The sequence below is a fragment of the Lepidothrix coronata genome, unplaced genomic scaffold, assembly GCF_001604755.1.
Source record: "Lepidothrix coronata isolate B3197 unplaced genomic scaffold, Lepidothrix_coronata-1.0 Scaffold61, whole genome shotgun sequence".
NCBI classification, from domain to species: Eukaryota; Metazoa; Chordata; class Aves; order Passeriformes; family Pipridae; genus Lepidothrix; species Lepidothrix coronata.
Window position 1 is genome coordinate 4,861,926 of NW_016690241.1, and position 144,179 is coordinate 5,006,104.

Sequence of the window (144,179 nt, forward strand, 5' to 3'; positions counted from 1 at the left end):
AGTGCCCATATCCTGTGCCCATAATCTCAACCTCATACCTCAGTGATTTCAAACCTGCCATGTCTCATCTGTGCCTCTTGGATAATTATTGTCTGGAAACTCTGACTTAGTTGACGATATTTGTTTCTAGATAAATAAAGGCATGTTGTCTTTGCATTCCTTATCTCACCCCTCCCCCCACCCCCCCTTTTCTCATTGTGACCAAAACTGTTACTGAATACTGTGGTGTTTTTTTAGACAAAAAAGTCACAGGCTGGCCTACTAGGGGATTTTCTTAACTGGTTGCACTCATGAAGTATAAATTGTATAATCAGTTGCAGCTTTCACATTGCCCTACTCACACAGTTTCTTCCTTGCTTAGTATCTCTGTGGGATAAATCTAAGCCAGCATAAAATAGGAACACAGCCAGGATTCTGAGAACACGTGATTTGTGAAAGTTTCTTCAGAAGATTTGTAATAGGCCGTACTATACCCCTAGTCCTGCCCCTTGCATTCTCGTCACTGAACCATTTTTAAAATCCTGGATCTGTCTCTCCATTTTTTCCGACCTTATGCCAACACTATTTGTAGTTTCCCCACCTGTTACTGGATGTATTGCGTTGTAGCTCACTGCATATTGCTCTACAACTTCAGTGTGCCAACAGACTGACTAAAGTTCTGTATATAAATTACAATATACTTTTCCCAGTTTTTCATTTGCACATTTCTAATCTGTGCAAAGCATCTATCGAAACTTCTAATATTATTTAGTCCATGATCTGTTCTGTCTTTGTGAGTTGCACTTACCCAGACAAGAACCATTAAACCAAAAAGGCACCCTCAAGAGGCTAGCTCAAGGGATAAGGCAGTTCAAGTGTAGTGGTTCCGTCTAAAAAAATGAATAGAAATACGTCAGAATGTGAGGTTTGAGAGCTCTTCTGATCCATGGAAGGTATGACCTTGTGTAGCGCTGCCTGGTAGTCACCATAGCTTGAGGGTTTGCCCTGCTACATTACATCTTTCAGCACTCACATTGCAGTCTGATTGTTATTATGTATCACTACTGCCTGGTGATACTGTGGCAGAGACCAGATGTTGAATGTTTCCTGCTGCTCTCTGCCTTGAACCTTCTCTGAGAGCCGGGGCCATCCACAGTGCAGGATGCAAAGCTCCAAGCGCGGCCTACAAGGAGTAGGAACACCCCTTCGAGGGTATAAGGGACCCTGAATGCCTGAGCAAGCCTGACATACTAGAACAATGCTAGATATTTTTGGGTGCAGGCTACACACAGACTGGAGAGAGAAACATGGAGGTGAAGGGTAGGTAAAGCACACTGTAATCATAGTTGTTGTGTAGGCTCCTCAGGGCTTTTAGTCAGACAAAGCATCTGCTCCAGAGAATTTATGTTCTAGGTGGACATTAAGGACCAAAGGAAGCATCGCTCACACTGTTTCAGAGATGGGACAGTGCAGCACAATAAGCTTGTTTCTCTCAGTGAGAGTAGTCTAACAAGCTAACACTTAGCTTTTGGGGGAAATTTTATCTGAATTGACTTGCTCAAGGTCACACAAGGGCATCTTAAGCTGGCATGATCACCCCATATCTCAGCCCCGTGATTTTCCTTCCGCACAAAGGGTTGGCAAAAGCCAGTGATGTCAGTGCAGTCAGCGTTTTCTCCATACCCCTGAAGCCCAAGCTACGCTTTGATAGTATTTGTCTCTCCCTTAAATGTTTCTTGCTACACTTCATCCATGGCTGAATTTCAGGGACAGAGTAAGTCGTGTCTATATATAGCTGATGAAACGCTTCGGGATCTCCTGACAATGACAGTTGCTACTATGAAGCTAGCACTGCATTTTTCCAGCTCTTTCTTAATTTTTGTTTCCAAACCTGTACTTTGAAATACTATACTTTTAAAAAAGTAATTAGCTACTGTATAGTTAATATCACCATGTATGAGTAGCGTGACGAATTTTCAGAGCCAAAGTTTGTGCCTCTTGGTGCATAAATGTGGGAGGGCTAATATGCCTAGTGCCCATAGTGCTTTTCCTTAGCTCAGACAAAGAAATTTGGTTCCTAGATCTATGCTTCTCTTCTCTGCTCTCCTTCTGTTTTCTCTGTATGTGTTCATTTCAGGAATATGAAGCAAGTTTAAAGTTTATTCATACTGCCCTTACCTAATGAATTTAATTGCCTTTTTTATTTTTATGAACTTACAATGTAGTGTGTTTCTTAAATTGAAGAAGGCGGGTTCTATTTATTGTATTAAAAAAAAAAGGCGATGTCTCTTGAAATCCAATAAATGATAAATGATAAATACATTTTTTAAGACATCTCACCTTTCTCCTTAGCTTTGTTCAGGAAATATATGCATAATTTTTAACAGAATCCAACATTTTGAACCAATTTAAATTATCATTATCTTATTTAAATAATTCATATTCTTGTTGGTTAAGCTTTAAACTAGTGTATATTTGCTACAAGCAGAAATACATTTTATGTACAAGTGACAGTTATGACATGCTGTGAAAGTTAAAGGGCTTTTTGATCCCTTTTTTAAGATCCTGTTAACAGTTTACACAAGAGAATAATTAGTTTGAATTTCTTTTCTATTACCTTTCATTGACTTCTTTATTGAGAAACCATTCTATTGTTCTTTTTCACAAAGAAACAGACAAACAAAAAGACTATGATTACTTAAAGACTCAATGACTGACTGACCTCTCATGAGGTTCTTTATCTTTCTGTGGCCTTTCTGAGATAGTTTTGGCAGATATGAACTATTGCGTTCCTATACAGAAGTGTTAAAACTGAAAACTAATGGTGATTATTTCTACATCAGTTGATTGTTTCATGGGCAATTATTTAAGTAGAGAAATCTGGCTTATTTCTTTGTCTATATCTCACTAAGTTCAAATAGAGGAATGATCTGATGAAATGTGATGGTCAGCATTTTTGTTTTATTAACAAGTTGTGGGTTTATTCTCATTCTAAGGTTTTGTGAGAGGGAAGAACAAGAAGCGTGTTGAAGGATTGAAAGTCTGAGGAACAGTAAAAAATGCAGACTGAGTTCTTGAGAGAATGGTATGATGGCTTTTGACAAGTAAATGAATGTTAAATAAAAAATGTGTGAAACACTTTCCATTTCATTAAAACGAATGATAAAGATTGACTTTCTTTAGTTAGAAAAGCCCTTTGATTCTCAAGTAGCTTAATGCAAAGCACACCGGGAGGTATTTGTGTGACCTCACAGACCTGCTGCTCCTGTTAGGAAAGCCTGTTTGGTACTCCTCATACATGGGAAGTGATATCTGGTTGCCACAGGCATCATTCTTCTGGTTAGGCCCTTGCTAACATTTATATTAGCATGAACTACAACTGCACACCTTTTGCCAAATAAAAGATAAAAATAGTTGACAATTCAGCTCTGCTATCTCCATTTCTTGTCTCCCTGTGCAACCTTATTTCTTCTAATTCATTTGGCAATCATGAGTATTCTTTTTGTCTTGCCACATTGTAAACAAACTCTGTCATTTCTACCTCAACGGTACTTGCTGACTCTCCGGTATCTTGCCATGTTAACTTAAAACTACCTATCCATGTAGTTCATTGTGTTCCTTTCTTTTTCTCTGTTTCTGACTTATGTTCTTTCTTTCCTGCTCAGGTTGCTAATCTCTGTTTTGATTTTATTTCCTTTCTTCTTAGGCACACATAGTTTGTAGCAGTGCAACTCTGCCAGCTTTAGTGGAGATAGTTCTAACTTACCTCTGATGTGGAAATAAGCTGGTTGAAGCAAACTGCTTTATTCATACTACTGTGCTAGGCACAGCTTTGCTTTTCTCTTGTTGAGCTGAAAGAGGCATCTCCCTTTCCACTTCAAGTTTGGCGTCAGAGTTCCATTTTGGCTCTTCTTCCACTACGGACCTCCATTCATATGCTTCTCATTACCATCTGCACAGTTAGTTTATAAAATTAAATTAAAGTAGTAAACAAAATACCAGATACTCCTCCTAAAGCTCCATCTATAAATATCTCTTCTGCCTACTCATGCTCTCTGATTAAGAGGCAGTAAGCAGTTATTCAGAGAACCTAAAACATGTCAGATTCCATCAAGATAGGCAGGTGGTTTTGGTTTGGTTTTTTTTTTTAATGAGGCTATTCCATTTAGTTTTCTGTTTTATAGACAAAAAGCCCAACTTTCTGAAAATGCACACTGAAAAAGTTGAAGTCCCCTATATTTTTTGATTCAAAATGGACTAATATTACCTAGCCAAAGTGGATCTTGAAATACTTACTTTTTTAAATCTCTCAGACTAGCTGAGTGGGACTATGGTTCTAGCTTGGAATAATTTGGTTCTAGTTTGCTTGGAACAATTAAACATTTTTGTTTCATTTTCTTTGTTATCAAAGTACTGTTTACATACGTACCAAGTAAACATGAAAAAATGAACAGTACCTTTGCAGCAGTGGCTAGGTATGCTTTGAGTAAATCCAGTTATTTTATGAAAAAACTTGGCAAACTTCTTTTATAGTTCTGGAAAATTTGACTAGACTTACTTTTGATTCCTAGAAATCTAGACATGGGTCTGACTCTAGTCCTAATCCACAGTGTGATTGGATATTCTTTGTCACCATCCCACCTCAGTTTTTATTTCATGACAAAGGCCCCCTGGCCTGTGTTAGAGGGTAAAGTCCAACATATAAAACATGGGTTTTAGCTAATACCTTCCTGCATGAAGCCGTCAGTACTTGTAAGGCTCACCTGCACTGCACGATGGGGAAGGGTGCGGTACCGTGTGACTTCATCCACATAGATCCCCAGACAAGGCAGTGCTGAGGAAAGGCACAAAGCTGGTTGCAGTGCCTCACCTCTAATGAGGGAGTGCATGAAAGGTCACAGGTTTCATTAGTGCAGGAGAGCTCTTTGCATGGGGGACAGCTCTGAGTCAGAGCATTACAGATTTATGTCTATACTTCTAGGGCTTCTCTGACTTCTGCATTTCCTTTAGAAATTCTTCTGTGCTTTGTATGCTGAAAAAGAAGAAATGGTTTTACTGACTTCAAAGGCTTAAATTATCATTTAGGTGATTGCAATTGGACTATTTCAAACCACAGGTGACTACCGAGCTATAAAAATAAACCACACAAATTACACCAGCATACACTTAATGTGTATCTATGTGAACTAATTTGTTTTGTAATTGCAATTTGATATTGTCTGAGAGTATCCTAAGAGAATGCTCATCTGCACTTGAACAAAAAAGTCTAGGCAGCATTCAGCAACATTAGTTCATTATATAGATGGAGGTGTAGCAACTTTGAGAGTGTTTGCACTGAGCAGGCAAAAAGCATGTGGTTCTGACTTTGCTGCTTAGATTTGGAATTTCGTTTTTGGACTGTTTGTCTTTCAGTATGTGCATCAGTCTTCAGAAGTTCAGCTTGCTTTTATTGCATGAAGTGTTTCAATCCTTTTCTGAATTCCGATTTGCAACCTTAGTACTGCAATTCCAATTTGCAACCTTAGTGCTGTATTTATGAAGTTTTTTTGAGCTAGTGAGTAGATATTTTCTGTGCATGTATGCATGTTCTTCTGTATTGCATTGTTCTTCTATATTCTTATGGGCTAGAAGATGACTTGGCAGAAAGCAGAGCTTCAGTTAGCAATATGAAATGGAGGACATAAGCTGTAAATTATTGTGGTTATTCATCTACATTGGCTTAGACACCTACTGTTGTCTTTACTAAACATTTTCCCCTTGTATATGAGTTTGTCATTTACAGCTTTTAAAAGCTCAGCTTTGGTGAGCATTTTCTTTTCCTAAGTGAGGATGGAATTGTATCCTGTGTGGCCACTGCTAGCAAGGATGACCTTGGCTGATGATAGGTGCAGGTATTAATGACAAGCTACATGAAGAACATAGTAAACTTGCCAATTCCCAGAAGAAACCCTGTTACTGGGACAACTGAAATGATATGGCACAGGAGATACGGGACAAGCTTGCCAGGGTGCTTGATCTCAGTGCTATCCTTTTGGATTTTGCTCTGTGGGAAGCACGGGTAAATGGTTCCTGTCACACATATGTGAAGTTACTGGTTCTACGGGCCTTTGTATGTGCTTCTTGGTGCCTGCTTTTGGATTTACTGAGACTGTTTCCTAGACAAAAATATATGCATTGCTTTTTAAAGTTGTGCTTCCATGCTTTCTGGTTAACTCCAGACCTGATCTCCAATGGAAATTGTTTCATCTCTTGAGTGTCCTTGTCTGTGCTGGCTCGTGTGATCCTTAATCCGAAAGTGTGAAGTGGCTCAAGGACAGATACCGACTTCAGACTAATGATAAACTATGCCAAACTACATTAGCAAATCATAGACGGGTCTTGAGAAGTAGAAATGCATGTCAGTAGGAGGGAAAAAAAAAGGCAAGTCTGTGTCAAATCGTAAGGCACGACAGACAGGCAGACGAGCTCCCGCAGCGCTGGCGCGAGACGAGCCCCCTGCCCATCCTTGCTCTCCCGCAGCCCATCCCAGGCTGCCCCGTGCGGGATCAGCGCCCACCGCCTCCCGCCGCCCGCAGCGGGGCTGGGACCGGGGCCGCCGCCCGGAGCGCCACGTGACAGCCCGGCGGGGATAATAAGCCGCAGCAATGAGCCGCCCTGGGCTTCTCCGAGGGGTCAGCCGCAGGGACCGACAGCAGCAGCCACAGAGGGAGAGAGAGGGAGAGAGAGTGAACGAGGGCAAGGGAGAGAGGGAAGCAAGGTCACCACACGTCAGCACCTACCTGACAGTTTCAGCCTCTGCTCTCAGCAAGATTCGTCCATATTCACTCCCTGTCACCTTGGAAAAAGGAAAAAAAAAAAAAAGGAAAGAAAAGAAAACAGACACTGCTACCTACAACCCATCAGCAAGTAAACTCAAATTGTAGTAGAAGCCTCAGCAGCTGAAGCTGATCCCCCGGTAGCATGAACAGCATGAACCAGATAGAAACAAACATGCAGTACACCTATAACTATGAAGAAGATGAGTACATGACCCAAGAAGAAGAATGGGACAGGGACCTGCTCCTGGACCCAGCATGGGAGAAACAGCAAAGGAAGGTCTGAAAATAGTGTGTTTGTCTGTGTGGTTCTGTACGGAATGATGTCCTCTCTTATTTCCATGCTGTATCTGGAATTGTCAGGGCCGTACAGCAAGGGATTCTAATAAAACATATTTTACATTGTATAAAACATGTATATAATCTATAGTTGCTATGCCATATTTTGAGGATAAAGCATTTGCTGTTTTTATTCTTAAGTGAAACCTATGTCAGATGAAAATGATTTATGAGAGTCAGGAGATTTTTTTTATATTGCACTGGAAATATCCTGTCAGTATCGCTAGATTTATGTATTAATGTTTCAGTAATTTTTAACTTCACTTCCTAGGTCCTCCTGTCAGAAAGCAGACTCTGAATTGATGTGTGCGCCTGGTGGATTTTGAAAAAGAGTAAATTGCAATTATAAACAGGGAGATGAATGAGATGGTTCAAAATTGGTGTGCAACAGGACTTTGCAATATTTCTGAGAGCAGACTGAGAAATCACTTTTGAAGTTGCGATCTTGCAAGTCAGCTCTTAGTAGAATATACTCTTCATTCCAACTGAATGATCTGACAAGGAAAGTATTGCCTAGAAATACATCCAGGCTATATTTGGAAAACTGTATTTCACGATTAGGTTCCCACATGCCAGTTCACTGTCTGGGAAAAAAACAGGTCTGTAAATATATTGGAATATACTGCTGTGTAGGAAATGCTTCTTGCCTTTTAGGTGTAAGAAAACTATTGAGCCACCAAGTACTGCCCATGCTCTTTTTCTGAACATAGGCAGAAATTATGATCCCACATCAGTCTTGTCAGTAGTTGGATACTTTAGTAATATTTGCACTTCTAATTTCAGAACACTAAGTTTTAAACAGCACATGGAAAAGAGAGATGAAATATTGTAGAGGATTTGTTACATTCTAATTTGAAAGGTGATGCTGAAGTCACATCTGACAGATCTGGGATTAAAAGGTTATCTGCTGGTTACAAGAATGGAAAAAAAAGGGAGGGAGAGAAAGACAGTGCTCTGGACAATAAGGTTGAATATGTATTCTGCATAGCTGAGCAGCTCACTTCAAAACCTAAGTAGAAGGTGCCAGTTAAGATCTTATGAGAGACTCTTGCCCACTGTTGCAGTCACAGCTTCTGTAAAAGCTATACTATAAATGTATAGTTTTAATTTGACACTCATGGTCAACTATGTTTTTCTGTTTTATAAGGAGAATGGAAATTATCTTAGTGCTTAAGTGCTTTAGTGATTTGAAACTGTGCAGCTGTAAGAGGTTGTGGCTACATCTGATTAGGATTCAATTGTCCAGTATTTCAAAGAATGCTGTTTTCAAAAAAAATTGGACAGATTACTAGATAGTCAGCACTCTAATGCAGTTTTCCTTCAATGCAGACAAATGATCAAAAGTAAAGAGGACTTGGATTAGGAAGACGTTTTTATGTTTACAGTAAGTCTCTTGACTTTTAAAGAAAATCAGGGAGTAGCTATACTACAGTGAAAATTTTATGTTTCCATTCCCTGAACAGACAGCACTTCAGCAGAAAGTCAGATTTCAACATTGATAAATTAAAGCAGACTCTGCTTTACTTCCAACTTTATGTTGCCAGTTCCCTGGGTTTAGTTTTAATATTAACATGATAACATATTTAAATAAAATTTAGGAGTGGAGATCCTTACTCCTTGTCTTGGAAAGGAGTCTGAATTATTATTACATGAAAAGTACTTGCATGATTAAGGGTTGGTTAAACCTTGTAAAATTTTAAGGCTTCTATCTTTCCTAATTCATGCTAAGACAGTGGCAGAAAGCGCTTTCTTAATTCCTTATTTATTAGGAGAAGGTTGCAGGTACATGGGCACAGATCTTTGTTCTAACTGGTAATATAATATTGAAAAATGATCTCAGTGGAGCCCTGGCAGTTGGCAGCATATATTTTCTATTAGACAGTCTTGGATCAAACCAAAAATAAATGCCATTGTTTCTATTGTGGGCTGCCCTCTCCAGACTTGCCATTTCAGTGATATGCCTGGTATGAAATCTGTCAACAGATGCTGGTAACACATGATGACGTCCATAGGATTACAATGGATGTGACGCCTAATTATAACCATGGAGTGGAGTATTATGGTCTGCTGTAATCCAGGCTCCTTGGTGGTCACAGATGCCCAAAAAATATGAAGTACACTATAGGAAAGAAAGATGAGTTGTGGTTTAGCTCTGTCTGAATGTGAGCAACAATTCAAATGCTTTAATTTGAGGTAACATTTAGCCTGTGTCAACTCAGGAAATCAAGAAAATACAACAATTCAACCATTTGCTGCAATAGACACTATTGGCAAAAACTTAAACGGGATCATATGATTGGGCATTTCCAGAAACAACTTTAAAGAAAGACTAAATAACAAAAAAAAAAAGAAAAATTGTATTTTGAATGGACATCCTGTAGATGTCTATTAGTAGAAATGGACAGTAGATGTCCAATAGTAGAACAGACACAGTAGATGTCCAATAGTAGAAACTAATTAAAGAATTATGGCCTTGGTGTCTTTTGAACCTGTAGATGGGTACCATGAGATTGAAAACTTCTACAGTCTGCTCCTTGACCCAGTACACTTCCCCTGCCCACATGCGCCTAAGCAGTGGCTGAAAGATCTATGGGAGTGGCCCCTTGTTTCTTCAGTACTACACAGAAATAAAAAAAATATTGGAAGTACTTTTGGAAAAGTCTGTCCAGAGAGGGTGGGATTCTCTTCTTCATTCTGCCCCGTAACCCTAGACAAGGTCAAGTCACCTCGTTTTTCCCACTGGTAGAAAGAGGCTGGCCAGTGATTGTTGTAAGAACTGGTAGAAGTGGTTTGTTCTATGGTCTGTCAGACTAGAGATCACTTGTCTTTCAGCCCCTACCCTGCTGGACTGGAGTGCGAACAAAAATCATACTAGCTTATAGTGGAAGATTTAAAACATGGTTTCTCTTTTCTCCATAATAAATATATTTCTCCATAATAAATATATTTCTCCATAATAAATGTATTTTTTATATTTCTTAAGCTTCCAAAAAAAGGCTCAACAAATTCCACAAAGCTTTTGGTTTTCACTACCTATATCTCAGTATAACTAAAGGGGACATAGGGAAATGCAGTGTCCCTTAGCTTAGGAAACCAAGCACAGCAGTGCTACTCAAAATGTGCACATACTGTATTTTTGCAGTGTTTGATCTGCCAACACTGCTTAGTCAGCCAGGTGTTTAATAGCACTTTCTTGTTTGTAACTTTTGCTATAAATAATTATAGGAGTGAGTATGCTTTTTTAAACTTTGACATGAAATGTGTTTTGTTAGCTTTCTAAGGAAGACTGAAACAAGTGTGATCCCTTCTTCAGGATAGTTGTATTGTAACACACTAAATTGGCTTCACATATTTAATATGTGCCTTCTGCAGTCATTCAAATGTGTCTGACACTATTGAATCAACACACGTAAAGAAAGAACTGGGAACATGTTCCTTGTCTTACTGATATTATTATTATATGTGGATGATCTTATTCTAGCTTGCTGTGTGGCCCTGGTACCACCGTTTTGTTAATGCAGAAGGGTTTTAATGTAGGTGTCAATGTAATTTCTGACAATTTTGATGGTTTTTTACACTGGTATAGAATAAAGAAGAAGATTTAGAATATTTATTTACCTTGATATTGCCCTCTTTGTGAAAGCAAATCTTGATAACGCTGAACCTTGTGCATGAGTGAGGACTTCAGAAAAGATTCTCAAGGAAAGAAGCTGTATCTTTCCAGCCTTCAGAAGTACATATCAGATTACATTTTCAGTGTGACCTATAAGGATTTATCTGCATTACCTCCTCTGGCTGGTAATACAACTCCTGTTGTCCTTGCAAGTTAAAAAAAAAATGCATTTGGAAGACACATGTATAGCAAATTATTTGGAAGAAGCTATCAGGACTGTGAATGATGGGCAACATCCTTATTGTTGTAGTGTTGCTGCAACTTCATTAAGTTCAGCACATTTGAGAGGTTCCTTGCAGCCTGAAAGAGAAATTGACCTTGTGTTCAGTCTGACTTCAGTGTCTATAAATAGAGTTAGACTCAGTGTCCCGGATTTACTCTGAAGTTTGCCTCGTCTTCTGTGGATGGAATCTAAATTGATTTCTTATCAGAAACCTCTTCCTGTAAGAATTCTACTGGTGTGTGAGAAGGCAGATATAGTGGAAGGAAACAGCTTTGTTCTTCAATGGAGGAGAGAAATAACAGAGCCTCAATGAATGAAAAAGAAATGTAAGGCAGAAAGAGGTTGGCAGGAGAGGCTGGAATCCAGCAGCAGAATTCAGTCCTGTAAACCACTTCTCACTTCTCCAGATTGAAATAATTGTTGTACATACTATAACAATATCTGCAATGTGTAGAGGGAATTCCAACCTAGGTCTTCCTCTTTTACTGAGATTATCTGGAAATAAAATTAGCTTGATTTTTTTTTTTTTTAAACCATGCGAAATTCTATCCTTTAATAATGAGCCTTGACATTAGGCTCCATTGCACACACAGAAACCATCCACTGCTAGAGGGTTTTTAATGAGGTGACACTTTTTACCCACTTGGAATACCAGTGGGATTGTTGAGAAGGCACACAGATTCTCCTGTGCGAGTGAGCAGCGTGAACAGGGTCTGGATGTGAATGTAGGAGGTGTGGGGGAAGCAAAAGGTACACTCCTTTCTAAGAGAGTATGAACCTTCAGATTACTTATTCCTAGTACTTACCTGTTAACTATTGGATATTTCTTATAAAGATGAGGATACTAAGTTGAGTAGCTTTAGGACTAGTTTCAGGAGGGGATTTATTATGCCAGGAGGAAAATCATCCAGTCTCAAAAATGGAATGTTAATGGGAAAACCATGTGCTATGATAACATATGCCATATCATATGATGAGTCCTACACTGCAATTCTCTCCCTCCCTTACCTTTCATGCAGATAATCAGGATGGTGTAGGTGTCTTGGAAGTTCTGTTGGTTGAAATGCAGGAGTTTCTATTAGTACTAACAATTAAAAGAGCAAACAATTTCACCTTTCTTAGACTTTTTTTCCTAGTATTCAGCAAGTACTTGGCTGTCTTCTATAGAATAACAATGTCTTGCCAAATGATAAAGGCCACTATAGATGCAGAGTGCACCTTTATGAAACATGAAGTTTCAGCACTCCAAGGCCAAATGCTCCTCCAGGGGCATCAAGAATTTTCTTTTCAGACAGTGGATGCCAAAAACTCTGGTATTAAGAACAGATATAGAACATATCTTGTTTTCTTTTAAATCCTAAGTGCTCTTCAAGTGATGATCTCAGTGGTAAATGGCCCCGTATGAGATCCAGCTCAGAACCTAGTAGTCAATGGATGAACTTAATTTTGTTTTTCTGCAACAGCATGTCTTGATTTTTCAGGATCTACCGTAACTGTCCCAAGTATTAGACACTGATGCAACAGAAGGCCATAGACTTGCAGTTTCTCTTATCCTATGAAGAGTTGCCATGAGGGCAGAAGGGGTCTCTGTAGAAATATGGGATGTGTTTATGGCTTGTTCTGTACAATTGGCCTCTTTGAGATTAGTGCTTGTTAAAATAGTAACATGTTAAATTCCTCTTGCTGATGTTACTTGCATGGAAGTGTTTGAGAGGAGCATGCTGAAAGGATAGTGAAACGATCATATTTTGTCAGTGTGCTTCATATTTTGTCTTGGAAGCTGTCGATTTTGTGTGCAGGCCTGAATACTGTGGTGCTGGGATATGAAAAAAAATCAAAGAAAAGTATTACAAAATTCACTTTACTTGAAATTATTAAGTACGTAGTTTGTTTGAATGGGAAGGTTTTCTTTACCAATACTAAGTGCGAGAAATAAATGTATTACTCAATATTATGTTTTCTATTTAAACTGAAATGAACCTCTCAATGTTGACCTGTTCCAGGCTCTGTATGCGTTTATTAAGTGTTGTCAAATTGATAACTCCTACAGTCTCAATTCAGCTGTTAATTAACCCCCAGATATCTGCCCAGAACAGAACTGTATGATCATGGAAATAAATTATAAGGACCATTTTGTAATGGGAAGCAAAGGCTACCTCCTACCTTCATGCATAGATACACACCACAGCCTCCCCATAAATTTGTATAGTAAAATGTTTGTATGCAGATATGCTGATCCAATTAGTAAGACAATAAGGATTGGAAGAAAGTATGGATCTGAGTGGGTTTCCATAAGCTGCGACCAAGGTGATTAAGAGCTAAAGAAAATCTGTGTGTTAAGCAGTGGACTTTACTATAATCTCTTGTGGGTGGGATGTCTGCTTCTTGCTTGAATCTCTGGGTCACTGGAGTGCTGAAGAGAGAGGCTTGGAAGACCTCTGAGGGTTTCTAGTGCTGAGGCTGCAGTAAATAGGGAATCCATGCTCATACAATTGGTTGTCCTGTGCAAGCAAAAGCAGGACCGAGGTATATTCTATAAACTAATGAATCTCAATAAGAAAATATCATGATCACACCATCAATATCCAAATCAAAAGAAAACATCTCTGCAAGATGAATTTCGACTGCTTTTTGCCAATGGGGTAACACAATTCAAAATGTTTCATCGAAGCTCTTCTGTCCTCTTACAAGTAAGACAAAAGGAGTTTCATCACTATGATGTAAGAATTGGATATCAAAAGCCTAACATAAATTTATCACTGTTGCATAACTTCTGATCTATTTAATGATTTTTAGTTTAGGTAGTAATTTCTGCATTGCACTATACAGTTCTACTGAATTAACTTCAGTGAGACTGAACATCAGGGTTTTCTTTAGTTGTGAATATCTATCCATATAGATATTGGTAGTAATTTAGCAGTTGTACTGCAGGCCCTGCTTACAGAAAAATGCATTGCATTTGTAGCTGGAATACAGGTGGACATGATGCAGGAAGAAACATGTCAGTGAAATAGAATTAGATGGGAATTTGTACTGCTTAGCTTTGTCCCAAGTAGAAAAAAAGTCCCTCCTGTATGTTATTTTATATCCTTGCAAGCAAACAAATATAAAAATGCTTACACAGTTGGCAAAGTTGAGTTAGTTTGGATGGCTTTACTGCCAAGCATAATTTCTTCTGAGCTGTAATTGTTGGAATAAACAATTTGTAACTGATGTGGTATTCCTTTACTGTGAGCAATGAAAAGTTGCTGACTCTTGAGTCAATATGACTTTTATGGCTATGCGTTCTTTACTGTCAGCTGATACCACAAGGAGAATGTATTCACATCAAGTACTCCATTTTTTCCTAAATTAAATTTCATTCCTAGTTTGGGGTGATTTTCACATCTTCAGTGTTTGAAGAACATCATTTCATGAAATTCTCTGATAAGGATGTGTGGCATTTGTTCTTATATCACTGGATTTGTTGATTTTAAATATGCCTCAGGTTGAGAGACTTGATGCATAAACGTTATCATAACTAAACAGGTCCTATACAATGCTCTATTTCTACATGAAACTGGGCATGTATTTAAAGATAGAAGTTACCTCTTTCCACGTCATTTAACCAGCAAACACAATGTTATGATCACCCTCTGTGTCTGTTTCTGTATCAAGTCTGTAGTAGCTCTTCCTGCTGGCAGTACAAGGAACACTTCAGTACAGATCAAGACAGCATGGTCCTAGTAATCCTTGAACTACTGGTGTGAAAGGCTTACAGAGCGGGTGTTGCTGCTTTGCAAAGCAGAGCATCTGCAGAGACAGAGGCAAAAGACTTCGAAGTGCAATGATGTCTGTTTATGAAAGTGTCCTGCTTGAAATGGTAGCTTGTAGAAATATACTTCATGCTTTTGAAGGCTTGTCCAGAGGGAAGCAGGTGACAGTTGTTTGGCTGATTTTTAGTTAGTTTATATATTTGGACCTAAAATTTCTGTGTGCACACAGGTGAGAAAATCAATCCTAAATTTGTCCCAAGTGAAAGAAGGGACACTACTGCTCCTATGTCTGGTCCTGGTTTTCCCTGCTTTGAATTATAATGGCACATCGCTTTATATCTGTCTATCTATATCACTGTCTATCTCCAAAGCAGCGATTGTAATACCTTTGTTGCTGACTTTACAGATGGAAGTGCAAAATGTTTATTGCACTTGATATGAATAAGATGTTCCGTTTATTTCAAATGCTTCCTCCCAGCTGCTCTTAACTGCCAGAATTCCTTCAACTTGAAATCTGATGTTTGTTCTTATTTCTCTTCAAAAACTTGTAAGTTAAAGAAGTCCAGCCATCCATTACTTTGATAACTTGCAGAACCTAATTTAGAGCAGATGGCTTCTAATCTTAACTGCCTCCCCAGAAGAACTTTGCTCACCCCCACTACCATACCAGGAGTCCGTGGAAAGTGACTACCTTCGTCTAAAATTAGCGTCTGTGGTTATTCCTTAAGCATCTAAGGAAACACTCATATTTTTTATAGGTGTTGAACACCCAGGCATTTCCACTGACGTCAGGAGGAACTTCTGTCTATTTTGCACCTTTGAAAATCAGCCTGCTCTTTTGGCACTCACAGAAAGGCTTAACCATCTAGCATTAAATGATTTTTTTTAACTCCGTTTCATATTTAATCTTGACACTGGTGTAGCTTTTCACTGCTGCAAGACTTAAGACATTGCGCTTTTGAATGTGAAGAGAACTAGTACCCAGCTGCATTAAATACAAATTTTTAAAAAAAGCAAAAAACCCCAAACACCCAGCCATAAATAATTGTGTAGCTCTGGGGTATTATTTAACCTAGAGGAGTTTCTTTGGGCTATAAAAACCCTCTATAGTCCAAGCTCATCTCCAGCTGTACTCTGGAGAGTAGTTCCACCACACGTTTTCTTTGGCAGACTGACCACCTTTGATTCTGCTACTATCCGTAGACTTCCAGTCCCCTTCATTTGCTGGTACAATGATCTTCTGCTATATACCAGATCACTGAAGAAATTTGAAGCAACTCTCCCTCTTCTTACTGCTTCTAAATCCTAAATCATTTCAATGATGTAGTTTGCAGTGCAGCCCCACAGGCAGCTATATTTGCGCATGGACATATTATGTATAATGCACTTATCATCCATCTGGCATTAATATTGAAAGACAAGCAAAACACCATACGTGAGGCTGAAGTTGGCTTACTTTCCATGACCAAGCACAGGTCCCAGCATGGCTCCTGTTGAGAAATACGCTATAAATAAAGAACTGTGTGTTTAATTGATGAAGCAGCTTATTTATCACAGACACTGTACTGTCTAAAACACTGATCTTTATGCCTTCAGCGGTTCCAGTCATCATTGTTTATTTACCCATCTAAGTTAGGTGCTTTAGAACAGGCTACTTTGTTAAATTTCTAATTCTTATATAATCAAGCCATTCTGAGTAGTGCTTTGCTCTTTAGTCTGTTTTTGTGAAAAGCTCAGTAATTTAGGAACCTAAGCCTCACTAAAAATTATTTAGAAATGCTAACATTTTTCTGAATTTTCTGAAAGTTTACTGGCTTACAGGATATTCTATAGCTAATGCCTCATTAAAAAATCAACCCCAACCCAATATGTTTCAGTAGTATCTTTTATTGCAGAAATTAGCAAATTCTTTAAAAAACAGATTCTTAAAGCAAGCATGAAATAAAAATTGAAATTTTTTTTAGTCGTCAGTTACAATAGTAAAGAAATTCACATGGGCAGATTATATGCTTTGTGTATTGAGAAATATTGCATTGAGTAAGCCGGCATATATGCCACAGAGGAGCTTTTGTTGCATAATAAGGAATTAATGTATGAGGTTTTCCTTTCCCAATAAGAGTCTAATCTGAAACTGCAGTTTAGATAACAAGTGAAACTAGATTTGGTTGTCTTCAAAGGTACTACATAACAGAGTGCAAAGATAATATTGACTGTGTAAATATCTTGGAGTCTGAATATTGACATATTTTTCCCATCATTTATTGGTGTCAGAGACTTAAAGATGTGTGTGTTGGTGAGTGTAGAATTGAAAAAAACTTTCAGTATCTGTCAGAAGACCTGATTTTCTGATTATAGAAGTGCTTCAGAGAATGTTGCTAAGTTGGATAGGAACATAGTTTTATCCCACTCTGATTCACTATATTGACCAATTTATAATGGATTTACTTACTCACCTGACAGTGTAGTATATCATTATTGGATAAGATAGCATGGTGAAGAAAATCAACAGAGAAAGCAAGGGAAAGACATTTGGAAATCCAGTCAACTAAATCCTGGATTAGCCTACTTTAATTAATCCTTCTATTTCCAGAGGGCATACCTTTAGTTCCTTCCATACTGTAATGTGTAAATGTTTCTTCTGTTTCACCCCAATAGTATTTGGTTATTAAAATATGTATCTCTGAAACAAAATTGTTAGCCAACACTATCTGTGATAGTTCATAAGCTTTTGGGAAACCAGGAGGAGCACTGTAGGGTACAGTTGGTAGAAGAGGGACCTGAGACTGGAAATAATAGAAGATCCTGTCTCTTTATTAAGAAAGTTTATTTGACACTGATAGGGTAGTGGCAATGCATGTTTTTTGTTTAAGATACTGGAGAAAAAGCCCCAGGCAGTATAAGGGGCATTGACTTCACCTTTAAAGCACACCTGCAGATTTGTCCCTTGCAGATTACCACCTTTTTGGATTACTTAGACTTCATTTTTAACTTTCCACATGGAGAGGCAAATGTAGAAGAGATTATTCTTTTCTTCTCTAATGGTGAAGGAGTGGCCAGTTGGAAAATAAGGGTTAAGAGAGAAAATGGTAGAATGGCTGGTCTCAAATATTTTATCATTGCTGAAACGATTCCCTCCAAACCTGTTGGCGTACTTACTGCAAATCTTTTTCTGAAGAGGCTTTCTAGTTTGCTGATACTCTTGTGAAGTAGAAATGCTGAGCATGAAAGGTGGTACTCCATAATTAACTCATTTTGAGCCATGTAGAAATGGGTGAATTTCTTTTGACCCTATCGCATTTCAACTTTTGGTTGGATATTTTAGTCCCATGACATATGAAATACCTTTTTCTATCCTTGTGTTTCATGGTTTTTCAGAACTTAGATCCAAAAAGAGCTCCCTAAATATTGCTCTTTGTCTAAATAGCACTTACAGTGAGACCTCCCAAATATGACTTTGCTCAAAAGTGATCCAGAAAGCGCCAGAATGCAAATAGGTCTCAGTTCTGTTACTTCAAAAGTATTGGGAGGTGTCTAATTTTGTCCACCGAAGATCTGTATCTAAAAATCTTCTGGAGAGCAAGACAGAGGGTGCATGAAAAAGAGATATTTGGGAGCATGCTTCAGTACATTGGACTTTCTAGCAGAACCTACACACTTTATGCTCTTCAAGCTCTCTGCTCAGGTTCCTAGTGTCATACTTGATTGGTTGAGGAGAGGTATTTGGACAGCACTTTAAGATATGAATATATACCTCTGTATAAATGCAAAGATGCAGTCTTTATTACATGGGTGACAGAGTCCATTAAAACTTTTATAAGAATGTGTACAACATTTCTTTGCTGCACTCAACTTCATGCAAATCTATTTTAGTGCAGATCTATTTAGTGGCAAATCTATTTTAATGCCCTGACAACTGGGTGTGAACTAATTTATTTGCAGATATGCACTGTAAGGTTCTGTGGTGTAAAGTGACCGGGAATGCTGTGTAAGATATTAGTTGCTGTAGCCATACTACCTCAGGTTGTAATGTCAGGCTTACTTGTTTTTATAGGGTACATGCAAGCTCTGCAAAGTGCAGTGTATTGGAGCAGAGAATATTTGGTTAGTATGCTCTAAAGTTAGCTTACCCTATTAGAGGAAAATACTGTTGTGCCATGCAAATAGCTGGCAGTCCTCAGAGGTCCAGGCTGGATGCTGTAACGCTCCCAGTCATGCTGCGTAGGAGTACTGTGGTTCTGTCAGAAAGGCACGGGTCCTTGTGGGTGATGCTTCTCTATTTCTGCAGATTTCAGTAGGAGGCATTTTGAAGAGCAAAATTGGCAGTGTTGCACGTAGAAAAAAAAATTACCATGATCTGTTAATTGTTGAATTATTAAATGCTAGAAACCATATGGCCTATTGAAAGAGATCAACATGTTCATAAACTTTTCCTCTGAGGGAAATACAAAATGAACATCTGAGAAGAAAAGAAAGCAAAAGCCATTGACCAAAACCAGATTATTCAAAACTTTACATTTGTGTTGTTCCTTTAATTCCTTTTTTGCTTGTATTTAGTTTTGTTTTCAAAGCTTTACTCCCATTTAAGAACTGTGTTCTGAATATGCTTGATTCATAATTTTTTCACCAATATTTGTTTTTTGAGGATTATGAAATAAAAGTTCTTTTGCTTGCTACAGCATTTTAACTTTGCAAAATGTATATGAGACTGTAAAATACACTCCATTGTGAAGATTAACAGAGCCCTTCTAATATTGCATTTAGAGCTCTCAGTCCATGGAACATATTTATATTTCACCTCTACTGTGGGATAATGATTTGGAATATACAAAGCGGTTTTATAACTTGAAAGAAGGAGTACGAAAAGCTGTGGAAGAGCAAAAACTCAAATATTGAGCCATTACTCACTGTCTGTCTTTTCACTTTCATTAGAGAATGCAATTTAATATGGGGGCTATTGTAACTCAGAAATTTGTTAGTAATTTGAGAACTTTGTTTACTTCACAGATTATACCATTATTTACCATTCTCTAGTGCTAATTTTGTACATTGAGAATGTGTGTTGAGTAATGGTGTGTAAGCCGGAAAATCCAGAGGTATTAATTCGGTTATGACAAGGTATTAACATACCTGTTGTTTTACATAAAAGGCAAAGAGAGTAGAGTCATCAAAAGGTAGGGTATAACTGTAAATGATGCCATGCATACTGTTACTGAAGTAGGAGGGAAAACGAAGAGGTAAGATCATTGCAAACTGAAAGACCCTACTCCTCATTACTTCATCTAGCTAGAATGAATTATCCAATGCTACCGTAATACAGCTGGACATGCACATTTAGGCAAAGGATTCTCATAGTGTATTGCCTGAATGCTGTTTGTGACCATCTTTTTTCAAGGATTCATGCATATAATGTGAATGAACAAACTGCAAAAATGGTCATTCACACCCAAGAGAAAGTTGACTTGCAAACCCCTGACCTTTGTCACTGCTTAGCAAGGTGGTGAGATTATTAATTAAAAGTCTCAGTGTTGCAAAGCCTTCTGAGTGGAATATTCTAATAGTCCCTACACCCCAGCTCATGATGAAAGATAGCCTTGTACTGAAGATGGACTTTTAATTTATTGATTGGGAATGTGTGGCTGATGGGAACCTTTCACTTTTAGGTCAGTATTTTGAACCCAGGCCAGGTGAATAAGTGACAAGGTTGCTAACACATGCAGACTGTTTGGTAATATCTATGAGGTGAGTTGTACACTCAGTTTAGCTCTCGGGAGGACAGGTGTCCCCATCACTTAAACCACCAGAAATGGAAGCTTCATTGGTGGTGCCCAAAACTGACCTTATTAGTGAGAGGTAGGGACAGTGACTTTTCATCGTAGGGGTGAAAGCTAAAAAAATTCCTGTATGTGAAAATGCTTTCTCAGATTGCATCTGTGGGGTTACTCACAGTCATTGCTATTCTTAACAGTTCCCTGAGCCACTTCTTTCTCCATGCTAGAGAGGTTGGCACATTTCAAAATTTACTAAGTATTTAAGGAGGGAAGGGTAACTATCATGTAACTATATTTACAGTAGTAGGTAACTGGTTTATACTAAATAGCTAGATTTGGTTTTCAAGACTTTGAGTGATAGAGAACAGATGCTGAAGATGTTGGTAGTTTTTGTTGTTTTCCATCTGTTCACAGTAGGTTCAGGTTTTGGTTCATTTTTTTACAGCTCTTTATTTACAAGGTATTTATAGTTTTGTTAACTTTCTAATCTTTCTTGCTACTATTTCTTTATTGGGCTTTTTTTCAGGGTAGCATTTGAGCATTTCATAAGCAACAGTTAATTTTCTACTGCAATAGTGTGGTGGAATATGGAGACTTTATTGTTCTCATTATCCTTGAATACAGAAGTGGAACACTTAAAAGTACTCAGATATGCCTAACATCTGCTCCCATCGTTGTTAAAAGGATTATAGTCCCATATGAGGAATCATGGGTCATAATTTGCCCAGCATTTAGGACAGTAAAAACATTTTTTAAATTCCTGTTTTAAGTGCCTAAAAGGCTGTTGCAAAGCTGGGGAGAAAACACACGTGTCAGGGTCTCTTCTCAAGGATCATAATACACACCTCAAGAAGCGTACATACCAGTAGAACAGATCGTGGAATCCGCTTTCATTTTAATTTGGTTTATGTTTAATTTTCTGTGAACACTCTTCTGCCTGTTGACTTTGAATCTCCTTTCCCTCTATCCTGTTACATTTTTTCAGCTTTGTTTCATTATTATTCTGTGTCATCACCTACTACTCTCTTTTTTTCCAATATCCCTGACAAATCTCCAGTATTAGATTTCTTTTTGCTAAGGGAAATTAAAGGGTCATACGAAAGTAGAAGAGGGAAATGGGGATCACCACAGAAAGAACACCCTGACAGAAACAAAATTTACAGCTATCTGTTGCATGCCAAGCATTTGGATTTCTATAAGGGAGTTGTTTTCTGCTGAGTGACTTCTTATTTTGTAGTCTTTGGATAACTTATGTACCTAAGTTTTAGGGCTTCTCAGACACAGAATCTGGAAGGAAAAACAGTCTTCTTGCTATTCTCCCTTTTCAAGGCTGCGGTGTAGATGTTAGTTAGGATGAGAATCTTCCATGAACACCATGGAAAGTATTACTGGGAGAATCAAGGAAAGCATTTAGTCCATTTCCATACTTTTAGGCAGAAGCAAATATGCTAATGCTCTTTTTGACATTATTTATCCAACTTGTTCTTAATCATGTCCAAGAAGAGGGTTCCACATTTACCCAGCCAGTCTCTTCCAGTGCTTCACTGCTTCTAGAATTAAAGATTAATTTAAAGCTTCCTCTTGACCGTCTGTCTAAAATTCTGCCTTCAGTGAACACAGAGATCTGATTTATTATCTTCTCTTTTCTGACTTCTTTAATGTTTAAGTATTGCTCTCTTTTCAAACTTCCCATTTATTTTTGTGTTTAATTTTCCTCTTTGATGAAGAGATAGTTGCAATAGGTAGATAACATAAGAAATCTGCTTCTGTAAAGTCCCGGTGTGGGGACCTTTAAAATACTCTACCTTAACCAGAACTAGGACAAATGGCTAGAGTTTAGGTAGACAAAATCATGATCAGAGGACATGCATGTACCTAACTGCAGGCTTAGAAATGTAGTACAATGTAAGTTTTTGCTTGCTTGTCCTTAGAAGTTTAATTTTGAAATATAAGATTGGATTTAGCAAAAATTGATGCTCACTTGCCTAGCAAAGTTTCCTACTTTTGTGTAAACAAAGTATGCCAGACCTTTTGTCACCTACAAGACTCTGTTTCTCCATTTTTTATTAAAATTGACATTTGTGAATTTGCCAGGGACCACTCTGGTCTGCTTAGTGATAAGAATCTGTAAAAAAATACTTAGAATACTCAGAATTCAGAGAACACATCAGAAGTAGACAGCAGTCTTTTTTTTTTTCCTGACAGCTCCTTTGTCTTTCTAATTCCTGCCTACAAATTGGGTACCTTGCAGTTATGTTGTAAAGATAAGAATGGGTGAAGGTATCCTACAGTTTTTATCATCATCATCATCATCATCATCATCATCATCATCATCATGGGTAGGTTTCGCGAACAAAGATTTGGGAAGGGCTCTACCCACACTTGTTACAAGCATGCTGGAGGCTAAAAAGGCCAATACGAGACAGACAAGTCTGGTTGCAAAAGGCACAGCAGAAAGACTTCTTAGGTGGTGTATTCTGCAAGACACGATTCTTTCTGCCATGTCTTTTCTCCTCAAGAGTGATCCTGCGTGCGTTCTCAAAGGAAGCAGCAGTGTCATAGATGGTGTGTCTCCAGACCTCCTGACTGGAGGCCAGAGCAGACCAGTTATATTGATCAATATGGCCAAGGCTGAGATGTTGTTTCAGGGAGTCCTTGAATCTTCTCTTCGGAGCTCCTCTCATGCGGCAGCCGGAGGCAAGTTCACCATAAAGCAGGATCTTAGGGAGGCGGTGGTCCTTCATCCTGGAGATGTGCCCTGCCCATCGCAGCTGTGTTCTCAGCAACATGGCCTCAATACTTGTGACTGCTGCTTGTTCTAGAACAGACATGTTAGTCACATAATCTCACCAGTGGATGTTTAGGACTGTGCAGAGACAGCGTTCATGGAAGCGTTCTAAGAGCCGCAGGTAGTGACAGTAGATGACCCATGATTCGGATCCATATAAAAGAGTAGACAGCACTATGGCTCTGTAAACACTGATCTTTGTGCTTTTCAAACTCTTTTATGTAGTTTTCCGAAAGCACTATATGCCTTTGCTAACCTGTTATCTATCTCTCCGTCAATCTTACCATCCAAGGAGATGAGGCTACCTAGGTAATTAAACTGCTGGACTGATTTGAGCTCTGATTCGCCAGTGGTGAGCTCTGATTCGCCAACAGTTTTTATAATGCAAGATAAAACCACGCCCATGCTTTTGCTGAAGATTTTTGTTGGATCCCTCCTTTTTTTATTTCTGTGTTATTTTTTTGAGCAAGGTTCTCTTATTTGCATGATTCCTGAAATTCCAAAAATGAAAAGTAGATCTAGACCAGAACTGTCCTACAGATCCTGAATACCTTTTAGTTTCAAATGGGGTTTTAAACATTGTGTGTTCTCCTACTTCTAAAATATCAATGGTTTTGTTCAAAAATACATCTAAGTAGGCAGAATTATTTTAAACTAAAAAAATACTCAAGCAGACTACCCTATGGTACTGCATGTATTCTGAGAAGTCACATATTTGGATTTTACAGATGTTTGCAGCTGTAAAGCTTTCATAAATGAGTGTCATCAATAGTACTGAAAAAGGAAGGAGCTTCCAACAGGGAATAGAGCTGTTGGAGCATTATATTGATGATTCCTCAGAACCCTGCATTACCTAAAGTTTTACCTAAATTTTCCTGCTCAAGACTGATGCTTCTCCCTCACTTGTAAGGATGGGCTTATGTGCCTGAAAACTTCTCTCTTTTTTCCAGCTATCTCAGGTGATCCAATAAAGATATCCACCTGCTCCTAATCAACCTAGCAATATTTTAACTGGTTTAGTCCCTTCAAAGACCTTGTAAAGCCTCTTAGCTTCCTTTCTTTCCTTCTTATTCTTTTCTTAAGAAAAAAAGTGAGGATAGTGCAGGTAGTGACCCATACTGAATTTCCCATGCATCTTGCTACCTCCTGAGTTTTCTTCCAGTTTAGATCAATGGAACAACATTGATCTCCTCTGAAAGAAAGAGCTAAAGTCACACACTTTGTAACAAAAGGTCACTAATCTTCTTGACATTTCTTGGGTTTCATTTTTGCCAAATGATTCTTGAAGGGATATTTACATGATCTGGGTTTTTTTGGTAATAGTGAGCGCTGTAAAACAGACGTTCAGTCATTCAGTACTGGACAGAGTTGCATGTTTTACAAGAAACCCTAGACTCACACAGGATTAGGCCACCTGCTTCGCGAGGACTGAGGTTTCCCCAGGCTCTTCCAGGCAAGCAAAATGCAGAATGCCAGTAAGACATGTGCAATGTCCTGTGTGATGAATGCATCCCTTTGGTGACTTCTCCTATGAATGATAAAACTAAGGGACAGAGGGGAAGTTCCCTTAGTTAGTAGAGCAGATCTGCTGACAGTGTGGAGTATGCTGGTGTATCATCTGACACCATCTGTTCAGCTATATGGATGGATGTGCTGGAGCAGGAAGGGCTTTCCCCAACATTAGATTTGGGGCCCTTGTGATGGAGCTTCTACTAACTTACATTGTGAGATGGTTCTATGCTTATCATTTCTGTTGTTCCCAGGAATTTGGTTTTGACATAGTGCCTGTGATTTGAGGGTTTCCATTTAGTGACCTTTTGCAACACGCTAAACATTTGCCCTCCCTTAGCCTTCGTGGCATCCCTCACTGTGCTTTCACTCAGCTTCACTTGCATTGTTGCTGTGCTCAGGTGTGTTTTGTGTTAAAATCCCACTTTGCCCACTGGTGTTTTGACATGATTGAGTTGTACTGGTGAACCACCTCCCCTGTTAGAGTTATTCTAGTATGTGCCAATGCATTTAGGCTTCCACTGCAAGGGGAAAGAAGAGCAAGAGGACAGGTAATAATAGTTCAAACTGACAACTAAGATGTAAGATGTTATTTATTTTCAATTCGTAAAAATATCCTCATGCACCTAATTATACTGCAAGTATAGCTTATCTAGATATTCTAGGAACAGCTGAAAGGTGCCATGTGTAGTCATGCTTGTGCCATCAAGCTAGCTTATAAAGGCCAGGCAATTTTCTGCTGTGTTTCACCTTCTTGCCTCTTGTTTTGGGAGCAGAATTAAACAGTTAAGAGAATGAGGGCCAACATGGACTGTATCCTAATCCCAGAGAAAACCCCTGATTCTGCAGTCCACTGTGTGGACACAGGAGCTAGGAGATCATGTTGCAGGTTCACAACTTATATTTTAAAACATGGNGATAACAGACAGATGGGAAATTCTTCAAGGGGAAACCTCAGTCTGGCCTAGTGGGAATGTTCTGGCAGAGCTCCTTCTGTAACACCCTTGCCGTGCACTCAGAGCCCAGTAATGTTCTGTATAATTACAGAGTGAATCACTGCATCCCATTTAGCTTAGAGGTAATGAAGACCCTCAGCTAACACAAAGAGAGGGGAAAAACTCCTTAGAAGAAGGGCTGTAAAGCAGTTTTAAGAAACAACTTTATCAGACTGAGATAATTCAGGATAATATCTATGTATATAAACAAATATGGTTTTTTGAATATTTGTATTTGAAGTTAATTTTAGTCAGGTGTGTTCTTCTGCTCTGGTTATTAGAATTTAGGGTCCACTTAAAATCAGTTGTGCTTCTGTTTTGTTTAACAGGCACATTTTTCATAACGCATAGGTTAAAATTGGATTTTGTCTATATTTTCATTTCTAAATGCTATAGAAAGGCTAGAAACTCAAAAACCAAACGACTCCTGTGAGCAAGTAGCCTTTCTTGGGCTATTGGTAGAGGTACACTGAAGCAGACACATGCTTTTTAAAATAAATATTAGTTTTGAACACTTACAAAAACTATAGCAGACAGGAATTGATTTGAGATGGAGAGAGTGAAGGTAGAGTTAACCTCTGATATGAAATATATGTACTAATAGCATATGGGTCCCCAGTCCAGGCTGGATCCACTTCTAAATTTCAATTCTGAGTGCAAGGAAATAAATCTTTCTGATCTTGTGGAGTGTATCCCCTCTGCATCCAAGTTATGCTGCTGTTTTAGTGATGTTCGTTATGGACTCACTGTCAGTGCCAAACTAGAAATTTACTCTGCATCTTCAGGAGGTGGAACAAGTTGTCTTGTGACTCACAGAGGGTAACAATATTGGAGAGTGTGGTAGCTGATACTTTCTCATTTCTCTTTATTCATATTATCACGTGCACATGTGAAACTTTTTATTAAAGCATCTTGTTTTCTGGCTTTGAACCACTATCGAAAGTAAGTTATCATTAAGCTCACATAAAAAGGACATGTGGGCTTTCCCAGAAGTGTAGGACAATTCAGACCTCAGAGGTACCACTTTTTCCAGCAGAGCACATCCTTCAGTGTGCATGTGTAAAAGTATTTGCACAAAGTGGGCATAGCCTATTCCTTTTTGGCATTAGCTGCAGTTGACTGATAATTAATTAGAGATATTTCCCTTTTCTGTTGCTCGATTGCAATTCTACTTGTCAGAGGCTTGTAAAATTAAGTGGTGTCCCGCCTAAATTACCAGGTAAGGGTTTTTTTCCTTAGGTGTACACTTTGCCATCACAGATTATGAATCTGAATTATGGAGAATATGCTATTGGCAGTCTTCACAAGGAGGCTAAGTGGGCATAGAACATAAACCACATTCCCTGTTCTGGATTTAGTGTTTCCAAAATAGACCTGTGACAGAAGTAGACAATTAATAGAGCATTAAGAGAACAAGAGAACATTTACCTGTGGGACTGCAAATTGTTTGGGTTCCTGCCCTGTATCCCCTCTTCTAGAGTCTCTCATCTAAGAATGTCAGCAAAATTTCTTTTGTAGTAACTTTGAAAAGGAGGAATTTTTATTCATTTATATTTTAACTTTGTAGAGCTATGTATGGTAAATAAATTCTGAAAGAAATATCTAGCTTTTTAGACATTTATTTGTATCCTTACTGGTATTCAGCTCAGTGCCTTCAGTCCTGCCTTCTATCTCTGGGCAATCTGATACTCTGAAATGTTCTGTACAGCTCAGTAGAAAAAGGAATTTGCTTTGTCTAAGTCATTTAATAGCTTTTAAATCCCAATGGATTACAAATTTGCAGCGTACTGTATGCTGGCTGTATCTTGATCTCCAGGACTTAAATGTGCTTTGAATTGTTCCTCAATAACTATGAATAGAATTGTTAGTTAAAGCCAAAGCCATATGAACAAGTTGTCTTGCAATAGGAATAGAGGGATGAGGTTAAATAAAATGTGGATTGTGGAAACTCTTAAAATTTGCAAGTTAAGTTTTGCAGTAGCCTTGATGCAGTCGCTAATGGATTGCATCACTGAAACACAGTAAACACTTCCCTAAATATCATTCCTATAACCATGTTTAGTCCTAGGAAAAATAAGCTAGTTTGGAAGGCACCACACGATGAAGCCACACGCTGAGAGTCTGCTGTGATGTGCTGCTGTGGCACTTCCATGAGGCACAGGACAATTCTTATAAGGGGATAGATGGTACCATTCCATGAGCTGGTGCACTGATAAACCAGAAAACTCTGAGAAACTGTAGTTTAAATAAAAGATCTAATCCTCTTATTCTAGATATGGGAGACAATCTAAACTATGTATATACAGATAGTCTAAAAAAAGAATCTGTGCACAGTAGAGTGCTTCAGTAGAACTTATTATCCCATGAATGGAGGCCTTGTAGGTAATTCCAGGTTTATCCTTCAGAATGCTACAAATGCCCTTACTGGTGGAAAGAATCTTAAACAACCTACAGATATAAAAAAGCAGATCATAAAACCAGTGTCTGTCATCAAACTGTTTATTGAAAACAGCTTGACTCAGCAGTAGCAGCACCTTTTCCTTGTTTATATCATAGTGACATTGGCTGCTTAGTGTTTCCATAAAATGAACAATATTGAGAAAACTATGTATCTCAGTAAATTCAGCGCCATAAAAATGTCCATTTTCAAGAGATACTATTTAAATTACTTGAAAACTTCATGATCTTTGTCTAAAACTTATGTTTTGTGTCTATCATTGCAGCATTCATTAAGTTGAATCAGCTGTTGTAGAGGCAAAGTAGATGACCACAGTAAGATTAGAGGTGGATAAAATTCTAATTTTTTTTTATATATATAGAATCATAGAATCAACCGGGTTTGAAAAGACCTCTGGGATCATCAAGTCCAACCCTTGATCATCCAACACTGTCATGATTACTAGACCATGGCACTAAGTGCCACATCCAGTCTCATCTTAAAAACCTCCAGGGACAGTGAATCCACCTCCCTGGGCAGCCCATTCCAGTATCTGATTACTCTGTCTGTAAAAAATTCCTTCCTAATATCCAACCTAAACCTCCCCTGGCAGAGCTTAAGACCGTGCCCTCTTGTCCTACTGGTGGGAGAAGAGACCGACGCCCACCTGGCTACAACCTCCTCTCAGGGAGTTGTAGAGAGTGAGGAGGTCTTTCCTGAGCCTCTTCTCCACGCTAAACAACCCCAGCCAGACCAGTTGTCTTCCCCGCCGGCTCACCTTTTGGCACACTGGGACAGCCTGCTCCTGTGTGTTCAAGACTTCCTTCTTGAAGCATGTCCATTCCTCCTGGGCCCCTTTGTTTTCAAGAGCTGTTCCCCAATGTACCCCTATATATGTATATATACACATGAGTACTAAGAAGTACCAGGTTCCATTTCTTCTTAACAAACTGAGAAGTAGCTTTTTTTCATAGTAGGAATCAGATTTGTATTTTAAGGCTACTCAGCCGGTGGGGTTGTTGCCATTAAACCCTTAATTAAATGAAAAACGAGAAAAACTCATTTACTTGAGTGGTACAAGGTCAGAACACTTACAATAAATGTCTAAAAGAAGAGATGGAATTGGCTAAAGTTATTCTTCACGTTCCTCTTTGGCTTTAGTATGGTCTGCTTGGAACAGTTCTACAAACTGCAATAGCATCTGCAGATAAGCATATGTCCATCACTTAATTCATGAAAGGCTCATTTATTTACTGGTTCAGCTGTCTAATATCTATTGCCAAATTGCCATGCAAGGTTCTTGTGCATTTACCCTTTAGTGCTTTCAGCTGTTTTTTCTGTATTACCATAATATTATTCCTTCCAAGATGCTTGTAATAATTTTTAGTGTTTGCAAATGACTTAATGTGGTGCTAAGCCTTTTCAGATACATATCACTAGAGTAAGATACTGCTTGAGGCAGACAAATTAGTCTTATAATCTAGATCCTTACTCTATAATTATCCAAACCAAATGCCATCCTAACATTCCATCATATCGTGCCCTGAGGGTAGGGGTGCCTAGTATCTCTGTTGTGATGATTGGTACACTCTGGTTTCAGGTCTCTGATGAACTCAGTAAAGCTAGTTACCTTAACATGAGGAGCGTTTTACCTTCCTAAATGACTGCTTTTCAAGCTAACAGCCCTTTCTTAAAATAGATGAATTTGCAGAGATGCTTCAGCTGTACCCATACTTATCCCCATCTGCAAACAGAGCAACTTATGCCTTTACCTGCAATCCATCCTCTGCAGGTCAACAGGATCCCTGCCCAGAACCACTTCCAATACTTTCTTCTCTCTCCTCCTTTTCCTGGTGCCTAGAATTAAGGATTTCACTCCACAGCTTTGCCATATCCGTAGCTCTTCTTACTTGCTTTCAATTCAATAGGAGAATTTGATAAAACTAAAGTTTAGCAAGCTGTTCCTTGTCACTGTACAAGCACTGAGAAAAGAGCCCAGCAAGCTGCAGATCAATTGTTCACATAAATTGGGTCAAACCCAACAATAGTAAAAATGTTATTTTTAACAAAAGGTTGCATTTTTAAGAAAAAAAACATTTGGGAAAATTCAGTCCGTGTCTTCTTAAAGTATGTCTAGAATTTACAAAATTCAGTTCCAGGGAAAATTTTTGTCATCATCCACTGTCCTTCATTATTCTGTTTCTGAAAGATCAGAAATTAAATAGTCTAAAAAAGTACGTAAGAGTAAAGAAGGCCAAAGGGAATTTCATATTGACAATTGGGATATATTTTATTGTTTTAAACTATTTGAATTAAATATTTTTAAAACTATGGCAATCTGAAATAGCAAAAGAAGAGGAATTCCAAATATCTGACAATTTCAAGTAGCTGAAGTCTAACCTAAATACCCGGGTGAAACACCTAGTAAATACAAACTTGCTTTATATATCTTAACAGACACTGAAAAGCAAAGAGAATTTGTCAGAAATTTCATAGTAGCCTGTGTTTTGATTTCATTCATACAAAAAGTAACGTGTATATGACCTCTGCAGATCAATGGAATTAGTTCTGCTTTTCATCTCTGCAACTAAAAGCAGACTTAGTTATTCTCCATGGAATGGAGAAAAATGCTCATGGTTGCTTTTGTGATTGTTTTTTCCCTGCAAACCTAAGTATCTGCATTTGTGTGCAAGTTTTGTCTTTATGAGTAGATCTTTTGTCAGGAGATGCATTGACAAGCAGAATCTAGCACAAAATTGCTTCTATTCAAGAAATCCTTTGCACCTTCATCAGCATCTGGGATAAGAATTTTGAACTCGTCAACATGTATAGAATGAATGGGAGGTGGACATCCACATCTCAGATGCAGAGTTTACTCAGATGGCTTAGCAGTTGTTTTGGAAAATGCCATGTTGATTAGTATTTTTTTTAATTACTGATATTTAATTACTATTACAGACATTTACAGCCTGGTGCAATTCCCATCTCAGGAAAGCAGGCACACAGATTGAGAACATTGAAGAGGACTTCAGGAATGGCCTCAAACTGATGCTCCTCTTGGAAGTTATCTCAGGTTAGCTAAAATAAAGTTTTCTATGTATTTACAGCACACTAACTGAAACACTCTTAAAAGAACAAAAATTGTTAACAATATAAAACAGTAAACACAAAGTAAACTGAAAAGTGAGAGATGAAACACACTGTAAAACAAAAGGGGGGAAAAAAAGCTCTGCTTTCTCCTTGTCTCCAAAATTTTCTGCTTGGTGCTTGTGTATCAAGGTATCATTGATGTTGTTGGACAAACCAAAAACAATGAGGACCTTGCCTTAGCCCCTAACGATTAAAAAGCCGTTACACTTAGGTTACAAATTCATTTTATTCTGCTTGTATTATAAAAATTTTGCTTTGCTTTTAATGAATTCATTGGATGGACCAATGCTTTCAAAAGTGAGTATCTAAAGCAAAACTAGATCAATATTTAGTCATAAGTAAAAGGTCTCATTTTTCAAAAGAGTGGAATATCCAAGAACTTTTGACTGACTGATGTAAACTGACTATGTCACCTTTTTTATGTGTTATTCAGAGAGGCAGTCCCCAAGGTGCACTCAGAATTCCCCTGAATGGGAAGGGAATAGCTCAAGTCACAGACAGACAATAAAGGTGAAAAGGGGCAAAAAGATTTCTAACACATCTTTATGGAAAATACAGCTTACATTTTTGCTGGAAATTTCGGTGGGGAATGAAGATCTTCAAAGGATCATTGGTCTTTTTAGAAATTATTCTGCTTTGGGATCATTTGAAAAGAAAAGTTTGTTCAAACACATCAGCCAATGCTCTGAAATGAGCTGCTCTGCTGTGCTGGATGAAGTTGTTAACAGCCTTTGTTTTTGGTCAGATGTGGAAGAATGCTACAGCTGATCTGCTGGATAGAATTCAGCCTCTCTTTGCAGCTGGGCAGGTACGAATGATGAGCTCTGAGAACATCCTGCCTTCTCAATATTCAGCTACTCTAACAGACAATAGCAATGAACCATACGTTGAGTAGCAGGAAGCATGCATGTATCTTCCAGATGTTTAGGACAAACAAAAATTTTACTCTGGTTTTACTGCTATATCAGAAAGATCTAAGTGAGATGCTTCAACATTTGAATTTTCTCTTTAGGGTTTTGTTCAAACCCCTTTGGCATTCTTTCAAAAAAATATCTGTTAAAATTACTGATAAATTTAGGCAGTGTTCAGGCCACATCCACTCTTGATTTCTAATCACTTGTGTGTCTGTAGCAAGGTGTATGTAGCAATAAACACATTAAATTTGTTCTTCTGCAGGGGAAAGACTACCGAAACCAGACAGAGGGAAGATGCGCTTCCATAAAATTGCTAATGTCAACAAAGCTCTGGATTATATCGCCAGCAAAGGAGTGAAACTTGTGTCAATTGGTGCAGAAGGTATGTGACAGAGCTTGACAGTGCAGTTTACTTAGGTCCTGAGCATTCCCATGGCAAAAAAGTCTGATGAGACCCTTGGTCACATTATGTGGACTGTTTTCTATATATGGGTGACTCAAAAATCCCTCAATACTGATTGCTGACCTATAACTGTGAAAGGACAAGACATGGAAATTTGTGGACACCTGGAGAGGGATAGGGGTACAAATGAGCTCTAAGATTACTTTATCTCCAAGATTAAGTTGAATTGTCTGTGTTTGAGTGGGTATTGAGATAATGATTTTTTTCTTTCAGAATATTGTTTGTCCTACATTATTGAAAATAAGGAACTCCTTTAGAAACCAGGTTGGATTTAAGGGTGTGCTTTATCCAATATGGGATCTTTTTTATCTTTAGGAGATATTATTAAGACAAGACAGAGGCTGACATCACTACCAAGTGGCTGGGACCTACTCCCATTTTTTTTATGAGACTGACTGCAGCTGTGTTTCTAAAATTCAAATGCAGGGTTAAGGGAGTGATCGAAAGAAACTATGGTGTCTAGGGAGAGACTGAACTTATGAAGAAAGTGGAGTGGGATGCTATTTACTAAAGTAATTACTTTTTTATTGTTCTGTTGTAGCTAAATACAGACATGTGGTTGGTAGCCAGATGCAGATAGATGTAAACTGAGCTAAAGAGGGCAGACTATCACTGCCAGTGAACCTATGCCTCCCTAGAAGATTCAATTAATTGTTTAAAAAGGACAAAGATCTGTCTAGAACTAGTTGCTCCATGAAGATATTTGCATAATGCTTTGCATAGCCATTACCATACAAACAGTGACGTAGCTAGCATGATATCCAACTATTTTTGATTCCGTAGCCTCAGTGATGTGCTTTCTGTACCTTTTCTTTTCCAGACTCTAATATGTCCTTAAAGCAAACTTTTGGCTCTAACCTCAGTATGATGATGAGAAGTACTCCTATATTCTCTTCACATTGTTAGGCCTTTTTACATTGATTTATGAGCCTCTTCTTCCTGTTTCCTGATTCCTCCAGGCTTATATATATATATAAGCCTTATATGGGATTCCAAACCTTGATCTCAGGGAGCTTACTGTAATTGTGTCTGGATCAGGAGGTTCATTATGTGGGATAAGGGCATCTGTAGAAGTAATGGAGAGATATGTGAGCATTTATTGATTCCACAGGAGTTTGACCTAGCCCACTTCATTCCATGAGTATTGTTCACCGAATGTGTTCGCTTTCTAGATCTAGAACTCAAAATCTCAAGAATTGGATTTTCTGGACAAAGTGTTTTTTTGAACTCACTCTTTATTTATTTGAGACTGAACTGGGTGGGCCATCTGAGTCCACATCCATGCCATCTATCTATAGGCATGTAGCAGAGACCTTTTTTGGGGAGTATGTCACCAGTGGGGAGAAATGGGCAATTTCCAAAGGCACTTCAGATCTCAGAAGAGCTCTACTGCATTTCAGAGGAGCCTGGCTCCCTCCATCAGATGTACCGGCAGTCAGGGGCACTTGGGCCCTTTGTTCAATTAAAGTGGGATGAAAAAATATGCTGCTACCTTAAACCTCTGCAGCTAAGGTTCTGAGAGTGACAAGGCATTGAATGGACAGCAGAGGGTACTGAAGAGACAATTTGTGGGTGGAAATGAAAATTAAGAATACAGAAGCCTGTTTGATATCTGATGAAGAAATGCTGAGATTACAGAGCATGGAGCAAATGAACAGTAGTTTCTGTCTTGACATGCAGGTGGCTCTGAGGCTTCCTGACCAAAGAGTGTAGCAAAGGGAGTATCCTGTGGGACACAGTGGTCATGTTCTCTGATCACAGTTTGCACAAGGCTGGAATATTTAAACCAAGATACACCAGTTCATATCTGCTTCTGAAAGGAGCAATCCAGCCCTCTGCACTCCCATCTCCCTTATTTTACTCTGCTTATTGCTGCCCAAGGTGCTCATTGCTGCTCAAGGTGCTCAAGGTTAGGGAACAGTGCTTGAGCACTTCCTGTATCACCTGAAGGCACAGCATCTGGGATAGCTCACAGCAGACACTGAAAACATTTAAAATAACCCTGCAGTTCTCCTTGACAGCAACTGGCATGAATTCAGATGCTCTGTGATTTAGATGTTCTGTGATGATTCCCTTTGGAAAGGTGGAAGGGGCAGTAACCTCTGCAGCTTTTCAGCCAGTTGCTGCAAGGTTACCGTCCATGCGCTCAGTATTTATTGCTGCATGTAACAGCAGGCTATAGCTAGTAACCCAAGGGATTACAGTGATGTTTTTAGGGTTTATTCTCTATTTATGGAATTCTCAATCTGTAAAATGGAGGGATTAGATGCAAAATTAATTCATTAGCATTAAGAAAAATTAAAATAGTTAAATTCTTGGATGGAAGCATGGGAGAAAAATCCACTGCTACTTTCATAGCTTAGATGAAGAGGGGAACCTGTCATTGTAAGACATTACACTATGTCAAGTATGGCTTGATGCCCACATTAGATTATATCCATGTGGGCAGGAGCAGATAGATTCGTGTGCCTTCTACTCCTACTCTAAAGAGGCTGAATACAAAGCCAGATATGGCACAGACGTGCTTAGTGTCCTGTTAAGTTTACTACATCTCCTCTAATAAATTTGTTATCTAAGGCACAGTGTGGTGCTGATGCAGCAATACAGTGTCATGTCTGACTGGGTATGGTTTCACAGTGTGGGACCTCTGGCACCAGTATGTGTTTAAAGAGCCCCTGTGCTCCCTGGTCCTACATACTTGCTCCCACACTTCACAGCCCTACCCTATCACTTGGGCTGGCAACTGTTGCTGTAGCTCTGCTGGAGACTGGATCAGCAATCTGATCAGGTTTTAAAACACACTTCACATCCTTTTTTTCTTTTGTTGCATTTTTCAGCATTGTTGACTGGGTTGTCATTGCAGTAGGTTGGAGTGAATGCCAGCAAGGAGGCAGAACACAGTGTCCTTAAGATTGTATTTTTATCAAAGTCCATAACCACTTAACTCACTGCCTCTGTCTGTGAGCACAGGGCATGTGGGCTGGCCCACACCCATCTGTTTTGGCATTCTCTGAGTTACGTGGATGCTTGGAATACTTTTTAATTTCCAAAGCATAAAAGTTTTGTATCTAAATCTGCTAAGGATCATTTTCTACTATCTGATATACTGAATGGTGAGGAGCTTGTAGGCCCAACGGGAATGACTGTCATTTAAAATGTGGCCTCAAAACAATGATTAAACTGTGATTCCTGTGCTACATCAATACAAAGACCAATTTAGTATTTTTAAGGGGCCAGGGACATTCTTTAAAGTCATCATTATTGTTCTGAGCCTGACTTCTTTGGGCTATCTGTGGAGTGGAGAGAGCTGATCACCTTTAACTATGATGCTGAGATGAAGCCAAATTTAGCTACTCTGATCTGTCTTGTGTATGGGTCTTTCTTTCCACTGGTCACGATATGAGACTAGAGAATCAAGAAGCTAAAGTAAAACTGTGGAAAGTAGTCCTTATGAGCCATTCACAGTCTGGAAATTAGAAGTTTTCCCTTAAGGTTTAATAAAAGTGCAGAAACGCTATTTGTAAGGTGATTGCATCCTGAATGAAATCAAGTAAATATGGAGAACGACAAAAGATCTGTATCCTGTTAATTGGAAACATTTCTGTATTGCTTTTCTGGGGAGCAGGAAAAATGTTAAAGACTGAATGAATCTGCTGCAAGAAGGTTGGAATAAAAAAAAAAAAGGATAAGTAGAATAAAAAAATGGAACTAAAACCTTTGAGAACTTACCACTCTGTTTTGCTTAGCTTTTTCCCTAGACAGCTTTTATTGTTTTCCCTTCACTTTCCCTTCTCTCCTTTCCTGCCCTCACACTCAGAAAGCTGTATCTTTGCATATGTGAGGTGTAGAAACTATATTCCTTCCAGAGGAAACAGGCAGTATTAAGAAATTAATGAAGTCTTCTACTGACCTGTAGAGGAAAATGATAGGAATGAATCAGTATTTTTTTTGTCATTGATACTTTTCAACATTTTAGCAATTTGTTTTTCTTCACTCTCTTTTATATGAGCCTTTTTTGTGTTTTATGCCTGCAGCAGATAATGAGAAGCCAAAGCTGACAAATCACTTGAAAATTCTCCCGAGGCACAGCATAGAAAATTCCCTCTCTTGCTCTTTCATTCAGTCTGTGTGTACATATGGATATGTAAATCAAAAAAACGATGTAGTGATTATGTAAATCCACGAGTTGATTGCCTGACAATCAGCAATGCCTCCTGAGTATTTAAATTATTTTAAATTTGAAGAAATTTGTCTTTTCTGTAAATACTTATCGGATATTAAAATACAATGAAGTACTTGACCGAAGAGGAGGGAAGAAAGAGCTACATGCTCTAATTGCCATTTAGTCTTTTTTGTCTGAAAGGGTTTAGTTTTGAGATGTGAAATGATTGAGATCTTTTAGGGCCAATAAGGTAGGATACATGGAAGCCTGGCAGAGTGAGGTGAGAATTCTGGAAAATTAGTGCATGATCCAAAGGGGAAAGCAGAAAAATAGCCATTCATATATAAACTTGAATTATCACACTTACTAAGTATAGACTAGCGATGGGTGACATATTTCCTATCACATTTGTTAATTCCATAGGTTCAAATGACAGCTTGTGTCACGTCCTACTGCAATTCAGCATGAATCTCAAGTCTCAGAAACAGCAGCTGCTTTGTTCTGTAAAAGTTGCCCCTGGATTCAGGCAACTTCTAAGTAGCAGAGTGACTGCATTTTCTGCTGGCATCTCTATTGGCATTTGATGTTAAATTGAGGAAATTCCTCCTGATGCAAGCTCCTTCCCCAGAACACCAGTGGGCCCCCAGGCAGCCACAGCTGCTCCACTTTTTGAGAAAGGCTGGAGGTGACTTTCAAGTAGGGGAGCAGCTGGTGCCTTCCCCCCTCCACTGCTCCTTTGGTATGAGGTGACTGGAAAGTCAGTCTGCAGTTCCCATCTCTCATTGTCCCACCTCCTCCCTTTCCAGTGGTGGACCTTCATTATAGTCTCACTATGTTTTTCTGAGTCTCTTGACTTGCTTTTCAGATTGATTTAACATTACCAACATATTTAAGTGGTCTGGCAGTACATTTTTTGGTGTTGAAAAATTTAAGTGGTATCACTTAATTACAGTGTAGGAGCACTGGATTTTGACCTGGCTTTACAGGTAGTCCCAAGCAGTCTTGAAACAAATTGAAACCGCAGAGGTAAAAAAATCTCATTTATATTAAAGACATGTAAATATGCATATGCATTAGAGCTGTAAGACATTACAACCTCATGGCCATGTTAATGAACAGGCAGGAAGCTATGTAGCTTTGTCTCAGGAGGTGCTGTGTCTCAAGAGCTGTTCTTCATATCTAGTCTGTGCTGGCATTATAGGTAAATTCTCAAACATATCTAAATAGTATAGGGGAATTTCTGAGTACTGTTAGTGTCCTGTAGTTTCTTAAAATTTGGGGTAAGATCATATTTTTTCAGTTCCTTTGTATTTGAAAGCAATAAGGCTGATATTGTTCAAACTTACAGTATTTCCCCTCATGCTCTCTCTAAAAAGTCTCCCTAAAAGGTAAAGATTTGAAACAGTTACAACTACCTGGGGAGCAGGCTTTTAGCATGGAAGGGCTGAAGTGGTCTTAACCTCAGTAGTCTTCAGTCCAGAGTAGCACAAACAGTAGTTTGTTGAAAAATGAATCCAGGTGAACTCTATGCGAATAAAAAATTATCATAGAAATATAAATAATTTATTAGATGCAATGGATTACTAGTAGAAATCTATGATTAAAATAAGATAAAATTGGAAAAAAACACTCTAAATACTACTGCAATATGTTTTTTTTTTACCTTAGAAATTGTGGATGGCAATGTGAAAATGACGCTGGGTATGATCTGGACTATCATCCTTCGCTTTGCTATTCAAGATATTTCAGTGGAAGGTAATAGTAATGCAATTATGTTAAATAATTAGGAAATCTGTTTTAAAACTTTTTTATATGAATTGTGCATAAGGGAGAGGAGTGTTTTAAAAATAAATTTTTTCACAGAAGATGATACCGCATCTGGTATCATCATTTGCTACCTGGTGACAAAATTAACTTCGGGAGGGAAAAAGTAATTACTCTCCTTATCCTGACAGAGACTTTGAGCCAGCTTTCTAAATGCAGAGGTTCTGGTCATGTCTCTCAGTTGAAGGGACAGAAACATGACTATGTTTCTGAGCTTCAGTGTCCTGAAACTAATTGCTGTATCCTTTGTGTTTGGTCCTATTTCCAACGTACTTTTTTCAGTCCTGAACTTAAACTACAAGCATGTTTCATGTAAGCACCAAGAATCTTTTATGTCTAGTTGTATTATATTTGTATTGGGTATTTTTCTCCAAATATACAGTCTGCTGTCCAACCAATATAATTCCTTAAATTTCTAACATCCTGAAACTTTTGTGCAGGCTGACTCTAGTCTTAACTGAACTCTGTGTTCTAATGGATCCCCAGTTGTCCATTTATATGAGTATCTTTTAGGATTAAATGTTAGTTTATGGCAGTTTATGGTGGCTGACTATTAGAAATTAATTACTTGGGTACTTTTCACATCTTTCCTCATTTTTACTCCCTTGTGTCTTTTACAGAGACCTCTGCCAAAGAAGGGCTGCTGCTGTGGTGTCAAAGGAAAACTGCTCCTTACAGAAATGTGAACATTCAAAACTTCCATCTTAGGTAAACTTTTATTATTTCAAGACGTTGACACGATCTAAAAAATTTTACATCAAATTTTCCCCACAGTTGTGTAGGTATATAGTTGATAGGGGGATTTGGGTCTTCACTGTCAGCTAGACTTTTTTTCAGATTCTGGTGCTCTATCTTCAGTCTTATTTTGGTTAGCCTTTGGCATTATCTGCTATGACTTCCATAGTTACTGTTTAAAAGAAAAAAATCCTACTACATACCCAATTACCATACTATGTTATTAGAAGTCCTTGGTATATGGGAATTCTTGAGTACTACATCATAGTGGCAAATGACTGCTTTCAAATGAGAGCCACTGCAGAGAGCCACAGAGAGACTGTTCTGGCAAAAATACCAGTGTGTTGAGCATGCAAATATCTCATGGAGAATCAGTCTTTCTCATTTGTAATGTAACTGTAAGCAAAGAGCAAAAAATGCACTTAGATCATACACAACAGCAGCAATACTTTAAACACGTTTGTTTTCAGAATCAGGATCATGACCTAAGCTGGAAAACTTAGTAAAGCTCCAGACTTGTGGTTCTCATTAAGAGTTAGAATGGGAGTTCCAGGCCATATACAGGCTGCCTGGTTTGGGGATTTCCTTGGGCTAGTTCCTGAAGCTCTACCAGTGACCTACTTCATTAAACTACATGGCTTGCCATTTGCACTGTTTAACCATGTGATCTTCCCTTTCCTGAAACCCTTCTAGTACTTAAAAAAACTCTTTAATAGTGTTCTGCTGTTTTTAATTATTTCTTAATGTGCAGTACCTAAAACACATGTAGTGACAGAGAAGATACAGTTCATATATGCATTCCAAGATAAAAAATATTTCATTTACAGTTCCTGTATGGCCTTTCAGAGATCTGAAATTTGTTATGTGTTACTTTCCCAGAATATACAAAGGTATATTTCATAGAGCTTTATATGGATCCAGGGTACACTGTAAGTTACAGTACCAGAATCTTGTTCTGTATATGTACCTATTCTGGTCTGATACATGATATGGGGAAAACACATTAAATGGAAGTACCTTGATTAACGCTTGGGTGGATCAGCTCTTACAAGACTACCTTACAGCAGGCTGTCCAGATCGTTTTAGTTTACACCTTTTGGAGAAAGAAAAATTTGTTAGTTTGGTTCTCAGTTTGATTAAGTTTTACCTTCTGGATGATGTCATATTATACAATATAGGTATATTCTGCTTATTGTATTACATTTTTATTGGAGATGGTTCTGTTATTTGAAGGACCTACCCAGACATCTCAGTGACAGGGATTTTAACAGCCTTAACATGCTTAGGCTCACACAAGGACAAGACCTCAAATTACAGACCCTGTGATTGCTTGAAGTGTTTACATAAAGTATCTTTCAGAATAATTGCTTATGACTGAAAGAAACCTCTCATAATCTTTCCAAATAAATATTATTTGTATCTCCATTCATTGTCTGTTCCTGCCTCAAAAGATAGCAAGTCTGAAGTAATGATGAAGTGTAAGAACTCAGATCAAAGCTGTGATAAGTGAGAAGTGTTTTAAATAAACTGAGCTGATTTATGATTTCTTACTTCTCAAAGCACATGGTTGTGCCACTAAAATTCTCTGAAATAACTGACACAAAAAAAGCCAATTGCTCCAGAAAATTCAAGTAATTGCAGGTTTGCTCTTCTTTTTATTTTTTCACAAATATGCTCTAAGTGTAATGGGAGATTATGTTCTTTCATTGATGAACGTGTACTTGAGCTATCCTAGAACACTGCATGAATTAAGCAATTGAAATCAGGTACAGTTGCACAAAATGTACACTGCCTTAGAAAGTATATGGAGTTCTTAAGTGTATATGGACTGTAGAGTAAGGTATGTATTACAACAAAAGGAGCACAGTAACAGAACAGCTCAGAGGGATGAGACTTGACAGAACATAAGTGTCAGGATTAGACGGGAGAATTCCTTCTTGATTTTAAACCTTGAGCAAGGATCAAACTGTAAAATGCCATGACTTTATTAACTAATTTTTTATTTTTTTCCATTTTATTTTTTTGTTGTAAAGCTGGAAAGATGGCCTTGGATTATGTGCACTTATCCACAGACACCGACCTGATCTTATTGACTACTCCAAGCTAAATAAGGTCATCAGTCTGGGTGGTACAGCATGCTGTCCTGCAGTGATTTGGCTTGCTTCTGGTTTGCTTAGCATGTTTTCTAGAAGACAGGCTGATGAATGCATACTAATTCTAACTGACTTTCTAAGGTCCTTCCAAAGAAACCCCACTGACATGGGGGAGAGGACCTTGTCCTTCCTTCCTTCCCATTACAACAACTTCAGCATCTAATTGCAAATAATCTTGTCCTCAGCTGTTGGGCAGTTGATGAAGTCCTTTACACTGCCCAATAGAGATGTTAAGTAAAACACATGGAATTATCCATTTACCACTGATAGTATTGTACAGTCCATCCTGTTTAGTATCTAGTGTAAATTACTGTAGATTACAGATCAGTAAACAGTGACATGATGATTGAATTCCTTAGAACAAACACTACCCTTGATAATTAGGAGTACATGCTGAGTTATTAGTCTTACATAGAAAATATTCACCAATTCTCAGATTAACTTCTACCTATAGTTCCAGACAAGTGGAAACAAAACTGATATCCTAACTTCCTTAGGTAGTACCTCATGGGGATTGCAAAACTATTTTATTACAGTGTGCTACTCATGGCAAAGTGCGTGTTTTCTAAAGATACCAGCCACTTTCGTTTGAGAGGGAGGAATGAGGAACAAACAATAATGTCAGAATTTCTTCTTCTTCAGAATCATCATTAATGAAGAATAAAACATAAAAAGAAAGTGGAATGTTGTTGTTTTACATTAGGTTTCAATATATACATACCATTTTCTGCTCTCTGGAATGAATGCATCTTCAGGTCTCACATAAACACCAGTACAACAGAAAACTTAATCATTGATTTTAATCTGTTGAGTGCAACTTCGCATTGATGAGACTGGTAAAACATCAACTGTATTTTCCATTCCATGTCATTACAAATTGATTTTACTAGTGGAATCAACTGTTACTAGAAAGTCTTTGATGAAACAAAAGATAAATGAATAAAGTGAAATTATTTTAAAACTTAGTTTGCTTTATATATATGTTCAATTTATGCCAGAGTCCCCAAGGTGTGCAGTGATGAAAATTAAATGAACTTAGTACTGAACACATTAGATTTTAATTTAGGTAGCTGTTAGGATAACTGCAGATCTGAACCAAAGGGCAAAATATTAGCCATCAATACCAGCTTGTTCTCTAATTCTATATACAACCTTTCCTACAAATAAACAGATTAATGGAATGACTAAGCTACCTGTCTCTGTGCTTATTATGCATGGCACAAAGAGAAGTTTGTTTGATTGAATTTGTGCTTTGAAAAGTGGTACACAGTCCTAAAGAACTTCACAGTATAATGATCCTGTAGACAAGTGCTGAGGAAAGGGAACAGAACACAAGCAGGTCTGCCTCAACATTACTATTTCCCTCTTAGAGATTTCTAAAATAAGAACAGGTCAGGTTTCAAATTGAGACTGAGCTGTGGCACGTAAAGCACATGCAGAAAAAATCCTAAAATAGATCTTGCTTTCCTGACCTGGCTGTGTTTGATTGACTGCTCATTTTGGTTACATTAACAGCTGTCTTGGTGTCTTGTTTCTTGATTTCTTATCTCCTGCATGCTGTCCTTTCCTTTTCACACCAATGCTTTTTGTGTGAACTTGTAGCTGGAAAGATGGCCTTGCTTTCAACGCCCTTATCCATAGACACAGGCCTGATCTTCTTGACTATGACAAGTTAGATGAGGTATTTCTTTAGCTGTAGCAGAGATTTTTAGTTACTGTGGCTTGTAGTTTTTTTAAAAAGGATGGGTGATGGAGATCTCCAATTATTCAGAAGCTGCTGTGATTTTAAAGAAGTGCTTTAGCAGTGGAGCACTATTTACTGATGGACTTAGTACCAAGCACACAAATATGAGGTGCTCATCACTCATTCATAAGGAAAGTTTTTTAACCTAGTCAATAGTCTCACTTAGATTTACTGTATTTTTTACTTTGCTTTTCTGTGTCCTATTTTCCCAGACTGTCTCTGTAGACATGGGCATTGTTCAGACTGGCTATAATACTTCACCAGTTTGCAAATATGTGAAAATAATAATAGCATTTATGGCATGAACTGCCATTTCTCATAGGGTGTTTTCCCTCCAAGCTGATATGGGAAGGCTCCCTTAGTGGTAGGCCCAGTCTGACACACTCTTGCATTGTCAGCAACACCTGTCTGTAGTGTAAGACATGAAATGTCTGCTGTCTGTCTGAACTGTGCTCACTGTTTCCTTTTTTCTTTCCTTCGAAAACCAAAGTCTCAAAATCAGAGGAAGTGCTTGAATTTCCATGGCTCTAAAATTCAGTTTATAGAGGCATTACAGATTTTTATGTCCAAGCCCAAACTAGCAAGTTTTGTTCCTCCTGGAGAACTGTTCTGTCTGTGCTTGCTGCTTCTCATGTGTTCACCTGACCAATAGAGAACTCAGAAGTCATATGCCTGTAATATACTGTAGAGTTGGGTAAAAAATAGGCAGGACTAACTTTGTTTTGAATGATCTAGTTTAGCCTGCTGGACCAGTGGCCTTTACTGTATGTATTGCTGCTGTACTTAATTCAGAATTAGCTGAGAATGATGAGTGTACACTGCACACAATATCTACCTTCCTCTTCAGAATAGGTTTGCAGCAGAGTCCTAGTGGTAGATAACAGCCTATTAAAGTTTTCTTTGAAAAGTATAGCAGCAGATAGACCAAAAGTTCATATACCTAGACTCTGCTTTTTGAAGAACAGTAGTTGTGAATCCAGTTTACAGTTTGGAAAACCAGAATACGTTTTATTACCTACTGTAGTTTTGCTTCAAATAAAAACTTCTATCTTTGACTCAAACTTTTTTCTTTAATGCAGGATGACCCCATAGGAAATATCAACCTTGCCATGGAAATTGCTGAAAAGCATTTGGATATTCCAAAGATGCTGGATGCGGAAGGTGAGGGTTATATCTTACTTAAGTTTGTGTTGCTTATAAGCAGAACACAGTGAATTTTTTTTTTTAATCTAGCGAATTTTCAACATTTATTCTACATGAATCATAATGTAGCAATCTGCTTTGTTTTCAAGCAATATTTTCCTTCTTTTTCCCCATGCATTGGATAATTTCCCTCACTTTTTTCTTTGTTACTGATTGGTTTTTATCGTTTGCATTTGTTATACTACTTTGAACCCTAACCTCAGCACATGGCCCCACTGTGATAATTGAGGTAAAATGCAGGATCAAGTTAATCCTTGCCTTTAAGTAATTAAAATCTAAGTTTAATAAAGGTAAATATAACTGTTAGCAGCTCAAAGCATATTCACTTTGTAAAATGTTTAACTGAGAGGACCAGAAATACAAATAGAAGTACAAAACTTTCAGAATATCTGAAACACATACTGCGTCTGAAAGAGAGGTAGGTTGAGGGAAGCATTTTTTTGGTTTACTTTTGTTGTAAACTTTTTGCAGTGACAGTTTTAACAAATAGTTTGTGTATCTCCAATAATTTTTAGAGTTTCCTGACTTTTTCAAGATAACCGAACTTTTGTACTCTGGGCAAAAAATGCTGCCAAAATACTGGAATTTGCCTACAGTAGTTCAAAGCATTCATCTCAAAGAATGGAGACTGTTGTGCTGGCTTGTCAGTAGAGCAGTGATAACACAGGAACTATCCAGAGCACTCAAACTGGCTATGTCTGTTCCTCTTGAAGTCTTTGGTAGGAAAGTTAGGCAGGATGATTTGGAAAATCGAGACTGTAACCTCTTCGTTGAAGAGTGGTTTCACTTTCATGCTTCAAAACAAATTGTTTCCATATTTTGAATTGCAATTCCCCTTTCAAGCACCATCAATTATTTTTCTCTGAAACACTGTGCAAGGAATAAACAGAAGTGCTGCCTTCTTACCATTGAGCAGCTCCCACTTTCCTCAGTTTTTTCCCCTCTTCATAGTCCATATAAGAAACCCTTTATTTTCCTCACCAGATTTTCTGCACATTCTAGCCTTATCTTACTATTTTCCTCTTGGAAGGGGGAGAGGAAATGAAATTATATTTCTTCTAATACCCTCTAAGTATTCATGGTCACTTTTTATTCTCTTTACTTCCAGTTTGTTATCAGTGGAAACTTTGCAAAGTTTTGTTCACAGCTATGTAAAGTAGATGTAAAATCAGTAAATACATTGGTCCCGAACTTAGAAATCTCACTGTTAATATTAGAAATTGCCACCTCATTCCTGGGTCTTTTCATGTCAGTATCTTCCCACTCCTTACATTGACAGGAATCCTTGCAGCTTGCACTAGAATCATTCATTACTCAGCCATAATTGGTGTAAATCTACCTTTTTCTGCCTTTCTCTGTTACTCATTGAAAAGGTCAATTTTTACCCATGTACCCTTACCTTGATTGCACCCACTGTATATTTTCATTCTTTCCTGCCATGATAGGAGCAAAGATATCAGCCAGCCAAGCCAAACTCTCCTGTGATTTATGCTATTAACTAAAAAGATGGGCTAGCACAGGGATTACAAAACTGTTACTATCCAAGCTTTTCTTAGCACAAAATGTATTTCTGGACTGCAGGACTTCTATGCGTTTCCAATATATTTCAGTACCTCATCAGCTACAGGGTCCCTGTGCTGATACACACTGTGTGCATTTCTGTTTTGTGACTGTCAGTGGCTGCATTTAACTCTGGAATAATTCTAGTGATTTAGATGAAGTTGCTTTGGAGTGGCAGTGAAGCTGAACCCAGTAGATCTGCCAGCCATGCCATCTGCTTGGAAGTTTCCACAAACCAGAAGGTAGCAATACCCTTCTGTACAGTCTCAGCCTTCAGATGTTTTGCCATTTCAGAGAGAGTTGTATCTTTTGCATTTACTGAGCTCAAGTGGCTTTGCACTGATAACTGTAAACAGATGCAACCTGAATAATGGTGTATTTATTTGGAATCCTTACAGCACTGAGGTGGCACCATTAGCATAATCAGATGAAAGTACCTTGTGAGAATTTCTGAGCAGTTAACCCTCTTCTCTCTACACAGATGTAGTAAACACTGCCAGACCTGATGAAAGAACCATTATGACTTATGTTTCCTGTTACTACCATGCATTTGCTGGTGCTCAGAAGGTGAGATTGTAGATGGATCAGATCTCATCCTTCACCTTCTGTCTTGTTTCTTTCAGCAATTTTTCCTTTTCTGGTCTTTTCCTCGCTAGTTACTAGAACAGCATCTTAGAGCTGAGTTCGTATCCTGTTGCCTGATTTTCACTGTGAACCGCTGTCTTAGTAGAGCCAGTAGTAGTCTATCCATTTGTTCCATAGAAACAAACCTTCTTGTCTCATCTTTCTGTATATTTACTAATAATATCCAGTAGGTTTTTGACAGGTGGTTTCTGAATGGGATAGAGGACAATATCCTCTTTAAATAAACTTGTGTGCATTCATTGGAAGAACCATTAAAAATGCAAAATGAAAATAAGCTCATAGTGAAAAAACAATTTCAATAGCAGAATGCCATCCTTCTCTCTGCTGGATATTATTTCTGCTATAGATGTCCAAATCATCATAACAGATGCTCAGAAAATAAACCCTTCTCTTATGCTTTCAGGATTGTTTTTAAAATGTTAAATGCTTAATGGTAAGTACAACAGCAATATAAAATGACGCTACTATGCAAAACAGACACAGAAACATACACAGACATCTCAGACGAGCTCTGGAATTGTGTCCTAAAGAAAAGAAGGAAAATTTTAAAAAGCAAGGCACTTTGGAGTTGGGCATACATCAGGTATTGGCAGTATAAAGAATACTGATATATAATGCTGAAGTTATAACTAATCCACATGCAACTTCCAGAGAACGTCTCCTCGGATCAAAATGTAGTCTGTCTTTCCTGTGTCTAAGTCAAAACCCCCCACACATTCTAAGTCACTAGACATATGCATATCAGCCATAAGCAGACAGTCCTGGTAAAATTGTGGTCACTCCCCCTCTGACAATACTGCAGGATCAAGCTTATTAAAAAAAAAAAATCCTCCTCTTCATAAGAGCTTACATTGAATTTTTAGTGTACATTTTATTCTGTCAGCACCTGTCAATCTAACACTAAATTTATTACAGCTTCGTGGAGTTTCTAGAATTCAGAGCTATGGACAAGAAAACAGTCAGAATGACATAGAGTTGTACATTTATTTATTCATCCTGTTTTCTGCTCCTCGATTCTCTTTTTGCTTTGTTTCAATTTCTCCCCCATCTTGTAGATATTGTGAACACTCCCAAACCTGATGAGAGAGCTATCATGACATATGTGTCCTGCTTCTACCATGCTTTTGCTGGAGCAGAGCAGGTATTAATCAATTGTCCCTTCAGGTTGCTGTGTTTTTGATTGGTTTGTTTCGCATTTCCACTTGTTTATTAAAAAAAATCCTAATGTAGTACTATGTGGTTTTAATTAACAATTGCAAGTACTACTTGAGCACTAATACTTGATTTTAACCAGCTCTCTAACCTGTTTTAGTTAAATGTTATGTAGCAAGTTAACTTCTTTAATTCCAATGGACATTCCTGTTTCCAATTTTGAGTCTTTATTTGGTGATTACAAAGACTACTTCAGAAAACCTGTATTTGAAGATACTGTAAGATGGAGTTGTTGCTTGTTGCTACAACAACCTCTTATGCGTTTGCTGCATAAAGGAATGTTTGCTATTTGGAGATTGAGACTATTCTAGACTTACTCGTGCTGAGTAGTAATTTAGGGCTAGATTTTCAAAGATGCCTAAGGTGCAGAAAGGCACAGAAGACATCCAACACAGTATTTGTGCCTGATTCCCACAGAAGCCAACAGAATTATTTGTGGATCAAAGTACTGCATAAAAGGCATGAACATCAGCAGCAGACCTGTCATACAGGATGGGATTCTCACTTATAAATGTGGCATTTCCCACTGTTCTGCTTCATACTTTTCTACCCTACAAATGGACATAACCAAACTTAATGTGGAAAAAAACCCCAACAAACCCTTAAAAAAGTAGTTGATATTTTTCCTACATCCTCAGGACTTAATTTCCTTTCCTGTCTGGTAGGTCACCTACACCTTACGACAGCACAGCTCTACTGTTGCACCCTCTCGCTTCTCGTTATGAAGGTTTTGCTATTCGAGCAAAAGGGCAATTCCAAATACTCTGTAATACAGGAGTCTACACAGATATTTGTTTGCTTAAATGTACTCCAGGGTCACATTTGTATGAAAGTATAGCTCTGTGATCTCAAACTACTAATGTAAATTTTAAATATGGCAGAACTGCACTGTGCCTTCACATATAAGTTTTTCATGAGGCATGAAAAGATTTGCTGTCAGTGGTTGAGCTGCATTTATTCTCAAGGGTATATCTACATATGATGTGCAGATATAGAGTGGTCTGAGACTCCTGAATTCCATGTGGTATCTTTCCAGTGTGGCTAACAAATCTAATACTTTTTTGGTGTGATTTTAAAAAAATAACCTAATAAGATATCTCTAAGAATGGCCTAAGTTGTCTTTGAAAAGAAAAGATTTATTAGACAACTGTAATGACAGTGCAAAATTCCCCCTTGTGCAATAAGACTTTGTTGTACAACAAGGGGATGGACTTCTGTGCTGACCTGTGCCTTATTCAGGCCATTGAAATCTATGACTGCAGAAGGAGGGGAAATGAATATCTAAGTAACCTAGGAGCATGAATCAACAACTATAAAAGAATGTGATTTTTTCATTTGCAGCAGCTACGCCCTCTCTCTTTCTCCAAGGCTATACCTTTCTCAGAATGTGTTTATGACTATGTCCTGTTTATTTGCTGTGTTTTACAGGCTGAGACTGCAGCTAACCGGATCTGTAAGGTGCTTGCTGTGAATCAGGAAAATGAGAGGTTGATGGAAGAGTATGAGAGACTAGCAAGTGAGGTAAAGATGCTGTATCTGTGACGTGGTGACAATGAACTACTGAAAGCTGAAAGATTCATGCACGGTCTGGAAGAGTGGAGACACTATGAGTGTAAATCTCACAGTGGCAGGGTACAAAGCCCAGCTGCCCAAGATGTTAAGGTTTAGGTGACTCCTTTGCCAAAGACTTCCTGTGTGACCTCCAGCAAGTCAGTCAGTCTTGTTAACATGCCCAAAAGGTGTTTTGAGAACTGTCATCTGTCTGCTCCAAGACCAAGCTTCTTATCTCTGTAATCTTCAAAGACAGCCATCCTTGGCCACATGTGGAACATATCAGATCCTGTCACTCCAAGCAAGCCCATTGGCTTTGTGTACTGCAAAGCACACTGGGGAGGTCTGTCAGGGTGTTCACAATTCACTTGTGAGCACGGACAGCAGATGAATGAAGGACGCACACTGTGCTCCTCCTGTCCTTTCTTGGGAAATGGCAAATCTGAGTCAGAATTACAGATGTATAGTGAACAAGTGAGAGCTCTCTTGTCTTTTATGCATAACCTGCAAAAACATACTGAGATCACAGCACTACTGTCTGTGTCTACATTGGCACTAAAGGACATGAGAGTCAAGATTTTTATTTGACCTGAGTTACTTGTCTGGTTTCTGTCCTGATCCCATCACTTTTGAAAGTGGCAAGTGATTTTGGGTAATTCAGAATTTGAGTAATTAGCTGGAGACATGTTACATGTGTGTTCATCTTTCTGAAAATCGGGCTATTTCTAGAAATACATAGAATATCTGGGCAAGTTAGTTAGAAAAGTATTGTTCAGCTTTGAAAATCTTGTGGTTACTCACCATTAAGGCATCAATTCCAACTGAAGTCAATAATGTTAAAATGGAACAAAGTAATTAAGATTTGTGTGTCCGATATAATCTTTTTTGGTTGCTTTTCCATTGCCTTTGTATGAATTGTTTGTGTTGGTTTGAAAGCTTTTAGAATGGATTCGCCGGACAATTCCTTGGCTGGAAAACAGGACTCCAGAAAAAACAATGCAGGCTATGCAGAAGAAATTAGAGGATTTCCGGGACTACCGCCGCAAACACAAACCTCCCAAAGTCCAAGAGAAATGTCAACTGGAGATCAATTTCAACACCCTGCAGACAAAACTGAGAATCAGCAATCGTCCAGCTTTCATGCCATCGGAGGGGAAGATGGTTTCAGTAAGTAAAGGAGGCATCAATATTCTGTTCACTTTATCAATGATCCCCCAAAAATGTCAACGTGAAGGTTTGATGTTCAGAAACATCAGTTTGTTGCACTTTTGCAACACCAAACCACCCTTTTTACATACTTCCTTTCATTCTAGAATCTTCCTTTGTATTAAGCATGCTCCTGCCTCTTTGAAGGCTTTCCTAAGAACAAATTGTCTTGAGATGCAAGATGGGAATGTTATCAGTACTTCTCTGTAAGTGAGGACAAATATTGTTTATGTAAGCAAAACTCACAGTGGTTTCACTGACATTTTAGTCACCAGACCTACAGAAACTGACATTGCTCAATGTATGTTTCTGCTTTTTTCTCCTTTTAAAAATTCTATTGTCTTCTTTTCTTATGTCTGTGAAGATAAGAATAGTCAGTACCAAGAATCTTCATCTGCTGATAAGTGCTGTAATTTGACTGTAGGTCAAAACATTTCCAGTGGAATATAGCAAACCTGTTTCTGTACTCTGTTCTATCTTTGTGTTTTGGTTGTTCATAAACAAGTGATTGCACTATCTGAAAAGAGCCATTGTCCACCCCCCAAATGCAGAAAATAAGGTCCCTGTTACTTCAGTTTCCTACTTACACCTTTGAGTTTCCGAGGAAGCTCACAAAACTTTGTGCACCACAGAAACTGGTAAGATAAGCACCAAATCTTCTTGATACTAATTGTTTTGCTATTGTCAACTTGTGAAAGCAAAGCACTTTTATTTTGATAACAGATAGGTTTGTAATAAAAGAACACACACATTGTAAAATGGGAGATAAAAACAATATATCATGAAGACATTCCAAGCTGTGCTTGGAAGCCATTTGTGCAGGGGTTCCTTTCATGAACCCAACTGAATACAAGCCACTTTTCGAAGCAGGTGTCTGGACTGAAAGATTTCCTGAGCTGCCCAACAACATTTTCTATGATTCCACGAGTTTACAAAATCTGGACATAAAACCCTCTCTTTTTGAAACCAAATTGTGAATGAATCAGAAATCTGTAAATTTAGATAGAGATTATAGTTTCATCCCCTCTCTTCCATGTATTCTCTTCACAGGATATTGCCGGTGCTTGGCAGAGACTTGAACAAGCTGAGAAAGGCTATGAAGAGTGGCTGCTGAATGAAATACGACGACTGGAAAGACTTGAACACTTGGCTGAGAAATTTAGGCAGAAGGCTTCCACTCACGAACAGTGGGCATATGGTGAGCAGAGATGGCTTTTAACATTTTTAGTGTTTTAATGTTCAAAGTCGAACTGCCAATGCTGAGTATTTGCCAGCCAGGAACTCACTCATAAGTAGTTTGGACAATTTTAGAAACCTAAAATAATTGTCATGGTTTGAGATAGCCCCAAAATCCAATCCCCTAGTCTAAACCCCCTCCCACATCCCAACCTAACGTGAGATGGGTTTTTCCAGACAAAACACACCAGACTCAGAATGGTTTCGCAGACTTGGCAGGAAGCCAACTCCAAACTTGCACAATAATAACAGATAAAATGTCCGGTTTTGTTGACTGTAGTTGTGATCCTAAATTGTTGGCCTGTTGCTAATGAAATGTGACTGTAAAAATCATACTTGAGGTAGTGATTCAAACTTAATGGGAATATTTGGCATTTGAATATTACCATTACTGCTCATGTATTCCTATGAATTTGTACACAACAATCCAACTGGAAATGCAGTGACAGCTCTTGTTAAGTGTGAAATTATTAACAGAGATATTCCGAGTTGATTCTTATTCGGCCATCATGATGTTTTGAATAGTCCACATAAACTACATGATAACGGACTCATTTCTGCTTTGCTCCAAACCCTGGATTACACTCCATTTATAGTTCTGGTTTTTCATGGTAACCTAACCTTACATGTGGTTGTAACAGCTATAGGACCATACAGCGGCATTTAGTTTTGTTGGGGACTATTAAACATGGATCTGCTCAATCATCCTATTGTTTGCCCTGACAACTGCCTTCCTGCTTCTGCCATGCTTTTTCCAGCTAGATTCTTTTCACACTGTGAGAATAAACCAGAGTCCATCCTGTAACACAGTTGCTGGAAGCGCACAAGGCTGGAAATGGCTGCCAAGCCGACACTAGAAGGGAAACTACAGTGTTTGTTAGCCCTGAGAGCCTATTTTCTGAGCATAAACTACTCATGGTGACAAATTATAGCCGCTGTGCAGGGAAAACTTCACTTAAGCTGGTACATAGCAAGTGAAACAATAGTTGTGTCTGGCTCTAGAATTCATGGAGCTGTGTAATGCCATGTGGTGAGCTGCAGCTGTAGGGCCTGTCTGTGTGGATTCAGTTGTCCAACACAGGAGCTACTCAGGAGTAGTATTTCAGTTTCTACTTACTCTTTGCTTCTCTAGCCTTTCGTAAATAGGCTGGCATTTTCCACTTCAAATTCAGTATTGGATACAAAAGGCAGTCGCACATCTCAGGGTTTTTTTGGTTTTGTTTTTTTTTATGTGCTGAAATGAATAATGAATTGAAGGCAGAACATAAAAAAGAATAACATATTGTTAGTAAGAGTGAAACTGAGCATAGCAATGAGATTTCTGGTTTCATAAGTCTATTCGTAAGTCTATTCTACAAAAGACTTATCACAATGGTTTAGAGATCCAGTTTTTGCTAATATACCATTTTTATGCCAGTTTCTCCAGCAATTTCTCCAGTAATACTCACTATTTTAGACCAGTATAAACAGCCTATGAAAAAATCCAGAAAATACTGTGAGATCTTTAAAACTATATGTTTCTAATTAACACTGTTGGGCTGATAATTTGCTGCTGAATTTCAGTGGGGTTGGGATTTCATCTGATACATACGATTTTTCACCATGCCTGAGTTTAAAAAGTTGATTAAATTTGCAATTTTTCTAACAAATAAATTAGTGAAAAATGAATAATATTTTAATTTCCTCTTTCAGGCAAAGAGCAGACCTTACTTCAGAAGGATTATGAATCTGCTTCTCTGACAGAAGTCCGTGCCATGTTAAGGAAACATGAAGCTTTTGAGAGCGATTTGGCTGCTCACCAGGATAGGGTGGAACAGATCGCTGCCATTGCCCAGGAGCTGAAGTATGTTCCATTTAAAGGCTTGCAGCTGCTGACATTTAACTTTGAGATAAACTCTTTCCAATGAATTTGATAGTGTCATAGGTACCAACCTAAGAATTCCAGAGATAGCTTCATAAGTATATTATCTGAGCTGGTCACTGAGACCTTTCCCTCATCTCCCCCTTGCCCCCAACCAAATATAGATATTCAACTGACCAAAATTATTTGAAAACAAGCATTTTCAGCTTGACTTAACAGTAATCTTCTAGCATTAGTTCTGCTGATGAGTCCATTGTGTGTTGATGGGAATCCTGGAGGTGTTTATTTCACAGTTCATATGGTCTGCTGAGAGGTACTGGCTTTGAGTAATTTAACTTAGAGAATAATTCCACTTACACAAATTACAGATCGAGTATCTTCACAAGTATATTGGTCTTTTCAAAAGGCTTCACATCCGTAAATTATCTCTATAGCAGTGGGTAATGCACTGACTTTCTTGAACATTTAATTGTCTCTAGTATGTTTATTTTCACAAACACTTCATATTATATTGCAAGTGCCATTGTCTCCATTTTACAGAAAGGACAGTTGGGCATATGGAAACTAAATAACTTACTCATTGTCACACAAGAAATCAAGCACACACAAGGCTCTTCATAGGAGAGCTAGAGTTTTCACCCACAGTTCTATCAACTTAGCCAGAGGACCAACACTTGCTCATCCAGCATACTATGCCCAGAGAAAACACAACCAGAGCTGAGAACAACTCTGCAACACATTTAGGCTACATCTGTATCGTTGACATCAGCTATATAGGCCGGGGATGTGAAAGGTCAAGGCTCCTGACTGACTCCTTATGGCAACAAAGTCCTGAGTGCTGTTCACGTTGGTCTGGCTAAACTCTGCTTGCTGGTGGAGCCTGCTTTTGTTTGTGGGAAGGTTGTTAATTCACCTGCATGAAGCACAGCTTTGTCAGCAAAGCTCTGCCCACACTGACAGGACTGTAGTATTATTATGTACTGACGTTCCTTTTCTGGTCAAGTCATCTTGGTGTATACACCAAGATAAGCACATTTGATTTTATCCCCTTATGCAGTTAATTGCACTAGTTTTGTACTGTAAATCAGTGGTGCCACTCCTGGTCTTAGCAATTTGGCACTTACTTAAATTCCTTCCTCACCCGCAGTATAAATCTGTAAAGCCAACAGGAACAAATGTGCAGTAGTGGTCGAAACAGGAGCCAAGATCAAAATTCTCAGATTCCTGCCCTTGGCTTCAGCTCTCCAGGTTCCAGTTTCTCACCTTGAACAAGCAAAACAGTTACTGCTTAGAAACCAAGTGTTAAAAACATGCCCTCTTTTCACTTTGCCAAGGATCATGACTCATAAACAGCTCCATATTCATTAACAATTTAAAAATCAGAGACTTGTCTAAAAATGTAGTTCATACCTGATAGCAACAGCACTTACAGTAATTATGTAATTCAAAGGGATTTAGAAGAAAAATCCTATCTTCAAGATTATTTAAAGGATGAAAAGAAAGCACAGTGGGCAGACTAAGTACTTGTTTTTAGTTAATATGTGAAAGAAATCTGAATAATACAGAGAATGGAGATTGCACCGAGTATGTGAGCTTATGAAACACCTTCTGGCATGTCTTGATCTCTGTTGTGGAGTTATTTCATAGAATCATAGAATGGCTTGGGTTGGAAGGGTCTTAAAGATCATCTAGTTCCAATCACCCTGCAATGGGCAGGGACACATTCCACTGGACCTGGTTACTCAGAGCTCCAACCAAATTGGCCTTAAACACGTCCAGGGATGGGGCAGCCGCAGCTTCTCCAGGCAACCTGTTCCAGTACCTCATCACCCTCACAGTAAGGAATTTCTGCCTAATATACAGTCTAAACCTATATTCTTTCCATTTAAAACCATTCCCCCTTGTCCTTTTAAAAGTCCCTTTCCAGCTCTCTTGTGGGCCCCTTTTAGGTACTGAGAGGCTGCAATAAAGTCTCCCCAGAACATTCTTTTCTACAGGCTGGACAGCCCCAACTCTATCAGCCTGTTTTCTTAGGAGAGATGCTCCACCCCTCTGATCATCTTCGTGGTCCTCCTGTAGACCAGCTCCAACAGCTCCATGTCTTTTATGTTGGGGTCCCCAGAGCTGGATGCAGCACTCCAGGTGGGGTCTCACAAGACCAGAGTAGAGGGACAGAATCCTCTCCCTTGACCTACTGGCCACACTGCTTTTGATGCAGCCCAGGACGTGGTTGGCTTTCTGGGCTGCACGTGCACATTGCTGGGTCATACTGAGCTTCTTGTCAACCAACATCCCCAAGTCCTTCTCCCCAGGGCTGCTCTCAATCCATCCTCTGCCCAGCCTGTATTTGTGCATGGGATTGCCCCAAGATTTGTTTCTCTTTATACTAAAGAAAGTTTCTGTAACACCTAATCATTGTTAATTCAGCTTCAGCTTCATCAGTTATGAGAAACTTGGGGAATGTAATATACGTAGTGGAGCATCTGCTTACCAGTGTTTAGAACCCTGTGTCCTTTACCTCTGGTGACGCCAGTGAACACTGTATCCTATCTATTTTGGGATTGTCTCTTCTCAGTTGTTTCAGTAATTTGCTGTGTGAAGTTAAACAAGTTATTTGTGGCCTGGGCAGCAAAGGTGCTGAAAGCTGATTGCATTTAGAGATGCTCTAATTTGACTTCTTTGCTTCTCCATACAATAGGGCTATCAGTGCCTGATTTTCACTGTGACTCAGTAGCCCAGTTAGGCTTAATGCCCTTGGAGAACACTGAATGAAAGGTCATAAAGGTCAGGTTTTATCATTGGCTTCAAGCAGATAGGCAGCTTCTATTTAAATATTGATTTTAATTATTTATACATCATTCCTCCCACCGTGAGATTATGGAGGAAAATGCTGATTTCTTTCTTCATTCATATTTTTAAAGAAGGATTAATATCTGAATGCTAAGAAATGTGCATTTGCACTACACGCACGAAGTGTGTGTATATTTTTTTCCTCATCACTGAATCAAGCCCTTACAGAAATCATCAGCATCTGTGTCTAAATTCCAAGTCAGTACACCTCCATGTTTTGATTAGTCAATCTCTTGGATGCCTACCATTCCTATTTCAAAGGAGAACAATTGCTGTATGACTTGAACTCTACTTGTTACAGTTTCCTGTCTGTTCTGGTATTTTCTGCTGCAGCAGCTCAGCCCACTGTGTGCTTAAAGGTGAAGTTGCCACAAGCTTGTTGTTTGGTGCTGTTTAGATAAAGGATTTATGCATGTATGCAAACAGGTGATTCCAGCCAGGATGCTGCTATAAGATTCCCAGCCTGTACAGACTTAGATATTCCTTGGCAAAGAGGCATGACAGGGCTTGGATAGGGCTATACATAAAGCTGAAAGAAGCCAGGCATTTCTAAAATGAGATTTACCATTTATGACATAGCAAATGCTCACTTGAGTGAGCTGTACTATGAAGAGGAATGCTAATTTATGATCTTTTGTGCTTATTTTAATATTTTCAATCATCAAGGTAAAACTTTTGGAATGCATTTTCTTGTATACCCATCATTTCTAGTATAGCAACTTAATTTCAGCTAAGCAGACCACTGTCTGTAACACTAATTTGGAGAGTCTTTTTAATTCTGGAGACCCAGGCTCAAATTGTGCTTACGTGCATGGTTAACAGGAGCCTTGTTCTGAAGCAGTGCTAAAGCATGTTGCTCAGTGGATTATTTTTGTGACACTATCACTGTTCCTAAAGCAAGCTCATACTTAAGTGCTTCTTTGGATCAGGTCAAAATTTGACTAAATTTTTAATTTTTGACTGGGAGGAGTGGGTAAATATCCCAGAGGGTTGTGCAGCCCTAAGCAGGACCTCGACAGGTTGGAGAATTAGGCAGAGCAGAACTGTCTGAAGTTCAACAAGGGCAAAGATGATTAGGGGACTGGAGCATCTCTCTTGTGAGAAAAGGCTGAGGGAGCTGGGCCAGTTCAGCCTCGAGAAGAAACAACTGAGATGGGACCTCATCAATGTCTCTATCTCAAGGGAGGGTGTCAAAAGGATGGAGCCAGGTTCTCCTGAGTGGTGCCAAGCAACAGGACAAGAGGCAAAGGGCAGAAACTGAGGCACAGGAAATTCCCTCTGAGTATGAGGAAGAATTTCTTTACTGTGAGGGTGACTGAGCCCTGGAATATATTGTCCACAGAGGCTGAGTCTTCCTTACTGCAGATATTCAAGAACCAGCAGGATGCAATTCTGTGCAATGTGCTCTTGGATTACCCTGCTTCAGCAGGGAGATTGGACCAGATGACCCACTGTGGTCCCTTCCAACCTGACCCATTCTGTATTTCTGTGATTCTGTTATGGCATTTTATTTTTACCTGTTTTACCATTCTTCACTTTCAACAGTCAATTGATTGCAGAACATCTGAAGCCTCTTTTAAACAGAATGTTTCACATACTTCTCAGCTTTATCCCAAATCAGTTTGCTCTGTGGAGGAAGCATGAGCACTGCCTCTGGCCTACAGAGCTTCTGGCTTCTGGCCTGTGGCTTCACAGAGGAAAACTGCCTCTATTCCTTTTTGTGCTCTGTGATTCTCTTACTGGCAGTGTGATCTGTACAATCTCCTTGCAAATTGCCTAGGGAAGAATACTCAAAAAAAGGGAAAAAATTCTATCTGCATTTATTGACTTACTCAAGGCTCAGAGTAAATCTTAGATTCATATTGCCATGTGTCACATAATCACAATCTCTGCAATGCTTAGTACTGGGCAAAGTATCCTCAAGGACCAGCCAAGAGCTGAATTCAGTGGATGGTGATAGACTGATAAAAATGACTTTCCAAAGTGTCAAACACATGTATTGTGTTATGGATAGGTATTATCTGCCACCAAAATAAAAAATTCAGTTTGAGGCAGACTCAGTGCAGAATCTCAGTACAGACCCTTAAAAATTTATTCCAGTCTCAGGCACAATAGTAAGTTCTTTCTATCAGTATAATATAAGCCTGTTAAGTAGGTGAAAAAGGAGTGGTAACTGCCACATCCTTTCTGGCTGTGCTGATTCATGCTGGTGGCATATGTGGGTCTGAAGATCCCTGGTCTCTGAACTAGCCAGTTCTGTGGTGTAGCTCTGTGAGGAGTTCCTGAAAAGGAAGATGAAAATTGCTCTCTGTGTCCCAGATCTGGGCAGCCCCTATTAGTATTGCCAGGCCTGTGAGATAGATTATGCTTTGAATGAACCTGAGGTATATTTCTTAGTTAAATATTTTCAGAGCATAAAAGAATTGAAAGGATCATTGGATTATTTAGAACAAAATATATATTTCAGGCCAATTAATTTAAAACCGTACCAATCTTCAGAAACTTGATAAACACCCAGACTGGAGCATGATGGTCTTCAGGAGATCAAATTGCTTGTGCCACAGGAATAGCTAAGATAAAGATGCTTAGACACCTTAATTGTCTTTAATACCTGGATGTCACAGATGGATACATGATTTTTCTCACAACAGAGGAGATTGATCCTGATCCTGTGCTGTGCTTCTTGAAATGTTGAATGTCTAGATGACACATTCCTATACTGCAACACTTGCTTGCCTTGAGGAGAAATATTGCAAAAAAAGAGGGAAAGAATTACTGAGGGCCAGCAGAAATGTGAACAGTGCAACTGCTCCTGTCTTTCAGAAAGTCACACAGATTTTTCTCTTCACTCTTTCTTAGTGAACTAGACTACCACGATGCTGCAAGTGTCAATGATAGATGCCAAAAGATATGCGACCAATGGGACAGCCTGGGAACACTCACTCAGAAAAGGAGAGAGGCACTGGAGGTAAACTGTGTAACAACGATCAGCAGGTCAGCTGAGGCAGGGAGGGGGAAATGAACCATTTATTTCAGATCTGGAAATGGTGCCATTGAGCATCCACTTTGGAATCCAAACGCTTTGCTCAGATCTCCATTTCATCTTTGTGTGATTTCATTTGCAAACAGATAGGATTGCTCAGAGCAGACTTGAGAGTACTTAGCTGCCAGGGATACTTCTAAAGCAGCAATAAGTGGCATGTAGTTTGTAGCACCACTCTGTGGGAATTTGATGTCCAGCACGGCTAACAAAAGCCATTGGTTACATACCTTTTCATCCTTGTCTGAATTTGCAGTCTTGCATACTTATCTGGCCAGCAGTGTGTTAATTTTTTTGGTAGTAAGTATTGCAAAGCACTGAGTTACTTTCCAAAACCTTGTTTCTTAGGAAAAGAGGAGTCACATACATGTATGCCAAAGTGGAAAACATATGTCTAACTCTTCCTTTTTGTACTTAGAAGAAATTACTAAGTTTACTAAATCAAGATTAGCAGATTTTAATTAATTTGCAAATAGATCCCAACAAAAATACTTAAAATATCAGTAGTTATACTTCAAAGGCATACACTTTTAATGTGTTAGATATGAGAGTATCTTTACTGCAATTAGTCCTATTGCCTTGAGTGGGAATCCTCAAAGCAGGTGGTGAAATCAGTCAATGCAATCAAATGCTTTTGAAAAGACAAGGCATGACTTTGTGCATGGGTGGGTATGTGTTATGTGGAGCTAGATCTTGCCCTAGTAACAAAGGAATGTACTTTGCCCAACCTGTACAGAGGACGGAGAAATTGCTCGAAACAATCGATCAGCTTCACCTGGAGTTTGCCAAAAGAGCTGCTCCTTTCAACAACTGGATGGAAGGTGCTATGGAAGACCTACAGGACATGTTTATTGTTCATAGTATAGAGGAAATTCAGGTAAATGGTTTTTTTTTTGCTTAGAGTCATAGGGAAAACAAGAAAGGAAGATTTTCCTTCTGGGAGAGTAGAACACTTGTAAGAAAAATACCCATATCTGTCTTGACATTTTCTTTGCGATGGGCCATGTCTGCTCTATTATAAATAGAGGTCTTTGTTGGTATGAAACAATGGTCCTGATAAAGTCCTTGAGGGCTGTTTTGTGAATGTATCTAAATGTGTTATTTCCTGTATCTACAGATACATGTAGACAGGATGTTTGAGAGGCTGAGAGAGGAGCTGTGCTTATTTACAGCAGATGTTCCAGATGTTGGAAGAAATGTTAAAGTTTTCATGGTTTCCCCCTCTGTTTCTGATTTTAGAGTTTGATCTCTGCACATGATCAATTTAAAGCAACTTTGCCAGAGGCAGATGGTGAAAGACAGGCCATACTGTCGATCCAGAATGAAGTTGAAAAAGTTATCCAGAGTTATAGCATGAGAATAAGTGCAACCAATCCTTACAGCACTGTTACTGTTGATGAGATTCGCAGCAAGTGGGAAAAGGTAATGTATGCTAAATACATAAAGCACATTGTAACACAGTGTTCTAGTTTAGGAATACTGAGAATATTCAGAGAACTTTAAAATAAGTCTCTAAATTATTCTAGATCATCAGATGCCAGAATGAACTTTCTACAGTACCTTATACTATCCTTTATGTTTGCCAGGCTCGCTTCACAATATCCCTTGCTCCTGTCACTCAGTATTACCTATGTCCTCCTTGGCTTTTAGTGGGGCAAGAGAAGCATGTGTTCAGGCTAATGCAGAGCTGGTGGCTGGCCAGGAGGTGCTGTTAAAAGAACATAAAATTATTGTATTCTTTCTCTTAGTATAAACAGTAGTATGTGTGTCTCTTCTACCCAGATGCTGCTTTTCACAAATGTTATATAAAATTAGCTTTTTTGGGACCATTAATGTTCTATCCAATTAGACTGAAATTGGTATTGGCAATTGAAAATTCCTGGAGAGGGATTAAAGAGAGGCTGCTAGATCATTCCCACAAACTTTATTTAATTAGGAACCAAGACAGATAATATGGTGAAGGCACATTATTGTGTAGAGTGTAGAATTACATAAACTTACATGGACAAGAACACACCCTCAGTGGGTTATAAAAACCAAGCAGTATGGACTAAGGCCAGAATCTCCCTGGGCAATTCAGAAGGGTAAGCCAAACAAAAGCATATGCAATGAATTAGAGACCTTCAGATACACATGATGGACAGAACATGTCTCATACTATCACAATGGCTGTGCTCAAATAAAATGATTTCCACCAGCTGTTCTTAGAACAATTACTTAGAGATTGTAAAATCACCCATATTTCAAAAGAAAAACAAAGTAACTGCTCTAACAGCAGTTCAAGTGAAATAATTGTCTTGAACTTGAATCCAGCCAGAGGTGAGAATTTCTTCCCTCTCCATTTCAGTCTGTCTCGTCAGGCTGCCCAAGACCACATTATCAATTTCTTATGTTAGCAAAGAATTTGTTAATAAAAGAGTAATCATGATTCTGGCTTGTTCTTCCAATCGACCTTCAGACCAATAACAAAAATTAGTCACTGCAGACTTATTTGTTCCATTTATTTTTAAACTGTTCGATTGTGCCTACTCACATTTAGTACTTTCCCACTGTAACAGGTGAAGCAGCTGGTGCCCCAGAGGGATCAATCCTTGCAGGAGGAATTAGCCCGCCAACACGCCAACGAGCGCTTGCGTCGCCAGTTTGCCGCTCAGGCCAATGTCATCGGGCCATGGATCCAGACCAAGATGGAAGTGCGTGTCAGACTCTCATGCAGAAGCTGATGAACAAAGCGGTTTATAATTTTTTATCTCTACTTTATATAAAGGGCAACAGCAAAGTCCATGATAGTTTACCAGGTGTTTGATCCTGAACTATTTAGCACTTGTTAAGGTGATTTTTAAAACTGTGGAAGCTTGTACAAGTGGTACCTTAATGGTGAGCAGGAGATTCAGCTCTGAAAAATGAATCACTAAACAATTACTGTTTAGCTTCTGCTTTTTGTAGAAAAGATACTAAGATCACTGGGGTCTCAATATTGATTCCAGATATAAATGTGCCACATTTCTTTTGAAATGTGTTTTCTACAGCAAAATTTCTCATCTCCACTATATGAATGTTTTATTACTATTGCTTCTTAGTATGAAAATACGATATATTTATGTTAAAGTTGGTCAAATTAGCAAATATGAAGCTCAAATTTTGCGGGACTGGGGGGTGTCTTTGTTTCTTCTGACAGGAAATTGCCCGCAGTTCTATTGAAATGACAGGGCCTTTGGAGGACCAGATGAATCAGCTGAAGCAATATGAGCACAATATCATTAATTATAAACACAACATTGACAAACTGGAAGGAGATCATCAGCTTATACAAGAAGCCTTGGTGTTTGACAACAAACACACCAACTATACTATGGAGGTAGACATTTACTCCCTTTTGTACTTGTTAGTTTATTCTGCCCTCTTCTGCTGTGTAACTACCTTCCCTGATACGAAGGTACTGCCACAAAGGATGAAATTTGGCAGGTTTTATGATAATCTCATAAGACTTGTTGTATTTTCATTTATTTTCACTTTTAGTGAAGAAGGACCCATTTCTGTATTTTCTGAAGGCCATTTTTATTTTTAATGATCCTTGGTCATAATACAGAGTTAGTGGTATGGAAAATGTATCACATAAATACTTGGAGCTGATTTTTTTCTTATTGTACTTTTTATACCCTTAAAAGAATATATTTGATTCTGTAATAAATAAGTATTTTCTCTCTCATAGCACATCCGTGTTGGATGGGAGCTTCTACTTACCACCATTGCTCGAACTATCAACGAGGTTGAGACTCAGATCCTCACAAGAGATGCCAAGGGTATCACCCAGGAACAAATGAATGACTTCAGAGCATCATTCAATCATTTTGACAGGGTACAGTACTCCTGCTTTTTCTCAACTAGCAATCTTTATTCTTCCTTAAAGTGAGTTTCTTTTCATTCCAAATGTAAGCCTTTTTAAAAAACTGCAAATGCAGTTGCAATGGGCTCTTTTTAAAGGAGAAAAGAAAGATCAGTTAAGAAAGAATTTATAGCCTTAAAAGTCATAGAATGGCTTGCATTGGAAAGGACCGTAAGGATCATCTATTTCCACCCCCCACCATGGGCAGGGATGACACTCGCTGTAATCTGGATTACAGGTGGTTTTTTTTTTGAATCACAAGTTACCTCCCTAGAAATATATTTGTAGGAAATATAATTGGGGCACTGATAGCTGTCCAGGAATATCCTTTATTTTTCTGGCTGCATATGGGAAATAACAGGCTGTTATTTTTTTCACTTATCTAAATATTGATGAATAAAAAAGCAGGAAGGAAAACACTACTGTGAAGAAACTTACCTCTATAAGTTATGCAGTATTCATGGTCAGAGGGTTAAAAAGATAACTACTAATAGACACAATAGCAAAATACATGCAGATAGGGATCTGACATTCCCAACTGGAGAACAATCTGTACATGAGTTAGCTTTGATGGCTCTGTGCTCGCTTGAACCCACCTTCAAAACCAAGTTCACAGTTCACATACTGAAAAAAGTTACCATAATGCAGCATCGAGCTGTTGCCTTTTTACCAGTACAGATTGCTGTACTTAGCAGTCTATGCACAACTTTTGACTTATATTCTGTTATCATGTGAGTCAGCTTCTTCAAATCATTTCAGGCTATTTCACTTTCTTTTCCCTTACATCCTGTTTGTCCAGCTCTACTCAAACTGGTTACCCATACCTGCACTTGCATTTGATATCCATTGGGTACTGACAGTTTGCTAAATATTGTTTAGAATACCCTTAACTGTTTAGAAAGAAGAACAGAATTGCCAAAGCTCTGCTTTCTGAAGAAACACGCAAGCATAAGGAAGTTTAGCTACACGGGAACCAGGAATGGATTTTATGGAAAAATCTTAATGTGATCCTAGTGCAGCATAATTCTTTTTTTTTTTTGTATTTTCTAAGGAAGCAGAAGATAACATCACAGAAACAGAGATAAGTTTTCTGGGGTGGAAGGATGTAGCATACTAAATGGCTTTCCCAATGCACTGGAGCAGATAACTGAGCAATTAGAGCTATTAAAAGCAGACAGAGTACCAGGCCTGGATAAATTACACGCCAGTATTTGAGAGACCTCATTAAAGAAAAACAGGGACTTTGCACAAACACTTGACAGCTCCCTAAAAACAAGGAAGCAAGGTGACTGAATCCTGGTATATCTTACACTGGATGGCTATTTGTAGGATCCCTATACCTTTGTAGTTCACAGATGAGTTCTCTGGCATACTTGCAGCAAGGCTGGTTTAGTGGCTGAGGAGATACTATGGCCATCTCTTGGTGCCTCACAATGTCTTGAAGGGAAAAGCTAAATCATGCACCAACTGTCCCTATTGTTATGGATTTTTAGGCTTTGCAGATACAGTAAGACTGAGATAGCAAAGGATACAATAGAACAAGGCCTTAGGAAAGTCTGCATGACCCGGAAGAGGGTGGTCATGTCACACAGCTGGCAGCACACTGGAGATGTGCTACAACAATACTGTGTAACACAAAAATTGCTTCCCATCTCCTAGATTCTTACCTATCCCTGACTGTCTCCTTTCCTCAGGCTATAATGACTCATGGCTTCAGGCTGTGCTCCTTCTGCCCTGGCTTCTGTTGCAGGAAGCCTGAGTGGCTGGGTCAGAGGCGTAAGGAGACAGATAATTCATCTATCATTCATGATTCATACTCATTTGTTTCTTTGGCCTCAATAACCTGGGCCTGGACTGTAAATTTAGCTGTAGACTTTGCCTTCCCTCATTTCAGATATAATCCAACAGCTTTACAAGAGAGGTCTGGAAGGATTACGTAAAGGGAAAGACACTTTTGAAATGCTCTCTTTAGCGGACCCCTTCTGTCAGCATCAAACATGGGAAACTAGCCTAGGAGGACTTCTGACAGTGTAACAATTATGTTCTCTGTAGCATAATGCAAGTTAAAGAAAGGAAGAAGGTAAGCTCTAAAACCACTCAGCCATCAAGCCAGGCTTTCTGCAGGGGACAGATAGTAGAAACACTGATAAAAGAGAAGCTTATACGGATTAAATTACAGTGTTACTTAATGGACAGATGCAACTCAATCTACACAGGCTAGAAGGAGATATTGAACAAACATGTTTGAGAAAGGCAGGCTCAATTTTCATTTTTCCGTCTTTCCTATGTCCTTGCACACATGAATCTTTAGTGTTGGTGAATAAAGGAAACTTAGGGTGCTTCAGAGTTATGTCAGCTTACACAAAATAATGAAGACTTTAAACTTGGAATTTAGACAGAGAAGGCAGTAATGGATTCCTTTATGGTCTCGATTTCTTTAAATAGAAATGAAGATTAAGCTGGATTATCTGAAAGTAAGCACTAACATGAAAAATACTGTCTTTTCCATGTCAGATGGAATTAACAGTATATGTAAAAATGTTGTTGGACTTAGCAGCATATCTGAATGCCTGATGCAGTTTAAAAAATGCTCTGAAAGAATTGGACTGCCGTTCACAAGGATGAATAGCCAGAGAGGATCCCAAAAATTAATACTGTCTCTGACAAGGAGGCTTTAAATATCTAAGCACAACAGAATCATTTATGCATGCTATAGCTCTGACTTCTGTGGCATTTCTCCAATTTAAAACATTTCTTAATGTCTGACTCTTAGTCTGTGTTGAGGATGTCAGCAAAGTACTAATAGGCAGAGTACTCCCTTCCTCATTTTAAAGAACATTTTTTGGGTATACATAAATCTAACATTTTATAGATTGCTTCTAGAAACAACATCCTTTGCTTATAAATCTGTGGAAGGAACCTCTGTCTTCCTGCCCAGGAAGACTGTATTAAAAAAATTAAAATCTTACAGTTCATAATCCATTATGTGGCTTAATTCTGCAGTTTTTAATCCTTTGAAAGAGGGCTAAATAATTGGGTGAATAGTTTTAAATGTCTTCTACATCTCAAATATTTGAAAGAAAGCTCTTAAGCATTTTACAACTTTTTTTTTTGGGGGGGGCTGTATGTCCCAGATTCTCAAAATGGTGTAAGTGGGCACCAGGCATCTAAGAATTACAAGGGCAGGAAGAGTTCTGTTTCTGTCAGTGCAACCACCATCAGAGATGCGGTGGCACAGAAAGCTTTGCAAGTCACCTTTGTAAAGGCCAGTGGTAAATATGCTCTCTCCCTTGGGTCAAGGGGGCAGCCCTCTTGTGTTTCCAACAGGCAGGTACGCACCTTGGTACCCCAGAGGTTATTCCTGAGGATGCCGCTGCTTTCCCATTACTCCTTGCTGGAGGCTGTGCCTGAGGGCACAGTCTAGTTGTAGGTATAAATATAAATCTTTAGCAGTGCTGCTATTTCCTTCCTTAATGTGACTGCACAGACTGAAAAAGAGAAAGTGGGACACAATGTCTGAATCACAGAAGCAGCTTAGAAGTGTTCAAAATGATGCTGAATAATGGTATGCAGCCAAACTGGGACACCACACAGACACATTGTCAGTCACTGGTTTTGAAGTCTTTTTATGGAGGGATTCCTTTTTCATATTCAGTATATTTAGTAAATTCTAAATAAGATTGTGAAGTATGTGAGAAAATATCTGCAGCTGCTCTGCCTGCAATATCCTAATGGCTGCTAACATATTCTACTATTGATTTTTGTGCAAGCTACAGATTTCAAGTAGGAGGTCTGCATGATGAACAATAGCATCATACCACCCTATATTTTACTAAAAGAAAAACAACAGCTCCCTACTAAAGGAACCATATATTCAGGCTTATGCAGGTCAATTAGCATTCAGGAAAATGAAGGACATATTTAAGAATGGATTAATTTGATTCAGAAGCTCACTTGTTTTATAAAGCCAAATATAAATCACAAGGAGGAGGGAAAAGATTTCTGGGGACTAATAATGAAACATGAAGTGAGTTTTCAGTGTTTTACTTTGTATTGTCAGGAAAAGATGAACAAGTCAAAGTTATTTATATGCCTTAAAAAATGAATTTCAGTGCCTAATGTTGGTCTACAAACAATAAAAATAAATAGCATGAGCTATTTCCAAATGAGAAAGCCTTTGCATGGACTTGTTCTATGCCTTAATTACAAAATGCTGTTGAATCCCTTGAAACTCTGATATACTGCTAAGGCAAATATGCCTTTTTAGGTCACATACGATGGAGATTAGAAAAAAAAAATTCACTGCAAGAATGTGAGAATCTGCTATAGCACTTGGCACAACTACTTGGACACTCACTGGGGAGTCCCACTTAACCAGATGACAGCTCTGAGCTCCAGCACAACCACTGCACTTCTCTCCTAAAGAAAATGGTTTCTTGGTAGATGTGCTGTCCTCTCACTCCCATCTGCCCTTCGCTGCTTCTTGCATGACTCCCACTGCCCTGTGTGCCTGGATGGGGAGCTCATGCACACACTGACCACCAACTCCCCAGAGGAGTCAAGTAGCTCATAGTCCTCTACCAACAGCTGCTAGAGATGGATGACAGTGTTTGGCTTTTAGCTCCCATTTTTAAATAATTTTATTTGCAGTCACAAAATAGTATCTTCAGCTTTAGAAATAAGGTAAATTAGAAATAACTTCACCCCTGCTGTGACCTTCCGTAGCCTGTCTCCAGGATGGTTTTTGAAAGTTTTAAGCCAGTCTAGATTAACATTTTCAGAGTGATAAAATAAGCCATTTTGAATGCTTTATAGCAGGAATTATCCTATAAAATGGAAATATTAAAGGATAAAAAGTTTACTGTGATTATGGCTTTTAACGAAATGCTGCTCTAGATTTGTAACTTTGCTTTTTTTCTCTTCATTGACTTCCCACTGTTATTTTTCATCTTCCCTTTATGGATCTGGTGGATGTTGACACAGAGGGAGCCAATAACAGCATGATATTTCAAAAAATGCATGGTGTTATTAACTTAATAAAGTACCACGTCATCCTATTAGTATATTAAATAAGCCCAGTGCATTTGTTAAAACTCCTATAATTTTACTTATGCATAGCTATATAGAAATTTTTAAAAAATAAATTATTCATCTAGCAGGCAAATATGTAGCAGACAGAAAAACTTGGATCTTTTCCAAAATGACTGTAAAATCAATAGGGGTAATAATTTTTCATCTTAGAACATCTTTTTAATTGTATTTATGCTAACTCAGTCTAAAGTACCTCTCTGATAGTACACATTGTGTATGAACAGGAACAAAAAGACAAGTCAGTCTGTTTTAAGAATTTAGTGGCAGGTTTTTAACCTGCAAAATAGAAAAAAGTATTGGTTAAAAAAAAAAAAAATTGGTTCAGTTTGATGAACCACTAAACCTAGAAGCCACTTAACCTGGAATTCAATGTGGCTTTTTTAAAATCAGTTTTCAAAGCAAAACCTGAATGTATAGATTATTAAAGAAGACAGATAACTGAAAATAAGTTGCCAATTAAAAATTTATTTTGTACTTCTCCCTTTTGAGATATGTATATTATGTTAAGTAATATTATCAGATCAAGAGTGAAGGAATAGTAATTGAGTGGGGAAAATATGTTTTGCCCAGGTTCAGTGATATTTTTATTGCATCTCACATACACTGCATGACAATTGAAAATGAAGGAAGCAAATGGCAGTTCAATAGAATTAAAACTGCCTTGTCAGCAAAAATGTTTATAAAACCCAAAACAAACCCTGTGGAGGAAGCAGAGTTTTAACTCTTTAGTTGAAGTGAGGACCCTCTTTCACTAAGAAAAACACTAAAGCATGCAACTGCAAAAACTGTACACTTTTCAGGTAATTCATTGCAATATGCTGACATACATTTCCATGAAATTCTGTAAAAATGTGATTATTAATAGAAAAGTAGAATGTTCTCTACTAACCAACTAACCTGATCTGTGACTTTTCTTTCTTTCCTTTCACCTTCCCAAATGCATGACCTGTGATGGGATGCTAGGACGAGTCTCACAATCTCCAGTCTGATGAATTTAAAGCCTGCCTCATCAGTCTAGGACAGGTTGGAAATGACCTGCAGGTAGAGGAAACTGATTTAATTCTGTTTTCAAACAGACCAACATAATAGCCAAAGAGATTGTGTGTTTAAACTCCAGTCTATTGGTCATAATGCTTTGAAAAGATCCTATATCTGGGAAGACAACTGGATTAGATGGACTGTCATCATCACTTGGGGCTGTATTTTTCTATGTGGTTTATATGCAGTTTGTTTCTTTTACTTAGCTTGAGATGTTTTATTTGGACCCTGCTAGATACCCAGGGGAGCTCCTATGCTTCTTGCACTCAGACTTTTCCCAATTTTTCTTTCCTAGGACTCAATACAAGTTCTCTTATGCTTTATCCAGATTGAGGATGATACAATTCTCTCCAAACCACTGCATTATATCACAGCACAGAGGAAACAGTTACCTTCTTACTATCATGCCATTTAATGTTTACTCAGCTTTCAGTCCAGAATGTCAAAGATATGTTATTGCCTGGAAAATAAGCAACCTCATTTTATACAAGGACTTCAACTGACCTCCTTCTAAGTCTTGTAAATCTCATCCTTTAAGCCAGTATCCATATCTCTGCTGTAGTCCAGGTCTTGACAGCCAGCAGTCAGAAAGAAAATCCCTGTACTTATTTCCCATATGTCAGCAAACAGCTCTCATAATGCACCTACCCTGGCCTTGGAGTGAATTACATGACTGTTTTTTACTATACTTATAGCCACTACAGATTCCATGCAGAACCTTTCAAAGACATTTCATATCAGGGAGGCAGCTTGAACATCTCCTGAGTTTGACTAGTCTAGTAACAAACTTTTCTCCTTGCCCTTCTCTTTGTCTTCCATGGTTGTGTTCTCTGTATTCTTGTCCCATTCATCTCCTCTTCTCCCTTGTCTCTCCCCTGACCTTTCCTGATGTTACTTTTTGTGGTGAAAATGTCTGTTTCCTGCGTGTAATATGTTAGTTACTTCTTCCTCTTCTAAAACTGATGATGATTCTGGTGACCTGATCGGGCAACATCAATGAATACTGTTCATGCTCTGGATCCAATATGCCAATGGTCTAAACTCGTCATCTCTCTGGAAATTGCCTGGGATTCTTCAAACCTTCCCTTCTATATTCCTTACATTGTTTTGGTCAATAGAGGAAGAATGGATTGATGGACCATGATGATTTCAGAGCTTGCTTAATTTCAATGGGTTATGATTTGGTATGAGTTTTAAGAAACAATGTCAACTGATTCTGCTTATAGCTATAATATTAACCACAGCGACACTAACGCTTGTTTAAATAGACAGAATACTAATATAATTACACAAGAGATACTATTTTCTTGTTTCTTTGTTTTTTCTCTAACTTCAAATGGTTAAAAGGGAAGTTAAAACTAGACACTTGAAAACCATATTCTGTGGTCCAATGCATTGCTCTTTGAATTAAGGAAAATTTAAAAGTTGAAATTAGGAGTTACTAAATTATTTTTTTTTAAACTTATCCTTTTCTATCTGCATGATGAAGAATGAGTTTGTTACTGTTTAATTTTCATAAACTTGCTTTGGGAGTTGCATTTTCTTTGCTTCAATTACTTATTCTAAAAATTTCCTCCCAAATTCACCCAAACAAAATGATCATCCTTAGTTAAATTGACATGCATTTGGCACGAAATTTTCAGAATTGTTCCCTCTCTTAGTTCAGTGGGTCTGCAAGTACACTGCTTCTTGGGCTATTGTTTCACCTTCCTGTGTGGTACCTAAATTTACAATGGTTTTAGAATGAGGTGGAAAATGAAGTGTTAAGTTAAAACAAGTTAAACAGGCACTGAGGGAGGGTAGGAGGGAGAGAAACTGGAGACAGTTAATTGAAAGGTACATACTCGGTAGTTAGGACAAAGGATACATTTTTCAAAAGTACAGTCCTTTTTACAAAAGAGGGGTGGGCATTTAAGATCCCAGATTTCATCAACTCTGACGTTGATGTTCCTAAGTCAGTAAAATGCTTTAAAGGGTCAGTAACCAGTGGTTCTGACTGGTTCATGAGAAGTTCGGGCTGCTGGAGATTGATATTACGGTGACCATTTTTTGTTTTGGATTCTGTGAAAGGGTGAAGCTGAGTTTGCCCGAATCATGTCTCTGGTTGACCCCAATGGGCAAGGAACCGTCACTTTCCAGTCCTTCATTGACTTCATGACCAGAGAAACAGCAGACACAGACACAGCTGAGCAAGTGATAGCTTCCTTCAGAATCCTGGCTTCAGATAAGGTCAGTCACCATGCTGCTGGCTGTAAGGATTCAACAGCTTTCCCCTTTAGCCCTTCTTATACAAGCCTTTTAGTAATAGTGAAGCTTTGTTTGCAGTTTGTAAAACTTCAGAGAAAGCACTTGCCTTTTTGTTTTGCTTGGATTCTTACCTAAAACAGGTGCAGAATACAAGGCTTGGTCCATGTATTCTCATATCCCAGAGAGCAAACACAAAATCAGACATCTTAGACAAGACTTGGACAGTTGGTCTGTATAATGGATATATTGTACATCAGGCTATTTCCACACAACATCCTTGATTAGAGGGGAACTCCTTCTGCCTTTCATGCTGTTGTCTGGATGTTTCAATGCGAAGTTTGGGCGTCTGGAACATAGCCTGGGTCAGTTGCACAAGACTTTACCTAATTTTGAGCCATGTTGTGACCAAACAGCTCATTCAACAGGGCAATGCAATGTGGTGTACCCCTATCCCAGGAGGAGCCAGAAGCAGGAGGCCCTAGTTACAGGGTTTGTGGGAGAAGCTCCTGAATTTGGCATACTTTCCTGCCCACTGCCAGATCCACTGGTGAGTGGTGTATGAAGATGAGAGGGTATATAATGGCAACACAAGAGCTTCTGGAGGAGTCAGGGCCATAAACAGTGCTGCCAGGAAACCAATCCTGTGCTGTGCAGAAAGGAGAGATCACAGCAGCACAGGTCTATTTGCCCAAGCTCGCTCTATTGATTTTCTCATTCTGCCTGTTTGTATTGATTTTGTGATCTCAGTTAATGTGGACCACATTTTGAATTCCAGACACGTACTCAGTAGCAATTCATGTGGAAGATGGTCTCAGGAAAAAATGGTTTTCATTACACTGCTATTTTAAGCAACGTCAAGTCTGTTAACAGAGGGTATCCCTCATATCATAAATGCAAACCATTAAGAATAATAATACATCTTTCACTACACATATATTAGAATCTTGAAACTAACGGGAACCATCTGTGTCTGTCCTGTCACTGCAGAAGGGGCAGTAGTGCACTTCTGAGATCCTGACTATGTCGGGATGAGCTGTATCAATAGCAGCCTACCCGCGGCTGCACAGTGCTTGGTAGCTAATGTGCACAGTCACATACCCCGAGACTGCATTTTGACCTAATCAGTTTGTTGGTAGACTTGTCCACTTCAACTCATAATTAGGGATGGAATTTACCAGGGAAAATATCTGGTCTCAGAAAAATAGGCAGGATGTCCAAATTTATTAGTCACAGCTACAGAAAAAAAAAAATATTGTGTCTTTGAAGAATACATACTGAATTTGTCAATGCTTTTCCCCCTCCCAGCCTTATATCCTGGCAGATGAGTTGCGCCGAGAACTGCCTCCTGAGCAGGCTCAGTACTGCATCAAGAGAATGCCTCCGTACACCGGCCCAGGCTCTGTTCCTGGGGCTCTGGATTACACCTCTTTTTCATCAGCACTGTACGGAGAGAGCGACCTCTGATTCTGTAATTGGCCTCATTCATGGTAGACACTAAAAATACCCACCTTATCGCCCAGATTGCTTCTCAAAAGCTTTGACAAGCTGATTTAAAAACAAGTTTTACAAACACAGTAGGGTACCGTCAGTGTAAAGTGCTAGTAACTAACTGGTGTATACTGAAGTGTGCAGCACGCTAGATATCTGCCTTGTTGGTTTTAGGTTGTCTGTCCTATACGATGCTAGAAAATATATTAAAATATATTTAAAAAAATCTCAAGATAATAACTTTGAAAATATCCATTCAGAAAATAGAATGTAAAACATAAGAACTCACAAAATATTTATCCATTTTCAAAATGTTTCAATGCCATATGCGCTTCTTTTACAATGTTCCTACAAGTATGTTAGAAGTCACGCTTTTTTCTTTTGTAGAGCAATACTATTTTCCTCTCATGATTTCTGATTTTGTATGCTTCTACCGGTGGAATTTAATAAAATATTAAAATGCAGTTTTTCAGGGAAGAAATATAACAACCAAGTAAACTACTTAATTACAAAAATAATCCAGAATGCTATGCTTTTGTCACAAAGGATTGTAATATAGGGGGGAAAAGCTCTTTAAATTGCAGATTTAGAGTTCTGTAAGCAGTACTTTTCTTTTAGGCCTTTAACTTTTACAGCTGAGGGAGTACAACTTTTATAATCGGAAATAAGAAGGAAGCTAATTTCATGTGAACTGTTCTGTTTTGAAACCCTCATTCTTGTCTGTGTTGAACAGTATTTGTTTCTCAGTATAAGAATGCATTATTATATGTATTAGTGGGCAACATTCATCTCTATCCTGCATATTGCAAACTCCCATCTGAGCAAATGTAGAGTGGTTGTCTTGCAGCTTTAACTGTTCAGTGCAAAAAATTCAGTTTGTCTTCTACTGCGTCACAGGCAGTTCTGTCTGCATTCTGCTCCTGTGTGCTAGTTGTTTACTGTTCTTTTTCCATCTTGAGAAATCATAGAGAAGTAAAAGCAGTAACTTTTTTACTTGAATCCTACTGACACTGAGGAAATGCAATGTAATCAAAAAAAACCATTTACAAATGGTGAAGTGAGCTGTGCAGCCCAGTGCTATTAAAGCAATGATGTGCCTATTAAATAAAGTCTGCTTTTCAAAACCTTATGAGACTCTGTTATTGTCAATTATCTAGTGGTTCCCTCTAAGAACTGGAAACATTTCTGAACATCAAAGGAGTTTTCAGATGCTAAAAGTTCAAAAAAAGTATGTTGTGCATTCCAATACATTGTGTTTCCATGAACAACAATTGCTATGTGCTGCAGGGACAGGTATGGTTTCATGAAGAAAGATGGATCTCAGAATGAGTGGGAGAGTTTCCATTTAGGTCACCTGAGCACAAATGTCCATAGCTTGTTAGACTCCAAGCTTAGATTGATTTCCATGAGACTTAGGCACTAATGCTTTTGAAGATGCTGGCCTTAACTTTCCTATATCTCTCTTTTTCCTCATGCAAAAAAGCAGATGTTAAGTATTAAATGGTGCTTTCACTCGCCTTTGTTTGGAAATCTAAGGATGGCAAACATTAAAAATCTGTGTGTCATTTCAGTGCTAAAGTAGGCACCTGCAGGTAAGGTGCATGGAGTGAGAGCAATTTCAAAACAATCCCAGAGGAGACAGGCAATGATCAAATACCTCTTCCTCCTCCACCTTGTGTTCAAAGGCCAGCAGAGGACTTCCTAGGGCTAGGATCATATCTCCTACAGTGCATGTGCAGCCTTGCACACAGCCGTAAGTTGCTACTGCCATGGCCGATACTGACATGATGCAGGGCCGTTTCTTTCTGTGATGACAGTGCCTGTACAAACTAAGTCAGGAAACTCTGCCTTAAAGCAATGCCATTTCCAGCTAAATGGCTGCTGAACAGACTGAATCCTAGTAAAAAATAACTCTATATATCTCTCATTGTCACAGTTTAATGCAACTGGAAGAATAAAACACTGAGCTTCCAAATGTGGCACAAAAGCGAAATCTCAGTGCTACAGGCAGGATTATGCTAAAAATTGACAGAGAGACAGTTTATATCTAACACTTCCAACATGTGTTGTTCATGTTCTCTACCTGCTAATTTTTATATTGTGATATTATTCCTATTTTTGATATGTATGGAAGGGACTTCTAAACTCCTTCTTTAGCTAAATGTTCTGTTGATCAAAGCATATGAGAGATAATGTTATCAGCAGCAAGAGAAAAAGACTTTTGCAAAGCAATTTTTTCAATCCTATATCAAGTTTCTAGTTTCTAGAGTCAAAAGAACCAGTATCAGAGAGCTGCAGGGATTAATTATCCATCTATACTTGTCCAAAAAATGTTATACCATATTAATATGCCTTTCATGTAAAATGAAGAAGTGTCATAAAGTGATTTCCTCCATCAATATAAGTAAACTGTGCTATTTTACCCTATAGAGGGTAAACCTCAAGGTTCTTTAAAATATTCTGTGGTCACTTTCCAGGGCTATGGGTTTTACCGAGAGATTTCCTTTTCCTCTAAGGCTCCATTTTCAGGAGATGGCATTTGTATATTTCTTCAGGATCACTCTTCACACTAGGAATCAATGCAATGGTGTTTTCTATTTACTCAATTCTGGCAGCAAACTAGTTTTACTACAAAAAAGTCCAGTAACTGAGTTCAGGGTAATGGGTATGCCAATCACAGGGGCCAAATCAAGGCTCAAAGGGTGAAGGTACATCATTATTTTGAGGATCATGTGAATGAAGGTTATAGAATAACTTACAATTCAAAAAGTCAGTAACGTTTTAAGTTGCCTTAATGACTGTAATACAGATAATGTCTTCTGTGACTTTACATGGACAAAACAGTTATTTGAAAACCTTCCTGCCAAGATAATCTTGATTTTATAGTTATAATTTTCAGATAGTGATTTTAGAAAGGTGCTGATGCATTTAGAAATCTGGTGTCACCTCTATGTTACCTTTATACTTCCTTTCTTTGTACATAGTTTCCAATGTTGCTTTTCTTACTCACTGACCACAAAAGGTTTGGAGCAGAACCGCTCCTAGCAGCTTGTATTTTCATCAGAGAACATCCTGTTGTTCAGTTTCCCAATTCTTGGAGGAGACCATGATCTTTTATTCAGGTTATTCATGGATTTGGATGGTAAGCAGTTTTCTTTCTCAACTTAAATACCTTGTGGTTGAGAGAATTCTGGAAGGAAGTAATTGTTCAATTATTGCTAGTGTATGAACAGGCCATTAGGAGCATGTTTCCAGCACTGTAATGGCATCAATATTTTTTGGTGGGCTTCTACAAACAGTTCCAGTAATATTTAAATGAGAAAATAATACCTGTTCATTACCCGTGTCCCTCTTCCCCAAGTTTTATGGTTAACAACCTGTGCACTTATTTGCTTGTGCATCAGTCTATCTTCTGCTTATGTTCAGAGGGCATTTTATTTGAGGAGCCACCAGCAGTGTTAAGTCTGCATTATAGACAGTTGTTTGCTAGTACGTTCTGGTGAGATTTCTACTTGTGTCAGACCAAATATTTTTATCTAGGAAAACTGACTGTTCTAAGCTGGATTTTATTTCATATTAGTCTCTTTTTAAAATATGTTATTCCTTTCTAATTTTAAGCCAAGTTGTGGGCTGCCACCACAAAGGACAAGTCTATCTCCACTTTTTCCATGATCCTCTTTATTTATAAATAGAACAGTTCCCATGTCTAGTTACCATGCTGGCTGGGAATACATATCTAGGGTGCTTAGAATGGTAGATTATCCCCTCGAGCAGCAGCCTATATTTACATTACCTTAAAGTGATTGGGTAACTGTGGAATTAGGGGCCTAGCCACCCACTTTCACTGAAATGCCTTTATTATTCACAACAAAAGAACATTTATGTGCAGACAACAAAGCTTGAGCCAGTATGTGGACTGTTACTAATTTCCCTCATTAATCAAGTGTTATATTAAACAATAAGCCCAGTCTTTTCCATATATGAGCTTGACCAGGATTTCATATACTAATCTTAAAAAGAAATTCCTCTGCCAATTTGCTAGGTTTTGGGAAATGTCATTAGCATTTATAATACTGCTTTGCACAAATTTGATTATCAGCATATTGCTTTAATTACTTGGAAATCAAATATACTGGATGAATGTCCTAAGAGGATAGAAGTCCTGAGGCTATTTTAACACCCCACTATCCCTCGATTACTTGCACCTGGCTGTTCTGTTTCAAAACCTGGCTGCTTTATTTGGCCTTAACTCATGGAAACTTTCTTCCTTTCAGGACACCTGTTAATACTCCAAGTGAAAAATGCCCTTGAGCATTGTCCTTGGGAGGAGTGGTTATCTTATGTGCTCTCCAGAGCTGGAGCCTTCCAGCTGCATAATGGATACTTGTGTCAGAAGCCCAGGTATAGAAGAGCTCTCTTGGCTCAAACACTGAAGGTCCCATTTCAGGTTTTAGCTAGTCTGCTGATAAGACTAAAAGAAATATTTACATCAGTTGCCAGCAAGTTTGGCCTTGATTTGAATGGAACTGTCAAGACAGGCACACCAAATTAATGTAATTTAAAAGAAAATAAAAGCTCCACAGAAAGGCATAGAATGGCTGTATCGAACACCTTGTTCAGACTTGTATCCTGGCCCTGACCATTACCAACAGGAGGAATAATGGAAAAATGTAAAAGCGAGACAGTGTGTGGCCATGTGCGCCCAAAAAGTCTCTGAGCTGCCAGTAATTTGTGGATCATGAACTTGTGGAACACTGCACACTGATGCCAAAATTTAGTCTGTTTTTCTGATAAAGTAATATTTCCTCTGAGAGCTTTTTGTATTCCTCTCAGTGGGACCTACTGCATCTATAAATTCTCCAGCAGGCTATTGGATATGCTTGAAAAAAACATTTACTTGTCTTTCTTTTATCTTTTGCAAACTGCTCTTCAAAGTCTTTTTGATTTCCTTGATTATCTGTTTATACTTAACCTGCCAGAATTAATAACCTTATTTTCTTCATGTGGACATGGTGCCAACTTTCTGAAGGATGCTTGCAAAATGCAGGCAATCCAAGAGAGAAGAAATCCTACGTCCCGTGAAATAAACCCCAGTCCCAGTTTTAACAAACTCTTTAGCAAAGCTATTTAAATGAAAATCAGACACCCAGTCATGTTTGTTGGGTGCCCAGATGAGTGTGATGAACATGTACAAGAGACACAACGCTGTCAGACACTACATCCCTGAGGTCCTATCTACTGCCACTGTCATTAAACCAAAGACATAGAATTTAATATTGTGTGGCATGCTGAATAACAGTCTTACTGTTATTTGTGCATTACCTAGGGACAACACTCAATGGCAGCTCTAACTGTTGTTATTTGCTAATGGAAGGTGATAAGGCTTGATTTGCCACAGCAAGCTGGCAAGCACCCACATTGTCCAGCAAACACTTTTGCCACTTGGAAATAACTGTCTCATTATCTGAAGTGACTTGTGGAAGAAGGGGCTGAAATGTCAGTATTTTGATCTTTAAATAAAAATGTACAGTTATCATTACATTCCTTAGCCACTGTATTATATTTAATTTTTTCCCCATTTTTCACTTGACTATAGTTGCATATGCACTTGTAAGAAGCTGAAATTATGCTTGTGGCAAATAGACCAACGTAAACATTATATATAAAAAAAGACAACATTTTTTAACACTTTTAATTCTTTTTCTTAACAATCAAACATTTCTATCAATCAAATAAAACATTTCTATCAGCCATCTAAACTTAAAAAGACTGCCCAACAGCACTCCAAATTATATATTTTGATTATGGTTGTGCAAAACCCTTCCTTCCATAAAAAATGAATAACTGGCTTTTTCATATTGAGCATGAAAAACTAAAAACATTCATTTATGATTGATCCCATCTGACTGCCCTAACACTCTGCCTCTTCTGAGCGCTTGGGAAGATATTCTATAAGACTCATTGTTTCTTCAAGCCAGACCATGAACACAGGTGGCTCAAGTGGCTTTATTTGCAAAGAACAACTGGAATGGCTATAGTGAAATAAATATTCTACTGAAGTCGTTTTGGAATAGCTCCTTATGGCAATACCCTGTTCAGGGTCCCTACTCCCTTTTATGATGGTGGCCTTTGACCAAAGTGTCCTGCAGACAGGATTGCCTTTAGCAGTGGCCATTCCTTTGGCTTTTCCGAGAAGGCACCTCCCTTCCTGCCAGCGTTACTGTCTCTTTGCAGATTCCTTTGCCTTCTAACTCAGTCACCAGCCCTTGTCTGCCACTGCCCTTTTCCTGCTTTTAACAACAGTCCTTTCAAGCTTAAATGTTTCTGACTGGAGATGTTAACTTAAATCTAGTTTAATGATCTCAAGGCTGTCTTGAATCGGATTTTAATGGGAGACACTTTATTTCTGCTTGATCAGAATGCAGTTGATTTGTACTAAGGCAATAAATGAAGTACTATTCAATTTGGTTTCATTTAGTATCTTTCAGCTTTACCTGCTACTCCAGGAGTCCTTATTAGACCCTTCAATAGACAGGAATGATAGTATGCCTCCCCAGCCACCAGCTACATATTGAAAGACATTTGTATACCACATGAAAATTTAAGATATAAACCACAGATTATTCCACCAGCACCTTCTGGCATCAAAACCCAGGAGCTTGCAGTGAGTTTAGCTCTACACAATAAAGAGGGGAGGGACAGGAGACTTTAGCCTGATTAACCTATTCCCCAGCTTGTACCCTCTTCGTACCCTCCTGGTAGCTTTATCAGCTCCCAATGTCCCTGCCCTGCCTGCATGTAGAAATGCAAATAGGAGAGAAGAGAAGAATACTACACAGTATTTTCATGCGCCAGAATATACAGGGAGACTCAGATCTACTTTCTCTTGCAACCCTCTAATGGTACCTACAAGCTCAAGTCACTGATATGAGAGGTTGTACAGCGTATAAAGACTGTTCCTGATCCAAGAAACAGTTGGGAAATGTACCTGGAAAATGCTAACGGGATGTAGCAATGCTAATAGATACTTCTGAGGACTTGTCAGCAGATCTTAAATTGCTTAACGTATTTCAGGCTTTACAAGTGTAAAGGCCCAAAACTAAGTCTTTTGTCTCTTGACTAGACAAAAAAAAGAGATGTCAAAAAAACCCAAAGGGAATAATTGTAGGCTACAGAAGAAACTTTTCACTTCCAAGTTGAAAAGCTGACCAAAAATAAGACCTGACTGGTATCAGTAATGAACAGGGTGGAAATATTAGGCCTTTAGGATGAAAAAGTACACTCTGGGCATATTTTTTTTAATGTAAATATATGTTACTGATAACTAAGGAAGGACTCTGCCCTAAGGCAGTGTTCCCTCTCAGTGTCTCTTGCTCATGCTCTTGCTAGTGCTTGCAGATGTAAGAGGCTGCTTCTTCCTCACAATTTAATTCCTGAAGCTTGGGCAAGATTTAAAACCAACATCATTTCTGAGTGTTTCTTCATTTCTTCATTCACATTCACACACAACACTTTCAGCATTAATTTTTTTCTGTCTAGTAAGTTTATATCATTATGCCACTTGCATATTTCTTTCATTTAATATGTTGATTTGAAGAGTCGTTAATATTTACAGCAAAAACAGTTCTCTTGAAGGATTCATATTTCTGGAAGTGGTTCCTTGAACTTCTTTCCTAGCTCATGTCTGGGACTTAAATCCTTACTGCTGTTTCCTTGCTCCTGGCCTCACCAGCTTACTTCTCCCCTCTATTTCTGCTCTTCTGCCTAGAATGAATTGTTTGCCTGGGTGGAGATAGTATTGCTCAAACCCCTGTGAAGAACACGGAGATGGTGATTGCCTGTAGAAAGGGTAGGGAAAATGTCACTGCTATGTCTGTGATCATATGCAATTTCTACAAAGTGTTGAAAGCTAGCAGGTTAGACTTTAAAACAAACTGAATGAATGGTGCAGTTTTGAAGTCCTTTGAAGGAAAGAGAATTGCCTATAAAACATGCTTTTCTAGCAGATTGTTGATGACATACAGGATTGTTTGTGTAAATTAGAGAAAGCTCAGAGGATCTTCCAAGGTATTTTACACAGAAGGATTTTCAATGCTCTTGCAAAAGAGTCTTACAAGGTTTGCTGTTCAATGAAAGAAAGCGATATAACGGAGGCTGCTCACTCCCTGGGATGGAGTCATGCCTGACAGCCGGAGGCACTGCTGGAAGCTCTCCAGGGCCACTCACACATCATATGACCCGCACATGTCCCTCTTCTCTGCCCTGTTGTGCTGTGTCTGTGCTACCAGGATGCAGATGGCTGCACTACTTGGCTATGTCTGTACTTTTCATTGTTCACCTTTCCAAGTTGGCTAAACCTTCTACAGTCCTTCTTATTAGACACATTTTCATAGATCTCAAGCTGTGTTGAACACAAACTGATGTCCTTGCCAGGAGGAGTGTAATCCCATTTATAGTTCACAGGCAGCAAGAGTATGCCTAGGGCTTGTGCTCTGACAGTCCCCCTCAGCTGCTTGTGTCTGTATCTCTAAGCTCATCTATCTACTGGTACAGCCCTAAGAACACCATCAGGCTCCAACTGCCCTCAGCAGCTACATATCAGACCTCCACCCCTGCACCTCCCATCCATTAGCATTTAGCTCAGGCCCTTATCCTCACTCCTTGCTTGAGCTATATTGTATGAACATATTGTCTAATCTATAATCTCCTGCTGATGGATTGTTTAGCGATCACTGGAATGTGGGCTGAACCTGGTAGCATTGACAGACCTGCTCTTCTGTTTTGGCTAAGGCAGGATTGCCTCATTGCCTGTGAGGTTACTGCTCCCACCTGCCTTGCCATGACCCTCACACCTACTCTGTCACCAAGGCTTTTCAGCTCTCCTTCACTGAGACCTGCAGCCCTGACTGGTTTTTTGAGGCACTGTCTGTTGGATGTAGAACTTCATGCCTGCATGAAATGGCCTGCTTTAGGCCCTCAGCTTGTACATGTCTGGCAACATAAGCAAGAAGCTCTGCCAACAAAAAATAGAACAGGAGGTACCTTCAGAAACCTGTTTCCATAACCACTCCGGACTCATCCAGAGCAGATGTTGTCCTGCCCTGGGCAGGGGCAGTGCAGCTCAGCTGATCTAATGGGGAGAAAGAAACCAAGATTCTTATGCACATCTACGACAAAACATTTTCTTATTCTCTGAGCTCAATGTTGAGCAGCAGACAACAACAGCACAACACTGCCAACAGCTTCTGGTGCTGTGATATATGATTTTGAGCAGAAGTGAACAACATGGACGGTGACTGGCTCTCCAGGGAACACTGCCCTGGCACCCAATCACCTCTGAGCCCCTCCAAACTCTCAAAGGGGGGCCAATTTCAACCTATGACAGTAGATTAAATTTGTTGGTATTCCTCTGAGCTGTGCATCTTAATCAGGCTATTTTGGCATTTGGAGTGTGCTTAGAATTGATCTTGAAACACTCAGCTTTCTTTTGGTTTCTCGTAACATTTTGATTCTGGAAGAAAAATGTTAAGATCATAATTTGGCTTAAATGGAAGAGATAATTTGTATTTGGATCATAAAAAAATTACCCTCTACAAAATTATTAAAAAGAAATAGCAATTCTTAAGCTTAGAGGAAATTCTGAAAATAAAATAAAAAACACATTGTGTAATTTAGTTAGCCAAAATAGGGCAAGAATCCAGCTGCAGCAAAACAGTACAAGTGGTAAGTGACCAGAGTGTCCAAGAGCTGTGGTCTGAAATCAGATTAATCTGTTTTCTTCTTCAGACTTTGGCATGGAGTTGTGAATGCTTTGCTTGTATATAATTCTCTGAAATACGACTGTTCTTTAGTAACATATATAATCCCCCTGTTCTTGTTAAAATAAAGATTACTTATGTGAATAACCCATGGGAACTGCATCCTTAGGAATAAAGGCAGATAATATGGGAATGAAAGGCATATTTTTGTAATTAATATTATGGACATATTTAAAACACAACCCCAAAAGCTGAAAGAGTGGGCTAAACCCCTGTGTTTGATCTTACACATGCATAAGGTCAATATGCTATTTAACTACATGTGTGTGCAAGTAGAGTAACAAACTGGTGAAGCAGATCCTTGGCATGGAAAAAAAATTAAAATACGAAGATGGCTTTGTTTGCCTCAAATGCTACCTGGTTTTAAAAGATCTGTGAGTTTCGCTGTGTGTGTGGGAGGAGTTGGGGAAAGCGGTGTTTTGAAAATACCTTCAAAGATACTTGAAATACCAGGACTTGATCTCACGTACTGATTTTTAATTTTTTTTTGCTAAGGATATTAATTTGGATTTAATCTTGTTGCAAGTAAGAAGATGTTAGCTTTACTGAACCACCACTTATAACCACCTTCAGCAATCCAGACTCTCACCATGATGTTTGCATGAGTGAAACCATGTCTGCATCTGATGTTTAAATAGGACTAATTCCCAACAATGTTAAGGTCAGGTTTCTCACACATGGGAATGCTGGCATCTTTGTGTTCTCCCTTGCTTTACTCCATTGCTCCGCAACTTTAAGGTGCTCCTGGTATTGCTTTAAATGTATTAAACGTATTTTGACAGCCTAATTTAGCAAAATAAGAACAATGCTCTGTACAACAAAGAAAAAGCATTTTTCAAGCTTCAGGGCATGCTCACTGCAAATCCTTGAACGTTTCCTGCAAATGCACCATGTATTAGAGCTTCTCAAAGAAACAGCTCAAAAATTTTGGTAACTGCAGGTGTGTGTCAGCCTCAGAGTAGGGATATGCTCTAGCAGCACTGTCCAATACTGTCAGCATTGAAACTAAACCAAGAAAAGGGACGTGAGATTCTCTAACAGTGCAAAACAGTTTCAGGCTGAAGTTCTGTGTTGATACTTCTTTGTTGGACTGTCTGGTTTGACGAACGCTACCTTTAACCTCTTCTCTTCAGCCTCTTGAGTGTATCTTGCTTCTGTGTCAGCTCTGCAGACCATTCTGCTGCAGATGAACTGGATCAGAGACCTGTTTCCACTGAAAACTGACCTTTACAGAAGAATTGTGGTCAAGGTCTAGCACCCACACAAGCAAAAGGATGGAAATGAGGATGGCACAGGGTGGAATCTGGGACTGACTTTTCATAGCACTGCACAGTCAAACTGGTTCACTCTGGTTGTGAAACTGCAAAGGAAATGGGACATATGAAATGAACCTTTTCAAAAGCACCTTCAAATTTTCAGCATTTTTTTTTTCCCACTGACCTACTTTGCAGCAGTTACACAAACAACTGCATCAGCACACGCAAGGACGTGCTGAGCTGTGGTACAAAGATCTGTCACCACAAAGCAGCTGTGGAGACAGTGAACTTTTTAACCTGAATTGCTGCCAGAGGAAATTTTCATAGTATTATGTGGCACGACAAAAAGGTTGGAAACTGTCCGAAAGTCAAGCAAGGAAATACACACCCTAAAATCTCACAATGAATGGTTCTCAAATCATTGTTCATCTCTGTAATATATGCAAATTATGTTTAAAAGGGATGAAATCAAGAACTCTCTAGGAGTACCTAACTTTTGCTTCTGTTTAGTGTATTCAACTTCTGTTGTTAGGCTTTTAAAGACTGCATTTCCAGACTACCACACCTTACACTGGAATTTTGGGACACATTTTTGCAGTGGGAGCTCAAGCTGATCACTGCAATGGTCTGCTGAGAGGCAAGGTCTGCTCTCCAACAATGTCTCCTGTCATTCAAAACCAGAGCGTGGCCTCTACAACTGAAGTTGGACTACCGTCTAGTTAATTTGTGGGCTGCCTGTTTTTTTTTTTGAAGATGAATTAGGCATATACATTATTTAAACAAATTTTCAGTAATTTGTACACTTAAATCACCATTGACCAAAGTGACAGTTGATTATAAAAGTTCCTAGATCACATTGTACTCAAAGACTTTGTAACCACCGTTTCTGTGTCTCAAAAGAAAATTCAAGAGTAAATATTTAGCCTCCAGGAATCATCTACACTAGCAGCTTTTAATTCATTTTCAGTCCCCTAAAGACTTTCTGGGGAAAATGCAGAAGCCATTATTAAGTAGCAACCCATACTCTGAGCTGATAGAAGGCTTTACTGTTGCCCCACAGAGCTGACGCCCAGGCGCCTGAAGGAGGGAAGCAACCTCCGTTCATTCCTGTTAACACAGAACCAGCAGTCCCTGCATCTTCACCTGCATCATTTACTTTGCTTGCTTAAGTTATTGCAATGCAATAATATTGCAAGCAAAACAGGAAAGGCTGGTCGATAACCCATTTTACAGACTCCCTTCTTTTCCCATTTTGATCACTGAACTCGTTTAAATGACAATGCTGTTCATGTTTATTACTGGCACTTGCATTACTAACATGAAATGAGAGCAATGGTTATCCCCTTGAGCTATTCCGACTCTTGGCAAGCACACATTCACTACACAGTGTCGTGATTGCAAGGCCGCTCTGCAACTCTGACAGGCAGGTATTTCTTTTAAAAGGTGAGTCCTCATATAAGAAGTTGAAAGGATGTATCACCAGAAGTGAAATTCCTGTGTCAAAATGAGGCACATTTTATTTGTTTAGTTCGACTGTCAAGCAAACTGTGCTTTAACTTGCTTAATTCCTTTAGTGTAAACTTGTTTCCAGGTTTACATGCCAGTAACACGCATCCATACGCCGCTGCCAAGTCCGACTTCCAGTTTATGTAAGGCATATTTACATGTTTCCTCTCAACACTACATTTGCCTATAATTGCAGCACATTTGTCGTTTGCGTTCGAAAGAATTATTCCCCTACAACGCATTCCCGCCCTACTTCTCCCCAAGATGAGGAAGAACTCATTTTGTTGATCCCTGCCTGGTTCCAAAATCATCCCCGCGGGGCCATCTAAAGCTGTGTCGGTGAGTTAGTTCGCAGACCAGACTCCGGTCTGTGTCTGCGTGTCGGTCTGTGTCTGTGTCTGTGTGTCTGTCTGTGTGGGTGTGACAGGCGGATCACGCTCCCCTCGGGCCAAGAGCAGCGCGCGCTTCCTGCCCGCGCTCGGGGCGGAGCTCGCGCGTCACGGGCTGCGCGCGGGCCCCGCGGCCGCGGGCGGTGACGTCTCGGCAGCGATGGCGCCCACGGGGCCGCCCGGTAACGGCTGCGAGCGCCAGGCGCGCGGGGGGGAAATGGCGGCGGCGCCGGGCGGTGCGGTGTGTGAGGGTGCGGCGGGCGCGCCCTCCCTCCGGCTTCTGGGGGTGCCCGCGGCTCGGTGCAGGCGGGGGCGGCACTTACGCATCGCTTGTAACCTTTGCAGAAGCCGCTTGTGGCGGGTCGGTGTTGGCAGTGAGTGAGTGCTCTTGTTGGCGGAGTCTCCGGCGCTGAGCCGGCCCCTTGGAGCAGCTGCGCCCTGCCTGGAACGGGTCGGGAGGTACCGCAGGGATACCCGCACCGCCCTGTCCGCCGACACAGTTATGTCGGGAAAATAAAAACCGGAGCTCGGTAGTAGGGACTGGGTGTGCACCAGCTGCTCCGGGGCTCTAAGCCAAAAGTGTCGTTTCGCGGGTTGAACAGAAGTCCTGTAAGGATAAGTAAGGGAGGATAAGCAAAGTTGTAGCTGCTGATTATCGTTGTTGGTATTTTGAAATGGACAGTTCCATCAGTGGTAGCTCCTGCCTGAAGAGATCCCAAGCACTTTCCTTTTTAGTATTTCGGAGGGAGTGCCTGCTGCTGAGCCTGTACTTCGCTCAGGATTGCATCCCGTGGCTTGTCGAACAGGCCTGCACCGGCACCGACTCCATACTCAGCTTTTGTGGTCTGAGGCTTTTCCAGGTTCCTCTGGCAAAGACGGTGGTGTTGACCTGCCCTGCCGTTTCTCCCGTGTCATTTGGGGTCAAGCCATGAGTGTCCTCCTGCTGCAGAACGGAATGGGTTTGGCTGAAATGGGAGATATGGGAAGGTATTTCAGCAGCACCTGGAGAAGTGGTGGCAGTTGAAGAGAAGTTCTGTGTAGATGGAAGCAAAAATTGTGTACTGGGGATGTTTGTGGAGCCCCACTGAGCAGGCACAAGGCAGTAGGTAATGGTGTGTCCGTCTGGCAGTGATACAAAGGACCTGCGTGCTGGAGTGGGCCATCGGGAAGCTGAGCACAGTGCTTGTCCCTAGCCTTTCAGGGGCAGTGCATGCCACAAAGCAGGGCTGTGCTGATCTGGAAGAGGGTTTGTTTCCTGGTGATTCCTGCCTGTAATGAATATCTGTTGTGAACAGTTTAATGTCGGAAGATGGATAGTTGTGGTTATAACACAGGGAGCTTTGTAAGCATGGGTTTTGCGTGTTTGGCTAGAGATAGGGGACACAACAGAACTGTTATACTAAGAATTCGGTGACTTTAGTGGTAGTTGTTTGCCTTTCAAGCTAACTTTGTAAATACATTGGCTGTAGAGGTATGTTGTCTGTCTGTTATTTTAAGACCTGAATGGTTCTGAAGGCAAGTGCCAGCATAGAAGATATTAGCAAGGTGCACACAGGTGCCCAGGGTGAAGTGGTAAAATCCAATGCTTCTCTCTTTGGATAGACTGGGTAAAAAATAACTTAGCAATGGGGTGCTGCTGTCCACTGTTGCAGAGGACCTGTGTGCCATCCTTTGCTACAGTTCATGAAACTCTTACTGTTTCCCGAGGGCACCCAGTGGAAGAAGATTTAATTAATTAAACAGCAAATAATGCTGAGGTTATCATGAGCTGCCTGTGGCAGACTGACAGCAAGGGCATCCTTTCTAGCCACTGTGCAGTGATTTTTTTGAATGATGGGCAAACTTGTGCTTGGAGCTGGTATGGGGCAACGCTGGTTTGTTGAATTAGAATGTGCAAATGTGGAATGGCCCTGTTGCCCTTTAAGACAGGAGCTGGTCAGGCTAGGAAATAGGGGGTAATAAGTGCCTATCCCTCCACGTGGTTCTTCAATTTGTGTTCTTGCACATTAACGTGATGAAAAGGCTTCAGCACTGTCACAGCTAGGCCAATCCTCTATAAAAGTTTTGGAAGAAACTTGTAGTCCTTTATTGCCTTCCAAGTACTTGTATACTAGACTGTTTTATACTAAGAATAAATTTGTAATGGAAGTGCATAAATAATAAAAAACCAACACCTTTGAGAATCATTTCAGGCATCAGAAGAATGTATTTTTGAGGAATTTGTAACCTTTGAAGTCCTGTTTCTTGTGGAGAACATGCATTTATCCCTTTAATTTTTCATATATGGCCTGTGTGTCATTGGGTCAGGATAAGGAGATGAACGAACATCATCTACCGTGCTCCTTGACTAAGTGCTACGTTTTGAAAAATGGAAGGTTACATACAGTTGTGCAAAGTTTATAATTGTTAGTGAGTGACTGTAGGGGTGAAAAGCTTTACCAAAGAGACACCTTGTGTGCTATGCACATTTACTTGGAAAGATCTACAAGGAGTAAAAGTTCTTGTAGCTCAGATAATTTTCTTTTGCAGATGAGTAATTCCCTTGTTCATGTGATCTCAAGCCAGAGCCACTTACCTTGGGAAAGTGAAGCAGGGTTCTGTATCCCACTGACTTTCAGGCCAGTGCTGTTGGGACATTTTTGTTCATTTGGTATGGTCTGCTATTTGGTATGGTTCTAGTTCTGGAGCACTCTGTGTTATATTTTAAGTTTCAGGAGAGTGTAAAATCAAGGTAATTGGTCCTAGGTCCTGTTACTTTTAATAGTTTTTTGCCTGAGCAGAGGTAGAATCAGGGTTTGTAAACAAAAACAACAACAAAAAAAAGGCTGACCTGATTTTTCCCAATTTAGGAATTTCTCCAGACCTTTTTTTCATTTATTTTGTAACAAACTCTTGCACCTTGTTTGCTGGAGAGAGGAATTATGTGAGTTGAATGCTGAATTAAGGTGATGGTGCGCTTTTTTGCAGACCTAACTCCCAGCTTCCTCCCAACCTCCTCCCTGCCTCCTCCCTGCTTTTCTTCCAAGGGCAGAGTTCAGCACTTCCTAGCATGGCTTTATGAATCAATCTTCTTTGAATTCTGGGGTGGTTTTGGACCTGTCTGTAGACTTAGTTTCCTACTTGAAAATTGTATCATAAGTGTGCCAGAGCACGACTGAAGTAGTGCAGGCTTCTGATGGAAGAAGAGTCAAGTGTTATCTATAGCAAGGACAGGTAATTTGAGTTTTGGTGGGCTTGGAGCTATGCCATCCCTCTGTAAAACAAAGGCTCTGCATATCTCTGGCGCTGATGGCCACCTTCATGATTCCTGCCCTATTGCTTCAGCTTTTTGAGATGCTGATGAAGAAGCACGGGTTTGGGAAACTTCAGAATAATGCTTTTGCAGCAATGAAGCAGAGATCTGTGCTCCTGTGAGCAGAAAACCATGCACCAGAGCAGGATCTGTTCAGCAAGGCAAGCTGTAGAGAAAGCAAAATGGGCTAGATGAGGTGCAGGATTACAACCAAAGGGTAGATCTTTCCTTCCCTGAGTCTACGAGAAGATAGTTAGGAAGCATGTAGGTAAAAGGAATAGAAGCCTCTAGAACAAGCCTCTAGGACTTGTTCTGGGAGGGCTCTGATAGCCCATCTCAGCTGCAGCTCTCGAGGCCAAGGAGTTGACTTAGAAGGCTCATTAAAGCAACAGCAAGCTCTAATGTATGTGTGTGTCTCATCGGGCTGTAGCTCTTGCAAAGCAGGAGTTATGCGCCATGGGAGCCTGCATTGCAGACCTACTTTCAGATATGATTTTTTTGTGTCTTGCTTCTAAAAGCCTTTAGCTCAAGGACCAATTTTATTTTCATGAATAATTTGATGGTTTAACGTGAGTAGGTTTAAGCTCTTGTGTAAGAACCTGCTGAGCCTGCCTGTGTGGTGTTAAAACTTTCAACTTGAAATGAGGGTGGCTTGCTTTTTGGTATTTTAATCTCCCTTCAAATGCTTCATACTTGTTAGAGAGCAAATTTTGTTTGGCTTCTCTTCATGCTGAGACTTTATCTGATTTAGAGCTGTTTTCCAGAGTATTGGTATAAATGTAACCTTGTAATGCTTTCCTCTTAGCCTCAGCTTCTCTTCATCACATTGTTTTTTAACCGTACTGTTGCCAAAACAGAAGTTGCATTGCAAGAATGCAAAAGGAAAAAAGTCAAATCAGTTAGCAGTTGCCAGTGATTTTTAAGTACTACTGTGTGTAGTAGTAAGTTGTACTTAAGTTGTAATGAGACATAAGGATATTTTTGTGCCTCAGAAATCATTAGTTTTTTACAAGGTTTTTGATGATAGTTCATAACCAGAAAGCAATACAGGTCTTTGCTTAGAGTAAGCCCAAGCTGAAGGAAGGAGACAGATAAAGAATAGCACATCATTCATCTACATGTTTGTGAAAGGTAAGTGGGGTCCTACTCTTGTAGTTTGGGTTTTTGATAAAGAGGCTGTTTGATTATTTTGTGATATGTACAGCCTTATCAATGCCTGTAAGTATCTGAAGGGAAGGTGCCAAGAGGGTGGAGCCAGGCTCTTCTGGATGGTGCTGAGCAGTAAGACAAGAGGCAACAGGGAGAAAATGATTAATGGGAAGTTCCATCTGAATATGAAGAAGAACTTCCATACTGTGTGAGTAAGTGTGCACTGGAACAGGTTGCCCAGAGAGGTTGTGGGAGTCTCCCTCACTGGTGATAGTCAAGAACTGTCTGGATGCAGTCCTGTGCCACGTGCTCTAGGATTACCTTGTTTGAGCAAGGAGGTTGGACCAGATGACCCACTGTGGTCCCTTCCAACCTGACCCACTAAGTGATTCTGTATGCGTGTCTTTATTCTGAAATGATTCTGTGTATGTTCTAAAGAGGAAAAGTGGAATTACTTTTGTCGTGGTCTTGTTTTCTTTTTTTGTAGTTGGTTGGTTTTTTTTGTTTTATTGTTTGTTTTTGGTTGGTTGGTTGGGATTTTTTTATGCCTCTGATTATAGTTCTGACTTTTTCTCTAGTGTTTGGAATGGTCTTTGTTTGGGATCTTGAAGCACTATAGTACTGTATCTTCATTCCTAATGATAGCGCAGAAATTTCTACAGTTTTCTGTTTCAGTCATGGTTAGATTTACCCTGTCAAGTATCTTGTAATTAGCATGTGATTTGCCTGCTTTGTTTTCTTCTGTTGTTGTGGAGGAGACAAATGTCTTGCTGTGTTTGTGCAAAAGAAAGTAAAGCCTGGCTGTTATCTGTTGGTGTATCTTGGCGTTTGCCACGTTGTTATTTGGGACTCGAGTGAATTTGGGACTCAGTTGAATTGTTTTTGCTTGTTCAGTTTATTTCTCTTTTTCTATCATTATGATATAGACAATTAAAGTAGGTGTGGTTCTTTTTTAATGAAGTTTAGTAATTTCTGGTTTGCACTTGCATAGCACTTACAGTCTAGTGTCTGTACCAAAGGGCAGCTCTGCGTTGCTGCTCAAATGTTGCTCTGGTGGAAGTTTATATAGAGAGTTTGACATATGCCCTTGTGAACTTTTGATAATAATTTTATCTGTGGTTGATTGTGTGCAGGTGACTGTACTTAAGTAAAGGACCAGTTGGGTTTAATTCTATTTAGATAGATGCAGCTGTTACCTGACATCAGGTTATTGGAACTGTAGGTGAAGTAAACCAATTACTTCTGATTTCAGTGGAGGATTAGTTATTTTGTTCCATTTCTCGAATGGGAAGAGCTCAGGTTGCGCAAGTGTATAGATAGAGCATTTCAGAACTACTTAAATATTCGGTTAATTTTCTTACAACAGATCCCCAGAAAAGTGTGGAAGATGAAATTGAATCCATTCTGCAGGAGCGAATAATGGTTTTGGATGGAGGCATGGGGACCATGATTCAGCAACGTGCCCTGTCAGAAGAGGATTTCCGAGGGCATGAATTTAAAGATCATTCCAGGCCTTTAAAAGGCAATAATGACCTTCTTAGTATAACTCAACCTGATATAATCTGTGACATACACAAGGTAGGTGGTTCTGATTTCTGTCTTTTGACAAGAGAAGGAGGGAGAATTTGGCCTCTGCGCTCCCCTTTTCCATACCACAGGCTGCTGGCTCTCCTGTGTCTGTTGGGAATAGGGAAGAGAGTGCTAGGTAACCATGCGAAAAAGAATGAGCAGATTTGACTGTTCTGGTTGTGTGAGCATAGCATTCGTGTCTTGGTTCCTGATGTCACCCAGGCAGTGCTGTTTTTAAATCCCTTTTTGACTTATGTTCCTAATGTATTTCTATTAATTGTAGATTCTGTTTTATTTCATTTTTATTTCCTTTTCTTCTCCTCAGCCAGCACTAGAAATGCATCTAACTAGGACATATCTGAATTCTAGATGCATTTCTATAATTGCGTATTAAAGAGCTGTTAAATGTGGCAGCCTGAAGGCCTCTCCATAGTTAATGAATGTATGGGCTTCCTAATGAGTATTCGTGCTTCCGTATTCTTGGGTTTTCCCTAGAATACTAATGTGTGGCCCAGAGGATAAAACAGACTAAACTGCTGATGATTAGGAGTTTGCAAACAGATTTCATTATTTTCCTGTCTTCAATTAGACTTTAAAAAACAACTTCCTAAGTCTTGTATTTATTGAGCTGCAGGTATTTGTAGGTCTTACTGTAATAATTGAAATGCTTGAATGCATCTATTTGTTATTCGGTTGAAGCTTCACATCTATTCTGGGTTTTTCCAATTATTTATTAACAAGATCTGTAATTCACTGATGAGAGTCGTATTTGGCTTACGTTTGTTAAACTTAGTAGGTAATCTGTATGTTTTTGTTTACATCCTAACTGTCATTCTTTGGATTTTAAGAATGATGAACTGGAAAGAATCAGCCTTTGACCTATAAAAATTTCAGGAGGAAGTATTTGTAGACTGAGTTCCGTCCCTACACTATCAACTGAGCTGTAGTGGTCAGGAACCTTGGACTTTATATTAGTTTGTGGTTTTAATAGGATAAACTGCTTTAACAACTGAATTTTGCAGGTTTAGTGGAGTAGTAGTGATGTGACTTGAGAATGTATGTATTCAGTCAAACCAGGTAGCCTGCTGTTATCTCTCCGATGGCCAGTTAAAAGTGCTTTAGGACGAGTGCCTGTAACAGCACTGCAGCAGCTACTGGGTCAGGTGCTTTCTGAGCAGTGGGTGATGACTTCATATTTTACAGCTACCAGTGGTTATTTCTTCTGAGAACTGGACAGAAGGAACTTGAAATAATAGATGAAAATATTTCTACAAAGTAGCTATGATCCCGCTATATGTATGGTGGGTGGATTTTTTTTTAAAATTTAATTAATGACTCAGTGAGTCAGATCTCAGAGGTATCAGTAACTTGAAAAGTAAGTGTTAGCTGTACCTTGTCTGGCAAAGACAGATTCAGAGGTAAGAGATGTGATATATTTTCAAAGGCAAAAATTATCTTCCTGATTTGAGCATATTTCCTTCTACGGTGGTAGACAGTAAAGTCAAAGAGCTTTTGCTAAAATGACAGATCTGAACTAAACAAAACCTAGTAAAAAGATGGACACATTTAACATGTTTAGATGTTTTTCAGAAACTTAATTACTTGATTATTAGTGGACATGTAAGAGCTTGTATATTTTCGTATAGTTATTTGTAGGTACTTTCGTACATTTTCAGGAGGAGCTGGGAGAAAGCATATTTGTTTGCAGAAAAATATGTTTTAAAGCAAGTTGAATTGTTTTCTGCTGTCAGTTGGATGAAGACTTTATTTGCAGTGTTGAACTCACTGTGTTCATCTTACTTTTATAGGAAAGTCTGAGTGGTTTATGTTTAATGGCTGCATCAGTATTTTTGACTTACTAGCACTTCAAGTGTTTTAATTTCCTTGAATATGCAGGAATCATGTAAGCATTCAAAGGAATCAGAAAGAGAAGTTAGGGAGGGGGGAGGGCAACTGATAGAGGTTGTAAAAATGCAGGAAAGAATCTGCAAAAAATATTTTAGTTTGCATTGATTTCAGTTTATTTCAGTGGGAATTAGACAATCAAAGTAGAGCAGAAGACTTAAATGTTTTGTGAATCTTGGCCATTTAAATAAGATCTGCACAAAACTTTAAATAAGATCTGCACAAAACCTAATTCTTCTAAGCTTGTATTCTGTTGTTGTTTAACTGGAATTCTGAGACTGCCCACAGCAGCCCTTGATTGCTAGTGGGAATTGGACTGTGTGCAGAAATCTAGAATGTGCTCCAGGTGCTGGACTTCGTGGCAGAGGTGACTCTATAAATGTCACTTGTTAATAGAAAAGTGTGGCTTACTCTGAAATTCTGAAAATTGTTTCTGTGGAACATTTCCATAGCTTTGGCCCTGTGCTTTTGAATAAGGCCTTTAGAGTTTGATCTGCCTTGAATTAGGAGATGATTTGTGACTTTATCGACTGAATGGGACAAAGGAATTGGGCTACTTTCATTCTGTGTCTCATGTCTGGAGGTCTTGGAGCTTTTTTCTTTCATGTCTTGCAGGAATACTTGCTGTCAGGCGCTGACATCATTGAAACTAACACTTTCAGCAGCACCCGAGTTGCACAGGCTGACTATGGCCTTGAGTATTTGGTAAGAATGCTGAACTATTTACATATTAAGATATTAAAAAAGTTTTTTTTTCCTATCAGCAGCCAAGATTAGCATAGCCCCAGAGTTCATTGGTATTGTGTTTATTGGCTGCATACTGCCTCTTGAGCCGTGTGATGGGGTTCTAGCTCATTTCCACTGCTGTGGACAATTGTACTTGCTGTTTCACAGATATAGTGTGCTTCTCGTTGACAAAGGCAATAGTAATTAGTCCTAGATTTTGTTTGAGCATTCACAGAATCAGTTCTCTGAACAGGGATGTTTTGCTTCAGTCTTTCCGACATACCACAATGGAACTGCTTTTTTCTTGGAAGCACAACTTGTGCATTGTTTGTGTTGGTGTGTGTAGAAGTCCTTTCTGGCTTACATTTGTCATAACTATTCTTTGTTGTTTTGAGAATTTGAAGAAATATGTGAAAGAAAATACTTGGAAATATGCTGCTTGAATAAAAAGTGAATTTAAAAGTAGGTTAATTTTATTATCAAAGTCCTGTTCTTCAGCTTCTATTGACTTCAGCAGGATTTAATCAGTACCTTACAGATTGAAATTTTATGATTAGCAGTTGTTGGCTGGGGCATGTGTGGGATGACACCTGCCGTGTAACTGTGTTGCTGAGATGTATAGAGCTGTTCCTTTTGAAACCCTATAATAGTGCTTATATATATTTGTGTGAGCTGGGGAGCCGTCAGATTGTACAGTGAGCTACTGAATGAAGTGTTGTGTTTCTTTGAGAATGTCTTAGGCTGTGCTCAACTAAATGTTGCTCAGTAATTTTCTGGAATTGTTCCAGGCATATCGGTTAAACAGAGTCTCTGCACAGGTAGCCAGAAAAGCAGCGGACACTGTAACTGCTCAGACAGGTAAGCAGTATTTAATTTCTTACTCATTTGTGGTTTTGACTGTTTTGCTACAATCTTTGAAATGTTGCTAACAAGAGGATAGCTTGATGTTTTACATGATGGGGACATAACATGAGACTCTACATGTCTGCAAGTTAGGCACAGTAGCCTAACTTGCAATTTTATATCTCTATTCATATCACACTAATTTCATCATGTTTGAAGGATCTCATCCTTAATGGGTTGTGCAGGATAGCTGTCCTGTGCCTGTTTTAGACTGTGGGTGATACACATCTTCAGATGTGTTTTAGAGAAAATAAACTCAGCAGGAACCGTTAGAAGTTCCTTAGATTTGTACGGCACAAGTCTTTGTACTACAAAACTAGGATAGCTGATTGTAGATAAACATGGATTACCTGCTAATCCTAGTGTATGGCTGGTGGTTTAACTTTATTCAGCAGCTACTGGAATGATCTTAGTATGTGACTGTCATCTGTAAATGTTCAGTCTTTTATCTTCCAGGCATTATGTGAGGGGGGTTTTAGCTCATTTATTGCTGTAGGCAATACTGTCTTTCAAAGACTAGTAATTTCTGCTTGTATTCTACAATCAAACTGTGTTTCAAGCTAACAGTGCTGCTGCTGTCCAGATAACACCTTACTGATGTGATTTATGGCATGCAATAAGAATGTAAGATTTGAAATATGCTTTCAAAAAGTAGAGTTTTTTATGGCACATGCCGGAATATTCAAATAAGGTTGTCTAGTGAAAAATGCCAGGACAGTTCTGTGCTGTGCATTTAAAGTAATTCAATGTAGTTTCCTGTGTCAGAGACAAATGATTCTTAGAAGAAAAATTCATTGAGCCAATTGCCCTTTTCATAGATGTTCTTCTGTCTGAATGATATGCATGTCTTGGTGTCCTTGGAGATATTTTATATTAACTGTCATTGTAAAGCCGGAGGTAAATTGTTTAGTTTCCTTATTTTTCCTTTTTTCTTTTTTTTCCCCTTTTTTCCTCCTCCCATGTCTTTGTTTAGGAATTAGGAGATATGTTGCTGGAGCCATGGGTCCAACAAACAGGACACTCTCCGTGTCACCATCTGTGGAGAGACCAGATTACAGGAACATAAGTATTTATAACCATTGAATTATTTAACTTAGACGGTGGTCTTGTAAGAGATACCTTCAGATGAAATTAACATCCTTCCTGTTTTACAGCTTTTGATGAACTGGTGGAAGCCTATAAGGAACAAGCCAAAGGACTTTTGGATGGAGGAGTTGATATCTTGTTAGTGGAAACCATATTTGATACCGCCAATGCTAAGGTAAGACTTCTGGAAAAAACCCACCTCAGTAATATAAGTAAGGAAATTTTTTAAGAGTTATCAGCTAGTGCTTACTAAATACATGCAAAGACTCTTCAGTTGATAGCAAATGGGTAGAATATGAGGAGATGGCTTTTAATCAGCCTTTTCCAGAATGCTTCCTTTGCCTTTTAATATATGCCATTTGTGTTGTTCTGGCTGTCTGTGCCAGCTGTCTGCTTATTCCCAGAAGCTCTGCTGTATTGCAAACCATCTCCAGTGGCATCTGATGTTTGTATTTTTCAATATAAGCTTGTCTGCCGAAAGGATGCTTGTGATGCACACTGGAGAGGGAATATCCAGTGTATCTGGTTGCAGATGTGCAAATGCTTGTACGACAGTTCTCTTAAAAAGTGTTTTTTGGGGGAACTCTGACATCAGGTTTAAAAGAGAACAATTGGAATAGAGGCTTAGAAGGGTAAAAGAGAAGGAAGAAAATGTTGAAATATGCCACATTTCATGTGATTTTGACACCTCCTTCTTTATCTAATAACTGCTCAGTGCAGGTGGTGGAGTTAGAGTGCTTAAAACTGTCTTGCAATTTTACATGGGAAAGTCTGGCTGGATGTGCACATGGCATTTCTTTAGACTTTTGCCACAGGCTTATTAATGTATTCAGTGGCATGACTTATCGTTTACAGATTTGACCAGTCATGATGGAGGTTTGGCTAGGAACCTGTAGGCTTAATGTTATGCTGAGCTCCTGTTCACATCCAGCTTTCTTATCCTAAGGAGGCAGGGCATTTTCCGAGGAGTCGCTTACAGTCCTTTCTGTAAAAATTTGTGGAGATTAGAACCCTTTGGAACTGGATATCTGAACAGACTAAAGGGCAGTGAGTGTGTACTGAGGATAGTACATAGAACCATGTTTGGGGTGAGGGTTGTGCTGCAGATGTGAGGGAGAAGTACTTGCTGATATGATTTTGGTTTCAGAATAGTCTTGGTCTTATTTGGTTACCCTGTGATACTTCCTTCCTACTTGGTACCAAGATGTGTTTTGGAACATCTAGAAAATGTTAGGGGTAAGGGTAAAACTTCTTGAGTGTAGTAAGTTCTGGCAGGCCATATAAGGCAGCAAGTTGCATAAACAGCCATAAAAAGTAATAATTAAGGAAAAAGGCAGCAAACCCACAGAAACAAAAAAACCTTCCAAACAACAAACTGAAGAATTCCCAAAGCAAAATTAATATTTTGCAACATATTCTTCTGTAGGCAGCTCTTTTTGCACTCCAGATGTTGTTTGAAGAAGAATATGCTCCCCGACCCATATTTGTAAGTATATTTTAATATTTTACAAATGCTTAAGCTTGATTTGTGAACAAGCTGAGATGGCAGTTGATTAAAGTGCTTTGAAATGAAGGAAATTAGTGTATTGAAAATGTACTTTTTTGACATGATTGTGAAAATATAACCTCTTACATGAAGAGCTTTGTGAAATCAGCCTTGGGTAGCTCTGTCCAGCTGATCAAGCTGAAGATGGAGGAATGACTTCAGTCCAGTTCATTCTTTGTATTTCTGCAGGAAAGGTCTGATGATGATTTTTTTTTTCAGGCTTTCTGTCTTAGGGACAATAAGAACCAGTGCTTGAAGGATGAAATTAAGCAAAGTCTGCCATATTTTCAAGTAGCATGAGATTGCATTTTTCTGTTTGGGTTGTGTCTTATCCCTTTGAGTGGAGCACATGTCCCTCTGCTTTGACTTATAGCAGTTCAGCCATTTAAGTTCTTCATTTTGTTGTGCATTTAATTCTCCTTTCTCTGTGTTCAATTGATATTTAGGTTTCTGGAACCATTGTGGATAAGAGTGGGCGTACCCTCTCAGGCCAGACAGGAGAGGCATTTGTCATTAGTGTTTCCCACAGTAAGCCACTTTGGTAAGGAAATGTATAATTTCTTCTTTTAGTAAGTTATCTGTAAATTGTGATTCTTTTCTATTTTAACGCCCTGCTTGCATCTAAATGGAAGCTATACAAACTCTGATCATATTTACTCATATGCATTGCTAACATGTTCTGCTGTCATTCCCTCAGCAGAAATTGTTTCTGAAGTCAGCTGAATTTTTAATTAATTGCTTTAAATAATCTGGGGGTTTGTGTTTACAGTGAAATCACAATTAAGTCAAAATCTGAAACTGTAGTTTGCTATCTCCTACTATTTTTGGGTTGTCCGAGGAGCCAATCCCTGGTACAGGCAGGGCTTACATCTCTTCCTTAGAGGGAAGCAGTGCCAGCTGGGAATGTTTCTGGGTGTCTTGAATGAGAAAATTGTTAAGATATCATTACAGTGTTCTTTTTACTGAACTCTTACAAAAACGTGGTGTGAGTATTTTTCTCAAGGATGTGCATAGTTATTTTGAGAGCTCCTGATGCCTCCATTCACTTGCATTCTTTTCTGTTCAGACAGAAAAGTTGAAATAAGCATGAGATTAAGTTCTGCGCACATGGATAATGTGGCAGATTTGGTTATTGTACAAGGTTTTGCATGCCCATTTGAATAGTGTTCCCTCTTTCCCTATTCTTCTGTGTTTCTATATCCTGTTCTACCGTCTTCTTCCCTCCTCTTCCCTCTTTACCATTTTTACTCTCAAGTTGGTTCTTCACACAAAAACTTACACAGGAAATAGATTTTTTTTCCTAAGATATTCTATCTAGGATCACTAAGTCACTGTTAGTAGTGCACACCATGCACATTGTGATGAGCCATTGTTTGTTTTTACAACAAAATTCCAGCTAAACTGCGCAATCTGTCATCTCAGTGATACAAAAGCAGAAGACTGCATTCACAGCTTTCCTGACTGCCCTTGAGGCTCCACTTTCCCAGACCAGACGGTGTTCCAGAAGTAACATATGGAGGCTCTTGGAACAGTGTAGTAGTTGACTCCTCTCAGCATCACAGCCTGGTGATCCATATTTGGCATGAGTCTGTCTCAGATAATCTTTCTCTAACTCTTGCTTTTCAAGAGAAGGGCACTGGAGAAGAAATCAAGAATTTATTAAAGCATACTTCATAAAAACTATCTTATGGGACTGAATGCTTAGGACTTGTTTCTCATTTATGTAAAGGCTACTATACAACACTGTGGCAGAAGGGTTTTAGTGGGAACAGATTGCATTCAATGTTGTTTCTATGGCCAGATTGGTACAGAGTGGCTTTAGGGTTGTGAAAAAGCTGATTAATAGTAGTATCCTAGGAATCGTGTTGTGTGTTCACATGTTTCTATTTAGGTTTTCTATGCCCTCTTTAGTGTTGACATCCTTAAGTCAGTTTGTTTTGGAGTCCACCCTAAAAAGTGTGAGCATTATGTCTGGTTGATAGAGGTGGTAGCTGAGAAGCTCATGAACTGTGCTTACTAAGTGCTGAAAGATGTGTGGCAGGAGGCTTGCCATGAAAGGTGCTCAGATGTGTTGAGATCCTATGGTTGTTTCTACCGTGGTAGTTTTAAGGAGACATACACTGAGTTTCAGGCCCTGATGTGGGTTTTGTATTGGTCCCAAGGGCACTCTGCAGCCTTAGGAGTTGTGTGACTGCTGTGAAGAAATGAGCAAGGGAGGGAGGAGATGTTTGAGATGAATGTGTGATGGTTATTACACTAGGGTAGCAGTGATGGCATACCAGCAATCTGGCTCAAGGCTGCTGGCTCTTAAGGCATAGTTAACAGTTTGCTTTTCTCACATCTTTCATGATGTTGTTGAGTGCTGTGGGGAGATGATACTGGCCACAGAAGCTACTTTTTGTTTCTGAATGAATTTGCATGTCTGTGCTACAGTTTTGAGACAGCTAATACTTGGATTGTGTCATGGTCATGGACATACTTGTCAGCAACCTCTGTAATGGGTAATTATTCAGGCAGTTTGTAGTGTGGGGGAGTATGAGCTGAAAGCTTGTAAATTGAATGACTTAACAGTAAGAAATACATTGCATTTGTCTGCATTTGATAAGGATAGTCTTGCTAACCATTCTTACCTTGCTTTGCTTTGAAAAGCTTGAGGGATGAGCTCCCACTTGGAATAAATTCCAGAGCCTCATTGCTGTAATGAATTGTGTATTCCTTGTGCATACTATTTGTATCCAGGGGATCTGTATGATGGATTCAAATATATGTAAACACCAAATTGGGAAATGAGAATAAAAGCATTGTTGTCAAGTTTTTCTGGCCAATATGAGATGTATTAGAGAAAGCACTTTGAAGGTAGGGCTGGCTGTTTAAAAGACACAAACAAATATATATGTTTAAAAAACCAAACATACATAACAACTCCCACAAAGAAAAACAACTCCCTCACTCCTAAGCTATTGGAAGAAGGGGTTTGTGTATTATTTGGTCTTGGTCTGTGACTCTGATATTCAAGGCCCTGGGTTTGGATGTTCCTGTGAGCCCCTCAGATCTTAAGGATTTGTCATTCTGTTCAACAGGTGAATCTGACTGCAAGCATTTATTGCTACAACTTGAGCACTTACCAAGGCCCTGCCTACTCCTTGGAAACATGGGAAAAGTCAAAAGTCATTTTGTGCTCCCAGTCCCAGTCCAGAGTTTTATTGCTTTTGACCTCTGTGAAACTAAGTGGGTATACAGGCACTTAATTAACTTGGCCACCTCCAAGGCAGCCTCTGTGGCTAACTGGCAGATGTGACTGTTAGCCATTCCTGTTTTAGTGGGTTAGCTTGCATCCTGCCTGAGACTGTTATTCCGGGAAAGGAGAAAACTTTTCTATGTCTTCCAGCAGCACTATGAGCACTTTGGAGCATAAGGTGGTTTCTAGAATGGTACGGAAAGATCAGGAAACATATGTAAGAGATCTCTTACATAGTTTCTGAAAGAGAAATTTCTTTATTTAATACAAGTGGAGACATTTTGAGTGCAAGTCTCATTTATGTATCTGTCATTGAATGAAAGAAAATGTGGTTGTATCTCTTATACTGGTAAAATTGTTTAAGAAGCTTTTTCATTCAAAAATATTTCTGCCATAGTGCTGTCCTGGTTACTAAGATACAGCAGATTCAGTTGCCCAGGCTTAGTGCTGCCATGAGGCATCTTGGGGGTGGCTCTTGGTCCCTTCCAAGGTTGACATAATTTATGTATAATTTCGAAAGAAAATGATGAGTTAGCAGTTGGAAGCGGGTCTTGCTTTTTCAACCTTTTTCATACTTTTCTTGTAGCACAAGACTTCTTTCCAATCTGTCGGTCTCATTCCACTTGTTCTCTCTCTCACCTAGAAAATACAGAGCCATCGTGTTGCTGCAGTTGCTGTCAAAATGCTGCCACTTTCCTCCTGGATTTTGAAATGAAATCTTGATTTACTGTTTCCAGTTCAAATCAGTCCAGCCCCTTTCCCTCTCATACTTTTCTTCCACCTGAGGCTTCTCCTTTTGCAGTCTTGCTGTATTGATGATGATGAGTAAAGAAATTGGAGATCAGGTTGGTTTTGTTTTAGATGATTGTGGGAGTTAGCAGTTGCCAGCACTAACGTTCATCTGTCTTGTGTGTAAAAGGTGTTTTTACTTCAACATAATTTTTTGAAAATTTATTTTCCAGTATTGGCTTAAATTGTGCTTTAGGGGCAGTTGAAATGCGTCCATTCATTGAAACAATTGGAAAATGTACCACAGCCTACATCATCTGTTACCCCAACGCAGGTGTGTTGGTGCACATGTTCCTATGCTTACAGGCACATGAAATGTAACTACCCTGTTCCATCTCATTAGCAATAATAGAGTTGAAGTAGCTTGAAAAGATGATTGTTTTTACTTTTAAAAAGAGAGTAAGAATATTTTAAACTGCTGAAAGTAACTGTTGTTAGATCTATGACAGTGAACCCAGAATGCTTTCTTAAATAATTAATAACCTGTTGAGTAAGGATTGCAAGGATGATGAGGCATTTTAGTCCTCTTATAATTGTAGCTACTTTAAATGTGCCTTTTATGGAATTTAATTCTGTTCTTGTGGGCTTTAAACAAATTGTAATACTAAAAAAATCATGTTTCAAGGTCTCCCCAATACTTTTGGTGGTTATGATGAAACTCCAGAAGTGACTGCCAAGCATATAAAGGTATGAAATACTTCTTGTGAGTTTGTCATATCTGACATACTAGTAGACAAGAACTTTTGCTTGTATTCTATGCATATTTGTTACAGTATTGTGGTTTGTTTTTTTTTCTTCAGGTGGCTATATATGTCAGTTGGATTTTTATAGACAATTTGCTGATAGTGATTTGAGATATCATGGCTAGGCTAGGCTTCGCGAACGAAGATTTGGGAAGGCTGATTTGAGATATCACATTAGGACTAAACTACTTAGGAGACTGAAAACCCTACTTAATTTCATGTCGTACACTAAGCTTTCCTGCAGCTTGATCTGTAGGTGTTACTCATTGTACTCCTATGTCCTTGCTTTTACATTTGGGAATTGTTCAAAAAGCTGAGCGTTTTTTATGAACCTGGCAGGATTTTACTGAGTTGTGTGTACAGGAACCACTGATATTGGTGGTGTTCCAGTGCAGGGTGTCCTTCCACATGCCGCTTGATCTGTGCAGACAGAACTGTGTGTCTGGAGCTGCAGTGTGTCAGTGAGAACACAGTATTTGCTGCATGTTAATGCCCTTTTATAATATAGTATGACTAGTTTTTGATACTCATCCAAGTTTTCATCTGGGGCTTCAGTATAAAATAGGCCAAATTCAAATGTAGTTTCTTAAAATTGGATGTTGAAATTGCTGGTTAGCCTTGGGAATCCACATCTCAAAACAAATCCTAAAGAGAAGATATAGTGCTGATTGTTTTGTTTTTTTAATTTAGTGCTTTTCTTGTGATCTCCCTGAATTGCTTAACAGATGGAGAAAAATATTTAAATATATATATATATTAAAAGAGATACCTTTATTAACTTGGAACAAAATTCTCTTTCCTTCCCTTTTACAGAATTTTGCTTTGGATGGTTTGGTCAACATAGTTGGAGGTTGCTGTGGTACTACACCAGCACATATCAGGTACCTCATGTGCTACAGCTTATAGTGGACTGAGAAGTAAACTAAGTGCTGTTTCTGTGGAACAATATTCCATGGTTTGTCTTAGGGTTTCCTGAAAAGATGGATCACTTCAATGCCAATAGGAGCAATATATGGAGTGGGAACAGCCTGGCTTTCATAGTTGTGTGTATCATGAAGAATGAGTAGAGGCATGGCTCAAACAAGGATTATACGTCTGTGGTTTTGTCATCTAAAATTGTGTTGGAATTACTTCTCCCTCTATACTATAGAATAGACTTCCCATCTCTGCGTTCTTGTGCCGTAGGTTCTTTCTCTTTCTGGCAGTCTTAACCACAAGGTGAAGCTTAAGGTGCTAGAAGGAAGGAAGTTGTGTGGATGTGTTGTGGAAATGCCTGAACAGAAGATCTAGGAATGCCATACAGCTGGTGCTAGTCCTGGCTAGTCAGAAGGAGCATTTCATATCTTTCTTATTGGAAATAAGTCAGTGGGAAAGTGTCCCTTTTTCACTTAAGATTGAAAAAGAAGGGGCCCTTGTGATTTGTTTTTACCCTGATATAAACCGGGAAGAAGTGGCATGTAAAGGTTTAGAGGACGCTGTGTGGTCACTCTTGACTGGAGTGAAAAAAAGTGAACGTGAGCAGCATGAGTCACTCTGGCATCTGAGAAACTTTTCTCAGTACAAAACAGTGTTTGTCCCCTGTTGAGTTGTTTTGCTGCTGTCATCAGCAATTGCTCAGCTCAGCAAATCATGAATATGGTAAAAGTTGATGTGGTTCTGATATCCTTCAAGTGGCCCGTTGTTATAGTATCTCTGTATTTGAAAAACCTTCAGCCTTGTACATTCCCTGCAAATAGCTATGATAGGATCTTCTGGGAGTATGTTTTTGCCTTTGGCCTCACAAAGTGAAAATAGCTAATTAGTCTTGTCTGCTACAGGACTAAATTGCAAATATAGGTATCTGTCTAGTATGTTCTGTTTGACTCTTGTCTGGAGTGATTTAATTTTAGTTGAAAACTTCTCTTTACTTTCTTCTTTCTGTAACTCAGGAAAATTGCTGAAGCTGTGAAATTCTGTAAGCCTCGTGTTCCACCTTCTCTCTCTCAAGGATGCATGCTGCTGTCAGGTAAAAGAGTGTAACAGTTTGAGTTTCATAACTAACACAAGTTTCCTTTATAAATTTATTAGCCGTTTTCTGATGACCAGAACAACACTATGAATGTCCAGTTCTACCTGAATCCAGCAAGCTTATGCATGTGTAACCAGATCTAAATCTTACTGTTTTGGCCGAAGGACTAATGGAACATTTTATTGAAATCTCGTATAACATAATCAAACCAGCATATTTACTCTGCAAGTCTCAGTCTCTTTGTAATGGTGAAGTATCTTTATCCTCACTTTGCAACATGGCAGGGTCAAGCCCAGAGAGATCAGGTAATTTGACTGTAGTTAATGGTAGAGCTGGGACAAGATGCTGGTACCTCTGCTGTGAGAGAGCTGCCTTGTGTTGCCTCAGATGTTGATTCAGTCATACTGGAGCTGTGTTCCCAGCAGTACATCTAGGTCTAGAACATCTTTTGTTTTAGCAAGTCTAAATCTCTGTGTTCCATAGTCAAGGCCTTCTTTTAAGCCTTTGAGCCATGCACTGAAGTAAAACACTACCTTCATTTTGGTCTGTTATTTTAATCTCAAAGTCAAATCAGTTTAGTGCAAACAAAATAAATCATGGTTGGCCTGTTATGTCATGCATTAGCTTAGTTGGTTCTGCTGTAGTTTGTTTGCTTCTGCATTGCCTGCTACCCAAGGGTCCAACTTGCCTTGTTTCTCTGAACTTGGGTACATAGTTAAGAGCTGTCCTTGTTAGTCATTTCAGTGGGCCGCTGCTTCTCTTATGGTGGTAGAGTCATGGTGTAACATAGTTGAAAGTTGAGAGAAGGTGTGTATGTGCATACACACTGATGTCCAAAAATCATAGCTTCACTTTTATACTGGAGAAGTTGGCTGTAGTTTTTTTGCAGGTCAGGTAAATTACTGACTGTTACTGAGGAAGGCATATATGTTGGAACTCATTTCTTTGCATTGCTTTGCTAGTTGCTCGTTAGAGCACTGACATGCTGAGAAATCACTGTTCTTAAAAGAGACAGACCTCTGTTTTACAGCTTAAAAAAGGGATTTTGTCTTTCTTACAGAGTTTTTTCTTTCCTGTTTTTAAAAATATGTTAAAAAATATCTTTTTAAGGTCTGGAGCCATTCAGGATTGGGCCATACACCAACTTTGTTAATATTGGCGAACGCTGCAACGTTGCAGGATCACGGAAGTTTGCTAAACTCATCATGGCAGGCAACTATGAAGTATACATTTTAACAATAATCTTTATAACTGATGTTCTTATTTTTCATTGCTCTATTGCACTGTGTTATTAGTTGTTTGTTTTACTGGCACAAAGTACTATTCTACACCAGTTACAAGATTAAGAAAACACAGAGAATTTGTTTTCTCACTGTTCTTTGTTTCTCTGCTTACCAGCTGCTTATAGAAGGGTTTTACAAGGACTTTTTTTTTTTTGACAATTATTACAGGAAACATGACTTTCCATTTTTATTAAGTTATACAGCTGATGAGGTTTTAGAAAATGTCCTGGTCTGTACTGCATCTATGGTTTGATTTACAGAGAAAGGAATAAAGAAAGTGGGTGTAATCCCCTCTCAGCATATGAGGTACATTTGTTTTGGGATAGACTGCGGCACTGTGCAGTCAGTGCTCTTTCCCTCCCTTCTCCAATCCTGGTCAGCATTGTGGTTGCATCTAATTGTTATATACTTTGCTGACTCCAGCATGCTACATGAGAGTTGGTATAGAAAAAGATGCTTAGAAAGTAATTGCTTTCTTGAAACCTCTGCAGGGCAGAAATGAAGAGACTGAAGGGCTCATTCTTTACTGGTGTAAATTGTTACTGTAACGCTGAAACAAATAGTAGAGTAACTTCTCTTGAGAGCTGAGACTCTGCCTCAGAGTATGTTCTCATGTTACAGTTGATGCAATCAAACTGCCTTAGTTTGTTTTTTAGGGAGTCTGACTCTTAAGCTCATAGAAGTCATGGAGCAGGTTAGACCTGTTAAATAAAGAGAGCTTTAAACTCAGGTTGTTAGGGACTCTGCAGAATGACAAAAAAGAGAAAGTGACCAGACATGAATGTTCAGATAACTATGTAGGCTGGAGGAAAAGCTTTACTTTTCTTTCTTAGCAGTTGTGATTATTTTGCAGCTGGAAGAAATGTCAGTCTCCAAAAGTTAAGTACCCTGTGTTATAAAAAAACAGAGCTTGTGATGCAAGACCTTTATTTCATACCATCACAGAGACTGTTTTCCTGTAATCTTGTGCTGTCAGAAGTCCTTGTTACCATGCAAATCCTAAACCATTCAATTAAGCATATGACCAACAGTCAACAGGCAGTGACACTACCAGCACTTTAGGTCTCTGGTGTCACGTTTTGTGAACAAACTAGTTAGAAGTTGTCCCATATTAACAACTGTTGTGTATTGTTGTACATCAGAGGCCACTTCCTTATTTTCGTATGGGATGTCTTACAAACTTTTAAATTTTTGGCTGCATGCTTAGTTTGGGGAAGTGAAATCTTATCCTGAGAAAAACTAGAATTTTCTGCTACTGACTGTTGTTTTGGTTTTTTACTTTGTTCTTTAGGAAGCCCTAGGTGTAGCCAAACTGCAAGTTGAGATGGGGGCCCAGATTCTTGACATCAATATGGATGATGGGATGCTGGATGGCCCTGCTGCAATGACCAGATTTTGTAACTTGATTTCTTCAGAACCTGATATTGCAAAGGTTGTAATTGAGTCACAATAAAGAACATTTTATTGAGTTGTAAATTGCGTCAGAAGAGGTTAATACTGTTTTATTTAGTAACCAGTTTAGGTGCTTCATAAGTAAATGTAGTTGTTCCCCAAGAGGAAAAGGTGCTGTAATAGGGAAGGCCTTTGGGTGAAACAAAGGCTTTAACATTGTATGTTTTCGGATAAGTATATGCTAGTCCTTTTCACTGGTTAGAAAAGCTGAATGCAGGTTCATTTTGCAGCACTTATGAGCCATAATCTGTATATTTGCAGTGCATAACAGTATTGCTTTTCACAAAACTTAAAGTTGCTATGAATATAGGATGGTTTTAAAAGGTAGTTCTGCAATGTGCATTCTCTAAAAATGAGTATCTCCATCAGAAACACAAGATAATACAGGGAGAAGTAGAGATCTCGATATGATATGTGATTGAGTTGCCTTGGAAGCTCTTGGGTTAAACTTGCTCTGAGTTTTGCATTTAAAGGAAAGTGAATCATGTGGAAACTTTTATTCATAAATGCCGATTAGTGTTATGGGATTTTTATGTCCAAATGGGCAAAGAGCACATGGAACTGTAATCCATAACGTGAATGTATTCTCCTGCCTTACTTCTCTGTTATTTACAGGTGCCGTTGTGCATTGACTCCTCGAATTTTTCAGTGATTGAAGCAGGTTTGAAGTGTTGCCAAGGGAAATGCATTGTAAATAGCATCAGCCTGAAGGAAGGTGAGGAAGACTTTTTGGAGAAAGCAAGGAAAATTAAATTATATGGAGCAGCTGTGGTTGTTATGGCTTTTGATGAAGTGGGGCAGGTGAGTGTTGCTTTAAAGGAGAGGTATTTTTTCAGGAGTGTGAGACTTCCTTATTCTTGTATAAGAGAAAGTTGTTTTGTTTCATTGACAAAGTTGATTCAAAAAGGTCTATATAACCTTAGCAGTACTTTTGAATCTGATTTCTAGCAATTTCTTATGATCTTCACATGTTTAAGGAATCCAGTAACTTTAAGTGTAGCTCTGCTAACACAAGACCATGTCTCTTGCTATTCAGCCATGCTGAATTCTTCCTTCATAAAAGAGATTTTAAGCTCAGAAACTATGTTTTGCATGAGAGTGGAATCTTTGTGAATTAATTTAAATATGTCAAAACCCACATATTAAGCTTTGCAGGATGACGAAACATTAAGCAATGAGGTTGCTTTTTATGAGTTGAGTCAAAACTCCAGGCATAGGGGTGGTGATATTTTGAATACAAAAGTCGTATATATAATCCTTTTCTAATGTTTGCGATGTTCAGATTCTAAGTCTTGAGTCACTGGAGCTGTAAATGATTCCTGGAGAGTTTATTTTTTGTGTAGTCATGTTTCATGTCAGAATTCTTTTTCTTCACTAGGCAACAGAAACAGAAACCAAGATTGCAATCTGTTCTAGAGCTTATCATCTCCTTGTGGAAAAAGTGCACTTCAATCCAAATGATATAATATTTGACCCTAATATCTTGACCATAGGAACTGGAATGGAAGAACATAACCTTTATGCCATAAATTTCATCAATGCTACTAAAACCATAAAAGTGAGTTGTAAGCTTATTTTAAGTTGAAATTGGTTGCTAACATTACTTAAAAACCCAAACCCCCATAAAACAGAAAAACACCCACCTCTCAAAACAACAGCAAAACACTGCTGCAAAATGTTACACATTTTAGCTTAGCAAGAATAAGCTTATCTTATTCGTCTGAAGTGCAACCATTCCCCAATACAACTGTATTTCCAGTAGAACAACTTCAAGTAGTTCTGTATTTCAATCCACTTTATCTTTTGTAAATATAGTACCTTAATTAGTGAGGTAAGAATCACGTTCATGTGCTAGCTAGAAGGACCTCTTTGAAGCTGCAGAAAGCTGCCTTTTTAAATAAAATTCCTGTTTCTGTGAAAGTGGTTTTTGCAGTAACTTGACTTTTTATTTAGCTAAAATGTGTGGAAGGAAGTACAGCAGCGAAGAGCATCACCTAAATGGAGCCAGGGAAACTGCACTATTGGGTTTCACAAGACACTTTGATAGGTCAGGAGATCCTCTGTCAGTAGCAATCTGGGGCTTGAGCAGGCTATTTTGTCACCACTGGTCTCCTGGAAGTGGGACTGCTTAGCTGCTCAGCTGCAGTCTGCTCCTGAGACATGCAAGCAGGCAGGCTGGCTGCTACTGTTTCCAGAGGAGTGGGGAAAGGAAGAGCTGAAAGTAGGTCTGCATGGGGAAAATACGGAAAGCTGCAGTGGGAGGACTGATGCGTTCAGAATAGCACCTATGTCTATGGAAACCACGGTTGCTGCTCATGCGTAACTAGGCTGGATCTTTCCTTTACTTATATTTTTTTCTGCAGAGATTTGAATTGCTTTTTATGAATTTGAGTAACTGGAAGGATCTGGAACAGGGAAGACAAAGGGTGCATAGCCAATGCACTGAGCTCAGGAGCCAACTGTTTTATGAATTGAATGCTTTGCTTAGATTTCCTTTTTGGAAAGCACTTTTCTAAAAATCTGTGTGCACTTCCTATAGGAAACACTGCCAGGAGCCAGGATAAGTGGAGGTCTTTCCAATCTGTCTTTCTCCTTTCGTGGAATGGATGCCATTCGAGAAGCAATGCATGGAGTGTTCCTTTACCACGCAATTAAGGTATGATGTGCTTTTGGCTTCCATGTGTTTGCACTTGGCAGGTGTGCAGTTCCATGTCTGACAGCCCTTTCTGGGGGATTCTCTGTTTTTCTTCAGTATGGCATGGACATGGGAATTGTGAATGCTGGGAATCTGCCGGTGTATGATGATATCCACAAGGAATTACTACAACTGTGTGAGAATCTAATCTGGAACAAAGATCCTGATGCAACAGAGAAACTTTTACATTATGCTCAGGTAACTTTCAGTTTTAAGCTTTGACTAGTAGTTAGTTTAGCACCTGGGCTTGAACACCTCCCTGCAGATGATAATATAAACTGCATATGTCAATATAACAGTGGGTGTTAGAATTTACTGACAATACTACAAGTGGTTCAGTTATTAATGTAGAATAAAAAGAAATGTGTGGTAGATTGAGACTCTCCAATTTTGTAGGTGCCATGGAAGATCTGGTACAGAGTTCTTCATATGCTTCAGGAGACCAAGCTGCATAGGCATTCTTTAAAAAAAAAAAACAACACACCAAAACCCAACAAAAATAAGAAGCAAAAAATCCCAAACGAACTTCCCCCAAACAAAGAAAGCCCTCACAAACCGACAAAAAAACCAAACCCAGAAGAGGCCAACCCCAACCAAGCTAGTCTTGGTGCTGGAACTTAATTGACAAGTGCACTGTGGGAGACAGAGTAAACCTTTCTCTCTGGTGGTAATGGTTTGTTTGCAGTATAGGTAAAAGGTGAAGTAGTTACTTGTGGTTTGTAGCTGTGGCATAGATTTCCTGTTCATGTAACGTGTCAGGATGAGGATCAGCTATTTAGTGTTTTTGAGATGTTGTAATGACGGTGGTGATAAAAGACAAAGATTATACAACTGAAGGTTTCAGGATTATCATTCGTAAGACAACTGGTGCAATCCTGTTCTGAATGGAAGATACAGCAAAAATCTCTCTCGGTTAGGTGGCTCTTAGGTTGAATTGCACAAGAAGGTTTGCATGTCTGTTTTGTAGCTCCTGGAGATATTATTTCTGTGTAGAGTTTCATTTGCTTTGTAGTTTACCCTATGGTGGTACATGCTTTATAGTAACAGTGGCAGTGTTTTGCAAACCAGTACAGGGAGACACTCTCTGTCTGTTGTACTTAGGCTATTTTAGATGGTGCTCGTAGTGTCTAAGCAATTCATCTGAGAGTGATCTTGTCTGTTTAAGTGGAGTGGCACCATTGGGGTATTCAAGGTTGCATAAAGAGGAAGAAAAAAAAGGAGAATTAGAAAGGGATTCCTTAAGCAGTGTTTCTGCAGAAGGCGTAACGTGAATTTAAATGGAGAAATGATTAATTTAGAAGTAGAAATGAAAGTGGATGATGACTTCCAGGTCTATAAGTTTGGGAAGCTGTTGTTGGAATCTCTGCTTTTATTTGTGGTGGTAGTTTTATTGTGAGAGTAAAATAGCGCAGTTGCAAAAAAGAGGAGCTTAATCCTTGCAGGTTTAGGGCATCAGTCTTCATTTGAAGATTGAAATAAAAAACATTTTCCGTAAAGTATACAGCTTCAGACATTCTCAAACTGAAACTTCATTCCATTTATGACAAGGAGAGTTGTGCTTCCAAAGGCAGGTTTTTTCATCCTCATTATTTGGTATTATCATCCTGTTTTTAAAGATTTGCATATAGTGCTTGTCACTGTGGTCCCTGCATGCCGACCCTACAGCTTCATGTTATTTTTAGGTTGGAATGGTTCCCTTGCTAAATTGTCTGGCCAGAGGTTGAGGAGCACTTGGTACCGTTTCAATGAATCACAGAAGGGCTGAAGTGGAAAGGGACCTCTGGAGGTCATCTAGTACAACCCTTCTGCTCAAAGCAGGGCCAGCCACGGACATGTCCAGTCAAATTTTTAATTTAACTTAGAATGAGGACTTTACAACATCTCCAAGCAACATTTTCCTCCTTTCATTCCCTTTTTACAAACTAGATGTATGAGGGGAATAAAATCAGACAACAAGAAGCTGTGAAGTTAGCTAACGTTCATATAAACGTGAATGAAAACTTGTTCTGGTTTCTGTTCCCATGAGTGTGATATTGTTTCCATGGCTTTATCTTTAAAAACATGCTGATGAGCACTCAAAAGTACATGAGGTTCGTAAGGCCTGAAAGATGTCAGATTATGTCCAGTAACTGAGCGAGGGAAAGCAATTACTTGCCTGAAGTGTGATGGCTGAATTAATGGATAAGGTGCTCTTCCACGAGCCTTTCTGAGATGGGTGGTCATGAACTTTCTTGCACTGTGAAGCCCTTTTGGCCTCTGCGTTCATAGCCAAGAGGAGCATGAGGGTGAGACAAAGAGAATATGTGGTGGTTTGGGACAGTCTGTGTGCATGACAAACAGTAGTTTTGTGGGCTGCCTGATTGAAAACATGTCTGTGATATGCAATAACATAACCTATTCCAGCAGAAACTGAATTAGAGCCAAATTAATTAGAATTTTAAAATTAAGTGTAGTGTGCGGGCGAGGAATCAATTTAAATTATGTTCCCAGAAGTGAAACCCTTAGGATTAGTAATTTCATCATTTTTAGGAGCATAAAAATTATCAAACTGCTCTCGCTTTCTTTTTTTTTTTTAGTAACTTTTTTTTTTTACTTTATTTTGTTTACATTTTCACTGAGGTATGTACCCTTTGGGATGTAGATCCCCCTAAGTGCCTATAGTACATCTCAGGTGTTTGCAGCGTGATTTGCATGTGTATAAAAAACCGTTTGAATAGTCTAAAATTATTTTATGACTCAGTATTGAAATTACCTAAATTTTTCTAAAAGTAAAGTCCATAATTGTAGTTTTTATGCTTGCAAGCTCCTCTGGATGTCTCTCTTTTTCAGAATCATGCCCAAGGAGGAAAGAAAGTTGTACAGACTGATGAGTGGCGTAAAAGCTCTGTGGAGGAAAGGCTGGAATATGCTCTCATAAAGGTAAATCTGTGCAGAAAACTGTCCTACCCATCAGCTCTCAGAGACATGATCTCAGCTGAGACTTTAAGGGACATACTTACCTTTAAAAGTTCTTCAGCTGCTGTTCTTTAACAAGCTATTAATTAATAATTAATAATATATTTAACTGCTCTGTTTAACTTCAATAACAGAAAAAACTGTAGTGGTTTATCTTTAAACTTCACAAGTTGAAGTCTTTGATCTCTAGTATTTTATTCCACTGTGTTTGTAGAAACATACTGCTTTTACTTTGTGACATACTGCTTTTACTTCCTAGGGCTTTTTTTGGTCCTTTAGTAGTACTGCACTGAGTGGCACTTGTGCTGTGGAAGCAATCTTTGAGTGTTGGGTTTTTCTTATGACATGGTTGAGAAAAATGAACAAATCTGTTAATAGTGGGGACTTCCTTTGAATAACTTTATATGCCTAAGAAGTGTAGCGTTTTGTTTCTTAAGAAAGCCTATTTTCGATACACATTTGAGGTATTCTTAAAGAGTATCAGTATCTAAAGCATCTACTTGTACTTTCTGTGTGATTTCTTTTGTCTTTTTTTGGGAGAAGGCAACTAAATGAAAGTTGTATTTCTAGCAAGATAAAAGCTTCTCAATTTTTTTCTCAGGGCATTGAGAAGTATGTCACTGCAGATACAGAAGAAGCAAGATTAAATCAGGAAAAATATCCTAGACCTCTAAACGTAATTGAAGGACCTTTGATGAATGGCATGAAAATTGTTGGTGATCTTTTTGGTGCTGGGAAGATGTTTCTGCCTCAGGTAATGAGAAAATAATTTCATATATTTTACTCTTTTGCAAAAATTAGTATTGTAAAATGTAGCCAAAACATTCTATGCTGGCTGTTTTTTCAGATAGGAGGAATTGTAAAAATTCAGTTGCTGCTGAGAAACAGCAATTTTCATGTTTTATTTTGCAACCTGACTTCCTTTATGTAGGATTATGTGTTTGTTTCCTTTCTTCCTGAGTGTTTTTGCTTTATTTGAAACACACTTTTAAGTCTAAGCCCATGAAAAAGAGCAAGAGAGATAAAAGATCCAAATAAAAATTACTGCATTTAGCGCCTTCCAAGTCTGGGCCTGTTTGTAGCTTTCAGTTCTGTTGTGAGTGGTCCAGGAGGCTGCACTGTGCAAGAAAGTGTCATGTTGATCCTTAGCCCAGCCAGCAGCCTGCTGCCACAGAATAATCTGCAAAGCTGGAACCTGAATCTGCAAATGAAGTTTCATTTATTGCTTGAATGGGTATAAGAGAAAGCTAGGGGAAAACTGAAGCTATTCCTGTACCTTGTCTTTATTGTTTATTCTGCCCCCCCCTCCTTTATCTGTGCAGGTGATAAAGTCTGCTCGAGTTATGAAGAAAGCAGTTGGCCACCTTATTCCCTATATGGAAAAAGAAAGAGAGGAAAGGAGAGCCAAACGAGGCAGCATAGAGGAAGAGGCAAGATACAGTCTGTAACTCTGTCACAGCATGCTCTGACAAATATAGGAATTATTTATTACTAATTACTTTTACTGCCTGGAGAGTTGATGCAGTCTTATGCAAACTGACAACCTTGGCATAATTTGAAGTTGGTCTGAAATTCATAAAGTGCAGATTTTGTGTTATCACAAGTTTCCTGATCGGTGCCATAAGCCTTTGTAGGCCCTTTATACTGATGTAACTTAATTTCTTGTATTTTTGTAGGCATTTAGTTCTAGTGTTACTTATTCATGATACTTCTAACTTCATGGCAGATTTTGCCACTTGCTTCTACTACTTCTACTCTCGCTGAACTCTGTAACTCCCTTTTCATGTTCAAAGCCTGTCACCATGTTTCTCTTTATTCAACTCTTCTCTACTTCATAGCCCTTATCATTCTTCCAGCTAAACAAACCAATTTCTTCCACCCTTTTTCTTCACAGATTGTGACTTCAAGAGATGTTGTTATGATAGAATAGTATGCTCACTGCATGTGTAGCCATGACCAACTTGCAGGGGAAAAGTGTTATGAAAACAGGGCCTGACTATAGTTGTCTTTTTGTGTGTGTTTTGCCACCAGTTTCTGAAAATTACTTTTTATCTAATATGTAAAATATATTTTAAAGTACCCAATGATTTTTGGATTGCTGTGGGCCTTTATTGCAGTTCCTGTTTCGCAGCCAGTTGCTGATGCCTGAGAGTAGTTTTATCAACTACCTGTGAATATACTTGAAGTAACTGCTTCCAAGTTTGGTAAATGAAATATGTGATAGGAGCAACAGAAAAATGAAGATACAGGATGTACCTTGTTTGTCCATACTGACAAGACTGTATTCAGTAGAAAAGAGAGTTGAGATGAATTGGACAAAATCCCATTTATATTACTCGTGTCTGCTGTTTTTACTATATAATGTGATAGGTGCTTATGGTTTTGGTTGTTAAATATTTTTCTTCTTCTCTTGTCTTTGTCTGACTATCAGATTTAGGTTTGATGTACATTTACGTTTTCTTAGTCCTGTGGAACCTTATCTTGTCTTCATGAGTTCTCAGAGACAATAGCTTTAATCAGAACCTAGTTTTTAACACAGACAAAAAAGGAAGAACAGCAGAATTTTTCTAAACTGTGATATTTGTGTATTTCCTTCGGGTTTCCTTTTATGGATTTTTGAATGGTTCCTAATTCTTCCCTTGAAATCTTCTTACATGATATCTTTCTACTTGCTGTGGATATGTTGTGTAATTGTCCAACATAAATGTAGCAAATACGGTAAATAATTTAGAAAGAAAAATGACCTGATAATCAAACCTGACTAATCTTAATGGAAGCAGGAGAATGCCTGGTCTCTTTTCCCATGCTCTTTGTGGATGCCTTCTCTGCTGTATCTCAAGTGGATCTGTTCTTTGGCTGTCACGAGTTACCTTTCTATGTGTCATCTCTCTCCAGCTCATGCTGTTCCCTTTTATTTTAATTCAGACGGCGATGCTGGTATTTTACACCTTCTGGTTTGTTCTGATGCTATCTAAAGTCATTGAAAATTGTTGCCCCATTGCTTCCCTGAGCACTGGATTAGGGTCTTCTCTGAATCATCTGGGACTTAATTCTCTGGTTATAAGAAGTGAAGTGGAATTTGGGAGGTTCTTAAAAAGATAGCAAACACTCTCGAAGAGAGTGTAGATGTTCTGGTGGCTGAGGAGAACAGGAGGGAAAAGGCAGGACTTCTGTCCTCCTTCTTCTTCTACCTTCTGCTGGGAAAGGGATGTAATGCCTTCCTCTTACAAAAATATGTTGTCACTGTGTAGAGAATTGGGGAGTGAGATAAAAGCAGTTGCGTCTGTCTCCAAAGTTAGATGTTGACTTGAAGGAAAACGATTTGCAGACTCTGGTAACTGATCTGTCTGATGTTACCCAGGCTACTGTAACCTCCAGGACTGTTTTAGTCACAGACTGCCAGGAAGTGCAAAGCATTGATAGTTACATTTGAGGATAAATAGCTGTGGCTGCGGATCTCTATGAAGATTAAAAAAAAGAAGCCCTTTGGATGTGTGCCCAGAACTTGAGGACCTCCTTGCTTAAGACAATTGAAATCACAGTGTGCCCTAAATAGGGTTTATTTAAAGTGGCATGTGCTCTGGCCCATGTTGTTTGCTGCACAGCACAGATTTTTCTTCCTCTCATGTGCAAATTCAATTTGTATTAAAATTTTTTTTATATCAATCACTAATTAAATCATCATTAGTTATTAGGTGTGATACAATATGGGGCAGCACTTTTTGTTTTTTCTCCTGTCCTTGATTAATCTCTTTCCCCAAATTCCTCTTACATTCCAGCAGTATATTTTCACTTGCAAAATTTTCGTTGATGTACTGAGATGGCTGACTTACAGACCTCCATCTTCCCTTCCCTGTTCTCCAGTCTTCTGTAAAACAGAAGCACTGGGGAAATAATAGATTTTAGTAAACAGCAGCATTGGTGGGGATCCAGGGATTTTATTCAACAAATGTGCTAGGACCATCGGAAATACTAATATCATTCTTGGTAATATATAAAGTTTTTTTTAACCCATAATATTGCAACTACAGAAGGCAATGTAGGTTCATGAAAGAGAGAGCTACTCAGAATGTCCAGAAATATGACATGCTTCATAGAAGGATTTAATCATTCGGTTCTGCCATCTGCAGAGGAGATGAGATACTGTCTGGAAAAATATTTTGTAGTTCTGCATAGAATATGCTCTGTACAATTTAAGTAGTTGCTTACTGCCATCTGATTCTGCACCAACTCAGACATAGCAGTGTTATAGCCTGGAGCTGCTCCAAATGACAACAGTGATTAAAAATGTATTGCCATGTCCTGTGTCCTGGTGGAGAACTGCTGTGGGAAGTTTCACTGTTGCACTGTTGGTAGCACCCTTGGTCAGGCTGAATGCCATCTAACCGAGGACCTTCTTGTGACAGAACAGCTTCCCTTCTTCAAACAGATCCTTCTTCCAGCCCGTTTGTTCAGCTTGGGTAATCTGAAGTAGTGTGATCACTGCACTGAAATGTCTCCCTTGCTATTTGTGTTGCATAAAAAATGGTCTCTTAGCTTTTGCTAATTCCTCTAATGTTGCTCTAATGCTAATTTCCTTCTAATGTTTCTGTTTCCTTGTTCTTCTCAGCATTGCATTGAAAGATAGATCTTGATGCAGAGACAGGCATGTTATTATGAGTATTCATGCCCTTTTGTTCTAAATATTTAATCTATTTAATCTCTTTATTGGTGAGGTGTATATTTGGAGCAGAAGTACCTTAGGAGTTCAGTTATTGCACTGCACAAAACGCTATCCAGATCTGAAATAGTTTTATCTGCTATTTTGTTTTTAAACACAGATTTTTGAATAACATCCATGCAATTTGCAAGAATAATTCATGTGCAAGTTTCAATTTCCTGGATCTTTTAAAAAAAATTTTATAATTTACTATATTATCTCCACTATGCTTTGCAATTACTACAAAAGGAATTTGGGACATGGATTGGGATTGCACCGTTGAAGAATCTGTACAAACATACTGAGGCTTCTGAGCAATTTAACTCTTGTGTTATTTCTTCAACTTGCAGGATCCGTATCAGGGTACAATAGTATTAGCAACTGTGAAAGGAGACGTACATGACATTGGCAAGAACATTGTGGGAGTTGTTCTGGGCTGCAACAACTTCAGGTAAAGAGACTAACTGTGAACACAACTGTATATGCATAGATAATTAATACCTCAGACTAACTTTAGCTGTGGTGATAGCAGAGGTGGGCATTTCTTGGGAACTGTCCTCTATTCCCCAAATTGTGATTGGGAATACAGATGATGGCAGCTTTACTAATGAGTGGGGCAAGATGGAGTATTGCCTCCTCATTTAATACTGTGTTTCCTAATAAATTGGCATCTGAGGTGAATGCAGTTTAACATCAGTGGGAACATAAGTAAGAACATCAATTTTTGTATTTGTTTTATATCAGTTAAATGTAATAAGTATGATGTCTTATAAGTATAATGTCTGAAGAAATGAGATACAGTACTGCCCACTGCAATTGTTGTGTGTGGGTTGCGTTGAGAAAAAAGAAAGTCTTGTAAGATTAGAATGAAACTTCTAGTGTGTTTTTCAAGCTTTTTGTTAACTATGAGTTTTAAAAACTTGCTGGGGTATGTTTTGTTAAATAAGAGGTGAGTTTCTGAACTTCAAAAGTTAGAACTTCAAGAAAAGTCAGGTCTTTCATGGCCTGTCTATGCACAGCAGGGTTGGCAACAGTGTTGGAAGGAGTGGTCACATTCCCATCAGTGCCCTTTGTCAAGGGTCTGTCAGGTGTTGCACAAAGCTGAATCACCTTTGGAGCTCTGTCTTATCATTCATTCCTTTAGTTTTGCTTTGACTTTGGGTTGTCATTTACTCTAAAAAGAGCCAAAATTATCCCTTTATTTTAAAACACAAAGTGTTGAAGGCAGTAGCAGTGCTGTGTATATGCAATATATTCAACTTAATTTTCTCTTGAAATTCTGTCGATTGGTTTCAGGCTTTCTTGAGCTTTATTTACACTTACTGAACTGAAGCCAGAGAGTTTTCTGTCACCATGAGTAGTGAGTGAGGCTGAATGAAAACAGCAGGCTGGGGTGCCTTACTTGAAAAAATAAAAACCTTAGCAATGGCTAGGGTTAATAGGATTAAAATGGTAATAAGGGAAGTGCAGTGTCTCATTTAATAAAATGTACACTTTAATAAGGCACAACTTTGATGTGAATCATCTTATATTCCTAATATAAGATATGATGTCCACAAAACCTTTTTATGTTATCCAGATAATGTCAGAAATGCCACTGCTGTTGACAGCCCTGGTAAGCAGCTAAGCACCAGCCAGTCATTTCCACCCAGCCAACCTCAGTGGGATGGGGAAAGAGGAAAGGAAGAATAAAAGCAAGAAAAATTGTGAGGGGAGAAGAATGTTTAACAAGTGAAGAGGAAGTGAAAGAAGAGAGAAAATAAAAACAAAACATGTGATGCAAAGGCAATCCCCTTGCACCTCCCATGGGTACACTGGTGCTTAGCCAGTTCCTGACTCAAAGATGGATAACCCCTGCTAAACCCCTTACTCTCCTTTTTTATTGCTGAGCTTGACATCATACGACATGGAATATTTCTATGGTTAGTTTGGGCCATCTGTCTGGTTGTGTCTACTCACAGTCTATTCCTTGGGGGGTTAGAGTAAGAAACAGAGAAGGCCTTGATGCTGGGAAAACACTGTTCATCAGTAGTTAAATTTTAGAATGTTAGCAGTATTGTTTTGGTCACAGATCTAAAACACAGCACCATACCAGCTGCTGTGAAGAAAATTAACTCATCTCAGCCAGACTTAGTGCAACCACAAAAACTTATTTAACTAAAAAAAAAGCCTCTTACACTTGAATTTTCTTAACTACTATGCCATCTGGAACTCTGACTTATTGAAAATTTTGCCAGACCCAGAGATGTTTCCTATATTGAAATTCCCAAAAGTGGTCTTAAGAGAAACAAACAAAAATCTCAATTTTAACTTCAATTTTAGGTCAGTTATTTACGGTAAAGGAAATGTATTTGCCCTTCAGCAGATATTTTATTTATTATTTAAAGGATCGTGTGTCATCTCACTTCTTTTCACAGAGTTATTGATTTAGGAGTCATGACTCCATGTGATAAGATATTGAGAGCTGCTGTTGAGAACAAAGCAGGTATAGAGAGATTTCATTAGTACTTCTGAATTGTTTGATTTTTAAACCACACTTGCATTTTTTATTGCTGCTTATTGCATTCCTATGCTGTCTATGATTTGGTCTAGACTATCTTCAGAGAAATCAGAACTGCTGCATTAACAATATTAATTATTTAGCATTTGGCACTTCTGTGAAACTTAGCCCGAGGAGTTGAAACCCTGTATCAAAAGGACAATTCCATGAGAGATGCTTTAGTATTTGTTTTACAGGGGGATAAATGGAGCCTTGAAATGGTTTAGGTAACTCCTTGTTGGGTCTTAAAGCAGTGAAAGAACTTGGCATTTGGCTTGCCAGATCAGTGAGTGTGAAAGCAGGAATGAATTGTTGTAATAAATAATGAACTTTCTGAAACAAGTTGCAGTTGCTTTGAAACAGTCTACTGCATCTTGGAAAAGATGAATTGTGTGGAACATAGATGGTGAAGTTTGAAAGCGTTTCCAAGAGCAGAGCTTATAATTATTGTGTCTTATTTCGGTCCTCAGTGCTGAGCTTCTGAGGCTTGGAGCTTGCTAATCAAAAGTACTGTTTATTTATTGTTGAAACCAGAGCAGTAGATGTTCAGCAGCTGTGAAGACTGGGAAATATCTTAAACTGGGGATTTGGAATCATTGTCATTCTTGGAAAGCTTTTACTTTTTAATTGGGTCAAACCTTCCTTATAGGCTCATGACTACCCTGCTTTTTATCTCATTATTTTCTGACACATGAAGTTATCTGATGTATGAAATAAACCTTTCTGTAATAATTTCTGTGTCTTTCTAGAGTGGATTTGCTAAACCCCTTGTGTATGTGTGTTTGTAAATTTGCAATAGATATAATTGGCCTGTCTGGTCTCATCACCCCGTCTTTGGATGAGATGATTTTTGTCGCTAAGGAAATGGAGAGATTGGCAATAAAGATTCCTTTGCTGATTGGAGGAGCAACTACTTCTAAGTAAGATATCTCAGTTGGGAGTATGGGCAATATCTGTGAAAATAGTGTTAACTAGGGAAAAAGAAAATTTACAGCCATTTTTTTACCCCTTTCCCCATTTTTCTGTAACATACATACTGGTATGTATTTACTTATGATTGACAGTTACTTCTTGTCTTAGAAATCCTAGAATACAGAGGTAAAATGTAATCAGGACATAACAAATAATGGACATCTTAAACATTTAATTTTTACAAGTGTGTATTTTGCAAGTGTATATTGTATGTGGAAGTACTGTATTTCCTCTAAAAGTTCATGCACATACGCGTGTGAATACAGTTCTGTTCTTCCAACAGCTTGAATGTTCTACTTTGATTCATCAAAGCATTCCAGAAATGCAGGATTTTGAGACATGAAATGATCATGTTGACATTAGAGAGCTATTATCTTTAAGAAAGTTACTGTATTTTCCTGGATCATTGTTTAGAAAGGTGATGACTGGGCTGAGTCTCCAGTCCTGTTCAAACAGGCTGATAGGGGATAAAGTCTAGCTGCTTGCTTTGAAATACTTAGCATGTTGCATTTGATAGACTGAGCTTTTCTGTTGATATCTTGTTCTCTCAGGTCTGTTCAAATGAAATAATAGAGCTACTATGATTTCCTGAAGATCAGTATTGACAGCTCACTGACACCTAGTCTTAACATTACCACAGATGTGTTTTGGGCACGTATAATGGCCTTGGGTCACGCTTTGCTGGCTCCTTTAGGTTGCAGTATGCTTGAGTAGGTGACAGCTCAGAAGACTGCAGAGGTCATTTTTTGTGTAGCTGTTAGTGGTGTTGCTTTTGTTATCAGAGCAGCACATATTGTAGCCAGACCTATTCTGTATTTTTGTCTTTAGCAAATTGTCTCATAATCTGACAGATGGTGGAGAGTAGGATCACTACCAGTCTTTATTGTTCCTGTAATTGTAATGCAAGGTTCACTGTATTCTTTTTCTCCTTCTCCCTGTGAGTCTCTTCCTACGACTTTGATACTGACAACAAACATGGAGGGTTTTTCCTTAAAAAAAAAAAAAACAGGAGTTGAGTGAAGGGAAGGCTTTATTCTAAGTGGAGGTCTTAGGAGAGCCCTTTCTTCAGATCTTTTCAGTGTTTTCACACGAGGTATTGTGGTCTTGTAATCCATGTCAAATAACCACCATCAAACAATTTTGTAGAATTTATTCACAGAGATGAATGTAGCTAAGAGGGAGGTAGCACTAGTTTTATCCTTGAATATGGAAATTACTGAAGAATATATACATAATTTTGAATACATAAATAGTAATTTTATTTATGTCAACTGTATATAAATATACACTTATGCATGTGCCCAGACACAATACAGTGTCTATAAAATATATGTCAAGTAAAGGTATTCTATATGGAAGACTGGATTCATAATATATATTTAATTTTACTTTCCCAGTCTTAAGCTTAACTTCATGTGTACATTCTCAAACGTTGTGTATGTGTCAGAGGTTGCTAATGAAGAACCATCTACAATTTTTTTTTCTCTGTGAAAAGTAGATGTTGTTATTTGGAATAAGGAGACCGTAAATATTTTGAAGGGTGTAAGGTGAGGTTAGTTTAAAAGAGAGAGAGGATGGATTTTGTCTCCAGAATCTGCACAGTAGAGTTTCTTCATAATTTACAGTAATGATGATGTTTGCATTCTTACTGTGCTGCTTTGGTAAATTCAGATGCTGAGAAATAATGGTGACATTCTCTCTGTGGTAAAGTTTATTTTTAAAAAAAATATAAAAATTAGTATGTAGTGGTTGATACAGTGCCATTGTAGGACCATGTCCTCTTTGTTTCCTTTGTCCCTATCAGAACAGAAGATACAATATCTTTGTAAAACATATTGCTGCCAAGATCAGAAGTCTGTTTCCTAGCAGCAAATTCAGAAGATGCTGGACAGTGTTTACACAGCTGTGTTGCACAGTCATCAGTAAACCTCTGTGTTCAAGTGCTTTAAATATTTGACAGAACCTGAAGAAAAAGGAGATCTTATTTCAGCTGTGGAAGGTTGCTTCCTGGACTCAGATTTAGATCTTATTTAAAGAATGGTGTTTGACCTTAGCATACAAGAAAGCAAACGGGGCTTTGGCCTATAAGGTCTTTGTTCCTACACTTTCTTGCAGAGTTTTGGCAGGACTCTGAGCAGAGGTTCTTTCATCACTAGAAGCTGTTAGCAGTGTTCCTTTCTTTATCAGAGCAGCACATGTTGTAGCAGACCTATTGTCTCATAATCTGACAGACAGTGGAGAAGTAGGATCACTACCTGTCTTTATTACTCCTATAGTTATAATGCAAGGTTCACTGTATCTTCAAGATGCAAGTTTGTAATATTTATTGACCACTGGCAGAATTCCTTCTTCAGGCGAGTAGAGGACTTGAGCCTCCAATTTTGAAGTAGAGCCTTGCAGAAATGGAATAATCATCCCTGAATTAGGTTAATGCTAGTCTATAGACCCAGCATGTGGGAGGGAAAAATGTAAGATGAGCAAAAAGGATTAAAAAAATTGTTAGTTCTTGGTAGGCTTAGTTTGGAACATTGTCACTGAAATTTTCTGAGACTCAAACTAATGAGTTGCTGATTTTCATTCAGCTGGTAAGACAGTGAGGGAATGTGAGTTGGCACGTTATTTATGGAGTGTTCTGATACTCTTTGAAGAAAAGTGTTTATGTACCTATTATTAAAATCTGTGTTTAATGATTCATGTGTAGCAGATGGACAAACGAACTTCTTTTGAAGTTCTAGTCTGTGGTTAAGTCAGGATTTATTTCACTGGGGGTTTTGTCTGTTTTTGTTGGGTGTTTTGGTTTTGTTGGTTTTTTGCATCAGTTATGAAATGCTCACTCTTTTTCTTTTTCATTGAAGAACACACACAGCTGTTAAAATTGCCCCACGATATAGCGCACCTGTAATTCATGTCCTGGATGCATCCAAGAGTGTTGTGGTTGTAAGTTCTAAATTATAGTTTTTCATCCATGCAAAAATACATGCCCTGTTTTTCTGTTGTGCCTCTCGTCCTTCCTCTAAGGCTTAATGTTGTAGCAGAAAATTGAAGAAGCACGACAGAGACAAGTTTCTGAACTACTCTTGCTTCAGTTGATTTTTTGCTACCACGTGGTTCTCTCACCTGACTTATGTCAGTTATTGTCACTAGGTACTTTTATTTAAATGCCACATTTCTTTAGTGAGGGTGACATTAACTCTGAGTCCTTGACTGTAGTTTTGAGATATTTTATAGTGAAGAGCAATAGAGTTAGATAAGAACTGCTATTCTCTCTAATTTGGATATATTTCTGAAGTTAGTTAGATGGCAACATAAGTAAAGAGAAACGTGCGGCTGGAGTTTTTTGGGCTGGATTCTCTTTCAGAGAAATGGGTGGTCTTAGCTGGCAAATTCTTACTTGTAAGAAGTAGGCCAAGCAGCGTGTTGTTTCTGTGGCTATTAGTTTTTGAAGTTTTTGAGTATTTTCCTGTCACGTCTTTTCAGAGCCAGACTTGGCTCTGCTAATACTACCTGTGAAGTAGGGCAGTGCTCTCAGTAGTACTCATATTCCAAATATGGATAGTTTGAATAGTTTGAATCTAGTTTGCAGATTATTGGTAAGGCTTAGTTTAGTGTTGCCAATTGTAATTGGAAGTGAGTCCAAAAGAGACTGCTTAGTCTGAAATTCATACTCTGTCCTTATTACAGTATGTTACAGTATGTACTTACTGCTTTCTCTTTCCTGTTTTTTTCAGTGCTCCCAGCTCTTAGACAATAGTGTAAAGGATGATTTCTTTGAAGAAATATTAGAGGAATATGAAGAAATTAGACAAGAACATTATGAGTCTCTCAAGGTACAAATGTAATTGATTTAGCGTCATTTGAAGTGGTTGGCACTTGCCTCATTACTCTTGGTTTCAGCTCCTTATGAAGAACTTCAGGTGTATTTGTTCTCATTTAAAACTTCCAGTAGAATTGATTGAAAACTTCCAGAAATGCTTATGAAATCAAATTTTCTAACCTATAAGGGAAAATTCTGCACGAGTCTAACATATTTGGCAAATCCTTGATTGTCATCAGTGGCTAATCAATGGTATCTAGGACACCTCCATGGAGCTGGCAGTCAACCTACAGGAGACTTGTGCTCTCCTAGAGCAGTAGCTGAAAATGGGAAGCTACAGACAGGATAACGAAAATGGCACTGGTGGCTTTTGCTGGTACTGAGCCACATTGTATTTTAAAACACCATGCTTTCCTAATGTCTTAGTCTTGTGTAGGTGAGGGATCTGAGCAATAGGAGAATATTTTGCTGTACCTGTATTTTAGTGTATTTTGAAGTAATAAAGGAACCTCTGTTGTAGTTCAGAGGAACCAGAAATCTTGTAGACCAGGTTTATTAGAAGTATACAGGAAAAAATAATGGTATGGTTGTGGAGTAATCTTACTTTACACCTGTGAACTTAGAGTTGTTGGGACTGAAATTATTGGTTGTCACATTTATCCTGAAGAGTATTTTGAACTCTACCACAAAGTCAACAGTTACAGTTTATGTGTCTGAAAAATGGCTGGCTTTCTGAAATTCACCTTTATGTCTATACAGGAAAGAAGATACTTGTCTCTACAGCAGGCTAGAAGAAAAGGTTTCCATAATGACTGGTTATCAGGCCATAAACCGGGTCAGTTTATATGTTTTGGTTGTTGTTGCTGTGCCTTTGTTTTATTTAATGTATTTATTTAAGATACATTTTTAATTAAATTATGCTTGATTAAATTTCAGAATATAGCAGTGTAACAGCTTAAGTAAATTGGGGTCTGTCTCAGCAAAGATGGTTTTGCATAAACTTGAGTAATCTGTTTCTGCTTTATTTTTTCACAGCTCATTTAAAAATTAAATTTCAACTTAATAAAAAATTGGAAAGAAAATCCTAAAACAATGAGTTACGCATAACATGATATAGTCAAAGAAAAATCTAACGACCACTTTGAAAAATGATGTCCGCCTGGCTCATTACATTGCAAAGCTTACTACACCATACTTGGTGTCGTATAGTTGTGACGTGGCACACAGGTTGTGACATGGCATTTCTATGAAATTCCTCCTTACACTTTTTCCTACCATTCCCCCATCGTTTTTTGTACTGGGTTGCTTTGATTTTTTTCTTCTTTTAAATTAAAGATTAGAAGTGTAAACAGCATTCCACAAGAAGTTGCATCCTGCAGTGACATTAACACTGCTTTCCGTCATTTCATTTACAAGACTCAACAAGATGCTAACTTTCAATAGCTCATCTTGATAAAGGTTGTGTTATAAAGTATTGAACAGCACAGAGAAAACAAATGAAAAGCTTGTGGCTTTGCACACATATATCAATCTCATGTTTTCACTTGTGCACGTGCATCTAAACAGGTGTGTGCTGGCTGCAGAAGTTCCTAGAAATTACATAAAAAATTACACAAATATTCTGCAGTATCATAGCATGTAACATGTCTCTGTGGAGGGATTTGTAAATATGAAAGGTATATATGCTCATAAAATATGTTAGGTATTGGTAAGTTGTGTAGGTTTTTTTCAGTGTTCTGTCTTGGCCAACATTCTGGCCACTGAAGTAAGTTCCAAAGTCCAACAGCTAATAAGTCTTGATTTATGTGAAAGAACAAAAGGCCTTAGTTTTTCTATTTCAACTTTATATGCTTTTTATGTTTTTTGTAACTATGGAGTGTGGTATGATTTGGGAACAATATGACAATGAGAATTCTAAGACAATTAATTTGGAAGAGGTCATTTGCAGTGGTGGAGGCTGGTGAGCATCAGTTATGCAGCACATATAAGAGCAATGTTAAATTATTTTCAGCATGTCAAATCATACTTCTGATTCCTACAGTTAAACCAAAATTCATCGGCACAAAAGTCTTTGAAGATTATGACCTGAAGAGGCTGGTAGAATACATTGACTGGAAGCCCTTCTTTGATGTCTGGCAGCTTAGGGGAAAATATCCCAACCGGAGTTTTCCTAAGATCTTTAGTGATAAAACTGTGGGTAAGTATTGAATTTTATTTCATGTAAAGAATCCTAGCAAGCCTGTCGTGCTGCATTAAGATTCTGAATGTTTTGAAATACATAGAAATAGTGAAAACACATGGAAAGTAATGTCGTTGAAATAATTTGTTTAAAACAACGCTTGATGAACTAACTGTTGCCATGTGAGGCTGAAAAATAAATGGGGAAAAATGTTCAGTGACCTTATTTAGCATTCACCTGCCAAAGCACAGGGAGGTATTTTAATGGTAGAAAATGGCAGCAGAGCATTTGATATATCTATGTTCCCGTTGTGGGTGAAGATGGCAAGAGAGCTCTGTCTCCTCTTGAAACTAGTCAGTAGGCCTTGAAATACATGATGAAAGTGCAAGGGTGACACTGAAAACAACCTTCTGGGTCTGCTGCTCTGTGATAATGTAGGTGCACACACCAGGTCTGAAACATGCTGGCTGAAACATTTCATGCATTTGGGGTTTTTTTCCCCCTAAAATATATGTTGTTACAGCTATATAGACATGATCACACTGAAGTCTCCCTATTTGCTGCAGCTGACAGATCACTGCAGTCATCAGAGAATTATGTGGAAAGTGAATCAATCTTCAACAATTCTTAAACCTATTTAGCCAGTTGTGAAAACATACTGTTTCTAAAGGGATTTTTTTTTTTAATTTTTTTTTTTTGGCTAGGTGAAGAAGCAAGGAGAGTTTATAACGATGCGCAAGATCTACTGAAAACATTGATTAATCAAAAGAAATTACAAGCCAGAGGTGTGGTCGGGTTCTGGCCAGCTCAAAGTGTTCAGGATGATATCCACTTATATGCTATGGAAGAGGCAGTGGGATCTTCAGAACCAATAGCAAAATTTTATGGCTTGAGGCAACAGGTACAATGACAGCACATTTAAGTGAATTTTTTTTCCACTGCATTGCAAGAATGTAATAGAAGTGCTCTATTAAAATCTGTAGAAAATGGGCATTGTAATCTGTCTGCAGTTGTTGTCTTGCCATTTCTTTCAGTAATAACAAGATCTTGTTTGTGGTGATCCAGGTATTTGTACTGTAGTATTTGTAGTGTGTTGTACTGTAATAGTTGTACAAAATGCTTTATAGGTTGGATATTTTCAGAAATGATGTGCATTTTCCATCTTAATTTTAATATTTAAGATATCCTAAAGCAATGTGCTGTATAGCTTCATTACATGGATCTTGTGTTGCTAAATTAGAACCTAATGAACCTTAGTTCTCTAATATCCCTGGATTCTGCTTTAGATGAAAAATTCTGCTTGAATGTATTAAAGGTTAAACCCAGTTAGAATTAAAAAATCCTGGAAAATAAAGCTCAATGGAGATAAGTGTTTTTGATAGTCTTAATTTTGATGTAAAATTCACCATATGGAGGGGCAGTTTAGAATTAGTTGGCTGCTAATTCTGATTGAGCTAATCATTATTTTAAGTATTCATGCTGGAATCATACTTACCTAGATTTGCATTTAATTGGATAGATTGAACTTTCAAGATATTCTGCTTCTCTTTTTTTTTTCCTTGTCTTCTGATTTGGCTTCTTCATAGTTCACATATTCAGAGTCATCAAACATGGTCAGAAAAAAAATTTCAACGATTACCTAAATTTCTGGAGTACCATATTCTATAAGGACAATCATGTGCCAACATTGCAGGACTGTACTAAGAAATACATGACTCTTAAGATTTTCTGTTCCAGTTCCCTGGAACAGATTATCTGTAGCATGGAGATGGATTGTGACAATCCATGGCAGATGTTTATATAAAATGCTCTCAACAAGCACACATGCAGGGCTGTTCCAGAGCCTTATGGCCTAGTTAAATATTTTGATATCCCATGTAAATCATGTTTACTACTGTTTCTTTTCCTGGCCTTTTCCCAGGGTTCTCCCAAGAAGAATATCTGGTTTGATAATATTCTTGTAAAGGGTTTTATTATCGTAATACTGTTATTTTCCTTAGTCTTTTTTATCTTATATATCCCCAGTTATTCAGGCTTCTCTCAGAGGTTAAGGGCATGAAACTCTGTGCTATTGTGCATACTGCTCTTCTGGACTCTATATATTTTAGCTGCATCTCTTCCAGTCTGGTGTATATAGTAATTCAGCAGAGTCTTCACCAGAGCAAAGTAGAAGCAAATAATTGTCTTCTGTTTCTTATATAAAATTTTCCTTTCAGTACAGAGACTTGAGTTCATGACATTGACACTGTTAAGGATGTGACATAAATCTAAAAGTTGGGGATCCATTTAATATTTTCCTTAACTCTAATAATTACAAAAGAACCTCAAAATTAACATAGATTTTATCTGTGTGGAAAAAGGATATTTCTTTGGTTTTATAGTACTTTATGGTATTAACCTAGTGGGTTAACAGGCCATTTTTCTTTGTTTTTCAGGGTTGAAGGCGTTTTATTTGTTTTTAAGATGCAGTTGGGATTGAGTGGAAAGCATTGTTAAAATATTGTCATAGAATAGGAATCTTCAGCTAAGTGATAGCCATGAAATAACTTTTCTCTCTCTAAGTTGGGTAGATTTACAAGATCTGTGCCACTTCTTAAATAGCAATCATGTTTCCACATGATATGATTCAAAATTTCTTTTTGGATAGTTAGTCACCTCTTTCTGTTACCTTTTTTCCATTTTTGGAAAAGGATCCAGTGAGCAGTATATTTCCTATTCCACAGAATCACAAAATCAGTTGGGTTGGAATAGACCCCTGAGATCATTGGGTCCAACCTGTGACCCAACACCACCATGTCAACTAGACCATAGCACTCAGTGCCACATCCAGTCTTTTCTTAAACACCTCCAGGAATGATGACCCCACTACCTCCTCTGGCAGCCCATTCCAATGTCTAATTGCCCTTTCTGTGAAGCCTTTCTTCCTAATGTCCAACCTAAACCTTCTCTGGCACAGCTTAAGACTGTGGCCTCTCATCAGTTGTTGCCTGGGAGAAGAGGCCAACTCCCACCTGGCTACAACCTCCTTTCAGGTGGTTGTAGAGAGCGATAAAGTCTCCTCTGAGCCTCCTCTTTTCCCAGCTAAACAACCTCAGCTCCCTCAGCTGCTCCTCATAGGACTTGTGCTCCACAACCTTCACCAGCTTCCTTGCCCTTCTCCGGACTTGCTCCAGCACCTCAAAGATCTTCTTGAAGTGAGTGGGCCAGTACTTGAAGTGCGGCCTCACCAGTGCCAAGTACAGGGGAAGAATCCCTTCCCTAGTCCTGCTGGCCTCACTGTTCCTGCTAAGGCCCAAATGCCATTGGCCTTCTTGGCCACCTGGGCACACTGCTGGCTCATGTTCAACCAGCTGTTGACCAGCACCCCCAGGTCCTTTCCCTCTGGGCCACTTTCCTTTGCATAAAACCCACTTGAACTTCATTTAGAATTCAACTTTTCAGTAGTGATAGATCAATTTTGTTTGTTTGTATGTGTGACTACTGTAAGGTCTGCATCGTGGGCACAGTTTTGTCTGGATTACTGAGCACATAGTTTGTACCATGAGAAACCAGGAATGTTTATAAACTCTCACAGCCATTCTATAGAGGGAATTGCTGAAGAATTTCCAGTTTGCTTATCAACCATCAGTTTTGCTAGCAAATGTGGAATCTGTGAGGGGTAGAGAGTAATTATTCCTCCTCTTACCCAGTTGGCACAAGAGTGTTCCTTATTTTGTAATAATTTGTATCACAGAAACTTCTGAGTTGGAAGGGACCCACAAGGATCATCAAGTCCAACTCTGAAGTGAATGGCCCATACAAAGATTGAACCTACAGTATAAGCTGATAAATCTTACTGGCTGTAAACAGAAATAAAATATCTCTATATGTGTGTTCAGCGCAGCATCTCTTCTATGGCGTTTTGTTCTTCAGTGGTCTGAACATGCTCTGAGAGAGGTGGTTTCCTTCTAATTTAACTACAGGAAAGCCACCGTGGCTCAAAGACTAGTTAGGTGTTTGTCAGAAATGCCTTAAGCCCTTTAGTGTTAAAAATACTGGTCTTTAGCTTAGTAGTGCACTAATAATATATTTTTAAATGTTCTGATTTATTGCACTGATTTTGTTACTCTAGGCTGAAAAAGACTCTGCCTGCACAGATCCATATTACTGCCTCTCTGACTTCATAGCACCAATGGATTCTGGCATTCGTGACTACTTAGGCCTGTTTGCTGTGGCCTGCTTTGGTGTAGATGAGTTATGCAATGAATTTAGGAAACAGGATGATGAATACAACATCATAATGGTAAAGGCTCTCGGCGATCGGTTGGCAGAGGTATGAGGTTTCCTTGCAACTTTCAGCAAACTTACAGCCACTTCAGTGCAATGCAAGTGGGGTTAGCTCTAGGTGTGTATTTCAAGCTACAGCACAGTTTCAGAAAGCATAATGAGTTGCCATCTAAAGATATTTACTGAAGTGGGAATTCTTCCTGAAGGGCAACTGTTGCTGGCAAAATAGCAGTTCAGAAAAGTTGTTGCCCACTTTCAGCTAGAGGAAAGGACCTCTGCTAAAAAGAGCCGCAGTGCGTACTTGTATCTGATCCTAGCATGGATGCAAGAATGATGTAGCCTTCCATAGCTAGACCTGGATGAGACACACAGATGGTCAAGACCTAGTGACTATAATGATATGTTGCTACCATAGGTTAATTAGGTTACTTTTTAGGTTACTTGTCCACATCTTTTGAGTATGTAGGATTTAAAATCAGGACAATCAAAAAACCCCTATCTACCAGTAAGAGAAGAAACTAAAATACTTGAGTTAGCAAAATAAGTTTTGCATGTGAATTTTAATTCTATCAAATTTCTCACCAATGTTAAAAGCTCCCTTAAAAATTAAAATGGGAAGGGGAAGAAATTCTCTAAGACATTGTTTGTATTAAATAGCTATTGCATCATTCTGAACAAACTAAAATACAAAAAAATCTTTTCATTCTATTCCAAGGCATTTGCTGAGGAGCTCCATGAACGGGTTCGAAGGGAATTCTGGGCTTACAGTATTACTGAGCAGCTCAATCTCTCTGACCTACGCAGAATTAAATATGAGGGAATTCGCCCTGCCCCTGGATATCCAAGCCAGCCTGACCATACAGAAAAACTCACCATGTGGAAACTTGCAAACATTGAGGAAACAACAGGTAACTCTGCTTTACTAAGATTCTTAAACTGTTTTTATGTGAATGAAAGATTGACATTCCAAAAATACAGTGAATTGGGTGGTGCAGAACTACATAAAATACTGATGTGCTTCTAGGATTTGCTCTCTTCCCCTTTTCATTGCCATTTTTATTTGGCCTCATTCAAGGAAGAATTTTAAAAACACTGTCAGTGCTTTTGGTGAAGGAGTTGTGTCCCTAAGTAGCAGATTACATGCAAACAGGGTTCTGCTGCACAGAGAAAATTTCTAGCATCCTTATGGTTGCAAGAAGACATTCCAGATATAAACAGGAAAAAAAGCCAATTCAGCAGTGTGTATCCTGGTCCACAGGAACCTTGAGATGGTAATTCTTAAAAAGGAATGAATTCCATTTGTTTTCCTCTGATATTTTACATGTCAGATGTTTCACTGCTCCAAAAATACCTTCCTGTGTTTCAAAACCTCTTGCCAAAATCTCCCAGGTTTTTTCCTTCAAACTGTACAGTTACTTTACAGTAATCATAATGAACGTCTGCAGTGTATTTAAAGGTCTGTGGGTTTTTTTAATAGTTAACAAATGGAAAATGGTTTTTGTTTTAATTCATCTGAAACCTTCTTGGTTTTTTTGAGTTTACTTGAAGCTGTCCAACACAAAAAAGGTTTTGAATTTGTGCTTATTCTCAATTGTTCTCAAGAATAAGAGGATTCTCATTCACTTTTCCAGGAATTGGTTTAACAGAATCACTAGCAATGGTACCTGCTTCTGCAGTTTCTGGCCTCTACTTTTCCAGTCCCAATTCCAAATATTTTGCTGTTGGAAAGATATGTAAAGATCAGGTAACTTACGCTGTTCATTGTAGTAGTGTTAGAACATTTAAAAACATCTAATTAGCAGATGTCTTAAAAAATTTGTAAATACTAAAAGCTGGAGTTCCAAAATCTCCATCATGTTTTGTGGTCTCTTTGCAGGTTGAAGATTATGCACTGAGAAAAAAATTGTCGGTTGCAGAAGTGGAGAAATGGCTTGGACCCGTTTTGGGATATGATACTGAATAACTCTGATACTTGTGGGTGAACTTTTTTTTTGTGATGGTCCATTTGCCAGAAGGAACAAGAAAAGACTTCCCACTGAAAACAGCTTTCTTCCATCCATCCATCCATCCCTCCATCCCAATAGCTTGTCTGATTATTTTAAATTTTTGATCAAGGAACTTAATATTTCAAATCAAATCTGCTCTGTGCCCTTGGCTTGAGACCATGAATGCATTTTAGCTCTCTCACTTGTAGCAGCATACTTTTATTTATTTTTATTTTTTTGCACAAAGTAGAGAAGCTACGTGTAGGGTGGAATGTGGAAAATGCAAAGCTCTCCTGTCCGCGGGAGAAGGAGAAATCAGAAGCAAGAATTTCTATCCCATTGGCTGTGGATATACGTAGAACAGAATTTGACTTGTGTTATTTTAATGTGTTTGGCAAGTCCAGGGACAGAAATATGATGTGATTTTTCTGTAAAGTCACAAAAGGTTTTATACTGACTGATGAGGAGCAATTGAAGTACAACAGATCTCCTTTTTTAAAATCTGTCTGCTCCGTGTTTAGGTCTTGTGATTGGGAACATAGGTTGTTCTCGATGGTGTTTAGCATAATACGATGTGCTGGATCAATATCAGAAGTGCTGTATTGTGAAATGGGATGACTGAGCCCATGGAGTAGTCTGCTTCATGCTTCCTCTTCCTTTCAGCAAGTCACAATCTGTTTCTACTCCGCATAAAGGGTACTGGCGCTTCCTACCTTTGAGTTATGTTGTGAGGCTTAATTAATACATAAACAATCATTTGTATGTGAAAAATATGAGAAGCATACTTGTTACTATAGACAGACAGAAAGCTTGGAGCTGACTTCAGTGTTTTACAAACTCTTTAACCTTCCAGATACTTGGATTTTAAAAGCAACTAGTAGTAATACTGTCATATGTAACAATTAATATCAGAGACATATTCTTCAGATTCAACTCTCGGTGATCTAATTGTTCATAGCTTTTAATAATCTCTGAAAAGTGCCTCAAGTATTATTTAAATGCTAATTTAGTAAAATATTGTGAAAGAAACCCCTCATTTTTTCTGGTCTCTAATTGTAAATAAAAGACCAATCTTGTAAAGAGAATGTTCTTTTTAATAGTTTATTGCAATCTATGAATAGCTATATAATTTTTGTAATGTCTTCATCTGACTTTATGCTAAAAGAATCATCTTGTATCAACAGTTTAATAAAGGTTAAGCTGTCAGCGGTGTTATCTCATTAGAATCCTTTAAATGCCAACAATAAAATGTGCACAATAATCTGAACAGATAATGTCAAAATGAATATGCACATTGTACTATGAACCTGAAATTATAAAGGCTGTTTTTTTGGGGAGGGGAGGTAAAGTAGTTGCATAAGTGTGTTCTTAACTGAATGTTTTAGAATGGCTCATCCTTTAATGACTTACAAAAATAATTTCTATATGGATTCCCACCCTCCCCCTAATCCATGTCAAGGGACTTGAGACATGTCCTAGTTGATCAGCTGATTCTTGTTGTGGGGATGGTAGAACACTCATTTAGATTGCCAAAAATACAGTAAAACATTCTTAATATAAAGGAAACTTTGTTCCTGAAACACATAGCTTGCGAAAATTGAAATCCTCTTTGCTTTGTTTTTGGTCCTTGCACATTTGTAAATCAATTTAATGCTCTCCTCTCCAGCACTCTTCCATGTTCTTACATTTGGAAGCAGAGTGCCATATTAGTTTGAAAATTTGATTGTGTGAATGGGGTCAAAGTTTGACTTGCACAGTTTTGTTTGTTTATTGATTTATTTTCCTGAAATCAGTGGCAGACAGCTCAGTGAGTACAGCTTTAGCAGCATCAGAGTGACAGAGCTGTAGATGTCCCGCTGTCTCACAGTGGTGGTGTTACCTTGCATACAAGCAGAGGGTTTCAAATGGTGTGCCCTTCACAGATGGCATCATACACTGAGAAAAATCTTCATCTTTGCCTACAAAACTTGTCTTTGGGAGAATCTGTTTGGAAGAATTACTTATTGTTATTATGCAAATGTTTTTACCAAGGACAATTTCTTTAAAACTTTGGTTTTTTTAATTGTCAATTGACACTTTGGATAAGACAAGTTTTCATTCTCTCCAGAACAAAGATAAATTGTGAAGGAAAAGGGTCTCCTAGTTGTACCAGGTAAGACTACTTGACAATTTTAGAATGCATTAAATATATTTTTTGCAGTACTTTTCTAAGTACTACTAAGAAGAATCCAAGATGTAAGAAATTATGAAAAATTTAGAATGCTTTGTAAACAACTTTGGTTTAGTTCTTGAGAGTAATTTACTTTGGTTACTGATTTTTTCTTGTAAGTCAGGCCAGCAGCCCAGAGATTAAGTTTTGAGGCACATATTTTATGACTGTCAGGGAATACTACCCCTAAGCCTGCCCCTTCATTATCAGGTCTGTTTCAGTGCTGCTGTTACTCCTGGGAAGATTCTAGTGCAGTTTATTTTTAGGTGAGGGTGCTACCAAGGTCATGCCATTCCTCAGGAAAATTTCCCAAACCTTACATTTATTTTTTATGCAAATATTTGAGCATTTTTTGTGAATCTTCTGCTTTTTTGCTCATTAACATAAACCTCAGTACACCCTTTCAGTGAATTTTTGCTTCTGAAAACGAGTGATGTCCAGAAAATGAGGGAATAGGCCCTTTGAGGGCCTTGCCTTCTGGAAAGGGGTTTGTTTACTAGTAACTGTGGCTGGGTTTCGTGAAATTGCCTTTGAAATATTGGGCTGATTTACCTGAGTGTGCCTTGGAAAAGTGGATTCAGTGTCTTAAAAGAGTTTGAAGAGCAAGAAAAGAAATAACTTAATTAATTAGTTTAGGAGGGTGGTTCTGTACAGAAACAGCATGTGTTCTCAGTCACTGGAGAAATTAATTCCTGTGCCCTCAATTTATCATAGCCTTGTCATGGCAAAGCCTGTTCAGCCCCACTACAAAGTTGTTTGATTTGATTGTCAGGCTTCTGTAGGTGCCAGTGAAGGTGCACTGTGAACAGAACGCATACATGTCGATCCTGCTTTCCCACAGTGTTTGTAAACTGTCCAGCTAAAGGCAGAACTGAAAAAACAATGGAGTTCTCCTCCATGTTTGTTCTAATAATACCACCATGTCTGAATATCCTGAGGTTTCTGACCATGCCACATGCCTGATATAAATAGCTGTACAAAGTAGAACTCAGCAGAGATTACCAAACTTGGTGTCTCGGGTTTGTGATTCATTTTCAGCCAGAATGGCAAAAGCAAGCTGTAATTATCCTTGCTGGTCTGAAGCTACCATGACAACTACGAAATGAAAGGCTTCCTTTTCTTCTCAGTGTCCCAGCCACCAATGTGTCCTGTGCCTACAGCTCCTGATAAGGCTAATGAGGAGCGATCTCAAGGCAAGATAGGTTGGCTCTGCCATTCCTTTCTGCAGAAAGAGCATGAAGTGAGTGGAGGGAGTGTGGAAACTCAAGCTTACCCCATCTTAGTTCTTAGCTCATGGTCTTTTCTACCCCATCTCCCTATCAAATTGGCCTCTTCTTTCTCCTTTTCCCTCCAGCAATGCCCCTTAGCTGCATGTCAGGCTCCTTTGTAGGTTCTGCCAAAATGGAATTGTAGAAGGTTTGAAATAAGTTTCTTCTAAAGTGTTGTTGCCTTAGAGTTTTTGTTTCTTTTTAAATGTTTATAGACTTTAGAAGTAGTTATGTAGTGAATGTAGATTTTAAAGTAGCTGTATTATATCCCTCACCCTTTAGCACAGTAGTTTACACATTTTCCCAACATTGTTACCCCATTCCATATCACTCCCTCAAAATTCCATTAATTCTGTTAGCTTGTTTAGACTTCCCTCCCTTCATTCTGTTTAAGAACATCTGCACCCTGGCCTGGACAACAAGATAGCACACAGGTAAAGCGACCTTCAAGCCCAGAACTTTGAAGGGCTTCCAAGGACTGTACGCGCTGTGATGAAGAGGAGATTGAGGAAGAGGGGGTCCCAGAGCCCCTGCCTCAATTTCCAGAGGGGTGTGCTGGGGGGAGGTGCTGGGGGGTGGATAAATCTGGGATGGGTTAACACCTTAAATTGTACAACCCTGTGGACATGGGAGACACGTTATATGTATTCCTGTGGGCCTCAGGCCTGAAATTAAAGGACCTACCCACTTTATCTTATCTTATACACTGAGTTGGCTCGGAGTCCTGTTTTCTGTGGTCTCTTAAGGCAACAGTCTGAACCAGTTAACTGTTCCAGAAAGAGGAATTTTTGCCTAGCAAGTATTGGGAAATATTAATAATAAATGCTGTTCATAGCTCAGACTATAGGAGCCTTGTACTGTGTATGTTAATCATTCCTAAACAACTAAGAAGAAGGCCATGAGAGGCATTAAACAATTCCCTCTATGTTAACTGTCTCTTTAGTTATGGAGTGGTTTTCACATAGATAGCAAAACCAAAATGTATATTAATTTAATCCTTTATCAGTGTATTGTTTAAAGCCCACTTAATAATAAGCTAATAAAACTAATGTAATTTTCAACTGAAGTATGTTAATGGTATGAATTGCTAAGATGAAGTAGAGAATTTGTGCCTTGCTGTTATAACAAATGCTTTTCAAATTCTTTAGGTAGTTGAAAACTTAATCACTAAATAACTAACAGGTATGACAAACATGCATCTCTTAAAAAACCCCAGATATTCTCAATATTAGTAATTGCGGTAAATGAAAATAAAAACCTTTACCTTATGTATACCATCAGAGTATAAGAAATGCAATTTAAGAAAAATTTTTAAGAAACTTTCATTAATCTAATGCATGCTTGGGATTGATGAGTTATATTTGCAAGTTTAGGAGTGGTAGAAGGTGAAAGAAATAATAATTAGGTTGTAAACTTGTTCTAGAGTTAAGTAACAAGCTGTTGAGAAAAGGACATCCCATGCCGTGACACCCCCTCCTCCTCTTTGGAGTTGTTGGATTCATTACCTAGATTATAGTTTCTGACAGAATTTTCAGTGACACTGGTGTTCCCTGACTCAGGCAAAATATTGTGATAAATGAAAATAAAACATCCTGTTGTTTCCACGATTTTCAAAGATGTTCAAACTTTGCATCAGCTCTGTATCTGCACATAGGTGTCAGTGCAATTTTGACCTAAGAATTACTTCAGTCTAGTAGATAAAATAGCTCTGGGTGTGTAGGTGTAATGGATTTTTTTTTCCTTACTCAAGGTGTTTAAAAGATCAATTTTTCCTGTATATGGGAGTGCAGCTTCCATTAGATACTTTGTTCTTGCTTTACTCTTTCATATACTTGGACCGTACTTGTTTCTCCTCCTCCAGCTTCACAATACAGATGTGGAGATGTGACTCAGAGTTCTCTACTGGCCTGTGAGTGCTGCATGTTGTTTGTTTTTTTTAATTAAAAATACATATTATTTTGGGGTTTTGTTGAATTTCAGCAACATTCTTGCCAAATGGCCTCTTCCCAGGAAGTGGACAACTTTATTTCTTTTAATCTGGCCATCAATTGGAAATCTAGGTTGAGGTTCAGAAGTGGAGTGCAAATATGAGGTCTAAAAAGGTGTCAGTTCTCTGTGGTTGGTGGATTCCTTACACACTTCTGTTCCTGCTACGACCTTGTGAGAACAAATACGTCCGTATCTTTCTGTTGATTAGGGCAGGAGTGGGACAGCAAGTAAGGGAGATAAAAAGCTGCACCGTTCGGCCAAAAGACTTATTTAGCAAACTGTTCTTTTGAGATGCATCAGTACAACATGTACTGCTGCCTGGTCAGGGCGCGTGTTCAACTGCTGTCTCGATCTTGTCTGTACTCAGCTGCTTTTATTTCAGGAAATGGCTACTTGTGAGATCTCATGCTTTGCTAATTACTGCACAAGGTCCTCTTTGCTTAATCGGGCATTTATAATTAATGGCTTCACACTATCTGCTGTTATAATTTTGGCTTTCATAAACCTTTCTGTAACCAAATAGATGGCTTTAGAATACTATTATAGAGCAAATAAACACATTGTTTTTCTAAGGCCCATAAGATCAGATTTTATTATCAACACCCAATCTAACAAATTTACTTATGTGGTCAAGGGTTTGCAGACCAATCTCAGTAGTCAAGAAGTTTGCTACTTACAAAAATGTGACCTTGTTTATGTGCTTTATTTAGGAAATAAATGCAAGCACTTGCCTTTTTTTTACTTTTACTTTTTTCTAAATATTGTTCCTCACATCTCAGAGCAGCTAAAGGAATAAAAGTTTTGGTTCAGTTTTTATAATACCACATATATGGTGAGAAGTACTAAAGCAAGACATTTAAAACTTAACATGATGTAAGAGTGTACACGGTACTTACCGACTATCATCTTGTCTCTTCAGATAAACATTAGGTGAAAATGCTGTAAGACAGGAGTCAGCAGTCAGCTAAGGGTACCTGAAGATTTTAGCCTTTCAGATGTTGGATCAGCAGCATTTCATGGCATTTTAGGCATTATACTGCATTCTTTGCCTCCTTTTTTGTCAGTGTATCCCACAACTGAATCCTGCATCCAAATTCCTGGTTATTCCACAAGAAGGGTTTGACATGGATTTTGTTGAAGATTTTTATGTGCATTTCCAGGATTATTTGTCTGAAGGACTTTAAAACACCCCACTTTACATGAACATTTCAAGTTCTTGAACTGTAAAATATTTGTTTTTCCTTAAAAAGTCTCCAGGTGGTGAAGCATTTTTTTATCACTCAGTGAACAGAATCAAATAGCCTGCATTTCCTCACAGCTCCAAGTATGCTGGAGGAGGGAGTGAGTATCAGTGAAAGAAGTTTTTGTGGTACTCTTTTATTCTCAGTTCTTGACTAGCTCATCTGTCTGCTGTCATATTCATTGCTTGAGAGCTGAAGTGAGGTGAAACATCTCTTAGCAGGTATTCTAGTGCCTGATCCAACTGCTATTAAAGTGTATGGAGACCTTACCACTTCTGCAAAACACAAGTGGGATCAGTCCTAATGCAGTAATCTGGAAAGAATATTCAGTGTTCGAATCCTGTCAAAAACACTTGAGGACTAACAGGATGTGCTGTTAAACCTTGTTCAGTGCTCAGCTTCATTGGAATAGATGGCTGGGACTATGGAAGTAATTTTTACTCTCATTCTGAAACACCTGACAGAAAGTGATACCCTATCAAGCTGGGAATAGATGAACTTTGCAGCTGTGGGTCTGGTGCGATCAATGGTAACTATCTATGTCAGGGACGTTTGAGGGAGATTGTTGAACAGAGCCAGCACTGTGGGTATTGATCCTGTTCTGCAGAGTCAATGATGGAAGGGTTAAGACTGCCTTGGTCCAGCAGGTGAGGATTGGCAAATACTCTGAAAATGTTTTTGTTGTTACAAGCCTCTTGTGATTTTAAAACAAATACTGTTTAATGAGAGTTTGAGCTTCACAGTCCTTGGCAGTTGTGAATATACATTGTTCTAACTTTCTATATACTGTTGGAGTTTCATTTGGCCATTTTTAAAGAAAAGCTGCCTTTTAGTTAAATTTCCTCCTTAAATAAATGTTTCATGTTATGTAATTCTACAAATTTCAGAAAAATTGCAGTACTGTCACATCTTTTGTGTTGTTAATAATCAAAAAGTGCTGCGCAATGGCAAGGCAGCTGCTGTAGTATGACTATTGCTAATCAGTCTGAATAAATTTAAGAATTGTGTTATGGTTTCTCTCTAGAACTGTCAGCATGAAGTATACAAAATCTCTTGCTTTGGTGACTCAGATGAGGGCTGTAATGATGTGAAATTATTAATGTTATGTAAAACTCCTTATCATGTGATCTCTTGATCTGTCAGTAAAATATGCCTTGATAAGTAAATGGAGAGGTTTTTTTCTTTGTCTTATGGCACTTTTAATGGCTCTGTACTTCTGTGGAACTTTTTATTTTTCCTTCATCCTATTTCTGCTGCTTCCAGTCTTGCCACTGGAGTTTTTACTTGGCCTCTAGGCTGTTACAATTCTCTTCCACTTATGTGTATTTGCCTAGTATCTTGGATATCAGACTTAGTGTTTTGATATCTTCTGTGAGCTCAACTTTATTGTTGATGGGATTCTTTCTAAGCCACCTGCTTGCAGAACTGTCTTGAGGAGTTGAGAGCACTGGAAAATGAGGGAGACCAAGTGTGTGAAAGATGTAAAAGGTAAATGTTTATCTCTTTGCAGTTGGGTTACAGGGGTCTCTTTTTCCAGAAGGAGTCCTAATATTCCAAAACTTGTAACAGTAGATTCACTGATCGCTAAAAAAAAAAAAAAAAATAAAGTGCCTGGACAGTGCTTCTGTCTCTTTCCCAGGTAAGAATTACATTATTTACTACAAAGCTAATAACAGTTACAGGGTTTGAGGAAATCAAACATGAGACTGCTGCTAAATTTAAATGTAGCTCTTTGCATTAATACATCTGAAAAGCAGTAACAGTTAGTTTAAGAAGTAACACAAGTGATTTTGGTTTTGTCTTTGAAATAAGTTTTCCATAAGATGTTTTGTGGGTGCAGCTGCATGGCTGTTTCCTCTGAAGCAGAAATTGAAGGACTTCATGTATCTGTGTCACAAACATTACAAGCTTTTTAATATCTGTGATGGAAGATATTTTTCCTTGCTGTAAGGAGTACGCCTATTGCATTGATGTCTATTGGGCAAAAGCCAATATTTAATCATAGAATCATAGAATATGCTGAGTTGGAAGGGACCCATCAGGATCGAGTCCAACTCCTGGCCCTCCACAGGACACCCCAAGAATCACACCATGTGCCTTTCTCAGCCATGACTGAAGGATAGAAGGTACCTGCCCACATATTGCTGTTCAAGGGCTGAAAGTCCCAAATTATCAAAAGTGAGATTTGTCCAAGAGTTGTACTGAAATTTTTTTTTGCACTTTATTTAAGTATATTTATTTTGGTCATCTGCTAGTTCTCCTCAGTAGCTGATTGGTTCTCCAGTCATAATCCGCTTTTCAGTCCCTGGAAACAGTCATATAAGTAGGGAAATGTTTCAGATTAAGAACAGTAATTTGTCACTGGATTCATGACTTGGAGATACATTTGCATTTTTCAAAGTCACTTTCTGGGTCCAGTTCTGCACTCTCTGGTGGAGAGTTCTGATATGTTTTACTTTTTTTAAGAGTACAGTCATTAGGGCCTCTAATTCTACATATTTGAATGGCTCTGAGTTTTGGATTAAAAAAAAAACAAACCCAACCAAAACCAAACACAAAAAAACCCCAACAGCAAACAACCGTAAATTTAAATGCTGATTTCCAGGCTAGTCTGCAGTAGTTGAGTCCAGTTGCATTGTAGTTAATTCCTCACCTGCAATTAGGTAATATACACGAAATTGTAACAGTTGTCTTTGTATGGGAATATTTTAAATAAATTATTCCTAGTCTGCTATTGGTAATGACAAGCCAGTATTTACATGTATAAAACACCTGTCTCTATATTGATAAACATTCTTTGGAAGCACTCTGATGGCAAAGGTAAGAACAGGAGTCAGCCTGGTCACACCTCAGCACTTCTGTTTCCAACTAATTAAAAACCCCCAAAGCCCAAAAACCCCCACAAACCACAAGATTTTGCTGCAGCCTGGTGAGTGTAAGTTGGTGAATGTGTTGGTGAACACTACTGCAATGGGAAATGGGCTGAGTGTTGACTGCAGGATGCATCAAGTTTCTGGTCTACTCAGCTTCAGCATGGCCTTATGCCCAAGTGTACGCAGGGAGGAGAGCCAAGTTTGCGCTTGGAGAATGATGTGGACTTATCCTGTCTGATGGCTAGGGATCAGTGAAAGCCGGGTCCCCTCCTTTGATTTACTATGAGGTTACTGTGG

The 144,179-nt window shown here is 38.7% G+C and overlaps 2 protein-coding genes across 6 annotated transcripts; both read left to right on the forward strand.

Moving 5' to 3' along the window:
- Positions 1-6,667: 6,667 nt before the first annotated feature.
- On the forward strand, positions 6,668-73,752 carry ACTN2 (actinin alpha 2). The gene is made up of 21 exons (XM_017817494.1): positions 6,668-7,074; positions 31,240-31,354; positions 32,608-32,727; positions 38,639-38,725; positions 39,415-39,502; positions 41,563-41,641; positions 44,506-44,587; positions 47,890-47,975; positions 49,475-49,567; positions 50,534-50,764; positions 51,854-52,001; positions 53,732-53,882; positions 59,610-59,718; positions 60,527-60,667; positions 61,030-61,212; positions 62,349-62,483; positions 62,969-63,148; positions 63,503-63,649; positions 70,924-70,989; positions 71,876-72,034; positions 73,358-73,752. Exons 1-21 carry the CDS (start codon positions 6,940-6,942, stop codon positions 73,514-73,516), a joined length of 2,694 nt encoding a protein of 897 aa, XP_017672983.1. The 5' UTR covers positions 6,668-6,939; the 3' UTR covers positions 73,517-73,752.
- Positions 73,753-86,649: 12,897 nt separating this feature from the next.
- On the forward strand, positions 86,650-135,563 carry MTR (5-methyltetrahydrofolate-homocysteine methyltransferase). Of its 5 annotated transcripts, none has more exons than XM_017817545.1 (33): positions 86,650-86,691; positions 92,317-92,528; positions 95,040-95,129; positions 95,939-96,008; positions 97,027-97,119; positions 97,208-97,314; positions 98,566-98,625; positions 99,132-99,226; positions 102,886-102,986; positions 103,338-103,399; positions 104,269-104,336; positions 105,384-105,460; positions 106,574-106,686; positions 108,038-108,178; positions 108,814-108,999; positions 109,577-109,756; positions 110,738-110,854; positions 110,951-111,091; positions 113,723-113,812; positions 114,450-114,602; positions 115,171-115,278; positions 118,898-118,998; positions 120,965-121,032; positions 121,886-122,006; positions 124,914-124,995; positions 125,787-125,885; positions 126,632-126,707; positions 127,914-128,069; positions 128,756-128,952; positions 132,163-132,363; positions 133,033-133,225; positions 133,949-134,061; positions 134,194-135,563. In XM_017817545.1, the coding sequence occupies exons 1-33, from the start codon at positions 86,670-86,672 to the stop codon at positions 134,278-134,280; spliced, it is 3,780 nt and encodes a 1,259-aa protein (XP_017673034.1). In that variant the 5' UTR covers positions 86,650-86,669; the 3' UTR covers positions 134,281-135,563. The 5 variants fall into 5 exon arrangements, with proteins under 5 accessions (XP_017673034.1, XP_017673037.1, XP_017673036.1 ...); XM_017817547.1 differs by lacking the exon at positions 86,650-86,691 and adding an exon at positions 86,755-90,932; XM_017817548.1 differs by lacking the exon at positions 102,886-102,986 and having other exon boundaries at positions 86,661-86,691.
- The last annotated feature ends 8,616 nt before the right edge of the window (positions 135,564-144,179 follow it).

What these genes read in the sequence shown, in the direction of transcription:
- ACTN2 (XM_017817494.1), top strand. Translation starts at nt 6,940, where the DNA reads ATGAACAGCATGAACCAGATAGAAACAAACATGCAGTACACCTATAAC. An exon ending in ACTACTCCAAGCTAAATAAG is followed by an intron (nt 41,642 to 44,505) that starts GTCATCAGTCTG and finishes TCTTTAATGCAG; the next exon opens with GATGACCCCATAGGAAATAT. An exon ending in AAAGATGCTGGATGCGGAAG is followed by an intron (nt 44,588 to 47,889) that starts GTGAGGGTTATA and finishes CCCATCTTGTAG; the next exon opens with ATATTGTGAACACTCCCAAA.
- MTR (XM_017817545.1), top strand. Translation starts at nt 86,670, where the DNA reads ATGGCGCCCACGGGGCCGCCCG. An exon ending in TCGGCGATCGGTTGGCAGAG is followed by an intron (nt 132,364 to 133,032) that starts GTATGAGGTTTC and finishes TTCTATTCCAAG; the next exon opens with GCATTTGCTGAGGAGCTCCA. An exon ending in GAAAGATATGTAAAGATCAG is followed by an intron (nt 134,062 to 134,193) that starts GTAACTTACGCT and finishes GTCTCTTTGCAG; the next exon opens with GTTGAAGATTATGCACTGAG.